Source organism: Oratosquilla oratoria, chromosome 16, assembly GCF_046742065.1.
Source record: "Oratosquilla oratoria isolate Oo_2021 chromosome 16, ASM4674206v1, whole genome shotgun sequence".
Classification (NCBI taxonomy): domain Eukaryota; kingdom Metazoa; phylum Arthropoda; class Malacostraca; order Stomatopoda; family Squillidae; genus Oratosquilla; species Oratosquilla oratoria.
This window is the reverse complement of record NC_134792.1, coordinates 64003919-64148097: the sequence shown is the minus strand read 5'-3', so window position 1 is coordinate 64148097 and position 144179 is coordinate 64003919. Positions and strand designations below refer to the sequence as shown.

The 144179-nt window shown below is 40.6% G+C and overlaps 5 protein-coding genes across 9 annotated transcripts; 3 read left to right on the top strand and 2 right to left on the bottom strand.

Moving 5' to 3' along the window:
- Window positions 1-24721: 24721 nt before the first annotated feature.
- Window positions 24722-29592, bottom strand: gdl (gonadal protein gdl). Its single transcript, XM_076200014.1, has 4 exons — window positions 29373-29592; window positions 28281-28441; window positions 27523-27707; window positions 24722-24988 (listed from the first exon to the last, which is right to left on the bottom strand). Exons 1-4 carry the CDS (start codon window positions 29462-29464, stop codon window positions 24851-24853), a joined length of 576 nt encoding a protein of 191 aa, XP_076056129.1. The 5' UTR covers window positions 29465-29592; the 3' UTR covers window positions 24722-24850.
- Window positions 29593-29676: 84 nt separating this feature from the next.
- On the top strand, window positions 29677-59088 carry smo (smoothened, frizzled class receptor). Of its 2 annotated transcripts, none has more exons than XM_076200013.1 (15): window positions 29677-31320; window positions 31443-31721; window positions 36267-36392; window positions 38471-38593; window positions 39187-39294; window positions 39411-39620; window positions 40438-40610; window positions 40926-41044; window positions 42908-43135; window positions 43320-43521; window positions 44061-44249; window positions 44394-44533; window positions 46257-46416; window positions 47499-47727; window positions 49843-59088. In XM_076200013.1, exons 1-15 carry the CDS (start codon window positions 31318-31320, stop codon window positions 50680-50682), a joined length of 3129 nt encoding a protein of 1042 aa, XP_076056128.1. In that variant the 5' UTR covers window positions 29677-31317; the 3' UTR covers window positions 50683-59088. The 2 variants fall into 2 exon arrangements, with proteins under 2 accessions (XP_076056128.1, XP_076056127.1); XM_076200012.1 differs by having other exon boundaries at window positions 36264-36392.
- A 7920-nt stretch (window positions 59089-67008) lies between these two features.
- LOC143034084 (uncharacterized) lies at window positions 67009-81258 on the top strand. The gene is made up of 5 exons (XM_076200008.1): window positions 67009-69804; window positions 72873-73017; window positions 76686-76935; window positions 79549-79663; window positions 80359-81258. The coding sequence occupies exons 1-5, from the start codon at window positions 69652-69654 to the stop codon at window positions 80713-80715; spliced, it is 1020 nt and encodes a 339-aa protein (XP_076056123.1). The 5' UTR covers window positions 67009-69651; the 3' UTR covers window positions 80716-81258.
- Window positions 81259-85565: 4307 nt separating this feature from the next.
- Tango9 (transport and golgi organization 9) lies at window positions 85566-135548 on the top strand. Of its 2 annotated transcripts, none has more exons than XM_076200006.1 (10): window positions 85566-85716; window positions 111877-111977; window positions 115331-115413; window positions 119161-119278; window positions 119751-119927; window positions 122567-122677; window positions 126288-126443; window positions 129122-129276; window positions 133611-133771; window positions 135082-135548. In XM_076200006.1, exons 1-10 carry the CDS (start codon window positions 85637-85639, stop codon window positions 135149-135151), a joined length of 1212 nt encoding a protein of 403 aa, XP_076056121.1. In that variant the 5' UTR covers window positions 85566-85636; the 3' UTR covers window positions 135152-135548. The 2 variants fall into 2 exon arrangements, with proteins under 2 accessions (XP_076056121.1, XP_076056122.1); XM_076200007.1 differs by lacking the exon at window positions 85566-85716 and adding an exon at window positions 93738-94199.
- LOC143034085 (uncharacterized) lies at window positions 88613-93845 on the bottom strand. 3 transcript variants are annotated; one of them, XM_076200011.1, is made up of 2 exons: window positions 93073-93266; window positions 88613-89895 (listed from the first exon to the last, which is right to left on the bottom strand). In XM_076200011.1, exon 2 carries the CDS (start codon window positions 89142-89144, stop codon window positions 88800-88802), a length of 345 nt encoding a protein of 114 aa, XP_076056126.1. In that variant the 5' UTR covers window positions 89145-89895; window positions 93073-93266; the 3' UTR covers window positions 88613-88799. The 3 variants fall into 3 exon arrangements, with proteins under 3 accessions (XP_076056126.1, XP_076056125.1, XP_076056124.1); XM_076200010.1 differs by lacking the exon at window positions 93073-93266 and adding an exon at window positions 93706-93845 and having other exon boundaries at window positions 88646-89895; XM_076200009.1 differs by having other exon boundaries at window positions 88646-89895; window positions 93073-93254.
- Window positions 135549-144179: the final 8631 nt, after the last annotated feature.

Sequence of the window (144179 nt, the reverse complement as noted above, 5' to 3'; positions counted from 1 at the left end):
TATATGATATTTCTTTTTACACTGTAACTGAAAGAATTAGCATGCTGTCAGTTCAGCTAATTATTACTTCATCCAGTTTATTTTTGCTTATAATTCTTAATTGTAATTACAGCCTAAACTGCAGATTGCATGACTTCTGATATTAATATTTTATACCATCAGTTATATTACATGGAAAGTTGATATTCGCAGTAAATTTGGTGGACTTGTTTCTGGGTATTCAAGATTAAGAATGACAAGTGGACCAAAATATTTAAGTGATTAAGAGTTATTCTTTGATATTTGTACCAGTTATGGAGTGCATCTGGAGGTTTGCAGATTTTTTCTGAACATGTATTCACCTAATTGTGGTATACAAAAAAGAAGTTATGCTTATGTGTTCCTGTCTCTTATGGCTATAGAATTTGTGTACTGTTTTGTACATTTGGTACTAATACAGAGTACTGTCCACCCTTTATTTCACAGATTATTTCACATTTTTCAAGAAAATATTATGTTTATATATTGTTCTTACACTGTTGTATTATGTACTATATAGCCATTGTGTGTATGCTTTGATAAAATATGGGGTTATTTGTTTATATACGAGTGAAATCCCAGCTTTGGCATTTTACAGACTGGTGTTTCCTCTATCTATGAAAGGGAGGATTGACAGTATGTAACTTTTCAAATTTGGTAGTTAGTGACGTGCTTCCTCTTTACTCTGTCTTTACATGTACATATATGTGCGAGTGTGTGTGTGTGTGTGGATGGGAAGTAACTCACTATTTATGCAAGAGTTATGTCCCCGGAGACCTCCCTTAAATGAAATTCATGTAAGTGGATCATAATTAATTACGGTAATCATTTGTTGCCTCAAGTTTCACTGAGTGGAAAACCCACAGCCACACATTGGCCAGTAGTGGTCCTCAAGCCTTTCCACAGATCATCTCAAGGTATGAAACTTTGAACTGTTGTCTGTATTGTATTAGTGTGGGACTATGTCTATGTCACCAGCAGAAAATTATAGGGGAGGAGAGCAGTTGCTGGTTGTCAGCTTTCCATGTCTGAATGAATGTTAGAAATCCAGTTGAGGTTGATGGAAAGAGATCTTAGGCTCAATCCAGAAACTGAATGTCTGCCCCTAAGGGCTCTACTTCCTGAAGGAGATAAGGGGGTTGAAAGGTTTTAAAAATGGACAACTTTGGTAATAAAGGGTTAGGTACTGAGACTCTGTGAAAGTCAGCCTATTTATGGGGTTCTGTAAAGTAGTACTTCATTATCAGGACATGTCAACAACACATTACATACATATACTAAGGGCTTTTTCCTCCTTACAAGGGAGATAGCCAAGTCAAATGGCATAATTCCACTCCCACCCATTTCATCCCCACACACTCCACTCCCATTCACCACCCCTCCTTCCCTCCCTCTTGGCTCCTCCTCTGGATGACAGGTCATCCCTGCTGTTTGCAAGCAATGTTGCAGGGGGGAGCAGTGAAACAGGTTGGGCGATTCACACATTTATTAGTCAGTGGGTAATGCGTACATGGGAGCACTAGATACGCACGGGAATACAGATGGGTATCGAGTAGTGTGGGGGCAGTGTCTTTTGCTACACAGGGCAAAGAGACATTGCCACGCCTAGTATATGTATGAAAAGGGCCTTGTCGGCCGTAACAAGGGGGTCCTTGTATGCGAAGTATCACTGCTGGTTGGGGCATGCTACAATACTATGGTACTCTGCTCTATCCTAGTACCCTATGCCAAAGCACTTACCACACCTCTCCCCCACCCCCCACCGCGCTCGCAGGACCATCGTGAGAGGTATGCCTATTTGCGAGCGGGGGAATCCGCGCACGAGGACCGCAGGTCCTCCACCGAGGGATGGGACGCGACGGGGGCGGCGTTTTTGGTGGCTGGTGGGCGCTTCCTTAGGGCGGCGGGGACGACGGTGCGCTGGCCGTACAGTACCAGTTTCCCGTCGGCGGAGAGGATGTCCCGGAGCTTCCAATACGGGGGGGGGACGGAGTTGGATAGGGCCAAGGGGTTGGACGGGAACCCGGAGGACACACAGGTAAGCAAGGGGCCGTAGACGGGGTTTATCTGTGCCGCGTCCCGGAGTCTTTAGAGTGTCCTGTCGGGCGTCGGCGGCGGGCGACGGGTCGTCCCCGCGAAGCCTCGGCAACGCTCCTGACATAAAGATGGGGATGAGCAGACGATGGTCCGTCATCAACGAGAAGTGGGGGAATCCAAACATATATGGTTTGCATTTGGATGCGGGCCAGGTGACAGCAAACATCTTCAGTGATAGTGGCATTTATCGGGTTTTGGCGTCCGTCAGAAACAGTGAGCCATACTGGACGAGATGTAAGTACCCCTGACCGTGGTCTTGGAGGAGAGGGCGTACCCGATGCTGTAGAGGCGCGACGCATCCTTTTGCAGTACCACTGGCAGGGCGGGATCGAAGGGCGCCAGCATGGGCGGCGACGACAGAACTCGCCTCACCGACAGGCGTGATGATATCTTGCTGCACCATTTTGTCAAGTTCTTTCTTCACTTGATCCTGAAGTGCGAACGGTATCGGCCTGGGTGTGTGAGCGGCGAGGGGCGTCGCGTTGGCCTCCAGGTGGATTCTCATGGGGTGACCCATCATCTTTCCTAAGGGGGCGGTGCGGGGGTCAACCTTGGAGACCAGCACGTCACTAAATTCCCGTAGGAAGTAGTTGCGAGCGGCGGCCGGTGAGCTGCCAATGGGTAGTGTTAGTTCGGCGCACCTATTCGCGTATGTCACTGCCAGGATAGGCTCCGGGAAGTCAGAAGGGACTATGGCCAAGCCGAAAGAGAGGAGGGGTATTTGAACCCCGTCGTGAACCCGTATGGCGGCGGTGCAGTCCCTGTCTCTAGCCGTCAAGGTAGCCCGGAAGCGTCCCATTGCTGGGGGGTGGGGGTATTATGAGAGAGATGTCGGTCACGTACGTCGGCGCCAAGAGCGGCGGCTGTAAGGTGGCTCTGGATATCTCCAACATGCCTAGGTACCGAGTGTAGGGCGGCAGGTACCAGCCTTGCAGGGGAAAGGTGCGGGGGAGGGGGGCCCCTGAGGCGGGGGTGCGTGCGCCTGGCGTGGAGCCCTTTGGCATGCCTACACGGCGCATGGATGCGGCTCCTCTTTGACAACCGAGATTGTCACCCTCAGTGCCTCGTATAAGCGGTAGTTGGTCACTATCTCTTGTAGTGACGTATTGCAGCGAGGGAGCTGAGGAGTTGTTGTTGTTGTCGTTCCCTAGACTGTCTGTCCGAGCAGTCCCGTCTCCCCAAGGAGTTCCTCGGCTGGGTGGCCGTGGCCTGTGTGGGTCAGCTGGGTTCCGTGCATGGGTTGCAGCCGCAGCGGTTAGTGCTCGATCGAGAGGCTCAGTATCCAGGGCAGTGGGATGAAAGGCTCCTAGTTCCGTCAGTACTTCGTTCACTTACGTGCCACAGATTCGCATATTGTCCCATGTTTCATTATTGCAAGTTGCAAGCAATTGCAGGCAATTGCAAGCAATCATACTCATTGTGCCATGTTTGCAAGCAATGTTGCAGGGAGGCAGCAGTGAAACAGGTTGGGTGATTCACGCGTTAATTAATCAGTGGGTTATGCGTACATGGGAGCGCTAGGTGCGCACGGTAAGACAGACGGGTATCGACTGGCGTGGGGGCAGTGTCCTTCGCTACACAGGGCGAAGAGACGTTGCCACGCCTAGTACACGTATGAAAAAGGGCCTTGTCGGCCGTAACAAGGGGGTACTTGTACAGGAAGCGTCACTGCTGGTTGGGGCATGCCACAATGCTATGGAACCCTATACTAAAGCACATACTACACCTGCATCTCACCCATTGCCCTGGATTAGAAGCAATGCAGCAAGACACAGCACATCCACAGCAAGGTTGCTTCATTTAATTGGCGATTCCCCCTCTCCATCCCCTCATGCAGAAAAAGAAGACAGGGAGAAATCCCTTCAGGCTGCACCAAAATATAATTCACACATAACCACTTCCTAACCCCCAATCCCCCACCCACTCCCTTCCATGCATCACAGCATCATAATACAACATTACATAAGATAAATTCTTATCACCACTGCTCCCTTTACTTTTATCACTGTCACTCATTATTGTTTTGATGTCCTTTTTATTGCTCTGTCTAGTTTTGACTAGGCCATCTCCTGCATTGCCTCCTATGATTTCTGTTTATCTAACTGTAATATATAGGAAAGGAGCTACACTTACAGGGTCCTGTCTCTTCTCCAACAATCATACCTAGTTTTCTTTAGCCTAAACTTTATAAACTTCTGAGCTATTCCAGGAACCTTTGCAGTTGCATTATCTCACTGGATAGTAGATGATGTATTTGCAAAGAGACAACTCCATCCTTTTTCTGGCAGTTTTGTCATTCTTATACCTGGATTTAAGCTCTGAACATGAATGACACTGACTGTTTATTGACAATGGGCTGGAATTGCCTTCCAATCAACTTTGCCCTCAAAGAATCAACTATTACATATCCTTCTTTCTCAAAAGGTGAATGATGCAATTTACTGGTATTCAGGGCCCTTGAGGAGAGGGCTTTTGGTTTTCCTTCTTGACTTAGTGTGGCCACAATTGTGGAGTTAGAGGCCTCAGTCTACATGACCAAGGTAGAAGGTGGATACCCTGTTTTGACACTAGTGGTTAGAATATTGATAAATTGCCCAAATGCACCCAGCAGGGGCTGGACAAGCAGGAAGCTTTGGGCACAGTTCAATTCTCTAATTTATTTGGAAAAAACAAAATACCCACTGGGCATAGTGGGCAAACATGCCCTGGAGTCTCTTTAAGGGTTTTGTATTAGTAAAAGTTGGTAGCTGTGCCAATGGTCTCAAAAACCCTGGATCTAATTTTATGGTCCCATGCTGAACCAGATAGTTCAGTAGCTTCAACAGAGTTAATGAATATACATGTTTGTCCTCATTAAGGGTGAACAGGGGCTTTGAGAAAGCCTCTCATACTTTCTTCAGATTGATTTCATATTCTTCATGGGTCCAACCACAGACCGTTATGTTGTTGATGTATGCAAAGATACCATTGAGCTTTTCATATCTCATAATACTGTTGATACTCTGGAAGCATGAGACTGTTTATAATCCCAAAAGGCACCCAACAGAACTGAAACAATTGATGGTCAGCTCGAGACAGTATATGGTCTGTCTTCTTTATTGATGGTTTTCTGGTGATAAGACTACAAAGGTCCAAAGTCCTGTGCACATGGTAATTTGCAATCTCTTTTACAATTTCTTTGATGTCTTAAAGAGGGTAGGTATCCAACTCCATGTATCTATTTGTTGCAGGATGATTAACAGCCATGTGCCTTTAATGGTTTTTATCAGATGTGACTAGAACTTAGGTTCTCCAAAGAAATTTACTGGATTGAGTGATCCTTTCCTTCAGTATTTCCTCAGTTAATTGTTGGCTTGAGTTTCACAAAATGGAAAAACTACAGCCCCACAGTGCCAGGCAATGGTCCTTGGAATCTCTCACAGATCTCTCTGGGAAGAAACTTTGGATGGTTGTAGGACTGTTTCTTTGTCACCAGATGAAAGTGATAGGGAAAATGGAGCAGTTGCTGATTGTCATCTCTCTGTTTGTGAAAAAGTGTAAGAAATAAAGATGAAGTTGATTAGTCTTAGGTGAGTAGTTACTGATTGTCAGCTCTCCAAGTGTGAAAAGGTGTAAGAAATACAGTTAAAGATGATAAATCTTGAGCCCAGTCCAGAGACTGCACCTTTTGATGGAGGTGAGGGAATTGATGGGTTTTGAAAATGGGGAGCTTTGCTGTTCATCTTACAGAACCAGAACCACCACATGCAGGTACCTGTCATTGGTCCCATACTTGCCAACATCAGTGCTGATGAAGCACTGTCCAGAGTTCAAATACTTGCTGGGTTTAGTAATGATTGATTTATAATCTTAAATAAAATGATCAAACAGCAGTAGTGGAGGAATGGTAGTAGCAGCAAGGCTGTCATTGGTCCCATATTTGCCAACTTCAGTGTTGATGAAGCACTGTCCAGAGCTCAAATACTTTCTGGGTTTAGTAATGATTGATTTACAATCTTAAATCAAATTATCAAACAGCAGTAGTGGAGGAATGGTAGCAGCAGCAAAGCTTTTCCTTCAGACATGTTTATGGTTATGAATATAGGTTCAGAAGTGTATGGCATAATATAACATCACAACTCAGGTCTTCGATCACTCGGATTTTGGTGCCCTTGTATGACTTAAAAGACAAGCTAACATCAGCATGAACAACACTCTTGGAGTTCCATGTGCCTATGAGTTTTTATTTTGAGTCCTTCAGCAATGACATTTACAATAGATTTTGGCAAACTTCCAGGTACAGCAACTAAAATTGCAGGTAGATTGGTGGTTGTTATTGAACTAGGCAGGCAGGCAAGTGGACTCCCCAGCCTTGGAGTACAGTAGTGCCCTTTTTTCATGCAAGGGTGGCATGTGGAGTCTTTTGCTGGTTTTGCAGTGCAAGGGTGCCACCAACCAAGTCTGCAGAAAGAGCATTTACCTTGCATGTTGCTAACTTAAGCAACAACCACTTGAAGTGGATCAATAGTAGGTGAAGACAACAACTTTGGTTCAGCTACAGCAGCACTAAAGGTGACCTAGATGAGAATAAAACATCATGCAGAATTCTGGCCCATTCATGTGCAGTCCTTAAGTCCAGTTTTTTATTTTCAAGTTAATACCAACAAAAGTGAGCAGAGGACAACTTGTTGATAGTTGCATCTTGTATTCACTCATCACACTGGTCATCAGCAGATACAGCTTGGAATCCAGTCTTTGGCTAAAATCTTCATTGCATGCATTTACCATTCTAGGTTTTCATTTGGAGCCTGACATTGAGTAGGCAGAACATGTCTAGCATACATTCCATTCTTTAGTTGTATGTAGATTCTAACAGCAGAATGGCTTTGTCATGGGTGTTAGATTGAGCAGTGTGTTCATATACACAGGGAATTACATAGTTGATAAAGAGGTTGAGTTTGTTCACAGTTCTACATTGAGCAACTGGGATGGCTGACAGGAAGTTAACCACTTCAGTATGGTGATGCCTATATAGGCATCATGAGGCACAAGTGAGTACACTAGGATGCCAGCGTCAGTGTCTTGATTATATATTTTTTTTTTGTAGTTTTATGTGAGTTAACCCTGGATTCTGGGAACTGGTTTGATCATGTTTTCTGTGTTTATCATTACTCAGAGTAAAAGAGAATGAGTAATACGGCAGTGACTTTATATCTTATAAAGCGAGTAGTGTGATAAAGCATACATATGGCAGCCAGTGCTGCACACGAGAACTTGACTCATACTGAAGTGGTTAATGAAGGTTCTGAGCCTGTGTAACAGTGTTTTGTGGCTCCTGAGTCACTAGGCTAATTGGCATTAAAGTGGTCTGGTTTGAGTAGCTTATCAATGTATATTGTGCATGAAAATGTTGAATGAATTGTCATGAAACTTATATAGCCAGGCTGATGAGACTAAACTCAGATTTTATTCAACATTTTCTCATACGGATGCAGTACATATTACACAATGTGCAAACGAAACATCACTACTGTTACAAACATTCACAACATGTTCTAACACCAAAATTAATGTTACAATATTCACCATTAACACCACACTGTATATCAGACATGGGACTCCCCCACAAATACATTGGTTGCTTGACAGGCCAGAACTCATTCCTCAGGCCTTAAATTTAAGGCAGTTAGTGTGCTCTGAACATCTGCATCAAGAACATTTCTTTGGCAAGTAATAGTTGAGTGCTCACACACACTATAACATTGCCATTATTGCCTTAGTATTAATTTACTGTTGTTACCATAGTACCAATGATTTGTTGTTTAATTCTACTTTGATAGTGTTTTCAGCTGATTCCAGTTCATCTTCAGAATTATAATAATAATTCTAATGATTGTTGCCGTGAGTTTCAATGAGTGGCTGACAATAGTCCTCAGGCTTTCCCATGGATCTCAGAGAAGAAACATCAGACTGGTGTCTGTGTTGTATTGGTGTGGGACCACTTCATGTCACTGGCAGAAAGTAGTAGGAAGAGGTTAGCATTCACTGGTTGTCAGCTCTCCAGGTGTGAAAAGATGTAGGAAATACAGAAGTTGATAGAGATCTTGGGTGCAGCCCAGAGACGAAGTGTCAGCCCCGTAGGAGTGCACCTCCTGATGGGGATGAAGGGTTTGATAGGTTTTTAGAGTGGTTGGCTCCACTGTATATCTTGCAGGACCACTACAAGCAGGTGCCCATCATTGGTCTCTCGTCATAAGAAAGGTAATACGTTAAGAACCTTCGAACTTGTTTATAATATAAAAATAATTCAAAGTTAGAGCTTTTATTGACAATGTTGAATAATTATTACACTTTACATTTTATATGAATCATAATATATGAAATATATAATATATATATAATTACATAATACATGAATTATAGTAGAAATATTTATTTGAAAATATGTTTAATGATTTATGTAGTATTTTCTTGGCAAGAATGTATTTGAAATTTCTATTGTGTTTATGTCCCTCCATTATATGTATGTTAGTGTAATTTATGCATGAAAGTCATGTAAATGACAACAGCACAAATGCAGTGGTAGCTAATCAGTGTAAACTGGTAAAAGACACAAGTTTAATAATATATTTTGTCACTGTACAGCAAGTTTTATTCCAACCTTTTCATAAATGATCTATACTAGAAAGAGGCAATGCTTACATAGTTTAAACCACCTGCCTAAGAAAGAAATGGTCACATGCTGGTAATGTACAGCACAATGTGAAATTTTCATAAGTGAACCTACTTGAGATTATATTTGCAAGTGGGTTGGATTTTGGTTTGTGCATGCAGGTGTTCTGCTGAAGTGGTTTTGGTGCACCCTGCTATTACTTTTCATTTTTTTTTTTTAATAATTTGTATTATTATTATTTTATTATTATTATTTTATTATTATTATTGCTGGGAACCATGCTGTAGAAACACAGCTGAAGGTAATTCTCAAGAATTTAGTCACAGAATCAAGCCGCCCTTGATGCACCGAGGGTACTGAACATCGCATCCTACACTATCCACAGACAATACAGTACATGTATTTCTTCCTTGAATGACATATGGGCCCACCCAGTGGCCATTATCAGTTACGTGGGAGATGTGGGTCTCCTGCAAGAAAGACCTGGACCAATTAATTGATCGAATGATTACCTTCTTGCAGCCCATACACATCTCTGAGGGTGAGTTTAAGCCCTTCTACAAGCCCTGTGATGATTTCCATGGAGAAGCAATCCAAGAAGAGGTGATGAATGGCTTCCCACACTGTGGGCAGAACAAAGGCAAGGACACTGGAATATTGTGGGAGCCAGCCTACTGGGGAGTCGGCTGGAACCCAATATGTTTAGGTTAAGGACCTGGTCCAGAATTTCGTTTCCAGTCTGTTGCCCCTGTATGCAACCACATGTGGTGCATGCCCAGGTCACCTGCCACTATGCAGTTTGCCAAGCCACTGAATGGTTGGAGCTTAGATCCTGGAGTATTGATGCAATGGGTCGTGTAACGCGGGAGGGAGGGGGGATACAGGGAGAAGGAAAGAGAGTTAGTGAGTTGTCCTTTATTTGGATGGGTCCGAACTGGTTTTAAATGCAGACCAAAGCCGTATGTATATATATATATATATATATATATATATATATATATATATATATATATATATATATATATATATATATATATACCGCGTACTCAAGCTCCCGTGGCGCTTAATTATCCATAATTGCACTGGATTAGGTTAGCCTTGGGTCATACAGAGAAGGCAGGTGTGCGCGTCAGATCGCGGCCACGTGGTCAATGATATGCGCGCCGCGCGGTACCTACGATACTCTCTCCTCAAAGATGCCTTGATTTCAGAGATCGACCCGCACGTGAAAATTGGATGGGTGGAGTGTCGCTGGCGTCGAGGTAGGCCGGTATCAGGCGGTCGATGGAGATCCATTTTGGCTTGCCGATAATATTGAGACGGAAAGTCTTGTCCTTCTGTTGGAGAACAAGGTGGGGGCCAGTCTAGGGTCGCGTGAGCTGTGGCGTGTGCGCGTCGGTCCTGGGGATGACCTGCGTCTAGGTGTGGAGGTCTTTTAGGAAATCTTCCTTGACTTCCCGGTGATGTGTCGGCACGTATAGGGCGAATTTACCTATGGTTGCTGCAGGCTCTTAGGAGACTCCTGTGGAGAGAAGAATTCTGCACAACGAGGGACTGTCCGAGGACCATCTCTGCTTGAGACACGTTGAGGTCATCCTAAATGGCTGTCCGGAGGCCAAGAAATATCTTTGGTAGTTGGGGCAGCCCGAAGTCGTTGATGTAACATGTCATAAGAGATGCCTTGAATTAAAGGTGGGTGCTGTAGTTGAGCTCGGCCTTAGAGAGTTCCATGCTGAAGAAACCGGGGGCGGGGGTTGTAGATATGCCATGGACGAGTTGTTCAAGCACAACCTCCATGGCGACATTGCTACATTGCTGGCGTCCGTTGACAGTTGTAGCTGGGCACCTGGTACGGGGAAGGAGAGGGTGGTGACACGGTCGAGGGCCTTTTTGACGTTGACGAAGGCAGCTTGCATGACGAAGTTCCACTGGAGGTCCTACGGTCTTCCGTGAAGAATATTATAGATTGGGTGCAACGTCTGAGCGATGTTAAGCCGTGTCCAGATGATCGGGCAGCGCGGTTGGTGGGCAAATTGCGCCGGCCCTGCCTGTGAATGTTGTCCACACGACCGAGTTGATGAATAGCTGGTCGTGCCCGACGATGTCAATAGCGTGTGGAGTGCGGCACGACAAGCATGGCGCCTAGCATTGTCAAGAAGAAGATATTGTACACCATGATAATTACTTTGTGTCTAAAGACAAAGAAACATGGGATGTGGCAGGGAAGCCTGCTATGTGTTCATGATGCTAACTTGCGTCCGGCAGGGTCGAAGCTCCAGCTACTGGACACCGCTTTAGTGATTTCCCTCGGCGAGCACTCGGGCAATTCGACCGTTTGCCCGTGAAATGTGCCCGTTAATGGGCATGCCCGCCGATCAGGCCCGCTCGTCTGAACAGGCCTTTAAGTGGTAGAAGTTGACCATCCCGATAAATTCCTGCAAAGCTTTGATGATAGTGATTCTGGGAAACTTGTCGACTTCGACGCCTTTATCCTGAAGGGAACGAACGCCGTCAGGAGAGATTAGGTGTCCAAGAAATGGGACAGACTTTTTCCCCCAAAGCTGCATTTGTCGAACCGGATGACAAAACCGTTGTCCCGAACAAGGTAAAATGAATACTATAAGGTACGTTGAGCACCCCCCCCCCCCTCCGCGCACCTCCACCGTGACATCATAGGAAATGCAGAGGTGGAGAGAGTGAGAGGTGAAAGAAAATGTAAACTTTAAAGAAAACCATCTGTATGCATGGTAAAGTTTAAAATTACACTATGATGTTCACATAATACTGAAATTACTCAGTATCACTTTCTTATCCTCAAATCATCAGTATCTGGGATATGACCGCCAAAAAAGTTATAAAAATGTTTTCCATGCTTTCACATTAGGTGGATTATATTAATATGATGATTTATTAGATGGGATGACATGTCAATTTATATGTTGATCAGGTAGATGAGGAAGATATTATACTGTTGATAGACACCAACTAGCTGAATATAAACCCAGTAGTAATGACACATAAAAGCATCATATGGTTTTTATTATATTACATTTTGGATTTGCGAGGGTTTCTATATCTCAAGCGTGGATTTTATATGTAGACCTTTATCTCCACCAAGCTCAGTTATGTTTTAACCGGATTCTTTAGTCTATTTATTTGCAATTGAATGAAAATTTCAGGAAATATTGCTAATAAATAGTTACTATCAAAATGACGGCTGCACACACGTCCAGATGACCGAGTATTGTGCGTGCCACATAATTCAATCCATTTATTTCTAAGTTCTTTTTTGGGTAGTGAAAAGAAATGTATATTTTATCACCTTTCAGTCTAACGGCATTGCACTTCTGCACTATACAAACTGTTGGCATTTTTATATGTTATTTGTCTGCCTTAGCTCTACTCCTTTAATCAGAAGATGGAGCTTCGCTCCACACACTGATGTGTGAGTGACTGACAGCTCTCGACCCGCGGAACCCTGGTCTCGATATTTCCGTTGACGTCATCTACCTGCGCAGTGGAGAGGTTTTCTGGCTCTCCCTCACCCCTCCCCCACCCCGCTAACTTACCTTGTAGTATTCGTTTTACCTTGGTCCCGAAGACGCTGGATGATGACCCGCAGGTGTTGGAGATGCTGGTCAGGCGACTCGGAGAACACAAGGATGTCGTCAACATAGCAGACGCAGAAGTCGAGATCGCCGAAGATGTCTTTAATTATGCGCTGGATGGTCGCACCAGTTTCGTAAACCAAAATAGAAGTAAGGTGTACGTTCCGAAGGGTGGTGGTGATGGCGTTCTTCAGGATGTCGCCTGTATGTATTAGAACCTGGTAGTAGCCTTTCAGGTCTAGTGTCGAAAAGATCTTGGCGTCGTTGAAGTATATGGTGACGTCGGCGATGTTAGGAAGTGGGTGGTGGTCAAGTTCTGTCATCATATTTAGCCGCCGGTTGTCCCCACAGGGGCGTCAGGAATCGTTGTTTTTCTTGACGAGGTGGAGAGAGGAGGAACCTTTTGGCAAACACCTAACTTCTCCATCTACTGGAATTTTTTCTTGGCGGCGGTGAGTTTCTCGGGCGGTAGGCGATGGTATTTGGCAAGTATCGGGGCCCCAGACGTCTTCATGTAGTGGTAAACGCCATGTTTAGCTGGTGTCTGTGGCGTCTGCCTCAGCCCAGGTCTGAAGACGTCGGGGAATTGAGTGAGCAGGTGGGCGTAGGGCTGTCTAGCGTCGATGACGGCGACCGTGGTTGGTTGTGGTGCGGTTTGCAGTGGCGTTGAATCGGGTGTTATTGCGCATACCAGGCGGTTGTTAGTGACGTCGACCAGTAACTTGTAATGAGCGAGAAATTCAGCACCCACCAAGGAGGGGCGTCCTGACGTCTGCCAATATGAGACTCTAGGAGTAGTGGCGACTAACGTAGGTGAGATGCAGGCGTTTCCACCCGTATGTGGCGATGATGGTGCCGTTGGCGGCGTCGAGCCTCACGCCGACGTCCTTGGACACCCGGCGTTCTGCTGCGTACCCAGAAAATATGAACATACAAGCATCGTCGTCAACAAGGACACGACGTTTGAAGGACTTGTCGTTGATGTAGAGGCCCGTCGCACCTGTAGAGACCACCGTGATGGACGCTGGTCCTTATATATATATAATTTTCCAGGTACATCTTGGTTGACATTTCCTGGCCAAGCCACCGTATTTCGTGTGGTATTAGCACAGGTTGTGTGGAGAGGCGGTGGTCTGGCGTCATCCTTGTTGGCGCCTGTTAGCTGGAACTGCTGTTGCAGTGGTGATCTTGTCCTTGTATACGACATTGTCAGCGGCGCAGACGTTCTGGCTCCTTACTGCGGCGGCGGGGGCGTCATCGAGGTGATCCGCCTTCTGTGAAACCTCGTCGATGCCCATGTCTTCGGCGTTGCCAAGAACGGACCAGACGGGCGCTGGGAGGTGCAGGAGCACATCTGACGGAGCATGTCAATGCTCCTCCTGGTTCCGTTGGGTGTAGGTGGGAGGTGGGCGATGAACAGCATCTCGAAGTATGGTGTTCTTAATTTAATGTACCCTAGTGGCTCTTGGGAGAGTAGGAGGATTATTACGGCCCTGGAGGCCGCTGAGGTCGTGAATTTCTGAACAAAGTATTGCTTCAGGGCGTCATACTAGATGATGCCGTCGTGTTGATCGAGCCATTGAGAGATAAGCGGGAACACGTTCTCGGGGGTTGCCTCGAGAATGCAGTCTGCCTTCGATTAGGGAGCGCAGATTCTCCGAAGGTGGTAATGGATCTCCGCCTAGCAAAACTTTGGGGGAGCGTCGAGCGTGTAGAAGGGCGGCAGCTTCAGTGAGACGGCGTAGACGGAGTTGGTTGTGGGCGGCGTGGCGTTGGGGATAGCAGCGTTAGAGGGGTCCATTGTCGCTCCGCGAGGTCACCAAAGTAGCGCGGGGGTTAAGGAGAGAAGGAAAGGGTTAGTGAGTTGAATTTTATTTGGATGGGTTCGAACTGGTTTTAAATGCGGCCCGAAGCCATACAATACACACACACACACACACACACACACACACACACACACACACACACACACACACACACACACATATATATATAGATATATATATATATATATATATATATGGTGGAAACGTAGAAAACACCAGACTCAGGAGTAGGAGTGTACAAGCACATGGAATTGCATCAGCACGAGTTCGACTGGCAGGGCGCTAAGGTTCTGTACAGTGACAAAAAGAAAGGAAGCAGATTGTTCTTAGAAGCGTGGGCCACCAACGAAGACAGCATCTGAATCTGAATCTGAATCTCTAGGAAAGACCACCTCGCTTGCGCGGGATCGGTTTTTGTGGGAGGGGAAGAGTGTCTGTAGGAAAATGAAAAGATAGTTGCGTATAAAAGAGGGCTATTGCCACCGGGCGAATTGCGAGCGATTAGGGGTTTATTGGTGGTCGTGGCTCGGGAGAAATAGACCGGGAGATTGGAGGGCAGCGCTGACGCCGGGGTTAGGATTAGGATCACCAACGAAAGTTTAGAAAATGGTAGGAGGCGTAGTAGTAGAGAAAGGTGGAAAAACGGAAAAATCTTTAGTGGGAGGTAAACTGAAATGAGAAGATGTAGTAGAAGAGAAAGTTAGAAAGGAAGCGAATTTTAGTCGAAGAAAAAGTAAGTGTAGATGTTTGTGCGTGTGTTGTGGCACTGTTCGTGAGAGGTGTATGTGTGTATCTTACGGGAAGTGAGTAGAGTTCACTTCCCGCGTGTAGAGGGCGGTCCTGATAAGCCATAGATGGGGCGAGCGTTGCCTGTTTTTCCCCAGGTTGGGTTTGAAGTCCTGTAGAGCTGATCCAGTGGCGGTGCGAGGGGGGGGGGGGGCAGACGGGCGGTGTAAACCCGCCTGCCGACGTCAACGAAGAGATCGGTCCGTAACCAGACCGGCAGCGGCAAAGGAGATAACTCCTCGCCACCACCGCTGGCGAGCGCGTTCCTGATGAGCCACAGGTGGGGCGAGCGTTGCCTGTTTTTCCCCAGGTTGGGTTTGGGTTCCAGAAGAGTTGATTCAGTGGCGGTGCGAGGGAGGGGCAGACGGGCGGGTGTTGTATGGTCTCTTTCCTTCCAATCACAACTCTGAAAACAGAGAATTACGCGATTGGGAATTGTGTGTAAATGTCAGAAGTGTAAACTCGCTCACCAGCGTCAGCGAAGAGGCCAGCGTTAGGTTGCGGGCCGGTTGGACAGAGAGGTGTCCCAAGTCTCTCCGTCGACCAGCCTGCGATCAGATTGAGCGTTCTGAGTGAGACGGTTTGGGCCTCTGCTTTGCAGCGAGAAAGTGTGCGTGTGCCTCTTTTCTTCCAAGCACTACTCTGAAAACAGAGATTTACGTGACTTAGGAAATGTGTGTATTTGTCTTGGTGTAAACCCGCCTGCCGACGTCAACGTAGAGGTCTGCCATGCCAGACCGGCAGCAGCAAGGAGATATATCTCCTAGCCACCATCGGCCGGCGAAGATTCCTTGGAGTTTGTTGAGAGAGCTGGTTTGAAGAGACGTCCGACCTCTACGAGCATTAACAGGTCCATTACACTCAACTCTATATACGCAGGAGCAAGAAGCATGTTGACAGGTGTCACTTCTCTCCCTCCCCCTCCCCCTCCTCCCCCCCTGTCCCTCCGCCACCACACACTCTCGCTTGACCCAGGTCACAGCGCCTACCTTCTCCCCCTCCACCACCACACACTCTCGCTTGACCCAGGTCATAGCGCCTGCCTTCTCTTCCCCCCTCCCCTATGACAGGTTACCGCGTCCCCCCGGCGGGCGCAGCTACTAGTATATTAAGACCATGTGATTTCTGTATCCCATTGCATCCCCTGAGGACAAGTCCCGGACAGGACTCGAAACGTTGGGAATGAAATACCTACTTCTGAGTCTGATGTTTTCTACGTTTCCACCATTATGGTTTCCGGACTCCAGCTTTTTTCGTACACACACACACACACACACATATATATATATATATATATATGTGTGTGTGTGTGTGTGTGTGTGTGTGTGTGTGCGTGTGTGTGTGTGTGTGCGTGTGTGTGTGTATTTACCTAGTTGTACCTAGTTGTATTTTACGGGAAGGGGAGCTATGCTCGTGGGATCCCGTCTTCATATCTCATTTTATCTAAACTATTTTTAAATTCATGTATTGTTTTTGCACACACCACTTTCTCATCTAACTTGTTCCAAATGTCTATTACTCTGTGAGGAAAGCTGTTCTTTTTCAAATCTCTTCTATAGCTGTCTTTTTTTATTTTCTTTCCGTGTCCTCTTGTATTTCTGTCATCCCATTTTATCAGATTCTCTCTATCAGTAATTTCCATGCCTTTCATGATTCTGTAAATAGCTATCAAATCTCCTCTCTCTCTTCTTTGCTCTAGTGTCTGTAGTTCAAGTTTTGCTAGTCTCTCTTCATATGATAGTTTTGAGAGTGTTGGTGCCAATTTTGTAATTGCTCTTTGTATTCTTTCAAGTTTTTTTATACATTTTTTTGTACTTGGTGACCATATCGTTGCTGCATATTCCAATCTTGGTCTTATCAGGGTGATTAGGATTTTCTTCACCATTTCTTCATCCAGGTATGTAAATGCAACTTTGATTGTTCTTATTAAATTATAAGTTTCTCCAAAAATCTTATATGTTTCTCAGGTGACATATTATTCATAACAATGACTCCCAGGTCCTTCTCATTTTCTACTTTTTTTATTCCTTCTTCTCCCAAATTATATGATCCTGTTATTCTGTTTTTGCTTTTTCCAAATTCCATTATACTACACTTTTTTGTATTGAACTCCATCTCCCACTTCCTACTCCATTCCTGTACTTTATATAGATCTCTCTGTAGTGATTCACAATCTTCTTCTGTTTTCACTCTTTTCAGTAGTTTTGCATCATCTGCAAAGAAGCTCATATAGCTTTCAATTCCTTCATCCATATCATTAATATATATAGCAAACATTATTGGGGCCAGTACTGTTCCCTGCGGAACACCGCTTATTACTTTATCCCATTTTGAGTGTTGGTCTCTTATCACTACTCTCATTATTCTTTCTTGCAAAAAGTCTTCCATCCAATTTAGCAGTTTGCCCTGTATTCCTCCTTCAGTTTCTAATTTCTTAAGCAACTTCTTATGTGGTACTTTGTCAAAAGCTTTCTTTAGGTCTAGAAATGCACAGTCCGCCCATCCATCTCTTTCTTGTATTATATCTATTAGCCTTGAATAAAAACATATTAAATTGGTGACGCATGATCGTCCTTGTCTGAATCCAGATTGCCTTGGATTTAACACTTTGTTTTTTTCTAAATATTTTACCCATCTACTTTTGATAATTCTTTCACAAATTTTTGCTATTGTACTTGTTAGAGAGACTGGTCTATAGTTGGTAGGTTCTTCTTTATTTCCTCCTTTATATATAGGTACTATATTTGCTTTTTTTCCAATCTTCTGGAAATTTTCCTTCTTTCAAGGAACTGTTTAGTATGCTATGTATTTTGTCTGCCAGTTCATTCCTGCATTCTTTCAGAATCCAGTTTGCTATTTCATCTGGTCCATGCGATTTTCTGATATCAAGATTACTCAAGTGTGTCAATATTTCATTCTTTGTTACTTCTATTTCTTCCATAGGGGGGACTTTCTCTTTCCATTCGATCTCTTCAGGTTGTATGTTCTCCCTTGTAAACACTGATTTAAAATGTTTGTTCATAATTTCCGCCATTTCCATTTCCTCAGTGTATTCAACTCCCCCTTGTCTTAATTTCTCCAAGTCTTGTTTGTTTTTCAGTTTATTGTTTACAAATCTGTAGAATAGTTTTGGTTGATCTTTACACTTTTCTATGACATCTTTTTCATATTTTCTCTTTTCCTCTCTGCATGCTTGTACATATTCATTTCTATAACCGGTATATATTTTCCATTTTTCAGGTCTGTCTTTTTTCCATCTGGTCCAAGCTTTGTCTCTTTTGTCTTTTAACTCCCTACAACTTTTGTTGTACCAGCATTTTACATATTCTTTTTCTTGTTTTTGTCTTGGGACATACTTTTCCACTCTTTTTTTGTAATTTTTTTTCAAAATATTCCATTTCTCTTCCACTGTTGTTTCTTCTTTGTATATTTCTTCCCATTTTTCTTGTTGAAAGAATTCTCTTATTTTATCAAAGTTTGTTTTTTCATACATCATACTTCCTTTTCTATATTGTTAATTTCTTTTCATATATTTTTCTTCATTAAGTTCCAGTTCAATCAATATGTGGTCACTTTTACTTATTGGTGTTTTATATTCAATCTTGTCCACTATTCTAGGTTCAGATGTAATTATTAAGTCTAGTCTCGATGGTTCTTCTTCATTTCTATACCTAGTGTTCTCCTGTATCCATTGTGTCATTGTATGGTCAGTAATCATCTCAAGTAGAGCGTTTCCCCATGAGCCGTCTCCACCCTTTACTGTCATTTCTTCCCAGCAGATTTCTTTGCAATTAGAGTCGCCCATCATAACTATTCTTCCTCCATTATTTTATTTAATGTTATCTTTGTGTCCTCTAACATACTTTTATGTTCACTCTACTCCCATGAGGCTGCTTTCGGTTTGTGTCCCCCCCCCCACACCCTCTTTAAATCCCTGGAAAATATTCTCATCACTTTCTACTGTATTGCTCTTATCTATACTTCTAATCTTTACATTTTTATTAGACATTTCGTCGTCGCTCAGCTGGTCGGGGGGCCGTTTTTTGGTGTTTACATTTCGTTTGTCTGCCTGGGCCAAGTCTTCTCCTTCCTCATTTCCTTCCATTTCCCTCAGCAATCCCTCCCCTTCTCTTCTTTCCCTACTTTCCCACTACCCCACGAGCAATTTCCCCCCTACCCTGTAAATACAATAGGCACTTCCTTTGCTTTGGGATCCACGAAACTTCACTTTTCTTCAGAACGTTCTCCAAGCCGTCCGTTCGTTGAAGTGTGTGTGTGTGTGTGTGTGTGTGTATGTATGTACAACACTGAATGGATACCAGTGATTAGAGATACATTTTAACAACCACAATGCACTTTAATTCTAAGCCATCAACATCGGGAGACCCAATGGGGCCACATGCAGAAATTGAAATGCGGTACTGCCGAGGACTCGAACTCAGCGATCACATGACAAGTGCCGCAGTAACTAACCAACTACGCTATCATCCACAGCAAGGCCGCTTCATTAAATCGGCGACCCCCCTCTCTGTCCCCCCATGCAAAAAAGGAGAAGACGGGGAGAAATCCCTTCGGGCTGCGTCAAATTTTTCTCACACATACTACCTCACCCCCATCCCCCTACCCATTCCACCTCATGCATCACATCATCCATATACAACCATTCTCCATTCACCCCTGTCTTCTGTCCTCTCCCGTCCTTCCTCAACAGACATTCCCCTCTTCCCCAAAGCCCCCTTCACCCCATCCATCCACCTCATCCTAGGACGTCCCTTCATGTTCACTCCCCCCACATCTGCCTTCCATACCTCTTTTACTAGTCTTTCTTCACTCATTCTTTCCATGTGTCCAAACCATCCTAATACTCTTTCATCAGCCCTATCTCCCAACCCCCTTTCCCATATATATATATATGTTATATATATATATATATATATATATATATATATATATATATATATATATATATATATATATATATATTGGTGAAGCGTGGCAGGAGATTCTCTCTGAGGCATATTCTGTTAAAAACGACAGCAAAAGAATTATTGATTAGTTTTTTCCGTGAGCTCTCAAGCTTGCGAAAAGTAGATTTTTGGTAGGGGGAAAGGGAGTAAATCAGATTTCCAAAATTCATAGGAAACACAAAAGTTATAATATACACAAAAGTATAGTACACAATAAACACAATACAAGAAATTAATACAAGAAATACAGCAAAAAACAAAATACAAGCACAACAAAATAGTTATCAAGACGTTTCGCAGATCTTTCTGCATCCTCAGTTGAAGTGAAAAGAAAGGGAAAGGGAGCATATTTTAAATGAAATGGGAAGCACGGGGAGAAGTCACCGTGTTGCAACTGGGGGAAGTCACACGCAGGACCACAAACACTGGGAGAGATCACAAGTTGGCGGAAATGGTACTCGGGGAGGTCACTCCCGGGTTTGGCGCCAATCTGCTTCTCAGTCTTTGGGAACGACGTATGGTAGGAAGTTCTTCCCTTTCGCGGGGAATGGGGAGCCTCTGGGAAGGAGAGCCCGATGTCTTGGGATTGTCCATCTGGCTCCTCCGAACAGGTTTCATGCTAGGGAGGAGGGCGAAATCATTTACCTGCCTATTAATGGCAGGTTGCAGCTCCTTTATCCATATGGCTTCCAAGATAGCCAAGCGCTGAGGGTCCTCTTCTTTTGCCACAACTTCGGTGTTTTTTACCATAGTCTCCCTATCGAGGTGGCGTCGATGCTGGGTCCAGTGGTGTATACACGACTGACAATGCAAAATTTGGCAAAAACAGTTGTTTGTCTTCATCTCATTGCGTCGTCTGCTGTTCGAAACAACCCGCCCGTGCGCTTCGGGAACGTTCGGGGAATTCCGCGTTCGTGACGTCACAGTTGCCAAACAATATTGTTATTCTGAGAGTGCATTGTATCGCCTTTACATTGTCAGTCGTGTGTCGTATTTTAAATGAATAATCTCGATCTTGCAGGAAGAAATGGCCACAAGGCAATTCATATCATTTATTTTTCCCCCCATGCTTGGAATTTTAGAGAGACTGACAAATGATTCTTACTCATGCATTGGTTCTTCATCACCTATGGGCCCATGCTTCTGCAGAAATTCCCAGAAACTTGTTTCCAGCACATGCTCATTTAAGCAATTTACTTGAAATCCTTCATGGTCTATAATGCAGTTACCCTTTTCATCTAATTTCTCTGCGACCTGCTGCATCTCATTGCAACAAACACTTTCTTTCGCTGTTTGCATGGGTAGGCAGTGTCCGCATGTACACCTGGAAATAAAAAAGTTAATTTATCTACAAATGAAATAAAAGGTTGAGCTGGACTTGGAAGGACCTCGGTGCAGAGGCTGGCCCCAGGCTTATGTCCTCAATCTTCTGAAATTAAAAGTTTGGAAAAAAGAGCAAAAATTTATTGGTAGGCTTATACCATCATGTAGGCCTAGACTACAATCGAAATAGGGGCCTAAATCGTCTACTTAAAAACAAAGGACCCCATCCCATGCTTGCAATGATAGCCTAAATAAGGAACAATGCACTGAATTTCTTACCAGTTGGTATTCCCAATCCTATGAGACTGGTCAGATCTTTTGCGTTTGCGTCTAGGAGGGGTGGTAGGCCCATCTTGATTCTCGGCACCGTCTAAATCAACGTCGCCGTCGAATTCCGTCTCCTCCCCCGTGGTCTCGGGTTCTGAATCTGACAAATCGCTTTCCCCTTCTTCTTCGCTATTTTGTTCACCACTTTCTTCATCTTCACTTGCACTGTATTCCGACAAAGAAACGGGCTGTCCTATTATCGGTTCGAACTGGTAAGGCTTTACAATGCGATGTTCGGCGATATCAAACTCCTCTTCCTCTTCTTCTTCCACCATACATACTATCCTTCCGAATTGGAATGCACAATGAGCCATTTTTGCGAACAAATTTGGATTAAAAACGAACATGAAGATGAATAACTCGATTGGAATGACTGAGCTGAAGTACAGCGTGTGTCTCTTTGTCCGATTGTTTGGCAACTGTGACGTCACCGCCGGTTCATCTAGCGGCGATTACTGGTACTAATTACAAATCGACTAGAACATCTCGACTTCGGAAAAGTGGTATGTGAGGCGAAATTAAAAGTGAATTTTCTGAATAAATTCTTCTGTAACAGGTAAAAACTTTATTTGTATGCTTTTAAAAAGTACTTTTTCGAGCAATACGATGATTTTTAGCGAATGGTATATCTGTTGATATCTGACCTTTAAGTAACTTCTTATGTGGTACTTTGTCAAAAGCTTTTTTTAGGTCTAGAAATGCACAATCAGCCCATCCATCTCTTTCTTGTATTATATCTATTAGCCTTGAATAGAAACATATTAGATTGGTGATGCATGATCGTCCTTGTCTGAATCCAAACTGCCTTGGATTTAGTACGTTGTTTTTTCTAAGTACTTTACCCATCTACTTTTGATAATTCTTTCACAGATTTTTTGCTATTGTACTTGTTAGAGAGACTGGTCTATAGTTAGTAGGGTCTTCTTTATTTCCTCCTTTGTATATAGGTACTATATTTGCTCTTTTCCAATCTTTAGGAACTTTTCCTTCTTTCAAGGAACTGTTTATTATGCTTTGTATTTTGTCTGCCAGTTCATTCCTGCATTCTTTCAAAATCCAGTTTGGTATTTCATCTGGTCCATGCAATTTTCTGACATCAAGATTACTCAAGTGTTTCATTATTTCATTCTTTGTTACTTCTATTTCTTTCATAGGGGGTGTGTGTCAGATCGTGCCCACGTGGTCAATACAATGCGAGCCCAGCTAACCGCATGGTACTTACAGTGGTATGCAGATGCATGTTGCTTTTTTCATACATAGTAAGCCACCACTACCCAGAACTTCTGAGAATTTATTTAAAAAATCAGAAAAATTGCTTAAAATCCTAATTTCCACTGTCATCTTCGAAGTGGTCACCTCGGGCTTCTATACAATTCCAGTGATTTCCCCATTATTGGAAGCACTGCTGGAAATATGCTGGCTATAGTGTATTCACAATTAGCTGCAATTCCACTTGGACCTCTTTAGTGGTGCTAAAATGCCACATTTCAACTGGACTTTCATTTTAGGGAAGAGGTAGAAATTGCAGTGAGATGTGCACAGGTGTACTGTCATGGTGAAGCAACCAGTCTCATTTCTTCCACATCTCAGGCCAAGGCCATCTGCACCTAACATTTTCCCTCAGTTTTCTCAAAATGTTCCCCACAACACTCTGACCATGTTGAGCAAGTTCCCTATGTCTCCATATATGTTAAAAAAAAAAATCGCTATTGATATGATGTCGCAAACTTGGCACATTTTTTTTTGGGGGGGGGGGCATAGAGAGAATGGAGTCTTCCACTGTGAAGATTGTTGCTTTATTTCAGGGTCATAACCACCCATGACTATGTACAGGAATTTTGGGTCAACCAGAACTGTTGCTTGCAACTCAGTGCACACCTCATCCCAATGATTTCATTGATTGGCATTCAAAAGAATTTACAAAGAAGAACATGTTATTATGAAAACAAAACAAAAAACTGACAAAAATGTGCACTCACAAAGATGATGCTTGGCAGACTGGCAGCCAAAATACACACCTAATATCTAGCAGCAGCAGTTCATACTGCTACTGGTTTGGGCAAAATGACAAAATTCTTGGAAAGTTTGGATAATGGTAGTATATGAGTAATTACCCAGCTTCCCTTGTTTTGGAAAAAAAGTATACCCTTGTGTTCCAGCGTTACAGGTCCACCACTTTGCCATGCCCCATCCTTCCCAACTGCACCTCATTTTGTGACTTCATGCAGCATGGTCTACAGCATTAACTTAGCCTCCTATAAAGGAGCAATGTGCACAGTATATCTGTGCAAGAACTGCCCCAGCATTGTACTTGTTCATGACTTTATCTATGCTCACTTGCAACATGTTCAGGGATGGTTTGTTTTGTGTTGGTGTGCTTGTGGGTGCGGATCTTGGTGTGTATGTTTGAGTGTAGGTCCAGTTTCCTGTGTTCTGACTGGTGCTAACAAGCATGACACATATCAGATGGATCTAGGATGCACAAGAGTAGCACCAGATTGCTATTTTTATAGCTGTTGTCATTCCCTAGACTGTCTGGCTGAGCAGTTTTGTCTCCCTGAGGAACACCATAGTGGTGTGTTTGTTTATGGTTTAGTGATCATATAATTGAGTGCCTACATTGAAAAACAAGTGAGTGGTATCATTTCAAAAAGGATCATATAAATGAAATATCCGATATCAAACCCTCGAATAGTGAGGGAAACCTGTATTTGGGTATTGTTTTGATGTTTTTTAGTGTGTGTGGGTGTTCTGCTATGTAGTATAATGGGTGTGCTGTGTTTGTGGAGGCTGCGGCAAATGTTTGTGTGCCTCTCAAGTCAAAGTGATCCTTGACTTTGAGGACTCTTGTTTCATAGTGTACATGGTCTGTAGGTGTTGTATTTGTGCAGCCTGTAATTGTCTTTAGGGCTTTGTTTTGTATGGTCTGAAGGATGAGTGAATTTTGGGGCTGTTCTGAAACCCCCTCAGGGTTGTACCTCCGGGTGAAGGTGTGGGTTGGTGAATTGTGACTGTGTAAGTGATGAAGATATTGTTCCATCCTCTTGTCAGAGTGGTGCCTGTGGGCAGGTGCAGCTCTATAATACCCTGATAATAACAAGGATGTATGATAAACACTTTAAACACAGTAAATATTTAATAACATGTCATACATCTCGTACAAAATAAATAAAAATTACTAGCAAAATATATTACATTTGAATCCTTAAATAATCCAGAATGGTGCTTTCAGTTAAAACACCAACATCAAGGTGGTACTTTGAAACCTCCTAGCTTAACAATGAATCCTAAAATGTACATTTGAATCTTAATTTCAACACGATTGCTTGTCACTTTAAATCCTGGAACTCCCACTTGTTCCAAAGTTGACTGCTGTTCCTTAACCTGTAATGATATTGTAAATGTTAATGGTTAACAGAAAGAAACTAATCATAATCTACAAACAGTTCTTCAGAACCACATTCAACTACACAGCATAGTTTCAACAATCAAGAAAACACATACCCAACAAACTATACAGAACAATGAGAATAATAACAGAACTCCATCAAAACCAAAACAAATACATCTGCACACACAAACCAAGATTCTCCCCACAGAACATCAGATGAAAATGATAAGTACATAGTTCTATACAAGAACTCTTAATCCTATCCAATGACCATTGCTCCTTTCCTGTATACTACAATTAGGTACACACACACTCTCACAGAAAAGATCTCTTGATTCAGGATAGGAAGGATCTAAGAGGTAATGAGAACAAATTAAGAAAGACTGCATGTATAAAAGATGTGAAAAGATACATTTTCATTGTAGATGCATAAGACAGGGGTGAATGGAGAATGGTTGTATATGGATGATGTGGTGATGCATGAGGTGGAATGGGCAGGGGGATGGGGGGTGAGGTAGTATGTGTGAGCAAAATTTTGACGCAGCCCGAAGGGGTTTCTCCCTGTCTTCTTTTATGCATGGGGGGATGGAGAGGGGGGTCGCTATTTAATGAAGCGGCCTTGCTGTGGATGTGCTGTGTCTTGCAACACTGCTTCTGACCCAGGGCAGTGGACAAGGTGTAGGGATGACCCGTCATCCGGGAGGTGCTAAGATAAGAGGGAGGGTGGAGGGGTGTGGAGTGTATTCAGGGATGGAATGGGTGGGAATGATTTTATGCCTTTTCCTTTTTGGCTACCTCCCTTGTAAGTGGGAAAAAGCCTTGGTATATGTATGTATGTATGTAGATGCATAAGTATTTGGAACAGCTTAGGTGGTATAGCCAAACTAGATCATTACATGAATTTAAATCTAGATATACATACATACATATACCAAATTTTTCCCCCTTATAAGGGAGGTAGCCAAAAAACAAAGGCATAAAATCCACTCCCACCCATTCCATCCCCAACATACTCCACTCCCATCCACCCCATTCCCTCTATCTTATCTTGGCACCTCCTGGATGATGGGTCATCGCTGCATCTCACCCACTGCCCTGGGTCAGAAGCAGTGTCGCAAGACAGCACATTCACAGCAAGGCCGCTTCATTAAATCAGTGACCCACCCTCTCCATCCCCTCATGCAGAAAAGGAGATTGGGAGAAATCCCTTCGGGCTGCATCAATTTATTTCTCATACATACTCCCCTCCCCTCCCCCTCATGCATCACAGTATCATCCATATACAACCATTCTCCACTAACCCCTATCTTCTGTCCTCTCCTGTCCTTCCTCAACAGACATTCTCCTCTTTCCCAATGCCCCTTTTACCCCATCCATCCATCTCATCCTAGGTTGACCCCTCATGTTCACTCCTTCCACCTCTTCCTTCCACACCTCTTTTACTAGTCTTTCTTCACTCATTCTTTCCATGTGTCCGAACCATATCAATACTCTTTCATCCACCCTATCTCCCAACTCCCTTTCCACCCCTGTTCTCCTCCTCACCTCCTCATTTCTCACTCTATCCAGCCTATTAACCCCTATCATACTTCTCAGGTACCTCATCTCAAACACATTCAAACTCCTCCTCTCTTATGTTCCATGTTTCTGCCCCATACAGTGCTGTCAGCACAATCACTCCTTCATACAATCTCCTCTTAGCATCCATTCCCAAATGTTTATTTCTCATTACACTTTTTAATCCCCCAAGGCATTTACTCGCTTCTCTCAAATTAATTATATAAACCAAGTTGGAACTGCACATGAACTTGAGGCTAGGTATGATAAATTAGAGTGTAAATGGGACCCAATGAATGTTGCTCCTTTCCTGTATGTACAACAATAAGGTAGACACACAGTATGATTACAGTATTTGGTGAATACAATTAAGTAAATAAACACAAATGTACATCACTTTAATTATTACAGTATTCGGGTTGCTAAAGGGAATGGATTACACTGACAGAAAAGATCTCTTGATATGAGGGCTTTAAGAGGTTATGAGAACAAATTAAGGAAGACTACATTTCTAAAGGATGATAAGAAATACAGTTTTCCATATAGATGCATAAATATTTGGAATAGCTGGAAAAATACATGAACTCAAATCTGAATATAGATCAAGGATATAGATTAAGTTGGAACTGTACAGGAACTTAAGGCTACTAATGATAAATTGGAAAATAGGAGACATGACCCAATGAGTATTGCTCCTATCCTATATACTAGTTAGGTAAATACACATATGAAGATATGATATTGAGGAAGACAAGAGGGTGATATAATACAGGGAACAATAGAAAAAACTAAAAGTAGCCTATATTCATGTGGATGGTTTACTAATGGTCAGGTCAGAAATGATGACTTGATGATAAATAAGCCTGATAACTTGTGTTTAGTGGAAGCTAAGCTCTTATAAAAAAAATGAAACAGTCCACCAAAACATTAAAAATTAAGTGTTGGATACAGGAGACCTCCAAATGAATACCTTTTGATCAAGGATATGTAGGATTCTAGCATCACATTTTGCCAGCTGCTGTTGCTGCTCAGTGTCCATTTGCTTTAACTGCTCCTCATGTTGATGTGGTAGACGAACTGCTACATGGGTCTTTCCTTGTCTTGCTGCTGCAGACACATCTTCTTTTTGTGTCTTTAGAATTTTCTCTTTATCAACTATTGGAATACAAGTAGCAAATTTTATTTCTCTATATATAAATAATTTTCTGTAAGCACACAGTTATGATAACTAGACATGGCATAACAATATATATATATATGCATACTGCTGCAAACAAAACTGAATTCAGTTTGGATGACAAGAGGAGGAAAAGTAACTATTACAATATGTTAAAGAACTTACATGAAGCCTACTAGAAAGGACTAACAGTGGTATTCCTAAAAAAGAAAAAAAATCTTTCCTTATATAAATCCTTGGAAGGGAAAGATTTATATAAGGAAAGTATTTTTTAAGAATACCACTAAGAATCTTACAGTGGTATTCTTAACAAAAATCTTTCCTTATATAAATCTTTCCCTTCCAAAGATTTATATAAGATTTATATAAGGCAAGAATTTTTCTTAATTATACCACCATAAGGACTTCCAGAAGGACAGATGTCAAACAATCTGTTGCCCCAATTCTCTTTTATGGAGCATCAAAATATCCTTATCTTAGTTCCATTCACAATGAACAATCATCTTTCGGTCAATATATGGGAAACATTTGAATCCTTAGTGGGAATATACCTTTTTGTTTGTTAACAAGTTGAGATCGTTGCTGATGCAAATGCTTTTCTGTCATATGCTGAAGTTCAGCCAGTTCCCGAACAATCTCAAAGACAGTTTGATCCAGCAGGACATGGGCTAAAGATGACAACAAATCATATGGAAGACGTTGCTGATATTTCCTGCAAGGACAAAAATATTTCAGCATAATTTGATCTCACCTGTGTATCTTAGAGGGCTGGGATAAATGTGCTTAACACTGCTATCTTTGCTTCATTATATATATATATTTTGAGTGTTTCTGTCCTCTTATAATTTTATTCTAATTTATACTATATTTACTAGAAGCAAATATATCAAATGATGATGTTTCAAATGTAATGATCAAGATACCATCATATAAATGTTCCATAAAGAAGGAAAATAAATACATACATACATATACCAAGGCTTTCCCCCTTACAAGGGAGGTAGCCAAAAAGGGAAAGGCATAAAATATTTTCCACCCATTCCATCCCTGAATACACTCCACACCCCTCCACCCTCCCTCTTATCTGAGCACCTCCTAGATGACGGGTCATCCCTGCACCTTGTCCACTGCCCTGGGTCAGAAGCAGTGTCGTATGACAGAAAAATCCATTTATGTTAAATCCAGTATGAAGGAATATTAGAAGAAAAAAAAGACTGTAGTGACATGATAGTGGTGATTGAAATATTCAGATCAATCAATGAAGTGGATGAAATTGAGAGATATTCTGGGTGTGCATATTGAATATTCTTGGTGATAATGCACAACCCAACACCACTATCCTAACACAAGTTCTACTCATAGTGAAAAATAATTCCCTCACCCTCTCACATACCTCTCCACCTCTCAAATGCCTTCCTATCAACTTTGTCAGTTTCCAAAACCCATAGGCCATAATTTTAAAAAATAATTTCCTTTAGCTCAAAAATTTTCAATGCCAGCATTGCTTAGTGCAAGATCCTATAAATACCAAAGTAGGACTTATCAAGTTGATCAATTAAATCTGGGTTTGTTGTCACACTGTCACAATCAATTATCTTGCAATCCCAATTGACCTTATCACTTCTGCACACTTAGTGACTTACGGTGGAATTTCCCTTGCCATTTTCTGCAACTTCTCCAGCATAACATAGAGTCTTTCCTGTGTATTTGAGGACTGGTTAGCAAAGGATGCCATATTCTTATAAAAAAAATACCCTACTAAATATTGTTAGGGGCTAGCCCCGAGATCCCCTGCCTCTCTGGATAACCAAGGTAACAACTTCAGTTTGTTTACATCCATCAGTTGCCGAATGTAACACGCAAAAGAAAATGAGTAAGATAGGGGTGACCTTAACAAAGTCAAATGACTAACGCCCTCGGTTGATCATGTAATGAATTGTTCGCACTCAGGGGCGTCCACAATAAAATTGATTTTTAATCGAAATAGTAAGTGACAACAGGTAAAGCTTCAAACACATCCTGGTTTTCTAAGGGGGGGAGGGGTCAACTGCTCTCCTAAACCCCACTCCATGTACGCACTGTTAGATTTCAATAAAATGAAGAGGGCATCACGAGAAAAGAAAGATGATAACAATTCACGTTTCTTATAAATCACTAATCTGCAGTAGTGTGATTTTTATTTTACTTGGATGAAAAGCAACACAACCACAACATCTATTCATTTAACTCTGAAGATAATCAGAAACCGCAAATACAAATATAGAGATGTGGCGAATCAGCCGTTGTTATTGTAGTTGTTGGTGGTCTTCTTCGCCTTCTTTATTTTTTTTTAATTCTTTTTCTTCGCCTTCTTTTTCATTTTTTTTTCTTCCTTTTCCTTTTGTTCCCCTCCTCCTCTCAGATTCTGCTCTATGCATAGAGTCGGTCAGACGAACAAGGCGTAAACCAGTTGAGTAGGCATGTGCCCACATTTCTGAGAGAATCAAGCGTGTTCAGAATTTACAGAACAAACATCCATATCCATGCGTACAATCTTCCGCCACACACCTGATGGCCGACCGACCCGGGGCTATTTCGTGCCATTCGGACGGAGGCAGCGCGATATTCAAAGTTCAAGACGGTCAAAATATCTCCTGAAGCGTTGAGTCACTAACGACTCAGTAATACCGAGTAATGAGACGTCCCGTTTTCTGTGGAACTTGAGGCCCGTTTTCTCGAGTATTGCCTTTCAAGAAATGTGGATGATGCGGGTAGCAGTTCCTCTCGAGGCTAGGATTTTCACGATGAAAAATCTCCTCGCTCCCATGTCTTATTGTCCAATTTTTTCTCGGAGTAATGTTGAGCTCAACTGTCACATTGTGCAGAGAAAGGTTTGAAGGATTTGTGTCTTGTGCGAGCCTTTTATGGTTGTCGTGGGACTTTTAAAGTCTCAACACCTGTCACTGCGTCGCCTTTGTTTAGGGAGGCCCAAGCGTCGCCTCTGGGAGTAGAAGGAGGGGGAGGAGGAGGAAGAGGAGAAGGGACAGGAGGTAACCACAGGAGGGTGAAATGACGCTCGCCAAAACGAACCTTTGGCTGGTGGCAGCAGCAGCCTTTAACCCTTAGTCCGAACGTGCTCATCTCAGTGGGTGCAATAAACTTTCTCTCATAGATTATTAAAAGTCTGTTATTATTACCTTGCTTTGCCATTTAAGAAATATAATTTATGGGAAAATAACCTAATGGTATAACCGATATATTCTGAAATGGCAAGAGAAACATATGATAGATGAACAGAAACTACACTAATGAATTCGAACACAAAACAAAGACTGTGTGTGGTCCACTTTTCAGTTAAATCAGACGTTGAGACATAAACAAAATTAAGAGAGGTATATAGGAAAATGGATGTTTTCTTGTGTATACCATTGATATCCAACTACACATTGATGCTAGGAATGTAGCGAAATGTAGTGTTTTACTCTATGTCTACGAAAAGTTAATATTTGTCATAAGAGTGGTTGTCTTCTTTGGTGGTCCTCGCTCGTTCATCAGAAGTCATGAAGCGGAAATAGCCTTTTGAGTTTGGTGGATGGCAGAACACTTAGTATGGTAAGACTCGTGCATTTATGTATCTGTTTGTGCTCCAATGTATAATATGCAGAACTCGTGTCTGAAGTATAGAGAGGGAACTGTATGTCGATAATGAACCAACATTTTCATTTTCATTCTAGGTAGTGATGGTGGTCTTCCAGACCTCTGTGTGGATGATCATTATAAATTACGTGTCAAAAGTAGAGTGCCAAGTGATTCAAGATGGATCAATTGATTCACCCTTGCAGCCAACAGGAGGCCAGAATCAGTCAGCTCACAATGATTTTACAGACATGTCCATTTTTGGAAAGAACTTCAAGGTGGATGCTGGTGAAGCATTGCATAGTGTTAAGCCACCTGATCACATCACTCTTGCTCCAAACAGTCAATATTCATCAGTTTTGAATAACTTGCACAGGGTGAGTATTTGGTACAGCATGGGAAGTTACAGGTGTGTTATAGTTGATTTTCCAATACCACACGGCCCGACTTCACAGGGAGCTGCATCAAGCTCTATCACTGATCAGCTTCAATACCTGAAGTGCGAGCAGAGGTGTGGAAACAGTGGGTCCCCAGACTGGCTGTGGTGAGGTCACTTAAAACTGTGATAAGACAAATAAGATTCTAATACTGAAGAACCTTATTGGTTTTATACCATGTTAGTTTTTCATATTGCTTGTAATATATATATATATATATATTTATATCCAATATAGTCTCCAATGTTGAATACTGCTCCTTGTATTTACCTGAAATTAAATTTGTATATGCAGATATATTAACTTTGATAAAATTAAAAATATATAGATTATTCTGAGCTCGTGTGTAGGTGCATTGGTTTTTAGGGTAGAGCCAAAAATTGACAATGATCATACTTTAACAACCTAAATTGGATCTGATTTGAAAATTAAAGATATTATTTTGAATTTAGTAGGAGAAATTTCAAAAGTTAGATGAGAAGAAAAATACAGGACTAAAAATGATGGTGGGTTGTGTAGTGAATGAATGTGCACATAATTCAAACTAAGATTGGCAAGTTTAGGGAAATCCCTATCCAAAGGGGGACAAACATTTAACTTATAAGTCATTAGTGTCAATGAGAAAGTATTGGATAGATGTGAATGAAGTTATTAGGATGCTAGGGACAAAAAGTAGGGAGGTGCTAAGAGTGAACTCTTTAAATGAAAAGGAAAAGGAGGAGTACAAGAAGAAGCTGAAGGAGGAGTGGGAGGGAGTGAAGGATAGAGTAGAGCTAGGTGTGGAGGAGGAATGGGGATGGTTCAAGGAGGGAGTCACAAAGTGTGCAAAGATGGTGTGTGGAACAAGAAGGACAGGAGGAAATAGAAGGAAGGGTAGTGAATGATGGGATGAGGAAACAAAGAAGGTTGTAGAAAAGAAGAAGCGAACTTTCACAGATTGGTTACAAAATAGGACGAGGGAGTCATATGAGAGGTACAAAGAAAAGAAAAGAGAAGTAAAGCAAAAGGCAAAGAGGAGAGCAGATGTGAAATGGGATAAGAGTATGACAAAATTTTGAAAGTAATAAAAAGATGTTTTGGAAAGAAATTAAAAGAGGAAGAGGAGGCGAATCAAGTAGAGAAGAAAAGGTAAAAGGTGCAGATGGAGAGATGATAATGGAAGAGAAGGCAGTAAGGGGAAGATGGGCAGAATATTTTAGGGAGTTGCTAAATGTGAAGGAGGATAGGGAGGGAAAGATAGTTGCAGTGGGAAATGCTAAGAAAATGAGAGTGATGAGTGAGGAAAATGGAGGAGAAATAAGGAAGGATGAAGTGAAGGCAGTTGTTAAGATGATGAAAGCAGGTAAGACACCTGGTCTGGATAGATGCCATGCAGAATGTCTAAAAAAAAAGGAGGTACAGTGATGGTGGACTGGCTGGTGAGGTTATTTAATGTTTGCTGGAGAGAGGGTAGAGTGCCAGAGGACTGGAGGAGTGCCTGTATAGTTCCACTTTACAAGGGAAAAGGGGGCTAGTGTGAATGTAGTAGTTTCAGAGGGATTAGCTTGTTAAGTGTAGTTGGGAAGGCTTATGGGAGGATCTTGATTGAGAGGATTAGGAGAGGAACAGAGGGAGTAATTGGTGAGGAACAGTGTGGATTTAGGACGGGTAGAGGTTGTGTAGATCAGATCTTTGTGGTAAGACAGATATGTGAGAAAGCTATAGGAAAGGGGAAGGATGTTTTTTGGGCTTTTATGGATCTGAAAAAGGCTTATGATAGGGTAGACAGAAAGGCACTGTGGGAGGTTATGCAGATATATGGGATAGGAGGAAAGCTTCTAGGAGCTGTCAAGAGTTTGTATGAGAGTAGTAGAGCTTGTGTCAGGATTAGAAATGAAGAGAGTGAGTGGTTCGAGGTAAAGGTGGAACTTCGTCAAGGATACGTTATGTCGCCCTGGCTGTTCAACTTATACATGGATGGGGTAGTGCAAGAGGTAAATGCAAGGGTAGTGGGTCAGGGATTGGAGATGGTTAAAGAAAATGGAGAAAAGTGGGAGGTGAGCCAGCTGTTGTTTGCTGACGACACTGTGCTTGTGGCAGGATCGGAGGAGGGACTGAGGAAGTTGGTGACAGAGTTTGGGAGAGTATGTGATAGAAGAAAGCTAAAGATAAATGTGGGTAAAAGTAAGGTGATGAGATGTACAAGGGGTGAAAGTGGCAGTAGACTGGAAGTGAGCATTAAGGGAGAGCGACTGGAGGAAGTGGATAGTTTTAGATACTTGGGTGCAAATGTGGCAGGAAAAGGTGGAGTGACGGTGGAGGTAGAATGTAGATTGAGAGAAGTGAGTAAATGCCTTGGTGGATTAAAGAGTGTAATGAGGAATAGACATTTGGGAATGGATGCTAAGAGGAGACTGTATGAAGGAGTGATTGTGCCAACAGCACTGTATGAGGCAGAAACATGGAACATAAGAGAGGAAGAGAGAAGGAGTTTGAATGTGTTTGAGATGAGGTGTCTGAGAAGTATGATAGGGGTTACTAGGCTAGATAGAGTGAGAAATGAGGAGGTGAGGAGGAGAACAGGGGTGGAAAGGGAGCTGGGAGATAGGATTGATGAAAGAGTATTAGGATGGTTTGGACACATGGAAAGAATGAGTGAAGAAAGACTAGTAAAAGAAGTATGGAAGGCAGATGTGGAGGGAGTGAAGATGAGGGGACGTCCTAGGATGAGGTGGATGGATGGGGTGAAGGGGGCTTTGGGGAAGAGGGGAATGTCTGTTGAGGAAGGACGGGAGAGGACAGAAGACAGAGGTGAATGGAGAATGGTTGTATATGGATGATGTTGTGATGCATGAGGTGGAATGGGCAGGGGGATGGGGGGTGAGGTAGTATGTATGAGCAAAATTTGATGCAGCCCGAAGGGATTTCTCCCTGTCTTCTCCTTTTATGCATGGGGGGACAGAGAGGGGGGGTCGCCGATTTAATGAAGCGGCCTTGCTGTGGATGTGCTGTGTCTTGAGACACTGCTTCTGACCCAGGGCAGTGGACAAGGTGCAGGGATGACCCGTCATCCAAGAGGTGCTAAGATAAGAGGGAGGGTGGAGGGGTGTGGAGTGTATTCAGGGATGGAATGGGTGGGAATGATTTTATGCCTTTCCCTTTTTGGCTACCTCCCTTGTAAGGGGAAAAGGCCTTGGTATATGTATGTATTTAGTTTGATTTTGAACTTGCGGAGCTTCTCTGATGGTCATTGGCATCTTACATACTATAAAGGAAAGGATCAATGTGCAGTATCTTTGCATTTCAGTTAAAGTATTGACAAAATACTATATAGATTACTAATATAAAGACTAGACTAGTTGATAGAGCCAAGGGAAAGATGTCAGATTGAGTGTTCCCAGATGGAAGTGATGAGAACTGTGTTGACCTATTTAGGAGTAGTCTTATGTATGTTATGTAGTGATTATAAAATTGTATTCAAGTCAGGCAAATCCCCTCAAAACTCCATCTATATACCAAGGGCTTTTTCCCTCTTACCAGGGAGGTAGCCAAAGTCAAAAGGCATATATCCACTAACACCCATTTCATCCCCACCCATTCCATTCCCATCCATCACTTTCAAAACTTAATTGAATAAAATGCATCTTGGTTGATCTATGAACTGGATCATGATATTCAATCTTGATATTGGTAAACAAATTATTCAACTTATAAATGAGTAAAAAAATGTGGAAAGCAGAGATGAATGGAGAGGACTTGAGGGGAAGACAGAATGGGATGAATGGATTGTGTGAAGGGGCCATTAGATAAAAGGGGAATGTTTGGTGAGCAGGGAAGGGAGAGAGCAGGATATAGATGTGGGGAGCTTTGGGCATTGGGCCTTGCTGTGGAGGTGCTGTGTCTTGCTGCATTGCCTCTGACCTAGGCAATAAAGGTGGATGGGTGAGGGAGGGTGCATAAGCCTGGCTGGCTACCTCCCTTGTTAAGGGGAAGAAGCCCTTTTATTAGGGTACTCGTACCAATGGAGACGCATTTGACACAAAAAACTTCTATCTGCCGATGGTGAATAGATAGGAGCATAATTATAGGCTCAAAAAATCACTTAACTATCCCCTCATAATGTGACATAGTCTTACCTTCCTAATCCAAATAGGTACATGACTGCAGGAGATGAAAAGATTCTTTCATAAACAGTACTTTTTTTAATTTCATTTCCTGTAGTCACATACCTATTTGGATTAGGAAGGTAAGACTATGTCACATTGTGAGGGGATAGTTAAGTGATTTTTTGAACCCATAATTATGCTCCTATCTATTCACCATCGGCAGATAGAAGTTTTTTTTGTGTCCAATGCGTCTGCATAGGGCAAGTGCGTCTTCATTGGTACGCGTACCTTACAGGCATACTGGATAAAACTTGAAATACCTGTATTGTAACTTGTACAAAGTTTACCAAGTTGTTAGAAATAAAAGAAGTTTTAATAATTGGCTTTTCTTTACTAGCAGGTCAGTGCTTGTCATCAATCAGCTGAATGTGTTCCACTGGAGGAGCAAACATGTCTAGGAGTGAAACTTCCTTATACTCACACATCTTTGGTGTTAACAGGTTTTAAAAGCCAAGCAAAAGCAAGGGTAAGTTGTTTTTCCATTTATCAGTTTGTGTGTGCATGCATGTACATGTATGTGCTTTCACTTGATGTATGTATAGTATATATATGTACACGCATACATATACCAGTGGCTTTATCCCCCTTACAAGGGAGGTAGCCAAAGTTAAAAGCATAAATCTGCTCCCACCCATTTCATCCCCACATACTTCACTCCTATTCACCACCCCTCCCTCTGTCTTTTCTTGGCTATATATATATATATATATATATATATATATTTTGCTGGTAACCACTAAGGAAATCGGAAGAAAACAGTATATCCCAAGCGCTTTCGTGTAATTCACATCTTCGTATTCGTGTAATTCACATCTTCGTATTCCCCTGAAGATGTGAATTACACGAAAGCGCTTGGGATATACTGTTTTCTTCCGATTTCCTTAGTGGTTACCAGCAAAATTTGTGGATCACGTGTTGTTAATAGTGATCTTTCTGCATATATATATATATATATATATATATATATATATATGTATATATATATATATATATATATATATATATATATACACACACACACATACATACATATTCATATATATATGTGTGTGTGTGTGTGTGTCTGGAGGTGAGGTGGTAAATGAAATGGAAGGCTAGAGTATGGAGTTTTATACAGTACCAGACATTTTGACCTCTTGGACTTTCTTCAGCAGACAGAAAAAGAGGTCAAAATTTCTTGTACTGATTTAAACTCCATACTTAGCCTTAACATTTTATTTGCCACCACACCTCCATATGTTGTCAATCTTTACATACACACATATGTACATATATATATATAAAATATACAGGAAGGGAGCTCTGCTCGTGGTGACCAATCATTGTATCTTTCGGCATTAAGTTTTTTTCTTAAAATCTTGAATAGTGTTTGCACACACTGTTTCTTTGTCTTATTTGTTCCAGGTATGTGTCACACTGTGTGGGAAGCTCTTTTTTTTTTTTTTTTTTTTTTTTTTTTTTTTTCTCCTCCAGATCTCTTCTGTAATTATCTTTTTTGAGTTTCTTTTCGTGTCCTCTTGTTTTTCCATTGTCCCATTTCAATAAATCATTCTTATCTAAGATTGCCATTCCTTTCATAATTCTATAGATAGTAGGTCTCCTCTTTCCCTTCTTTGTTCCAGAGTTGGTAATACTAATTTGGACAATCTTTGTTCATATGTCATTTTGGAAAGAGCTGGTGCCAGTTTTGTTGTTGCTCTTTGTATTCTTTCTAATTTTTTTATATTATTTTTAGTGCTGGGTGTCCATAGTGTTGATGCGTACTTGAGTTTTGGTCTTATTACATACATACATATACCAAAGGCTTTTTCCCCCATCCAAATAGACAAATGCCATTTTTATTGACCTCAATAAATTGTAGGTTTCTCCGACTATTTTATTAATATGTTTGTTCGCTGTCATATCTTTGCTGATCATCACTCCAAGGTCTTTTTCCAAGTTTACCTTTTTGACCTCTTCTTCACCAATTTTATAATCTCTTGATATTCTGTTCTTACTTTTTCCAAATTCCATTATACTACATTTCTTGATATTGAATTTCACTTCCCACTTTTGAGTCCATTTCCAGATCTTGTCCAAGTCTTGTTGTAATGAGTTGCAATCCTCCTCTGTTTTTACTTTCTTTAGTATTTTTGCGTCGTCTGCAAAGAAATTCATATAACACTACTCCTTCATCCATGTCATTTATGTATATGGCAATCATGATCAGGACCAGTACTGATCCCTGCATGACACCATTTATCATTTCTTCCCAATTTGAGAATTTATCTCTAATTACTACTCTCATTTTCCTCCCAGTCAGGAAGTCTTTCATCCATTTTAATAATTTTCCTCTGATGCCACCCAGACTCTATTTTCCTTATTAGTTTCTTGTGTGGTACCTTATCAAATGCCTTTTGTAGGTCCAGAAAGGCACCGTCTGCCCAAACATCTCTCTTGTATTATATCTATTAATCTCGAGTGCATATAATTCTTATCCTGAATTCATGATTGATTTTATTGTGTTATTCTTTTATAATATGCTAAGCTAATATCTAATTACAGGAACAGTTGGAAGTATGGAAGGCACTACAGAATATCCCAAGGTGTTGGGCAGTAGTTCAGCCCTTTCTATGTTCAGTTCTCTTTCCTCCCTGCCACAATTCTTCTGTTGAGCTCCCGTCACAGGTGAGGAGAAACATAATTCATACTATGGGAAAAATGTGTATGTGTGTGATTCACCATGGTCTTGGATCACATGTTTGGACTCATGATTGACAGCTATTTCCCTCCCAGAAGAGAGCTCAGAGCTCTATGCTCATGGTGACCCATCTTAGTATCTTGTAACATCTAGTTCTTAAATTCATGTATGGTGTTTGTGTGTGTGTGAGTGAATACAAACATGGAACATATCTCCCCACACACACACACTCACACTCTAATTCAGCTGTCTGAGTTTGAATCACTGGCCAGGGCTGAAGAGCATCACAATGTTGCAAGCTGGCACTCCAGTGTTGGTGGGCAAGGACTTGTATGTTTGTATAAGGTGACAGCATTACTCATAGGTAAGGCCATATATAAATTCTGAGCTCTCATCTGGGAGGATAATAGCTGTCAGTCAGAGGTCTAACACATTATCCAAGGAGGTAAGATAAAAGGGACGACAAATGGGTGTTGGATGGGGATGGGTGAAAGGTGGGTTAGCTGACCATTCCCCTTATAAAGGGAAAGAGGGCCTTTTAGTATATGAATACAGTATGTATCTTGTTTAATTGAAACAGGAGATGTGCAACATTACCAGAGTTCCTTGTCGACTTGTGGAGCTTGAAAGAAAATGGCCTGACTTCCTTCAGTGCAAACAAATCTATCAACCAACCTATTTATGTAGGGTAAGTTCTATTGTCTTTACTGGCTCTTGTGATTTTCTGATGTGTGTGTTATTATGTCATAATTGCCATTGTTTTGAAGATGTCCTTTTTATGTAATATATTGAATCAACTTTCAGAACAGTGTGAGAGAACTCAAATTCAACACATCTGGAAGATGTGCAGCTCCCTTGGTAGAAACAGAAGAGGAAGATTCATGGTATGAAGGTGTGAAAGGATGTGGTATTCAGTGTAGCAATCCAATGTTTACAGAAGAGGAACATCAAGATCTGCGTAGATACATTGGAATAGTTGGAGGCATCAGCTTGGCATTTGTAGCTCTCACTGTGGTATGTTTGGTATTGATTTGATATTGATGTTTTCACAGGTAGACTACCTGCTCTTCTTCAGGGATAGCAAATGCTAATTGTTCACCTAGTTTCTTATTCTGCTTGGGTTGATTAGGTTTATTTACCTAAATAAGGATGTTTTTGTGTGATATGGTTTGATCATTCAAATATTTTCAGCAATTATTGTACTTCAATAAGTTCTGTGATGATTGCATTTAAGGTGTTTCACCCATGTTGGTCACTGCCATTTGCATTCTCTTGAGCTTGCTAATATCCTTGTGTGGGGACCATGCTATTGCTGAATATTCCAATCTAGGTTGGAATAGACTTTTTCTTTCTTTCTTTCTTTCTTTTCTTTTTTTATCATTTCTTCTGCCATATAGTTGGAAACTAATTTTATGTTCTTCAGTAATCTATTTGTCTCTCCCACAATCTTGCTGATATGTTTGTCTGGTGACAGGTTATTCTTTTTCATCACTCCAAAAAAAATGTTCTCCTCAATTTGCCTTTGTAATTGCTTCACTTTTTGTTGAAGAATTCAATGATGGTTGTGTTGCGTTATTTCCAGTTGTACTTCAGACATATATACTGCCTAGATCTTTTTGAAGTATTTACCTAGTTGTATTTTACGGGATGAGAGCTATGCTCGTAGTGACCTGTTTTCTTATCTCTCCACATCCAGATTATTCTTAAAATCATGTATAGTGTATTTGTGTGTGTGCATGTATATATATTTCATGAGAACTTGGAGTTATGATTATAATGGATATGTATAACATTACATAACATTTAATATCATATGATTTCTCTTTTTCAGATAACCTACCTCATTGACTGGAAGTCAGCTAGTAAATATCCAGCACTTATCATATTTTATATCAATGGTTGTTTGCTGGTTGCTTCAATTGGCTTTATGGTACAGTTCCAAGCAGGGGCAAGAGAGGACATTACATGCCGCAAAGATGGAACTCTTCGGCAGGCAGAGCCAAGGTATGTCTTGATGCATGGCAGACATGACTTCTTAAACAGGTGTTACAGTATTGAAGTAATTTTCAAATAAGGATGAATAAGGAGTGGCATATCAGGGGAATCACTGAGCATGTTGAAGGCCATTGTAATACAAGGAATGTCAGGCCCAGTAAGTCAACAACTGATCAGATCCTAGCACTAGTGGAGTTGCAATGTGAGTTTCAACAGGGCATTTGACTCATTGCATTGTGTGGTGCTCTGGGATCTTCCTTTGATGAAATGGTAATAACAGATTCAATTTATATTGACAAAAACTTAAGTTCATTTTCTTTACAGTTCTGGTGAGAATTTGTCATGTGTTGCAGTGTTCATTTGCATCTATTACTTCATGATTGCATGTGGCATGTGGGTTATTGTCCTCACCTACTGTTGGCATACCAGCTTCAAATCCTTAGGTAAGTGGAATGGTGCACTAAGAAGTAATTCTACATTTCCATTGTTGATAATGTACTTCATTGCACACATACACACACACATGTGCACATATGGACATGTGAAGATGTAACTAAGATTAGAATACAAAAGGCAGCAACCAAATTGGTCCCTTGCCTAGCAGATAAACCATATGACGAAAGACTAAAGACAGTGGATCTGCCAGATTTGAAAGATCAAAGCAAAGAGAAAGAAGTGATATCATTACAGTACACCTTGGTCTCTTATTCCAACACTCATGAACTGCCACTTGTGCAGACATTTAGTTCCAGGACATAAACCCACTTTGGGAATTAGTGGTGTTTTGTCCTGGGTCCAAACAGCTGCACAAGTGGCAGTTGATGAGTGTTGGATTAAGAGATGTAGGTGTATTTAGGTCACTAATGGGGATAGATTACATTGATAGAAGAGATCTCTTGATTAAGGAGAGGAAGGCTTGAGGCCATAAGAACAAATTATGGAAGACTACTTGTCTAAAGGATGTGAAGAAATATAGTTTTCTATATAGATACATAAATACTTGAAATAGCTTAGGTGATATAGCCTAAGATGGAACAATACATGAAATCAAATCTATCTATATTCCAAGGGCGGCTTCTCCTGTATAAGGGAGGTACCAAAGATATAGACTAAGTTCAAACTGTACATGAATTTGAGACTAGGTATGATAAATTGGAGAGTAGAGGAGGAGACCCAACAAGCATTACTTCTTTCCAGTACATTACAATTAGGTAAACACACACATACACACAGCTCAGGCCATAGCTCTTTCCGAACTAACGTATGAGCAAAGACTGTCCAAATTAGAACTACCAACTTTGGAACAGAGAAGAGAAAGGTGACCTGCTGACTATCTACAGAAGAATGAAAGGAATGGAAGTTTTAGATAGGGATGACTTGTTAATATGGGACAACGGTAAAACGAGAGGACATGAAAAGAAACTAAAAAAAGATAGTTATAGAAGAAATTTAAAAAGGAACAGCTTCCCACACAGAGTGGTAGATAGATGGAATAAATTAGACAATGAAACAGTGTGTGCAAACACTATACAAGATTTTAAGAAAAAAATTGATGCTGAGAGATAGAAAGACAGGTCACCACGAGCATAGCTCCCTTCCTGTATAATACAACTAGGTAAATATATGAGCTCTGGGTTCTTATTTGGGAGAGTAATAGTTGTTGATAATAAGTCCAACACATGACCTAAGACCATGGTGAATTACACACAGACATTCATCTTTCATTTCACTTCCTCCTGAAACATCTTATTCTTTTCAAAACTATCTGTCAAATTCCTACACTACATCTGCTCTCCTTTTATCCTGCCTCATCTTAAAATTTGCTTCTCCTCTCCTCTTTTTGTATCTCTCATATATTTCTCTAGTTCTACTTTGCAACCAATCTTCATAAACTTGTTTTTTCTTTCACCATTGTTTGTACCTCTTTATTCCACCATTCACTTGCCACCTATCCTGTTCTCTTCCATCCAACTTATCCTTCATATCATCTTTGCACTCCTTATCATTTCCTCTTCTGTTTCTCATTTATCCTTCATTACTTCCCATATTTCTATTGGCTTCTCCTGGTATTCTTTCTTTTTCCTTTTAATTTAATTTATTTTATGCATTTATAAGTCCTCTGTAATGGTCACCATCCTAACCTCCTGATAGGGGGGAGTTTGTGATGTTAAATAAGATTATTTGTGCATTATCTTAATATTTCCGACTCCTCATCTTCATTTAGTATAACTAAAATTTGTATTACAAAGCTTACTTTCAAAAATAATATATTTGTTCCTGTTTAAAGCCATACTTATGTTTTGCAGCTGCAGGAGAGAGTCATGAAGAGCTTGAAAGGCGAGCTGCATATTTCCATTTGATTGCATGGTCACTACCCTTGGTCTTGACCATCACCTTGATGGCTTTGGCGGAAGTGCGGGCAGATTCCATGGCTGGCATTTGCTTTCTTTCAACAGGAGTGCATATCAGAGTTGGATTTCTCATTGTGCCAGTGGTTCTCATTATTTGCACATCAGGCTACTTCTTAATTCAAAGTAATCTTTTGCAGTATTTGAGATGTCATGTAGTTTTACTTGATTCTTTTTCAAGATTTGTACACTAATGATGGCATACTTTTCTAATGTTACTATGTTCATTCTTAGTGAGGCAAGTATTCTACGTTGAAATATTTGTTTATTTGTGTAAAAACAGAATTAGAAAATAAGTTTTGTATTTTAGGCCTAATCACTTTGGTGAAGTTCAAGATGGAATGCTCAAATATCATAGGAGAGAAGGCCAATAGCAAGATTGTTGAAACTATAGTGAGAATGGGCATTTTTACCATAGCACTTGTTACTTTTACGGCTGTCACTGTATACTGCCACATTTACAACTACAACAATCAACATCACTGGGATGCAGCTCTGAGATCATATATTATGTAAGTTCATGTATATATTTCTGATTTCTCACTGTTCTCATAATCTTTGCATCATCTGCAAACATGATAGTATAGCTTGTACCTACTACTGTGTCATTTAGAGAGATAAAGAACATGTTAGCTGCTAGTACCCACCCATGGTGGAACTCCATTAGTTACTCTCCCCCATACTGACATCATATCCTATACTGCCAAGCTCCTTGTACTTGTCTTTGAGGATGTATTGTGGAGGACTGAGAATCTATTCTAGATGTTTGAGTAAAATACTGATATGCTTGTTTTTATGTTGCATTCAGTATTCTGTGTATGCATAATAGGGCAGGAGGGTTCAATAACAGTCTCAGAAAGTGATGAAGTACAGTCTTCACATGGTTTAAATAGAAAGGGCTGAAAGTGACATGTGATGATAATGAAAGGGGTGACTAGACAATTTGTTTCTTGGGTATTGGCTGGTTGGAAGGGGGAAATTGGAATTAGATAACATAGCTAATTCATTTGTAGGTGTATATGTATGTATGTATCTATCATGTCATTTACAGGTGTGTATCCAATATCACTGTTCATGATGGACGGGCTGGTGATGGAAGGACAAGCTGTAGTCTGAGTACTAGGCCCAGCCTCAACCTTTACAAACTACATTTTTTAGCCTTCTTTGGTGTTGGCATCATAATGTCATCATGGTGCTGGACACCAAATTCCGTGGATGCCTGGAAAAGGTTTATTAGGAGGTAAATAGATGCTGACATGCCTTTTAGTGTGAAATACAAAATGATCTAAGAATAATTCCAAAGCATTAATTAAGTAGATGCTTCATTCAATTGTAATAGAGGAATAATATGAAGAGATTTTATTTATTTTATCATATCTGACAGAGTGGCTGGAATTTCAAGTGATGAACCTGTCCGTTTGGCCAAACATAGGGTTATTGCACATGCTTATGCCAAGCGCAATGATCTAAACACTGTTGGACGGCTGTCCATAAGCCTTCACTCATTGCATGATGACCCACTGGGTAAGAAACTCAAAATCTTTATCAGAAGACACTACAGCCTCTAGACTACTATAGATTATTGAAAGACAAGTGGTTGATGACTTTTTGCCATATTGCTGAAGGAAGTAAGATTTAAAAGAAGACAAGAAGTCCCTTTGGGATGTGTCAGTTTATCATATATTCATAACCATTCTCCACACACTTAATCCTTGTCCTCTCCCTTTCCTGCTCAACATTCTCCATTTACTAAAGAGCAATGCTCATTGGGTCCCATCTCCTACTCTTTCTCGAAGCTCGCCAGCCGAGCAGGTTAGGGCATTATAACTTGTGGTGAACGTTGAGGGGATGGCAGTTTGAACCCTGCCACCTGCAAAATTGAACTAAGGGTATGGTTTGTTAAATTCCATGTTACAAAATTCTCTGTAAGGGGCACTGTCCTAGTCTCCTGATAGGGGGGATTTTCTTGTGTTAAACCACATCATCATCATCATCACCACCACCACCACCACTAAAGACCCATTAACCCCTCCACCCATCTCATTCTCAGTCTTTCACTCACGTTCACATGTACCCTCCACACTCTTTTTACTAGTCTTTCTTCACTTGTTCTTTCCATAAGCCCAAACCATCCCAATATTCTTTGATTAACCCTTCCTGCCAGCTCTTCTTCCACACCTGCTCTCTTCCACACCTCCTCATTCCTTACTATCCATTCTTATAAATACCACCATATTTCTCAAACACTTCATCTCAAATATTTTTAAATTTTCCTCTTTCTGCCCAGTACTGTGCCATTTAGTGTTGTCTTTGTGTCTATCCTTGATACTTATTTCTTATTCCCCCAAGACATTTACTTGCTTCCATCACTGTACAGTTTACCTCAACCCATACACTTCCATTCCCTGCTACACATTTGCCCCTGAATACTTAAAACTGTCTGTTTCCTCCAGCTCTCTTTAAGACTTACCTCCAACTTATTACCACCCACACCCTTTGTGCATCTCTTCACCTTACTTTCACATACATTTACTTCCTATTTTCTCCCCACATGCACCCTCCCAAATTCTGTCACTAACTGCCTTATAACCTCCTTTGATCCAGCCACAAGTGCATTGCTATCTATAAACAACAACTGGCTCACCTTTCACTTCCCTCCACTCTCAGTTCCCATTCCCCTGCCTAACACCCTCACATTTACCTCCTGTACAGTACCACCCCATCCATGGACATGTTGAATAACCATGGTGATATTACACAATCCTGGTGCAATTTTGCCATTACCTCAAACCCCACACTTTCACTATTTCCAACCCAAACACAAGCACTACTACTCACATAAGAGCTATTGACTGCCCTTGATAGCTTTTCCCTTGTCCCATACATCTGCAACACCTCAAACCATACCTTCCTGTCAACCATCTCTAGATCCACAAAAAAAAAAAATACCTATTGTCCAAAACTTGTACAGTATATCTGCTAAAAATTTAATCTATACATCCTCTACCTTTCCTAAAACCACACACTCTTCTTCAATTACTCCCTTTGTTTCCCTCCTAATCCTCTTAATTAACACCCTCCATATGTATTTCCAACTATACTTAACATATTGATCCCTCTAAAGATACTAGTCATATTTGATCCCTTTCCCTTTGTAAAGTAGAACTATACAAGCACTCCCCCTGTCCTTCAGCACATTCCCCTTGCAGTGTAAATTTTCAATATTAACTATTAACTTCATCCTCAGGATTAAATTTTGACATGAACAGTGGGACATCAGGTGATTTATCATCAGCATGGGCAGCTGCAATTCCACACTTAATGACTCGAAGAGGAGCACTTGTTGGATCAGCTGCCTTGGGCTTACGGAGAAATTCAGTCGACTCTGACTATAGCATTAGTAGGAGGTGAGACATTTACTTTGTCAAGCACTAAAATTCTTTGTTGTGCATGCATAAATTTTGTGAAAAGTTTTTTGATAACTAGAACTTATCAGTATTTCCTTTTGGATTGCAAACTAGTAGTTTGAGGGCTTGTTTGCATGCTATCTTAACCCCTTCCATACGGTGCCGCACACGTAGGCGTCATGGACTTAGATCTCGGTGGCAGCAACCAATGCCAGCCGTACGACGTGTCGTAATAATACTCGCATCATAAAATATAGTCACCGCTTATATCGATCGTTCTCTCTTCACCCGTGAATTTTGATAACCATAGAAAATGCGATTACAAAAGAATTAGAAAGAATGTCATTATGGAGGGGCGACTACAATAAATATAATCAAGACGCCGATATGGCAGCCTCGCGAATACACTCGCTCCCCATGACGCCTACGTGTGCGGCCCCATATGGAAGGGGTTAAGAGTAATTCTGGAGTGGGTTTCAGGGTTCTTGTATAAAATTGTGTGCCAGTTATTTTCATGTGTTGTTTTATGAGGGAGGATTTTTGTTTCTGAGTGTAGATGATGTGTTGTCACGTTGCAGGGCTTCTGACCCAGGTAGTAGGCAAGGGACAGGGATGACTTTTCACCCACAAGGAACTAAGATTAAAGGGAAATGGGTGACAGGCGGGATTAGGATGAGTTGGGGGTAGGTGCATGTCTTGACTGGCTACCTCCTTTATAAAGTGGAAGAGGCCTATTGGTATATAGATAGAGTGTAGATGCTCCACAAGGGATCAGTGATGGTTACTTGTTTGTGGTGGTCCTGAAAGACTGACAGCAGACCTGCCCATTTTCAAAACCTATGGACCCCCTCACTTTTGTCAAGAGTTGCATCCTTATGGAGCTGACACTTGGTCTTCGATTGGGCTCAAGGTCTCACTCTGTCAATTTCAACTGTATTTCTTGCACTTTTTCACATGTAGAGCTGACAACCAGTTACTGCTTCCCTCCTTCTGGTGGGTAGATGACATCCGACTGTCATTGCTTGGGTGTGTAATTGGTGTTACAGGTAAAATAAAAAGTGAATGTTTCATAAATATTTCAGGTTTTCTTTTGAGTCGGGCTGCAATCGAGGAGGTTCCAGAAGACATTCCTTGGACTCACAAATGTCATTCCATCTATCTGATGCTGAAAGATTAGCAGCTTTGCAAACAGCAGCACGGTTTGGAAGACGCAAGAGAAGGGATTGGTTTAGTATGAAAAGAGCAAGGAGAATCACCCCATATGACAGAAGAGGTTCAAATACATCTGATGACAGTAACATGGGTTCCATGGTAGGTATATATAAATTCTGCTAGTATTAATCATTATGTCCTTAGTACATACATATACCAAAGGCTTTTTCCCCCTTGCAAGGGAGGTAGCCAAAAAACAAAGACATAAAATCCACTTCCACCCAATTCATCCCCACGTACTAAACTCCCATTCACCCACTCCCTCACTCTTATCTTGGCTCCTCCTGGATGAGGGGTCATCCCTGCATCTCGCCCACTGCCCTGGGTCAGAAGTACTTAGTACTATTTGGAATAGTACTTAGTACAATGTCCTTAGTGATATGGTTGAACGTCACAAACTCCCCCTATCGGAAGGCTAGGACAGTGCCCCTCACAGAGGGCTTTGTAGCATGGAATTTAATTAACCATGCCCTTGGTTCAACTTTGCTGATGGCAGGATTCGAACCACCATCCCCTCGACCTTCGCCGCAAGTAACAGAAAGGAAAAACCAAAACAAAGATGGATAAAATGAGGAATTGGAGGTGAGACAGAACTGAAGTGGAAAGAGACCTAGCTGACAGTTGATCAAAGAATGCAGTGTTGGTTTGGGGATATGGAAAGAATGGGTGAGGAAAAATGACCAAATAAAGGGTGGAAAGCATAAGTGGATGGAGATGTGGGGGGAAAACCAAGAAGGCAGATGGAACCCAGAGGAATATCAGTTGAGCAAGGATGAGAGGACAAAGGATAGATGTAGCTAGAGAGTGGTTTTGATTGAACTAATGTGCTCAAAAGGAATTTCTTTTTTGCTTTGTATATTTCCTAAGTAAATAAAGTTAGGGATCATTGTGTAATGAAGCAGCGAGAGTAAACCAGTTCCTGCTTTTATGTCATGATCCATTGCCTCTGACCCAAGCAGTGTGATAGGGGACAGCAGTAATGTGCACAGACATTGAAAGGGGTAGGTGCTTTGGGCAGGAAATTGGGCACTTCACTCTTTTGTATTATTCGTATTTGGCAACTATCCAGTAGGGTCCAACACCATTTTCCACATTATAATTTCTGAATGGTAAGAAAATGGAAAAAGTCTGTGAGAAATCATTTTTCATTCATTTTTATATATTTTTGTGAAGGGCACTTTTGGGGCACAGGGCAAAGGGGCAGGTACTCGGGCACCCCCAACAACCCCCCTCTGCACGGGCCTGGGGGACAGAGATACTGGGACAACCCTTCATCTATGAGGAGGGACAACAAATGGATTTTTGGATGGGTGTATGCTTTGATTCAACCACCTCTTATGTATGGGGAGAAAAAGTTTATAGTTGTATGCCAAGTGTTTACTTGGGTAAGACTGAGATTAGGGTGGATAGATGGAATGAAGAAGGCCTAGGGTGCAAGGGAGAGTGATTGTGAATGGATGAGAAATTGATGCTGCCTGAAGGGACTTCTTGACTGCTCTGTAATTTCTCAAGTGGAAGGGGTGGTAGGGTCACCATGTATAAAGTGGTGGGGGTAAACCAGCTTTGGCTGTTAGGGCCTGCTGCAGAGGGACTGGATCTTGCTGCATTGTGTTGAGGACAGGGATGACCCTTCATCCACATGGAACTAAGATAAGTCAATCAATCCATTGCCCCTGGTCTTTTGCAGAAGACCTGCAGCCAAATGGGACATCAAATAGTGTGAGAATCAACACTGTGTGAGATCGAAACCTTGATTGGTACGACGTTTCGCTTGTTACAGCTTTTTCAAGTACAGACATATGGCAAACACTCTGAGTACATATAGGTTTTCTGATGGGTGTGGGATGGTTGAAGGATGGGTACCTTGACTCAGCCCCAAGAGAAAAAGGACTGTTGATATATATATGTTTGTATGTATTTCCCTAGTTGCACATATGTATGTTTGCATGTATTAATCAGATTATAAAGTAGGAATGAGAGGCTGTTCTGGTTAGTATTACAAAATAATTAAATAAAAGGACATTAAAGGGGGGAAAATTATTGATAATTGTCGCCATGAGTATCACAGACTAGAAATATCTATTAATATATCTTCATACAGTGCAGTGGTATTCTGATTGCAGTGCAGAGATATTCTTATTATTTTGTATGTTGAATTTCACCCCAAATATTAATTGCCAGTTTCCTCAACAAATATTCAAAATCTCTTTTCAGATTCTACCAGCCATCACAGTAAATAACCAAGATACTCTCTTTACAAACATGATGAAACGACTAAATCTCAGCTCAGATGAACCAACACGCTCAGAAAGGGCAGGTCCAGCTGGTCCACCTTCGAAGAACTCAAACTTGAATGTTACTCTCCCAGGTCAAAATATGGAATCAGAAGATGAAGCAGGTGTTGGTAATGGAGGTTATATTGAAGAGGATTCCATTGCTCACACAGTTTTGAACAATGTATTAAAGAGCACAGACCTAAAGCGGCAAGATGGGACTTATGTCAGGTCTGGCAGAGCTCAGGAAGATGGTTTAGCATTAGCCCTTTCTAAATCAGGTATTACAAGAAGAAATTTAGCTTGTGCTGAAGTAGCTACCCAAACTAAGATGGTGAGTGTTGGCATTCAAACATACTTGGAACCTATTTTTCCCAGGAATGTTGAAACAGTTGAGAAGTCTGTGCAAGTTTCATCACCACAACTTAGAAGAGCAAGTCACAGGTTCACTCAGTCCCCAGCTAGTAGTAAAAATAGCCTATTTAACACTAATAGGTCTGTAAATAATAGGATGGAAGAAACTAGTTTTGTAACAAAACTAAATACCAAACACAGTCCATCTGATTTAAGAATGTCTCAAAATAATTCACTTAAAGCTTTCAAAAAGAATCGTACTGTTATTGAGAAAACAAATGATAATAATCAGAGTTTAAATAAGACAAATCACTCAAGCAGAGGCAGTATGAAGGATGGCCAAACCCACACTGGACATACCAGAAGTGTTGGTGATGTTATTACCGTACTTGACATGGATGAAGGAAGTGGTTATGAATCATTTTGATACTTTTCATCCATCAGTCTGTTCACCCTTTTCTCTTTTACAAGAGATCCACAGCCCTTATGGGTACATGTTCATCCCATAAATCACTCAGTGAAGATTTTCTTTCTTTTCTGTATTTCTTCCTTTTTTTCTTTCTTTCATATTAGTAGTGTAATACAAAATGTACAAAACAGAAGGTAAGGAATGTGATATCTGTTGAAATACTCAGTTTTTAGTAAAGAATGATATTCATGAATGAAATACCATGAAATTAACCAATGTATTTGTACTCTACCTCTTCCATAAACATAATAGTCTTTGTTTACTTTACACTTCAAGCATTTTAATTCCACAGCCTCACAGTGGCTGGCATTAGCTCTTGGACCCTCCCAAGGGAAGAAACATTAGACTGTTGTTTGTGTTGTATTACTGTGGAACTGTTGCTGTGTCACCAGTTGCAAGTGGAAGAAGGAGAGTATTTGAAAGTTCTCAGCTCTCCATATCTAGAAATGTGGAGGAAGTACAGTTGAAGTTGACAGATAGATTTTGGGCCAGCATCGGCATCTTAATTATATATATTATTTTGCATGTACATGAGTTACCCCTGGATTCTGTGAACTGGTTTGATCACATTTTCTGTGTTTATTATTACTCGGAGTAAAAGAGAATGAGTAATACAGCAGTGACTTTATGTTTTATAATGCAAGTAGTGTGATGAATCATACATTTGGCAGCTGATACTGCACCCGAGAATTTGAGTCGTATTGAAGTGGTTAACACCCTCACCTCCTGAAGGGCTGGAACACAGTCTCTGGACAGAGCCCAAGATATTTTTCAATTTCAAATGTATTTCCTCCACTTTTTCTTATAGGGAGAGCTAGCAAGTGACTGCTTCCCTCAGACTACTATAAAACTGCTGTCATAGAAATGGCCTTACCCTAATTCAATACAGACAAGTCAATCTGTTTTCCTAGAGAGATCTGTGGGATGGCCCAAGGACTGTTACTTGCTGATGTGGAGCTGTGATTCAACAGTCTGTGAAACTGAAGGCAACATTAAATATTATTACAGTATGCATTTGGACAATTGGTTACCTCCCTTGTAAGGGGGAAAAAGCCTTTGGTATATGTATGTATGTATTTGGACAAAAAGAACATCTGTACATAACCACCCAGTAAAGATTGAATGTGTTCATAATGAATATCAGCCACCCCACCATGATCACCATACTTGAATGTACCATTCTTGTGTGAAATGCAACTGGTTGGTAGACTGCACCCAAAACCAGTGCAGCTGTTGCATGGACTCATAGGACATTAGTGTAGCGCTTTCATATTCCAAAAGTATACAATAGTTTAACTCTTTCCTCCATTTCCTCTGATCCCTTCAGGATTAGGGCACTTTGAAGTGCAGCCATACTTAAGCAGAAGGCTTCATTTTCTCACCCTTCATATGTCTTCTCTTTGCATTAATCTAATTATTTATTTCTCATGACACTTTTCACTTCCTTAAGACATTTACTTGCTTCCTTTATCACATAATACACCTCTGTCTTCACACCTCCATTCCCTGCTGCATATGACCCAAAATACTAAACCTAAGCACTTACTACTGCCTCACAACCTTTGAATTTAATTCCAATCTGCTGCCATCCTTGCCTCTTGTACATATGAGCTGAGAATATATATATAGCCCAAGCTGGAACCTTACATGAACTCAAGGTGAGGAAAGATTGCTTCTTTACATTTTCAATTATTTCTTTGTAATGATATGGTTTAATGTCATAAACTCACCCTATTGGGAGGACTTTGTAGCATGTAATTTAATGAACCCCTCCTTTGGTTCAACTCTGCCAGTGGCAGGGTTTGAATTGCTGACTCCTTGTAGCCAAAATGTGTGAAAAAATTGTTAAAGACAGAGGGACAAAGTATTTAGAAAAAGAAAACCCCTTGTGGAAAACTAATTCAGTTTTAGAAAAAGAAAATCATGTATTTAGCTAATTGTAGTTACCCAACTGAAGTACACATGTAGTATTTGTGTTTGAAATTTGTTGAGTTTGTATTCGTGAGTAATAAGTGTAGTGCAGGAGAGGAATAGGTGAGTGGACTCTGTTTACTTGGATTTATGATAAAGCATTTGATAAGGTACCTCACAAAAAAAAAATTGTTGTCATTCCCTTGATTGTCTGGCTGAGCAGTCCAATCTCTCTGAGGAATGCTACAGCTGGATGAGATTTTCCCACAAATCTTTTATAGAGTGTATATTGTGTTGTTGGTATGAACAAGGGAATTTATGAAGTAAAACCAAATCAGGTTAGGTGCAAGTACTTATGTTTACCAGATACCTCAAATTTGCATGTAAGACCCAGAATACATTTCCTGTTTTTTAATGCTATCAAATAGAGTATGATCTTTTCCTGATTTCTCTCTCTCTCTCTCCTTACAGCAGCAGTTGCTGTAGCTCTAAACATAGCACAAGCCTATCTATCTATGAAGGACTTATTTCCCCCATATAAAGGAGGTAGCCACCTGAGGCATGCACCCACCCCCACCTATTCCACTCCCTTCCATCATCCATTTGTTTCCCTCTCCTCTTGGAGGTCTGGAGCTGGCAAGGAGACTGAGATAGCAATCAATCTGGTGCCCCAGATGTCTCTTGGAAGAAACACACAGATCCCAGGTAACTGGCAGCAGCCATTGTGTGGGCTCATACATCACTCAGGGAAGAAATATTGTATTGTTGGCCAGGGAATGTTAGTGTGAGGCAGCATAGACTGAGTTGAGTTGCTAAATGTCTTCTTTGTGGTGGTTGCATGTAGGGCAATTTGATTCTGTGGCAAGGCCTATTATGTTTGTACTGTCTCAGAACTGAAGGGTGTCCTGAATACAAGCATACTATATGATATACCTAGATGTAAGACAGAACAGATCCACAGCAAGGCCACTTCACTTAGTAGACAAGCCCCCCCCCCCCTCTGTCCCATCATGCAGAAAAAGAGATGTGGAGAAATCCCTTCAGGCCATGTCAAAATATCATTCACACATAACCACTCTCTATCCCCCATCCCCTGCCCCTCCCTTGTATCTCAAGATCATCTATATACAGCCACTCCCCAATTAACCCTTTCTCATGCCTTCTCCCTTCCTTGCTTAACAGACATTCCCCTCTTGCTCAACATCCCTTTCACTCAATCCATCTATCTTATTATTGGTTGTCCCCACAAGTTCACTCCATCCACTTCTACCTTCTGCACCTCTTTTACTAATCTTTCTTCTCTCATTCCATGTGCCCAGACTGTTCCATTATTCTTTCATCCACCCTATCTGCCATTGCCTTTTCCACCCCCACTCTCCTTACCTCCATGTTTCTCATTCTATCCAGCTTGTAACCCATACCATACTTCTAAGACATTTCATCTCAAACATTTAAAATTTTCTTTGCCTCTCTTAAATTCCAGGTCTCTGCCCCATATAGTGCTGTCAGCACAATCACCCCTTCATATGATCTCTATATCCATTCCCAGGAGCCTATTTCTCATGACACTTTTTAATACCCCAAAGCATTTACTTGCTTTTCTCAATCTACAATTTACCTCCACCTTGACTCCTCCCTTTCCTGCCATATGTGACCCCAAATACCTAAAGATATCCACTTCCTCCAACCTTTCTTCTTTGATACTTCCAACTCTTTGACATCCTCTCCCCTTGCACACCTCATCACCTTACTTTTATCCACATTTACCTTCAACTTTCTCCTATTGTATACCTTCCCAAACTCCATCCCTAACTCCCTTAATCCCCCTCTGACCTTGCCACAAGTGCAGTGTCATTATCAAACAACAACTGACTCACCTTCCACTTTTTTCCATTACCCTCACATTTGCCTCCCACACCACCCCCATCCATGTACACATTGAACAGCTATGGCAACATGACACATCCCTGTTGCAGTTCCACCTTTATCTCAAACCACTCCATTTCCAATTCACATACAGCCTCTACTACTCTCATAAAAACTTTTGATTGCCCTGAACAGCTTCCCCCATTCCCATATATCCGAACATAAGAATAAAGGAGACTGCAAGAGACCATAAGGCCTACACTAGGCAGCTCCATATCCATCACCACCTGTCATCCCCATCCATAAAGTTGTCTAATCATTTTTTTAAAACAACTGATAGTTTCAGCGCTTACTACATGGTTACTAAGTTTATTCCATTCATCGACCACCCTATTAGTAAACCAAAGCTTGCCTATTTCCTTCTTAAATCTAAATTTGTCCAGTTTATACCCATTACTGCGAGTCCTGCCCTGTTGTTTTATTATGATGACCTTGTTTGCATCACCCATGTTATAGCCTTTGATCCACTTGAACACTTCTATTAGATCACCCCGCACTCTGCGTCTTTCCAGAGAGTGTAAGTTTAGGTGCCTAAGCCTCTCTTCGTAAGGCAAATTTCCGAGTCCATGTATCATTTTGGTCATTCTTCTCTGTACTGATTCTAGTGAATTTATGCAAAACCTCCCACAGTGCCTTCCAGTTTACCCTGTCATAATCCTTTTTTCCAAATCCATAAAGACTTAAAAAAAAATTCCTTATTTTTTGCTGAAGCTGTCTCATATCTGCCTTACCACAAAAATCTGATCCACACAACCCCCACCTTCCCTAAACCCACACTTCCTCACCACTCCCTCTTCCTCTCCTAATCCTCTCAATTAAAACACTCTCATAAGCCTTCCCAACTATACTCAACAAACTGATCCCTCTGAAACTACTGCACTCACATTTGTCCCCTTTTCCCATGTAAAGCACTCTACCTTCCCTTAAGTACACATTATACAACCGCACTAGCCAGTCCACAATTACAGTAGATCCCTTCTTCAGACACTAGCAATTAAATGTTGTAAATTACAGACACAGATATAATTTTAACTCCTATTTTACCAGTAAATGATAAAAATACATGTATTTACAGCAGGTGTGTTGTACATGTGTCTAGCAATGGGTATGTCATCCTTGTACACTTAAGCAGTGGATCTACTCAGCAACATGATTTCCTCTGTCCCTCCTGTACTAAAGAAAGCATAACAAAAGTTTAAATTACCTTAGTTTGAATACACAAGGAAGTGTTGATATATGATTTTGTAGTGCTGAGGATGGGAGAGGTGAGGGAGTAAGTCACGTTGTTAGACGGGATCACTGCACGTGTGTACCACAAAGATAATGCATCTATCACTAAGTACATGTTCAGCTGTGTATTGTTATTTATATTAGAGAGAGGCTAGTGGTCAACTGACAGAGTACATTTGTTTCAGCATCCAGTGCCATTATTTTGTTTATAAATTCATATAGTTTTATTTATTATTTTTATATATTTTTCATGTTCATATTGTACAAAGTCAATTACCATAAGAAAATCTGGTGAGGGCAATATATGAACACTGTTCTTTTTACAGATTTTGATAGTCAGTTCATTATAATAACATTGTAATTCTCACAAATAGAGTAGAATTTCAGTTCTTATTACAGTATAGACTCACTTTTTTCTACAGTCTGATGGTGCTAAGGGCCTGTGGTTTGCTATTTTTTCTAGAATAGGCCTGCCAAAATTGGGGTTCATTTTATATGATTACGCACTCATATGCCCAAAAATACATTATGTATCCTGTATGCCTGGAATGGAAATTGAATTTCAGTGCCAGAAAAGGCAAAGTATTGGAAATGGGTACTATTTCAGAAAGATCATCATTCAGTTATTCATTGGGAAGTGAGTCAATTACAATGGCAAAAGAGGAGAAAGATCTAAGCATGTTGTGAGTAACTAGTACAGATGTCATGAATTAGGGAATACAGGGTTTATTATGAAACTAATGAATCACACAATTTGAGTTGTGTGGAACTTGTGAATTCATTGTATATTAGATATATGTATATCTGCATATTAATCAATTAAGCAGCCATCTTGAATCCACTGCTGATCAAAGGCCTCTCTCATACCATTCCATGACTTGCACAATTATGCCAGCTTCTGCCACTCCACTCAAGCAAACTTGTCTCTCTCATCCCTCTACCTTTTGTCAGGGCTTTTTAAACATTTCCCATCTATTGGCATCAACTCAATAACACATTTGCTCCATCAATCTCTCATGCTAACTTGCCTGTCCAATTCCACTTTCTCTTTTTTACTGCTGCCTCCACAATATCTTTTGCTCCAGTCTGCTCTCTCACCCAAGTTGCTCTTTTCCTGTCTTTCAACATTATTCCCACCACTGATCTCACTATTCTCCTCTGTGCACTCCTTAGCTTTGTTTCCATTGCCTTCATCAGTTTCTTAGTCTCGCATCCATAGATTATTGCTGGCATTGTACATTGATTGTAAACTTGTGTTTCAAACATAGAGGTAGGATGAGATGGATGATCTTATTCTTACCAAACATTTTCCAACCAAGTGTAATGCACCTTTGCACCTTTTTATTTCATTATCAAGGTCTTTCGTCACTTTTATCATCTAGCCTGAATAATTATACTCTTCAAGATATTCAAGACACCATTGATTTTAATCTTTCTACTTTGAAATTTCATGTTGAACACTACTTTGGTTTTATTCTCATTCATCTTTAAACCTACTTTAAGACTATCTTTGTTCAGATTGCTCAGCATATCCTGCAAGTCTTCTGCTCTATCTGAAACAAGAATATCATCTGCAAATCTTAGGGGATTAAAATATTCACCATTAATTTTCAAACCTTTCTCTTCCCAACTTACCTTTTGAAAATTTCTTCCAGGCAAACTGTAAATAGTTTTGGTGTCTGCATATACAGTCTTCAAATTCAGATTTCATCCTATAACTTCATCAGGGATAGATAACTCAACAAATGATTCATTTTAACTGTTTTTTGTAATACACATATATTCTAAGAATACAGTATTTTTCATTGCATTTAGGGGTGTATAAGTTTAATGATTGCATGATTGTTGTAGTAAAGTAGTCTTCTCCACATGCAAAACTGCAGGGTAGGAAGCTCTGCTTTCCCTCCTATATCTACAGTTGGTTCACTCATCATCAGGGAGGAGTGAACAACGAAGAGGGGGATGAAGGGAGTATGGACATCATAGGCTAGGGATGAATACCAGTAGTCCTAGTTCCTCTCTTTCTTCAGGTTAAGCATATGGTTGAGCCTAATGGGACCAAGCTGAATAAAGGAAAAGGATGGGGGAGGGGAATTGCAAACATTGGTAAGGGAGACTATTGCAATGGAGGAAAATCTAACTTAATGAAAATGGGGAGAAAGGAACATAGTCATGACTACATATATCTGTGGGCTTCCTGCATCTTCTTTGTTGAAGTGGGAACCAGTTAATGTGGATGTACTTTAGCATGGGTTAAAGAATTGAAATGGAATTGTAATTGCATATGATCCTGAGCTGTATCTACTCATTAGTTTGATGTTTCAAATATCAATTTGAATCTTGTATAAAGATAATTTATATACTAAGATATTCTTTTTTAATTGGGTTTGTAGCTGTTTTACATGTGTGATTCCAGTTGATTTTTTATTAACCTAACACCTAAAGTAACCTCAAAACAAATACACATAGCACACTGGTAAAACATGTAAATCTGGTGGAGCTGAATCAGACACTGTCTCATTGTTTCAAAGCCACATGGATACATAACCTTGCCAAAACATGTTCAACGTTCCAGCAGTGTTGTGATATATGTTGTGTTGTGAATAGGTTCCAGGGTATGGAAAAGTTACTATATATGAGTCAAGTACTGTATTTGGAAAAATCTGATCCAAAAATGGTTACCATAGTTTATATTAAACTTCATAGTAGCTCCTACTCTTCCAAAAGAAATATATATATTTTGTGTATACATTAACTTTGCTTTGACACTTCCAGCTTTTGAGCAGCTGTAGCTACTATTACCATAAGTCCAGCTGATGCCTTTTCCTGTCATGCTATGTAAATAAATATTCATTATCATAAGAACATGAAAGGTGAATAATAAAGCATCATAATTTTCAACTTAGCCTAAATACTAAATATGAATTATGAGATGCCCACATAATATGAAATATGCATTTTGTTAATGAATGATGACATGATAATTATTTTTAGGGACAGCTTTATGCTGTATCTGGATTGTATGCAATAAAGAACTACCACAAAATGTTTCAGTAGTAATCTTAATTGTTGCCATAATTCTTGATCAAATAATCCATTTTGAAGTGCCAATGCGTATGTAATTGGAATATTTAGAAAAAAAATACATGTATGAGCACATTTTTATTTTCACATAGGAATTTATGTATTTCTGTAGATATGAAAATAAATTTAAGTTATGCTACATGTGCCTCAAGCAAATGTACATTTGAAACCAAAATATGCTGTGAAAGTAATAGAATAATGAAAAATAATCCTGGTATTTTTTCACCTCAGGATGAAAATTGTCATGATTGTACTGTAATTAACTTACTGCTTCAAAGTCGCCATGATATTCTGAATAAAATAGCCTGGTGGGAGCAATAATGATGATAACTGTTGCTTCTATTTCCATTGACCACAATTATGCAACCCCACAGCTGGCAATGGTCCTCAAGCCCTCCCATAGCTCTCTCTAGGAAGATACTTTGGGTTGTTGTTTGTGTTGTACTACAGTAGTGTGGGACTCTCTACATCATCAACTTATAGTAGTTCAAGGAGAGCAACCACCAGTTGTCAGCTTGCCTTATGTGAAAAGAAATCAAAATTGATGCAGAGAGATATGGTCAGGTCTGGAGATTAGTGTTGATCCTTTAGGGCTGCACTTTCAGATGGAGGTAAGGTTATTAATGGGTTCTGAAGATGTGCAGCTGAAAATTTATCTGATGCCCATCTTGCGGGATCACCAATTGTAGGGGTCCCTGACAGACAGAATAAAAGGGTAAGTGTTAATAAGTATGGAAAAGGTTAACTGAGATAGATTTAAACTTAAGAGGCATGTGATTTTACTTGATTCAGTCAGTCAGTTGTTCCCTTGAGTTTTAATGACTGGAATCCTACAGACCCACAGTAGTTGACTATCATCCTTGCACCTTCTCATAGATCTCTCTGGGAAGAAACCTAGTACTGATGTCTGTATTGTGTTAGTGTGGGAATTATTACCACCAACTAAAAGTAGTAGAAGGGAGAGAGCAGTCATTGATTGTCAGTACTTGTGTTTGAAGGTGGAAGGAATATGAAGTTGATAAAAAGTTATCTTCGGTCCAGTCTGAAGCTCCTTTGGGTCTGCACCTCCAAGTGGAGGTGAGGAAGTTGATTGGGTTCAAAGATGTTCACCATGATTCAGGAATGTTTTTCTCATGTATAAACTGGGTATATAATTTAGCTAATCTACAATGAACTTCTTTCCCTACATATTTCAGAAAGTCTATTAATATGCCATGTTCAGGTGTTTATCCTCATTCTATACTTTTTAAAGCCAGTGTTACCTCTTCATTTGTAACTACCCAGTGCAATATTAACACGTACATGTGAAATTACTTAAGCAACTATAGTATTTGATGAGTCTCTTGGCAAAATTTTTCCAGCCTGTCTCTACATTTGATAATTTCTCTGTTTCTATATTCCAAAGATATCTGCAGTCTCCCTAATGCTAGTTTCTGCTCGGCATGGTTAATACTTTTACCTTTCCAAATAGTTTCCTCTATGTGGTCCATGATTCCCTTTCTTTTTTCTGATCTGTATTTTATATATATATATATATAAGCTTATTAAGTTCAGCTCTATTTTATCCACCCTGGTTTTAATCTGCAGTCTTCTTTTTTATTAGGTCATTTATAACTTTGGAGTATTTGCTTTATCCAATTTTTGCAATCCCCAATTTTTCTGTTGATTCTTTAATAATATTTCCTAAATCAAAATTCATACCCTCTAAGGCAAAGATACCTAAAATTATTCAATTCTGATACTCCAATTCAACCTGATGCCCTCTCTCCAATATCAGCCTGTTGCTCTCAACTTTTAGCTATTAATTTTCAGTACAAAAGAGCAAGCAGGATGGCTATAAACAGACAGCTAGATTGTATGGACTCCTTTTATTTTATATTGAGTAAATAAATGAATGAAATGCAACTTTTAATACACCAAAAAAAAAAAAAAATCAGGATGCCTTTTTCGATACCCCCGGGAACTGGTTTTGATACCCCATGGGGTATTGAGGCACTACTTTAGGAACATCTGCTCTAAGGTGTCCACATTATTTCTTGATGTTTCAGATTTATTTATATCTGTATACCATGGGCCCCCTTATAAGGGAGGTTGCCAAGTCAAAAGACACATACTCACTCCCACCCATTTTACTCCCATCAACCATCCTTTCCTCCTTCTCATCTTAGCTTCTTGTGGATGAAGGGCCATCCCTGCATCCTGCCCACTGCCCAGGGTCAGACACAATGCAGCAAGACACAGCACACCCACAGCAAGGCCACTTCACTTAATCAGTGACCCCCCCTTCTCCAGCCCCTCATGTGGAAAATAGAGAAGGGAGGGAGAAATCCCTTCAGGCTGCATCAAAATATCATTCACACACAACCACTCACCACTCCCCCTCTATCCCCTACCGTCTCCCTTCCTTGCATCACAGTATCATCTATATACAGCCATTCTCCACTTACCCCTATCTCCTGCCTTCTCACTTCCTTGCTCAACAGACATTTCCCTCTTGCACAGAGCTCCCTTTACCCCATCCATTCATCTCATCCTTGGTCAACGCTTAAGTTCACTCCATCCACCTCTGCCTTCCACACCTCTTTTACTAATCATTCTTCACTCATTTTTTCCGTATGTTCAAACCACCCCAATATTCTTTCATCAACCCTATCTGCCATCTCCTTTTCCATCCCGAATCCCTATTCAACCTTGTAACCACTACCATACTTCTCAGGCATTTCATCTTAAACACATTTAAACTTTTCCTCTCTACCTCTCATAAATTCCAAGTCTCTGCCCCATACAGTGGCATCAGCACAATTACTCATTCATATAATCTTCTCTTTGCATTCATTTCCAAATGCCTATTTCTCATTACACTTTTTAATCACCGAAGCCATTTATTTGCTTCTCTCAGTCTACAATTTACCTCTATCCACTTCTTTTACTGCCACATGCGACACCAAATACATAAAACTATCCCCTTTCATCCTCTCTCCTTTAATTACTTTGGTATGATGGCGGCTACGTAGGCGTCATTAGGCGCGATTGTGTACACGAGGATGCCGGCATCGGCGTCTTGATCATACATATATATATATACAAGCCTGGGGCTTGGCTGCGCAAACAGCGGCCTACGGCCGCAGCTTTCTGCGCTCTAATCCCTCGTTTTCCCCTTCGGCCTCGGGGCGGAACCCCAACACGGGATCCCCAGCACGAAGAAGAATACCACCTGACCCCGACTTACCCAAGCGCTTTTTCAAGAATATTTTTAGGACAAAGTGTCACCGTAATACCACCTGTCCCCGACTTCCACAGCATTTTTTAGAAGAATATTTTTATTTAGACATATATATATATATATATATATATATATTGTAGTTGTGCATGAGTTACCCCCGGATTCTGTGAACTGGTGTGATCACGAGTAATACAGCAGTGACATATTTTATAATGCTAGTAGTGTGATGCATCGTACATATGGCACCCGATGCTGCGCGCGAGAATTTGACTCGTACTGAAGTGGTTAAGACTTCCTTCAAAATCTGCCATTCTTTCCCCATGTATATCTCATTACCTTACTTTTACCCATATTTACCTTCAACTTTCTCCTGTTACATACTTCCCAAAATCAATCACTAATTCCCTTAAGCACCCCTCTGACTCTGCCACAAGCACAGTGTTGTCAGCAAACAGCAACTGGCTCACTTCACACTTATCTCCATTTTTTAACCATCTCCAGTCTCCTGCCAATTACTCTCACATTTACCTCATGCACCATCCCATCCATATACACATTGAACATCTATACATGACACATCCCTGTTCCAGCCCCACCTTTACCTCAAACTACTTGCTCTCTCCATTTCCAATTCTCACGAGGCTCTACTACTCTCAAAAACTTGACTGCCTTTAACTGTTTTCCCTCAATCCCATATATCTGCAAAATTTCCCACAGTACTTTCCTGTCTACCCTGTCATAAGCCTTTTTTTCAAATCCATAAAGGCCAAAAAACATCCTCACCTTTTACTAAAACTTTCTCACATATCTGTCTTACTACAAAAATCTGATCCACGTAACCCCTATACTTCGTAAACACACTGCTCCTCACCAGCTCCCTCTGTTCCTCTTCTAATTCTCATAATTAAAACCCTACCATATACCTTCCCAACTACACTCAACAAGCTGTAATCAGAAGTACATTTGTCCCATTTCCCCTTGTAGGGTGGAACTGTACATGTACTCTTCCATTCCTCAGGCACTCTACCATCCCTTAACCCTTAACAGGTAAAGTGGGGTCAGACAGACCCCATACTTTTTTGTTTTTTAATTTTAATATACTAATATATTACATACAGATATGTACTCCCATATACCTTCTTGATCAGTGGAGTAGCTTAATGGGGTGATAGGGTCATTCCTGAATCTTGCTCTATATAAGCTTTATAGAGCTTTTGAGTCCGTCTGACCCCACTTTACCTGAGGTGTGAGTACCGTGGGGTCAGTCAGACCCCACTTTACCTGAGGTGTGAGTAGCGTGGGGTTTGTCAGACCCCACTTTACCTGAGGTTTGTTCATGTCATATAAATGTTTTATCATTTATACTTATGGGTAAATAATAATTTCTTCTTTTTTATCAACAGAAAAACATACATCCGAGTTTAATTTTATTTATTTATTTAATTTATTTATTTTATCTATTTTATTTATTTATTTAATTTATTCCATTTTCCCTCTTTTGATCACATTAATTTTTATCACAATGTTTAATTTCTGTTCTGGTAATGCGAATTTCTTTTCATATCATGGTCACACTATACTCATATTATCATAAAGCATGACATTCCGCCACATTTTATTTGATTGATTTATCCTTCCCTCTTTTGTTCAAATTTAATTTGTATCACATATTTTGTATCACATATGAATGCTTAATATTTTCTGTTCTGTTAATATGTTTCTTCTCACAACAAGATCACACTATTCTCATATCATCATAAAATGTGACATCTCGCCACATTTTAGGGCACCTCAGTCACTCTATTCCCACACATACAGCTGTAATTTATTTCATCCTTCCCCTCTTTTAGTTCAAATTTAATTTGTATCACATATTTTGTATCACATATAAATGTTTGATATTTTCTGTTCTGTTGATAATATGTTTCTTCTCACACTATTCTCATATCATCATAAGATGTGACATCTCGCCACATTTTAGGACACCTCAGCCACTCTATTCCCACACATGCATCTGGTTCTCATCTATCCCCCTTGTACAAGATCTTTTGAAAAATTGTGGGCTCACATATGTAGGCACACTGAGGGACAAGAAGCCACAAGTACCAGCTCTGATGACAGACAAGACGGTTATCAGAAAAGGGTGCACGGCTTTCCTCTTTGACACAACCATGGCACTTGTGTCACATTTACCTGACAAGAAGAAGAAAAAATTTGTGCAGTTGATCTCCTCAATGCACCAACAACCTGTTATGGATGACTGTGGGAAGCCAGAAATCATCTTGTATTATAACAACACAAAAGGAGGGGTTGACGCGTTTGATCAAATGTGTGCCCGATATACGTGCAGCCGAAAAACCAAACGGTCGCCTTTGTGCATAATGTACGGACTGGTCAACGCCGCCGGTGTCAACTCCTATATAACCTGCAATGAAATGAGGAAACGTGATGGACAGGCGGAACTTTCATCACGCTGGAAGTATCTGATTGAGCTGGCAGAAGAGATGATACGGCCATGGGCAGAGGAGAGGATGAACTTCAAGGGGATGCACAAAAGTACTTTGATGACCATCAGAACGGTCTTTGGCTTGAACATGTCCCATCAGCAAGCGGATACCTCTTCTATGAGAAAGCGATGTGCCTTGTGTGACCGGAAGTCTGACAGGAAGACCAAGAACTACTGCCTACACTGCAAAAGACCAGTGTGTCAGGACCATTCAACCCCTATCTGCGATGACTGCAATTAGATTCTTCAGTATCACAAATTCCACTTTCAGTATATCCAATAAAATATGTTCTTCATTATCACTAGCATTATGTATGAATTGCTCGACTCATGTCCTCTCAAGAAAACTCAAAACCCTCTGAGACCACAAACTTCCGTCAACGAAGGATGGGGTTTTGCTGAGTCAGGGTAGGAGTGCTTAGAGCCATAAAAACTTATAAATAATAAACTTAGATACCATTAAAAACTTATAGATTGTTTGCTGGACCTTGTATCAACCTTCCCTGAAAATTTCATTAAAACCAGTCCATAATTTTTGCGTAAAATTGGTCAGTCAAAATAATCACCTCGTTTTTTTTCTTCAGATTTCATGGTTTATGAAACACATTTATTATTCATTTGTTGTAGCTCTGCTTTTCCCTAAAGATATTTGGGACATTTGTCTCTAAAAAATGATGACCAACCGCTTCATATTTCATGCTTTCAGTCAAGCACCCTCTGAAGTCAACAATATCTTATTTTTCATAATTTTTTTTGTAATTTTCATTAAAATATGTCTAACAATTATAGTAACTTTTAAGAATGTAAATGGAAGAATATAATTTGAAGTACATATGTTTTGATTTCTATGTAAATAAATTGAGTATAAGTATTTTATTTTTATTTTTTGTGTTTGGGGTCCGTCAGACCCCGCTTTACCTGAATCGTTTGTCAAAAAGACCTTTACCTGTTAAGGGTAACACAGAATATACAACCACACTATAGCCAGTCCACTATTACTGTAGCTCCCTTCTTCAAACAATCCGCATGATACCCATCAAACCCAGGTGCCTTACCTGCTCTCATCATCTTCAAAACTACTTGTACCTCATCTTTTCTTATTTCTCCTCCATTTTCCTCTCACATCACCGTCATTTTCTTTGCACCTACTGCTACCATCAATCCCTCCCTATCCTCCTCCACATTCAATAACTCTAAAATACTGTTCATTTTTCCCTGACGGCCTCCCCTTCTATTGACGTCCATATGCGCCTTTTACCTTTTCTTCTCTGCTTAACTGACCTCCCCTTCCTCTCTTAACTTCCATCCAAAAAATATTTTTATTACTTAAAAAATGTCATACTCCTTTCCATTTTATGTACTCTCCTTAATGCCTCCTTTTTTTTTCTTTTGTACCTCATATGTTTCTCTCGCCCTACTTTGCAAATTATCCTTTTTATCATCTTTTACCTTCGCAAACCTTGTTTTTCTTATCTTATCTTTTTTCTTAAAGACTAGTTTATTTCTCTCAGCTCTGATATTAAATCTAGCTGTGCGATCTACCATTAGGTCACTAGGTCTGCCTATATGTACTCAATAGATAAATGTAATACTACCAATACTGTTGTTCTTATCTCTGAATGTGATTTCTTTAAATGACCTACACACTTTCGGAAGAAAGCGATTAATACTCACATGTAGTTGTCCGCAAAACATCTAGCATCTCGCCTGTCATTTCTCTCATCTACTCCTAATTTCCTAATGACAATTCACCTAGATAGAACCGCTGGTAAACTGCAGCCCATAACAACAACAACAATAACAACGCTGTTATAATTGTGCGTTTGTTCGTTGGTTGGTTTTCATGTAGGTGAAGACAGATGGTGTGCGGTGGCGGAGTCGTTTGACGATTGGGTCAGGGCCGAACTGTCGACTGCCACTAGGCTAATTGTTTCCTCTTCAACACAGTTTAGTCTTAGACGCTGGCAGTGTTAGTTGTGACCATCTTCGCCAGTTATACTGTGCATACACCAAGACGTGTTCAGTTATTCACCAAGCTTCGACTCGAATTAAAATGACTTAGTCATTATTGACTCTAGTTCATTCGTTCCACACTGTTAATGAACATTTAACATGAAGTTTAAAACAAAATTAGAATAGTGACTAGTGAGGAGGAACTAAGATGAGAGGGAGGAAGGGGTGGTGGAGGGGAGTTGAATGGGTGGGAGTGACTTTGCTACCTCCCTTGTAAAGGAAAAAAACTCGTGGTATATAGATAGATAAAAGAGTGGAATATAATAAACGGAAAGAAACTTGTGTATTAAAGTGAAACAATGTTTTATGATTGATAACATATTATTTTCGTAATTAAATCCATTTGACTTTCCATGCCATCTCTACAATTACAATTTAATTATACGGTGTTGAGTACCATGCAGAACCGCCCAAAACAACATGAAAAAACATCTGACGGCTAAAGAACGACGTAACAAAGATGATGCAGTTAACAGTGACAGCAGCTGCAGTTCAGGTGCAGGAAAACCATTTAAGTGACCGACATGTAAAACGCATAGGCCCGCGCGCACACACACACACGTACGCACACACAAACACACACACGGCGGTCCTGGTTCGAATCCCGCCCAGGGCTTAAATAATTTCAGTATCGCTGCGCTGCGAGTCGTTACTCCAACTTTCTTGGGCGGGGAGTTGGGTGTGTGTGCGTGTAAGGTCACAGCATTACCCATAGATCGGTCATATATGAGCTCTGGGCTCTCTTCCGAGAGAGAAATAGCTGTCGATCACGAATCCAACACGTGATCCAAGACCATGGTGAATCACTCACACACACACTAGTATCACTTGTATCCACACAGAGCGAAGGATAGAAACAAGATCGAGAGAATACAACCAAACTGGTTTGAAACCTGGCAGGTAAACTATATGAGAAGAGACTAAAAGCACTGGGTCTAACAACGTTGAAAGGTCGAAGAGAATGAGGTGATATGGTAACACTACATTGACAGAAAAGAGCTCTTGATTAAGAATAGGATGTATTTAAGAAGTCGTGAGGACAAATTGAGAAAGAACAAATCTTTAAAGGATGTGAAGAAATACAATTTTCCATACAGATACATAAATACCCGGAATAGCTTAGGTGACAGACCAAGCTTGAACAATACACGAATTCAGATATATAATAATTGGAAAATAAGGATACAGCCCAAGTTAAAAACATGCATGAATTTGAAGCGAGGTATGATCAATTGGAGAGTAAGAGACGCTTCCACGAGCGTTAAAAAACGATATTGCCTAAAAGACACGGAAGTGCAACTTTTATAGACGCGTAGATTTGTTGAATAAGTCGTATCGAGATATAATCTAGTCCCACAACATAAATGAATGAAAGGCAAAGTTTGGTGAGTGGAAACACATATGCAGATCCCCATGAGCACAGCTCTAATTCAGTACATTACAACTAGGTAAATACAAGGTCTTTCAGGTGACCCCCATCAAACAGTAGGAAGCAGTCCAGGGGAGGCAGGTGTGGAGACGGGAGGGGACGGGGGGCGGTGGAGTTGGCGACGAGAGGCCAGGGAACCGAGGGCAGTACCGTGAGCTCAAAAATAATAATAAGAAGCGTTGTGTTAGTCGGCCTGCAACCGACCACAGAGAGTGTCGTCAACCGCGTTACCTTCTTCAACTGTCTGCAAAGGAAACGGCTGCTCAACCTGAAAGCCTCCATGGCGCTCATCAGGACCACAGTGCTGTTCTATTCGAGCCGGTGGCGTTCTACACTTGCTCAGTCACTGACGCATCATAATTCGGTTCCTGTTCGTGTTATGACAGTGTATAGTGCCATTTACGTGGTCAAATGGTTTGACAAACCTAATTTGTCAAGAAGTTTGAAGAGGTGTCAGACGGTCAAATCAAACGATCCAACCTCAGTGTGACTCGTGCAGTTGTCAAGCAAAGATGCCTCTCGACTAAGATATAATTGCTATTGGTGTACCGGTGGCGTTAAGGAAAAAGGAAAGTTCAAAGTGGACAAAGAATAGGATGTTGAAAAGAGACCAAAATTCACATATCAACTTGTTTGTCGATTGAAAGTTAGTGCCAGATGACTGGCGTAATGAGACTGAACGAGACAGCATATTTATAATCTGTTGCGGTGTGTCTCTCCGTTCATTAAGTATGGTTGTGCCTAACTATTCTATTAGCATATTCCTTCCATTTCATCTTCCATAAAGCTGGATGTTCTCCACATTTGTGGATAAATTCCAGTGATACATCACTCTCCTGCCTCTTTCCATTATATTCTTCCATATCCATACTTCAACGGGAGAATTAATTATTATGTCCACTTCGAGGTGTGAATAGTTACTGAGGTTTGATGTTAAACCGTCGTTCTCGCTATCAAAATGCTTGTCGATGACGTCATGTCGCTTGCAGGCCGCCCACAAAACTCTGGGTCAGATAGACTTATTTCGAACCGTTTGAAAACCAAATACCCCATTCACATGATCAAACATCACTTCAAACACGTAGTTAACAAACCGTTTGACCGTGTAAAGGGCCCTTAAGGAGTCTGTTGTTGCTGGCATTTTGTTTCTTCGGTGACACTTAATATTAAGTAACCTATATATTCATGGCATAGAATGAGCACCACCTGTCCCAAATATATTTCACACATACACGTGCGCACGTAAGAACGCACGCGCGCACACACACGCATATACACTGACCCTGTTTGGGACCCACTCCAGTTTTGCGAAAACTGTGACCTACGATACCCATACAAAATCTGTGTGCAATTACCAGCATTTTATTCTAAACGTCTTCTTCCAGAAACAAATCTCCGTGAGATCAGAACACTCATTTTTAATCAATAAACAAAAGAAATAAGAGACTTGGAAATGAAGCTGTGGCGATGTGAAATGCCAATTTCTCAAACAGAAAACCAGTCCCTGAAATGAATGTGCTTTATTGTTAGATTCGCCAACAACAAACCATAAACCATTTCTTCGAGATAATTTCTGAACGAACTTGAAGCCCGAGTCGTCAGACAATGACTCGAAGACAGACAGAAGACATGTTGGTGAGGCTTGAGAGTTTCATTCGAATTTGCTGCGACATCAACGGATTCCGACGCGGGCAAGCGTCGTCTGAGCCAATCCTCCACAGGGACGTCGACGAGGAGTTAATCAACAATCACAGAACGGTAATTACCACTTCTGAGAAGTAGGAGTGACTTGAATCTTAAAGAAAAGGCTTAGTCTAAGAATCATTACAACGATCAGTGTAATGGGATATAGGGCCTATGTATAATCCTACATTGGCAATAAATTACAAAAGTAACAGTAATGATGTTATCAGCACTAAGATTACTATTACTAATTATAAAAGCAATTATAGTTATAATGACAATTACTATTGAATACATGATTACTATTATTAATTATAATAGAATTATAATCATAATAATTATAATGGAAACAATAATAATGTGAGCAAGAATATAATAATGGCAGCTCTACTACTATAAAACTGCCACTGTTGTTACTACTAATAATAATGTTATCATTTTTACTACTAAGACCCTGCCCCACTTACAAGGGAGATGGTTGAGTCGAAGCATCTTATACAACCTTCACCCATCCCGCATTCATTTGTTGTCCCTTCTTTAATAATAGCAATTATAATAATAACAACAACAGTAGTAATGATAATAATAAAGCTAATGATGATAGATATATTAATAACTATAATAGTAATAGTGATAATAATATAACAATGATAATAACAATAGTAATGATGATGATTATCTATATATCGAGAGCTTTTTCCCCCTACCATCTCAGCTCCTCATGGATGACGGGTCATCCCTGCATCCGCCAACTGCCCAGGGTCAAACGCAATGCAGTACGATAATAACAATTATGATAATACAAACATACATAACATACAAAACATGCATGAAGCAAGAGGTCATTTCCCCTTATAAGGGGGGATGTCCGAGTCAAAGTACATACCCACCCTTCACTCATCCCACATCCACCCAACAGCTATTTATTGTCCCTTTTATTTAGCTCCTTGTAGATGAAAAGTCAAGAGGCAATGCAACAAAACATCTGAAACTGGTTTATACCCCCACTTCGATAAATAACGACCCTCCCTTCATCCTATCGGGAATTTCCAGAGCAGACAAGAGGAAAATCCCTTTGGCCAACATTATTTCCTCGTCCATTCAGTCACGGCTCACGCCTATCGCTTGCCCTCTCCTTTCCCTGCTTGACAGACATTCCTCTTGTACCCGAGGTCGCTTTCACCCCGTCTATCCCCTTCATTATCGGTCCTCCTTTCAAGTTCACTCCATCCACCTCTGCCTTCCACACACTTTCTGCTGGTCTTTCTTCACTCATTCTTTTCATATGCCCAAACCTTCAACTGTATTCTTTGGTGAACCTTATCTGAGAGTTCCTTCCACTCTTGCTCTCTACCTCACCTCATTTCTCGTTATAATCATCCTTGCAACCCCCACGATACTTCTTAAACATTTTATTTCAAACATGTTTAGACTTTTTTCTTTGTGCATCCTTTAAGTCCCAAGCCTCCGCCCTATATAGTGTCCCGGGCACAATCACACCTTGCATATTCTTACACACACACACACACACACACACACACACACACACACACACACACACACACACACACACACACACACACACACACACACACACACACTTCTCTTCCTGGAGGGAGATAGCTGTCAATCACAAGTCCAACACGTGATCCAACACACACACACACACACACACACACACACAAACACACACACACACACACACACACACACACACTATATATATATATATATATATATATATATATATACATATATATGTGTGTGTGCGTATATATATATATATATATATATATATATATATACATATATATATATATATATATATATATACACATTTACACTGAATGGTTCCCAGTGATCAATTATCTTTTTTTTAACCACAAATCACTTTTAATTCCATGCCATCGCAGTCGAGACTGAAGAATCGCTCGATGGAGGCATTCGTTGGAAATTGAAACGTGGACGAGCCGAGAATTCGAACACAGCTAACCCGTAACAAAGTTACAGTGACTTAAACCAATGCGCTATCAAGAAAGATAGCGCATTGGTTTAAGTCACTGTAACTTTGTTACGGGTTAGCTGTGTTCGAATCCTCGGCTCGCCCACGTTTCAATTTCCAACGAATGCCTCCATCGAGCGATTCTTCAGTCTCGACTGCGATGGCATGGAATTAAAAGTGATTTGTGGTTGGAAAAAAAATATATATATATATATATATATATAAAATATGCGTGTGTGTGTGTGTGTGTGTGTGTGTGTGTGTGTGTGTGTGTGTGTGTGTGTGTGTGTGTATGTGAATATTCAAAAGTGTTTGAGATGATATGTCTGAGAAGTATGGTAAGGGTTACTAGGTTGAATAGAGTGAGAAACGAGGAGGTGAGGAGGACAGTGGTAGTGGAAAAGGAGATTGCGAATGGGTTGATGAAAGATTGATTATTGAGATGGTTTGGACACAGAAAGAATGAGTGATGAAAGATTATTAAAAGAGGTGTGGGAGGCAGAGGTGGATGGAGTGAATCTGAGGGGACGACCGAGGATGAGATGGATGGATGGGGTGAAGGGGGTGTTGAGCAAGAGGGAGAAGACAGGAATGAGTGGAAGTGTGTATAGATGATACTGTTATGCAAGGAAGGGACGTGCGGGTAAAGTGTGATTATGTGTAAATTATATTTTGACACAGCCCGAAGGGAGTTCTCCCCGTCTTCTCTTTTTCTACCTTAGGTGACGGAGAGGGGTGGACGCGGATTAAGTGAAGTTGCCTTACTGTGGATATGCTGTGTCATGTTGCATTGTTTCTGACTCATGGCAGTGGGCGGGATACAGTGATGATCCGTCGTCCATGAGGAGCTAAGATGAGAGGAGGGGGGGGGGAGAAGGGTGGTGGGTGGGAGTGGGTACGTGCCTCTAACTTGGCTACCTCCCTTATAAGGGGAAAAATCTTTGTATAATATATATATATATATATATATATATATATATATATACATATATATATGTGTGTGTGTATGTATGACGATAGAGGGAAATGATCATTATATACACATATATATGTAAGCAAAGATAGATATAAGGCTGTGAGCGGGGGTAGGGACATGACACAAAGAATGCTCTTGTTGTCTACTTGCTTTCCTTTTCTTTAGGTGGAGTATTCCCGATTTACCATCCTGCCGACCATCTCTGTGGTGCCCGCCTGGGAAGGAAAGGAAGAACACAGTCGATTCAACCTCAGAAAACATGTCAGCGACGGTTTAACAACGCATGTCTGGCCCTACCAGTTCGCTGATGGTAGGTCACATTCGTTTTGAATTGCCGTGTTACTTAAACCAGGAAGGATGTGCGCCTACCAGCAGTGGACTCGCAACTGCGAAGGAGGGTGTGTTGGGGTGGGGGGGGGCGATCCCAGAAAGTTCTCTCCAGCGTCGAAGGGAGGTCCATCACCTGCTCGTTATACAAACGCTTGACAATATCCTCTCCTTTGCCCAGAGGCCGGTACCTAGTCTCTGGAACAGGCCCAAGATCACTCACGCTTTCACTTTCTGCAATTATTTATTTATTTTTTTATACAAGAAAAGCAGTCATACTGCCTGGTGCTATCCCACGTGAGAAATTACTAAATTCGTTTTGAATGAAACAAGGGAGAACCTGCTAACTTGGATCAATATTTGGTTGAACAACTGTAAACAGCGAGCTTGTGTTTATGACAAAAGTTTCAGTTGAAGAGATGCTACGAGTGGATTTTGTAGGGTATTATTAGTTCCACTTTTGGTCATAGCATACATCAGTTACATAGATTAGGAACTTAAATCTACTGTGTCCAAGTTTGTTGCACAGGAAAGGAACCATTAAGGTTGCGGCTGTGAAGGGGGACTGTTAGGGGTGTATGGAGAAGTGGGAAGTAGCCTAGGCACAATAATGTGGGACTGGTAATACCATTCATAGTATATAAGATCTGGTACACATAGTGGTCAGCGGATGTGATCATTGTTTGAGAGTGTAAAAATGTAGGCTGGTCTGTGTTACAGAGTAGTAGGTATAAAGTTGTTAATAAGGATGATATTAGTTAGCCTCGTGGAGTTGTGGTGGTGTCCACCCAAAGGGAGTCGTCTATTGAAGTCTTCTCGTAGAAAAATGGGGTGAGTAGTTGGACAAGGAAGTCTAACAGCGTTTCTGATGTTATGTATTTTGATGAGGGAGCCTACAGAGAACAAATAGCTATTGGGTGATGTAGAAATTTGACTGCAGTGACTTGAGCGGGTGTGTGCAATGTACGTGGAAGGCAGACGAGGATTGTTGTACCTCCTCGTTTGGGAGATGCGTGGATGGGGTGTGTGCGTTTGTCTAATTGTGTTTCTTGTAAAAAGATGCAGTCAAATTTTCATTGTTAGAGAAGGATACACACACACACACACACACACACACACACACACACCCACTACGGAGGTCCACACGAGTCCAACACGTGATCCAAAGACCAAGTGAATACACATCTTTACATGTGCACACCTCGTGGCACTGTGGTTAGAGTTCTCGCCTGCTACTTCGGTGATCCGAGTTCGACTCCCCCCCCAGGACTGACATAATTTCAGTATCGCTGTGCTGTGGGGTATCTCTGCCTCTCGTGGGCGAGTTGGGTGAGTGTGTGCGTGTAAGGTTACAGTGTTACCCATAGATCGGTCATACGAGCCCTGAGCTCTCATCCGGGAGGTTAATAACTGTCGATCACGAGTTCAACACGTGATCCAGACAATGGCGAGTCACACACACACACACACACACACATATATATATATATATATATATATATATATATATATAATATATATATATATGTGTGTGTGTGTGTGTGTGTGTGTGTGTGTGTGTGTGTGTATTCCAATTTGGGATGAATCCTCAGGAATTCCATTGTATGATGAAAGTGCATTGTAAATGTACAAGTGGAAGCTGATGTAGGTCTTGTTGGTTGCTGCAGTCGGGAGTTCTTTCGTGTAGAGTTATGATCAGGGTTGTCTCGACTTCCACAGACCAACTGACGTCACATTTCCATAGTCGTTGTAACTCATGTGAAACGAGAAAGCTCGGTGTATGCGTGGAGTTAGCGCGCAGACAAACCCGCAATTAATCTTCTGTTTTACAGATGTCGCTAGCAGGAGGAAAGCGCCCTACTATATAGACTTGTGTTAACCGCACACGTAAATAAAGGCGCGCGCCAGAGGAGGCCACGACAGTGTTGCCACTGTGATCGATGCCAGTTCCCATAAATGAGTGAGATTTTCACCAAAATTCCCATAAGGAAATCTGGATTTCCACATTTCCCCCACAAAAAAGAAGGCATTATTGTATACACAAATAAGTTCATTGCAAGATATAATTTACTCCCAAATTATCCCATGTAAGCAATTTTCTCCCACAAATTTGTGGAAAATTCCCACTAAATGGCATCGGTGACCACGATTGCATTAATTGTATGTCCGTGATCAACATTCTACCTATCCTTCGCTCCTGCCCTCATTTTCACATTCTTCCTCTCGCTTTCATATGATGGTTCAAGTCATAACTGTAATAGTTATAAATAAATGCACACTTTTCGTATATGGTGTGATTTGTACTGGCTGTTTTTGTTTCCAATACCTCGGGCTCGATGACGCAGTGGTACCACGCTCGACCACTAATTCAGCGCGGGCGCGCGCGCGTGTGTGTGTGTGTGCGTTTGTGTTTGAGGCCAGAACATTACCCACAGATCAGGTTATATGCAATATCTTAGCTCTCATTGGGAGGATAATAGCTGTCGGTCACGAGGCCAACACGTGATCCATGACTACAGTGAATCAGTTTCTCATCAAATCATCCATCCAATCCAATCCATCCATCCAATCATCCATCTCATCCACTCTTCATTCACATCTATCTCTTGCTCACTCCCTTCCCTGCTCGACAGACATTACCTTTACACCCAAAGCCGACTTCACCCCATCTATCCATCCCATTTTCAGTCCCCTTCAAGTTCACTCCATCCACCCCTGCCTTCCACACTATTTTAGCTAATTATTATCCACTCATTCTTTCCACATCTCCAAACCATCCCAATATTCTTTAATTAACCCTATCTGCCAGCACTCTATCAAAACCCGCTCTCTGACTCACTTCCTCAATTCTCTGTCCATCCTCGTAATCCGAATTATACTTTTTAAACACTTCATCTCGAAGACATTTAGGCTCAAGACGAGGAAGGGAGTAATCTAGGCCACGGAGTACGTCCATCAGGTGTTGTTTTCATTCCGTAGTCCTGGTAGAGAAGACAATGGGCTTCCAGTCTTCACCAGTGCCGACCGTTGAGATTTCGTTTGAGTAAAAACGACTTCAGTTACAATACCTTGGTTTTCAAATCTCCCAACATCAAATTAACTTTCCGTCATATAGAATAAAGCTGAATAATGAACTAAGATAATGTAAACATATACGAATGTTAGACATATTGTTGAAATGTTTTTAAAGAAGTCTAGATTTCTGTAAGCGAAGGCATGTTCTAATTATTCAAATGGAGGTTGGAGGTAGGATGTGGAAGGTGATAAAGCATGAAAGGTGAAACGTTTGGGAATAATAAAAAATCCAACTGTTTTCTGTGCTTACTTCACCACCCTCCCACCCGTCTTTCTCCCATACCAGATTGTGTTCAGTAATAATATCTCACAAGTATTACAGCAAAGATAAGCAAGTATATATTCAACACACGTAGCAGAATTTAAATGCATGATAAGGTATAACAACAGGAAAATTGATTTAAAATGTGAAAGTCCTAGCAATGTTGACTTGATAATTTTCTCGTTCTTTTAATCTTTATTCTGTTTCCAACAGTGTTTAGCATGTGTCTACTATTTGTAAGTTATCTGCTGCGCATTTAAAATTTCTCTAGTTTCACTTAAATACTCGCTAGCTTTATGCACACGCATGTCTAGATTTCAGGTATTCTTATGATGAAACGACTGCAGAAGTTCCGCGTCTGCGTGACGTCATCGTCCCGACTTCTCCGACGCGTCTGCCGCCCCCGACCATATCGTGGCAGCAACAGCAGAGAGGGGAGTCAGAATTGGAAGGTGGGGTGGCGCACGCTGTGGACGATGTCTCGAAAGGTTTCCTGGACGCTTTTTCCTCCCTGATGAAGGCAAGGAAAGTTGGGGAGAACTCTGAAAATATCCCGTCCTTAAGGTGAATATTAACATGTTAATCACAAATTTTAAAGAAGTTTTGTAGAATCACATTGTAGCTTCCCTGGGAGTGACCAATATTTGTCTTGAAAAATCCCTCATTGTCTGCCTACCAGCCACCATCATCAGTCATAGTTCAGAGTAACGTTAGCGAAACATGGTGTTTCTTACTGCACAAAGCATTTCATATGACCTATAGTAATAATACCTCACTTTTATTTTGTGCTTACGCTCGTGTCGTGGTGTATGCGGGTTATGTTGTAGGGTCTCGATCAAGTGGCAGTACACCTTTCTGCTTAATGACAATGATAATGATATTCTTGGAGTACTCCTCTCTCTAATACAATTTTTGTTTAATTGGATAGCCGCCGACGTTCTGTGTAGCTGATCGTTCAAAATTGTGACTTTTTTTCCTCGTTGTTCAATATGGAACAAGTTCCAATATTCATCTGAATATCGGTATCTGCGGATTTCGAGGTATCTTACCTCCTCTTCAGCTGGGTTGGAATAATAAATATTCAAATAAACTGAGTTTATATATTCATAAATTGTATGACCTCACCTAGTGTGGCTTGTGGTCGTTTTTTGTTTTGTTTTTGTTTTTAGGGAAGTAGTAATTGATTCAGCTGTGTATTTAAAGGTGATCTGAATTTTTCTATGAAAACAAAGCATCTTATGTTATTTGTAGTCTGTGGTAATCATTTGTTCGGTAAATGATGGAAGTATTGTTTCTCAAATCTGCTGCTCATGTTACGCTGTGTAGTGAGCACACTCGGTGAGGTCACTCAACTTATGAACATATCAACTCAAATTATTAGGATATTTACTATTCACACCCCATATTTATATATAATATCCTGTTGAATGTACACCCGCACAGAGGCGACAAACCTCCCTGCGTAGCATACACACACAAGCATACCGCAAGCAAAAATACGACTACACGCGCAAACATCTACTGAAATTAATTTAATTTATAACTTTCTCACCTACTGCATCTTCTCATTTCAGGTTATCTACCACTTAAAGTCTCTCCGTTTTTCTGTCTATCCCTACGACTTAGCCTTCGACTCCCTTTCTAACTTTGTTGGTGTCTTATTATATCCCTAGAAAGCTCTTTCACAAATATCGACGTCAGCCTCCAACTCAAAGTCTCCTGAGCCACGACACCACGTAATAAATACCCCTAAAAGGCGCCCGGTGGCAATAGCAGTCTTTCATAAACAACTATCTTTTCATTTTCATGCAAATGTCTCTTTCCCTCCCACAAATATCGATCCCGCTCGAGTGGGTGGTCTTTCCTGGGAAGTCCATAGTCCATAGTCCAATCCCACCCAGCTGAAGAAGAGATAAGAGACTTCGAAGTCTGCAGATAACCCAGGTGTATATTGGATACTTCTGTTCCACACTGAACAATGAGGAAAAAGTTGTCCACAATTTTGAGTGATCAACTACACAGATCATCAGAACGTCAGCAGCTATTAAATTTAACAATAATGATAATAACGATAATTATAATAATATTAATAATAATAATAATAATAATTAATAATAATATTAATTATGATAATAGTAGTAGTAGTTGTAGTAGTAGTAGTAGTAGTAGTACTCTCACCACAACTCTGCCTTTACAGCTTATGTCCCAGCTGATGTAGGTTGTCGATTTTATTCAGCTTAAGCAGGACGTCGTGCTGAAGCCCTAGTTCATGTGATACTCAACTTCTTTGCTGTGGTGATGGTGACACCTTAAGGGGTTATCACACTGGGCTATTTTTCCTCCAACCTCCGATTAATCGGTGGTACCGCCTACCTCCAGAATCTTTTCCGCCGTAAAATCTCTATGGCAAACTTTTGTTTTCTCAATAAAAATATATAGAATCGTTTGATATGCTGGAGGAAAAATATTTTCCTCCGGCATATCAGATTCCTTCCTGAAAGCTGCGAGCTGCAAGTCTATTCCAACAGTCGGAGGAAAACTAGCCCTGTGTGTTAATGTCTTTAAACATAGTTCTCACTAACACTGGACGATCCGATTCGACGGAATCTCGTGGACTCGGGACCAAAAATGGGCCTCAGTCGATCTACCGTTCCCCTTTGGCAGAACTTCTCCTCTCAGCTAAAATAAAACAGCCTTTAGTAGGAAGACTGACCTAATCGGAGGGAAGATTAATTCTTCCAGTGCATGATTTTTTCTTTCTCGCGTGGTGAGAGAGTTTTGTTAAGCTTTGGAAAGCACCTCCTAGGAGGAGTGAAGGAGAGAACTCCCTCGCTCCTGAAGGGAGAGGGGCACCACAATGTCGAGTGTCTGCGGCAACGGCCCGGCAGTCCGACACAAAGTGTCCCCCTGTGCAAGAGATGTCTGGGAATCCAGCCACCTGAGGCTCCAACGTCCCGACCGGCGTTGAAATCCCTGAGATTGCCACGCGGGGGACGAATGGTTTTCATCGCGAAAGCGTCTTCAGATACTCTGAGTCCCCCCCGTCTCCCACACTCCTGAATAGAATTCTTCCCGCGGCAGCATAGGTAAAGAGAAAGAAGAGAAGCATTTCAGAAATGCAACAACACGAGCACATGTGTTATCTAAATCTCAGCGTTGTTCCCATTTTCTCTTCAGGCAGGAAGAAGTGAGAGGAGGAGAGGCGGTAGTGGGCGGAGCACCTCCCCATGTGCAGGAAGGAGGAGCTCTGGTTACCTTGCAGCAGTCAGAGGGTCTGTCTCCCGTTCTTCAGGTGAGTGAGTCATGACTTCATCTTCCTGCAGGGACGCGCTCTCCGCTGACCAGCATCGTCCGGCGTCAGAACAAACTCACTTTAACCGCTCGTCACTGGGAGCTTTGGTTCAAATCGCTGGATTTTATTCTTCAGAATGATAAGGGGGAGAATGCGCGATGAAAATTGAATTATGGTTAAAGGTGTACATCGTGTACTTACAAGATCACTTCAGACCAGGTCACACTGATCATCAAAAGACTGCACGGTCTCCTTCACACTGGTCTATTTTTCCTCTGTTGAAGCAGATTTGCAGCTTTCAGGAAAGAATATGATGTGCTGGAGGAAGATAGATTTCCTCCAGCATATCAAATGTCATTCTATGTATATTGTTTGAGAAAACAAAATAGTTTGTCATAGTGATTTTAAGGGAGAAAAAGTTCTGGATGTTGGCGGTACCGCCGATGAATCGGAGGTTGAAGGAAAAATAGCCCAGTGTGATAACGCCATTAGTCTCGAAGTCGCCGTGAATTATTGCGTCATGCGTTCTTCAGTTCCTACATCTATCTATCGCAGGTGACCTTGACTTTGTTCCGGTACTGCTGTGTAGGTCCTTTAGTCTGTAGAGAAAGGTACGTCTATACTGATTCACATCGTCGCTAAATTTCGATATCAATCGAGTTTACAACTTTAAATTTATTTTCATTATGTTACAGGCTTGTATTGGTCTTGGCGTGTTAGTCGTCGTCATGGTAATCCTGTTCCATCTCCACCATTTCCGGCGAGACTGCATGGTGGAACGTCGGGTTCTCGGTCGCCGATCTCGATTGCGTCGCTGCGATCGCAGAACCCACCACCCAAGCGGTGGCAGCGGTCGCGGGGCAGCAGCAGCAGCAGCAACGAAAAAGGAAAACGAAGACGTCGAAAGCAAAGTGTCGGAAGAGGAGATCGTCGAGGAGAGCGATAGTTCCGCTGATAACAGTGTGAGGCAGGAAGGGGCAAAGCCCAAGAGAGAGAGAAGCACAGTCGACCGGATATATGTGGAGGCTGTGGTTGACGACGTGACGCTTTGAGGCCCCACGAACTGAAGGCGGCTGCGTGCGTGGCCTAAACACTGCTGAAACCCTCAAATGAATCCTCTCACTTGGCAGAAGCAGATGCAACAGCAGTGAAATATACAAGAACATTTGTGTAGTGCTGGCTTTTTCAGGGTGTTGGACCTGTCAGTGAATTAGGTGTTGTACTGCTAGACCAGTGCAAACCTTGTTTAGCTCTTATATGTTAAAAAAAGAATTAAGAAGCTCGAATCTTCAGATACATTGTTGCCGTATTCATACATACATATACTAAGGGTTTTCCCCTTACAAGGGAGGTAGCCAAAGTCAAAGGCATACAACCACTCCCACCCATTTCATCCCCACATACTCCACTCTCATTCCCCACCCCTCCTTCCCACCTCTAATAAACATTTCACATTCTTGGAAGTGGCAAATGTTACTTCCAAAATGTAATATCTCTTCGGTGTAGCGAGGTCCTCTGCGTGTTTCATTTCTGGTCAAGTTCCATGCAAACAAGTCAACCAGACCAAGGGCAGCTGTCAGTTCATTTTTTTTTTTTTTTTTTTTTTTTTTTGAAAGAAGACTAACGGTATGAGGTCGCGAGGAGGCGTGCAACATGCAGAATAAACACTCATTATTGTTTGCTGACTGCCTCAACACTTCATGAAGCAAGACTGACGGCTCAGCCACGTCTGTCACCTGGGCCTCCTCCTCCTCCTACTCGTGCTGTTCCGTGCTACTTTAAGCAATGCTTTCAACAACCAACGCACCATCTCAACGCGACCCTGCCATAACCCTCTCCTTTGAACGGGCTTACCATGTACTGTGACCCTGATTGAACGGGGTATTTTTTATAACAAACTCCTCCTTACTCCTTTCCTCCCCCTCTTACAAACGGGGTCACTACAGGATCACAACTGTGAAGATCCTCATGACCTGACCTGACCTGGCGGAGCGATGCGATGATACAAAGTGGTCTTTGAGTGGGACCCTAAATGAATGCATGGAAAATGGATGGATGGGTGGATATATACATATATGTATGTACGTACGTATGTATGTATGTGTGTATACATATATGTACATGAATCGTGATCCCTTTGCGGATCCTTCCTTTCCCTCCAACTGCTTGGCATGCACGGGTCGGTGACGTCGTCCCTGACCGTCATTAGAAGGAAGGAAGGAGAGAGGGGGAAGGAAGGAGGGAAGGGGAAGGAAAGAAGGTGGGAGGGAGAAGGAAGGAAGGGAAGTTCGCAAGTGGCTGGAAATGTCGTTTCTCGTGGCTGTGACTTTGGTCTTTTTGCCTGCCTCTGCGGGTCTTGATTCTGGATGCTACTAAACGATTATATTTAGATGGGGAGAAACAGACTAACGACAAAACGGAGGTTTCAATAGATCGATATATCATTCTGAAAAAACCATACCGTGTGAACGCGTCTAGCAGCAGTCGGAATAATGAAATAGATAAGAAAAGGGGTGTGTCTTAGTACTCAGAGGATGATGACGATATGGTTGGCAATAAACAAACTCGTGATTGCTTACAACAGTTCAATTCAGTACAGTTCAGATGGTGGTCGGAAAGGCAAGACCTTTTCATTGGCGCTTTCCAAGAATATGTTTTTTTTCTTACTTCAGTGTGGTGCTCAAATTTGATCAAATGGCACTCGCTGGACTTCTTTGTGTCTTTTTCTCGCTTGCTCCAAAAACTTGTGTATCAGATTTGCGCCGCCTTCTCTTCAGCTTTTCCTCTGTCGACAACTATATCTCTCACTAGTTGATCTTGGTCGTCTGGGTACGGTTGTTGTTGTAGTGAAACTTCGTTCTCTTTTTGGCATGCCTGGCATCAGAGTAGGAAAGGATTTAGGTCCTTCCTTTATCGCTGCCCCGAATATCTCCTCCCTGTGTACCTGTATCTGTCATTTATGTACTCTATACTGCTGTTTTGTTCGGCAGCAGTCGGAGAAAGTCGCGCTGGGGCTTCTCGGTTGTCGTACAAATCTTCTTCGCTTTTTTCCTTTTCCATTCCCACGGGATTTTCAGACACCTTGTCCAAGCTCCTTCTTCCACTCTCGATTGACCCAAATTTTTACTTTCTTTCTTATTTTTTTTTTCCTGATTGGCACGTATTCCTCCGCTATAGTCTGGTTGTTATCACGTTTTTTTTATCCTAATAATCTCCTTAAATTCTTTCGCTCTTACAGCACTCCTCTCAGTAGCTTACAACCTTCTTCTGTCTCCTTTATATGTATTGCAGGAAGTGTATTTGCCCATCTGTAGTTCGTTAGAATTTCTGCTTCTCATTTTTCGTGTATCCCAGGGCGCTTGATCCACACAGGACTGCTGGCAGAACTATACTCCTTCATGAGGTTTCCTCAATTCATTTTTTTTTTTCCAACTTTGGGATATCGCCAGATGAGTCAAGGCCATATTCTTTGGTTTCGCTACTGACATATTTCTCTAATCTGAATCAGTTTCGTTTGTCGGTTACTACGACCCCTAAGCATTTAAAATATGTGACACTAATTTCTTTTAAATACGCCCGCTTTCCCTTCCTAATAAAGATAAATATATTTTTTTCTTTCTTTATACCTAATTCGTGCGCTTGTTCCATCTTGGGACAATGAAGTCTTCTGTTTGTTTAATTAAGGAATTAGATGAACAACGGTCTGTCGACGTCAGAGTACATACATACATATACCGAGGCTTTTTCCCCCTTACAAGGGGGGTAGCCAAAAAGAAAAAGGCATAAAATCATTCCCACCCATTCCATCCCTAAATACACTCCACACCCCTCCACCCTCCCTCTTATCTTAGCACCTCCTGAATGACGGGTCATCCCTGCACCTTGTCCACTGCCCTGGGTCAGAAGCAGTGTCGCAAGACACAGCACATCCACAGCAAGGCCGCTTCATTAAATCGGCGACCCTCCCTCTCCGTCCCCCCATTGCATAAAATGAGAGGATGGGGAGAAATCCCTTCGGGCTGCGTCAAATTTTGCTCACACATACTACCTCACCCCCCATCCACCCGCCCATTCCACCTCATGCTATCCCAACATCGTCCATATACAACAATTCTCCAACATCCCTGTCTTCTGTCCTCTCCCGTCCTTCCTCAACAGACATTCCCCTCTTCCCCAAAGCCCCCTTCACCCCATCCATCCATCTCATCCTAGGACGTCAGAGTACAAGACAATAACGGTAAACAGTCTTGGAAACCAATATGCCTTCTAGTTTTATTATTGTTTGTAGCGTGACATTTCCTATTATTTCCCTCAATGTCACACGATGACTATGTTTTTCTGGTTTACATTCACTAATCGTCATAAGATATACCGGTAACCACCAAACAAAAAGAAACGCACCAATAAAATATGAATCTGAGAAGTTCAAATTGCTTGCCGCTTACCAAATATCACCCGAGAAGAGTTTCACAATAATTTCCACAGAATCAGGAGTTTTCGAGTGTCTGAAGCAACTTCATGTGGCTTCTGGCTCAGGATTCCGCTGCAATAGAAGCTCATGTAGTTTAACAAATATAAACCCTAATACTTGATCTATGACAATTCTTCAGTTTTTATTATCAAATTCATGTGACTGAGTCCCCGTTAACGCTCATGAGTACTAGGAAGAATATCTTGTAGGAATAACATATATCATAATGAGAACTAGGTTTTTATAACAAGTTAGCCTAGTTATCACACACTATTTTCAGAGTCGCCTCCGAAGCGAAAGGATCGTGCAGATCGATATATATATATATATATATATATATATATATTTATATACACATAAATATATATATATATATTTATATATATATATATATATATATATATATATATATAGATATATATATATATATATATATATATATATATATATAGAGAGAGAGAGAGAGAGAGAGAGAGAGAGAGAGAATGATAAAAAAAAATATGTATATAGAACTTCGTGAACTTCATGGCCGCGTGGGGCCTCGATCTCTTTTGTCGAGTCCGACATCCCTTTGACATGGTCCAATGCCTTGGATGACCTAAAGGATTTCCTTAGCAACAAACAGTGGTTCTATCTTTGGTGACGGTATCACGCTGAAAACGGAATCATGGAGAGGCAAAGGAAAGGTGTAAGGAAAGCAGCAGAATGAAAGAACATTGTATAAGACAAACTGAGACCAAGAGTCTCTGAATAGAATAGACCAACGTGTCCCAAACTATATATATATATATATATATATATATATATATATATATATATATATATATATATATATATATATATATATATATATATATATATATATATAAATAGCCTACATACACACACAAAGTTAGCACGGAGTTATGCCAGGTGCATGTGCTAGGAGGAACTTGTGAACAGCACACTAATGGATGTAATCCTTGGGGGAAATGTAGCGTCCATGATCTTCCATATAATTTTCACAGGTAATTGAGGTGCCGGAGCGGTGATCCGTTCGAGTTCCGGCAGCATTGCAACTCTCATGCATGACCAACTTGAATAATCGTACGTCCATAGCCTTAGGCTTCACTTGCAACTTCAATCTCAAGTTTTATGTTGTCATTATGCATTATTTCTGTCGTACCTGCTTTGTAGATCGCCATTGTTTCATTTAACCAAAGACAACCGTAATGCATATCAAAGGAAATATTTTTTACTCAATAATCGTTTCTTTAATAATGTTGGTTTACAAAATCAATCTAACTGTACCAACTCATTAACTTAAACAAAGCATAGATTAAATCAAAACGGAATTGGAAAGTAAACAAATATAATAATTCATATTTCAACAAATGAATGCTGTATAAATATCGTACACATCAGTGTTCGTCAAATCCTACGACATCATGAAGGCCAACTTTTAGTTCTATTTCGACAGTCGCAGGAAAACAATACAAGGGGGTGTGAGAGATAACTGAAACATGGCACGATGGTCGACAAAACAATCCCTTTTGGCCCTTCTCATGGTGGTTACGGGGTCTATGAACACCTTAAGTACAAAGTAAGTAAATCTGAACTTATAAATAAGTGAGTTATAGGTTGTTTCATAAAGAAATAGAAGTGACACATGACCAGGGTGTACAGGGTCATGGGGTAATGAGTCATGTTTTGTGTATGCAACAGGTGATTATGGTAGATTCAATTGTTGAAGGCTCCCATTTTTCATAGTAACAATTCCATGAACATTTTAGAATTATGGCTGGATGCACTTCATCGGCTTTAGCAGTAGATAGGGTTATCTTGAGCAGTATCTTATCGTAGGAATGCACCTAATCCTGTGTTTCCATTTCACTGTGGGTATTACTATTAGTGGAGATCACATGCCAAATTTAAACATCTCAGGCTGGTACAATAAGCCAGTGTATTGGATTATTTGTGTATATGTATTTACCACCTCACTTTGAATGATATTATAATTCCAGTGTTGTGAAATTCTCATTTTGGCAGAGAAAATCATGATCAAGTAGATATACATGAATATAAACAATACATGAATTAAATCTAGTAGTATTCCAGTATCACATAAACACATTTTTCACTTCTTTTGTTTATGTATTTCAAAGATAATTTTTTTCCTATGAAATGGGTAGGTTTGGGTATATTATCATAAAATAATATACCCAAACCTACCCATTTTATAGGAATTTCATAATAATTATGTGAGGAGCTATTGAACATAATTTCATGTTAGATATATGGGTTTGAGGGATTCTGGAATTTTACCCAAGTCTAAACATAACAATTGGAATTCAAAGATTTTTATGTTTATATATATATATATATGCATTAAGAACACTATGAACGTGTGTTTTATAAACTGAAGATGTAATATATAAAAGCACTCTGCTCCGTTTGTTTATTTTCTTAAGTGGTTACCTTGCATATATATATATATATATATATATATATATATATATATATATGTATATATATATATATATATATATATATATGTAGGGATACCCATCATCCAGGAGGTGCCAAGATAAGAGGGAGGGTAGAGGGGAGTGGAGTATGTAGGGGATGGAATGGGTGGGAGTGGTTTCTATGCCTTTGTTTTTTGGCTACCTCCCTTGTAAGGGGGAAAAAGCCTTTGGTATATGTATGTATGTGTATATATATATATATATATATATATATATATATATATATATATATATATATATATATATATATATGGTCAATTTATATTTGCACCCAACCATAGAATTTGATATGTGGCCTATATGTGTGTGTGTGTATGATATATATATATATATATATATATATATATATATATATATATAAAAATATATATATATATATATATATATATATATATTAACCCCTTCAATACAAGTCAAATTCTTGAATACAGCATCAGATACCTAATGTAAAATGCATCACATTACTCATGTTGTAAAATATAAAGTCACTGCCATATTACTCATTCTCTTTCACTCTAAGTAATAATAAATACAGAAAATGTGATCAAACTAGATCACAAAATGAAGGGGTAACTCAGCTACAACTACAAAATAAATATAATCATAACGCTGATGCTGGCATCTTCGTATACCCACTCGTGTCTCATGACATCTATGTAGGCGTAATCATATCGAAGAGGTTAAGAGTATTGAATGTTTGAAGTATATATATATATATATGTATATATATATATATATATATATATATATATATATAGTTAGATTTTTTAATGAATTTAAGGCTAGGTATGATAAAATTGGAGATTAGGAGATGGGACACAAGGAGCATTTCTCCTTTCATGGATAGCTACTACAATAAGGTAAATGCAAATATTAGTTTTGATTAAAATTCCAGAAAAATACAAACACAGATATTTAACATGAAACTTATATTGTCCAATAGCTCCTAACCTAACCTAGACTAACTATTCTATTAAAAAATTGATCTTTCAAATGCAAAAAAAGAAAAGTGATAAATATGTTTGCCTCATTCTGAAATAAAACCTGAGTTTTTACTTACGGTAAGTTCATATGTAATAGTTGTATTCATGTATTCATATAGTAGATAATATTCTTTGAACGTTATATATATAAGATTTGTGAGTATACAAAGTTTTTTATGTGTACATTTTTAGTAGTTACTTCTCTTCTAAGGAAGGAGTAACTATAAAATATTAGTGGAAAAATATATATCTAATTAATACATTAGTGAAATTTTAGAATTTTTTTGTAACTACATTTTCTCAATACGAATTACAAGAACATTCAAAATATACATGGCAGCATTAGATTGTGAACTATGCAATGGTGGAGTGGCCCAATTTGAATTGTTGTTGATTTAGTGAGGTTGGTTAAGCAATTTGATTCAATAGCTGATTTTTCCATTAGTTTAAATATTGTAGAGGACAGAAGTAGGTCTGTAAAATGTCTCAAAATGAGGATTTTGTGTGTTTTTTCCAAGTTGTTGAGATGTTATTGTGCAACCAGGAGTGGTTGCAGATGTGTGTAAGGGTTTTTATATAGGACCCAAGTGCTTCATGTTGTAGTTTGATACCTTGTACGGCCCACTGTGTTTGAACTTTTCTGTTAGTTGATTCCGGTTTCTGTGTTTTTGCTGGAGAAAGGAGGAATAGCTTCTGTATCTGGCTTTATTGTATTTACCTAGTTGTATTTTACGGGAAGGGGAGCTATGCTATATATATAGCAAACATTATATATAATTATACATTTCTTCTTGTCTGCTAAATCCCTGTGTGTATGTATGTATATATATATATAATATATATATATATATACATATACATATATATATATATATATATATATATATATATATATATATATATATGCATGCACATACATGTATATTTGGGCCCAGGGTATAAAGCCCTCCCAATTCCCGAGGTGGGTTTATGTCCTGGGCCCAAATGTCTACACAAGTGGCTCTTACTCTTACCTGTTGGTGAGTGCTAGATTAAGAGACCTAGGTGTACAGGATGTTCAGGATAAATTTTACACTTTTTTGGAAAGGAAAGAAAATCGTCATATCTTGGCCAAGAATTGATGTATTCTCAAAATTCAATGTGCATCTCTTAGAGGATCTTTTGCCAAATACAGCTCACTCAAAGAAGCTGTCCTGAGCCTCCATCATGGCCTCCAGGTGGGACCTGAACCTGCAGCACATGGCCTTCACAGTGTCCTTCGAGAGATACCTGAACTCCAGTTTGATCTTGGTAATCAACTTGTCCTTGGTGTTGAAGGCGGTACAATTGGTGTCTTTTTCAACTGCACCCCACACATAAGAGTCCATAGGGTCGCATTCAGGCGAGTTGGGGGACCAGATGTTGGGACTGGTGAAGTTGTAGAAGTTCTCAGAAAGCCTCTTCTGGGTTTTCCCGGAGGTGTGACGTGGAGCTGAGTCCTGTTGCCATACATATGGTCTTCCCGCAGCCACCCTCTCCATCCAGCGCTTGACAACAGTGAACAGCAAAGATATGGGGCAACATGATGTGGCCTTCGCTGGAAACACACCCAAAGATCATCACAGTTTGAGGGAACTTGGTCCTCGTGAAACGTTGTACTTCATGTGGGCTGTAGGCTAGCCACCTGTTGTTCTGCGCATTGTGCAACTGGCCCTGGCAGAAGGTCTTCTCATTTGAGAAGAACCAGAGCATCCCTGCCTTGACTTGGTTTTTGACCTTGTTGAGGAGTTTCTTGGCTTTTGTAAGGTGGTTCTCTTGGGCCTTGGCGGTGAGTAGTTGGACCTTGTGCCTCTTGTATTAGGAGTAGCAAAGATCCTTGTTCAGTGCTTTTCTCATAATCACTACTCCAATGCCCATCTCTCTCACCAAGGTCTACATTGCCTTGCCTGGATCTTGCCGCACCTTTTTTTTTTTGCAGCTTCTCGACGAACTTCATTGCGTGGACAGAGTCAGAATGCTTGCTATGATTCTTCCTGCTAGCCACTTCTTTCACATCTCCATTGCAATTCTCCAGCTCACATCTCATGGCCTTCATGGTAGTAAAGGAGCACTGAGCTTCAGCTTAGATTTCCACATTTTTTAATCTGGCATGAATCATCATGATGCAGGTCACTCTCTTCCAATATTCCAGTGCTTTCCAGTCGTCTATTCTCTCTAGCTCTCACACCCACCAGTAGTACACAGAATCAGCAATCCTTTGTACTTTACCGCTATTAAATCCTTCAAATGGTTCTGAAATGACAGAAGATATAAAAATGATCAGATTTATCCTAAACATCCTGTATGTATATATATATTTTTTCTGTTTTATGGTTACAAAGATTACAAAGGATTACATAAATGAATACATAGGTATAGTTAAATGATAAACAAACAGGTAAATAAAAAAAAAATGATAAATTGAAAGATAACTAATAATAAATGAGAATCAAACAGACAAATGATAACAAAACAAAAACAAATAATATAAGATAAATGATAATCATTACAGCATCTTGCTTAGGTGTTTATCTAAATGATTCTTAAAGCTTTGAAGTGAACTACATTGCACTGCCTCTGCAGTAAGTTTATTCCATTCATTAACTACACGGTTGGCGAAGTTGTTTTTACCCACTTCCAAATTGAATCTATTTCCGGACAGTTTGAGACCATTGTTTCTTGTCTGATTCTCATTCAATGTGAAAATTTTGTCACTTTTGATGTTGTCAATTCCCTTTAGAATTTTAAAGACCTGTATCAAGTCACCTCTGAGTCTACTTTTTTTTAGGGAAAACAGATTCATATGTTTTAGTCAATTTTCGTATGATTCATTTTTGATATTTGGGTTTGAAGCTTGTTTTAGAGAAGTAATTGTTGATGATATTGCATTGTTGTTTTGGTGATAGTAGTTTCTATGTTGGTCCAGTTATTCTATATAAAATAGTCTCCTTTGTACCTTGATTGTTGTTATCTGGACTTCACCCACTATCTAGAGTGGCTTCTGATAAGAGTAAAATTTCCATACATACACTATAGGCATATACATGTGAACCTCAAATCTATGAATGTTCATGATTTTTCTCATGCAGTTACAGTGTAATGGACAAAGTGGTTGTAGTCTTCAAGTACACTTGTTGTGTATATAACATTTACTTGTAAGGTTTTTGACCAATTCTATGATAAAAGTCTGTTAGGATGGAATTTTCTGCACATGTATTGAACCGATTACTACACAGATATTCCCCATGACTGAATTAAATCCCCTGGCAGTGGCTAGGCGACATGAAAGTAAAAAGTATTTAAACCACATTATTACATTGATAGAGAGGAGTTACATGATCGATCATGCTCCCAGACAATCGAGCAATCTATTGCCCCAGGTTTCTCTTTTAAGAGACCCATGGGTAGCAAGCAACAGCCACTAGTTTGGCCCATAAGTTATTTAAGGAAGAAATATTATGTTGTTTGGGTATGGTAAGGCTGGGGCAGTGTAACATGAGGTGTTCTGTGTCATTTATGTGGTGGTTGCATATGGGGCAGTTGTTTTCTGTGACCAGGCCTATTCTGTATTGGTATTTAGTGCTGAATGGCAGGCACGGATACGGGGGGGCAGGCCCCTCCCCAACGCCCCGAGTATGGTACACTCATCTCGAGTTTGATTCTCCTTGGATAAACACTTTTTAGTGCGAATTTATGATTTGAATTATATTTATGAATTATATATGATTTTACATACAATTATGAGCAAAACAGAATTAGGCATCTGGACCAATCTCCAAGCCAACAGCATTATTCTTGGGGTTAAAATATTGGCGTGTTTCAAGTATCGGTTATCGCTTATTAGTTCGAGCCCCACCCCAAATAACATTCCTGGATCCATGCCTGCTGTATGGTGACCTGAATGCAACATGGTTCTTGTTTCTTTTGGGAGTGATTTTTCCTTCCAATGGAAGGATTTGTCCATTGTATTGCACTATTGGACCTTTCCATGATTCATGGTTACCTGAAATGTCTAGTGATATTTTCTGGGGGAGGTTTTCATTCTTTTATCAATAAGCCATAGATCTAGTTAAGAAAGGTTGGGTGTTTATAGGAGCTACTTTGTAGTTCATATGCTGGGTTATTATAATCAGGTCATCAGTGTAGGTTAGTGTTGGGAGATCGCTTATGAAGAGGTTGAATGACATGGATGAGAGTATTGGATCTTGTGGGATTGCATTGTACAGTCTTTTTGTCCCAGGAAGTTGGTTATTTTGGAATATTCTGCAGTGTTTGCTGGCTAAGAAGTTTGACAGCCATTTCACGTCATTGTTGTGTATGTCTGTTTCTATGTTCTTTTTTTTTATTACATGTGTCTGGGAACTTTATCAAATGCCTTGTGTTCTGGGAACTTTATCAAATGCCTTGTTTATGTCTGCTGCTGGGACCAGTGATGGGTATCTGTACAGTATATGGTGGTCTTACAGGATGATATAGAAGTTTTCCAGTTTCAAAACATGTCAAAGGATGACAAAGGTGGAGCATGCCAACAGGAGACCTTTTGGTCCATAACTAGGACAGATGCAAAAAAAGTATATAGTATAATAATGATAAATAAAAAATAGAATAACATAAATAATGAATAAAATAAATGCATAGATATAGTTAAATAATAAACAGGTAAATAGTAAATAATAATAAATTGACAAATGAATAATAATAAATGAAAAGCAAATAAACAAGCATTTCATCTTCATCAGGAGATGCAGCCCTGAGGGGCTGACACCTGGTCTCTGGATTGGGCCCAAGATATCTCTCTGTCAGTTTCAATTACGTTAAATGCCATATTTATATGTGGCCACCATTACTGTTCGGTCGGGTGGTGCACGTCAACACAAAGTGGAGAACCCGCAACTGTTTGCCTTTCTGCTACTTTCAGCTGCTGACATAGAAGCAGTTGCACACAGAAAATAGTCCAAAGTTTCTTTGCAGAGAGATCAGTGGAATCACTTTAGAACCGTTGCCAGCCACTATAGGGCAGCGGGTTATTACAAAGGCAGAACATGCTGACAGGAGACCTTTTGGTCCGTATCTAGGTCAGATGTGAAAAAATCATAATAATGATAAATAAATGAACAAATAAAAATTATAATAATGTAAATAATAAATAAAATACATAAATTCATAAGTAACTTGAGGCAACATATAATTAATGTTTAGTGACCACAACCATTATTTCTAGTGGTGTGTTCTTGATTCAGATCCTTGATGAGCAGATCTTTGATTTGCATATGAAATAGGGAGCTGAAATTAAGAGAATTGCATCAAGTAGTCAAGCACAAGATGGGGGGTAACCTTCACACTCAGGAAACATGGGCTGGAATTAGTTCTTTGGTACAGAATGTTGGTAAGCTGAAACCATTTGTTGCATAAAAGACTGGATTCACTCACCGCTATCGGTCTGTGTATGGTGAAAAGCTGAAATACTGCGAGGGAAGATAACTACTATGGTACAATTAAAGTCAGCAACACGAACGCGATCAGAAACTTGGAATACAAGGAACACTTTGCTGCTACTGTGAAAGAAGCCGCCAGCCCCCCTCTTTCGTCCAAATGTCCTTGGACTGACAAGGGAGTGGGCAGACGCCACCTACCCCACCGCGCGCGCACAGCGGCTGCGAATTTAGGCTGGTGTTTGCTCTGTCTCGAGGAACTCCCTGCGTCCCCAGTGGCACCGTGACCTCAGGTCATTCGCCTCCGCCTTCCTGGGGGTCTTCTTTGCCAAAAGGGGAACAAATGATGCCGAATGTGGCGGCAGGCCCCCGTGGTATCTTTACATTTTTTCTATTTTTCTCATTTTTACACGTGTAGCAACGGGCTTATCTTGATTCCTTTACAAGCAGTGACAACAACAACAACAACGCTAAGCAAATTTCGAGATGGGTAGTGGAGCAAAGTACTGCTGTCTGTCCAGGTGTTCCCCATATTTCGTAATCAACGACAGATAAGATTTATTTCTAATCGTTTGAGGTGAGGAGTTATCGGCGGAATTATCAAGATATCGTCCGCAAGAAGAGGCAGTACCTGGCGTTGGGAAGAGATTACTGGTGGTGGTGCTAATAAACGGTGGTGGCCGAATTTTTCTTCGAGCTGTTGAAACAGCAACACACTCCTCACATTCCCGAGGCCAGCGGTGCACGTACACGGTACCCAAGCAACACGTCGCTTCCATCATCGTCCCTCTGAGGTCCTGAAAAAAAAGGAAAATTTAAAAAGAGAAAAAAAGGACGGAAGAATTCTTGTCAAAAGTTTTTTTTTTCGTTTTGTGTCGTCATCGTCGTCGCACACCTTCCACGTCAGTTGGAGACCATCTCAGATCGACTGACGACTTCAGGTAGAAGAAGAAACAGCCCGTTTTCCTCGAAGTTGCTTTAGGCGAAGCAGTGACCACCACCACAAGAGACCCTGACCTGAGCTGACCTCACCGCCTGTCCTCCTATCATGGCTTGGACAAATAAGCAACTGCTCCTCTGCCTCCTGCTGGTTGTGACGGGGTCGATTAACACCATCTCGACCAAGTAAGTGGGACGTCAAATCTTGCGTAGGTTTGTGGCGAGTGCCTCCCCCCCCCCCACATGGTAGCCGGCGACAGAATGCCATTGGCCCTGGCTGTCCGAGCGCCTTAGGGCTGAGGTATGGAGGTTGCAGCACCTCCGCATCCCCTGGCCTAAGTCCCTCTGTTATTTTCCGTAACGCGCGCATTGCAAGGAAAGGTTTGTGTGGTCTCCTCTGTCTTCAAACGCAGGCGTCGTTGCTGGTTTGCTTCCGAGCAGTCGACAGGAGAAAAAATTATATATATATATATATATATATATATATATATATATATATATATATATATATATATATATATATGTATGTATGTATGTGTATATATATATGTATGTATGTATGTGTATATATATATGTATGTATGTATGTGTATATATATATGTATGTATGTGTATATATATGTATATGTATGTGTATATATATGTGTATATGTATATATATATATGTATATGTATGTGTGCATATGTATATGTATATGTATGTTTATATGTATATGTATATGTATGTATGTATATATATATGTATATGTATGTGTATATATATATATATATATATATATAAAATATGTATATATATGTATATGTATATATATATATATATATATATATATATATATATATATATATATATATATATATATATATATATATATATAAAACTTAAACCCACTCTCGGATAAAGATAAGCTGAGATACAGAGTAAAACCGTATATTTCGACCACTGACTGTGGTCCTCTTCAGCAGTTACAATTATAGGGTACATAGACAAGAGGTTATAAACAGAGGAGGAAGGGGCATTGGGGGACTCAGTAAGCCTCAGGTCACTTGCCCCAAGTGAGGTCGGACGTTACGTCCTGTAGAGATAAACTTGTCAACCGCCATACTAGTTATAGCATCAGGTGACCATTGACCTTTTGATGTATTATAATTAGGAAACTTTTTTATTAGTGAGGACTCAATAATTTTTTTCTTTTGAAACTACAATTTGAATTGTACACTGTAGCTGCATTCCTCCAATCTATTCTGAGATCTAAAAGGCTAGAATGGAGGAATACAGCTGAGAGTCAATGGTCACCTGATGCTATAACTAGTATGGCGGTTGACAAGTTCATCTCTACAGGACGTAACGTCCGACCTCACTCGGGGCAAGTGACCTGAGGCTTACTGAGTCCCCCAATGCCCCTTCCTCCTCTGTATATAACCTCTTGTCTATGTACCCTATAATTGTAACTGCTGAAGAGGACCACAGTCAGTGGTCGAAATATACGGTTTTACTCTGTATCTCAGCTTATCTTTCTCCGAGAGTGGGTTTAAGTTTTATTTTATTCGTGTGTTACGACACCTACGTTACTTGAATATATATATATATATATATATATATATATATATATATATATATATATATATATATATATATATATATATCGGCAATCAACGGAACATGATCACTTGTTAGGTTTCAACTGATTCCGGGTGTCATCTCAATCCGGTGGTGATGATCACACATATCAAGTGCTGATGACACATGGACATTCCCTTTTTTTTATTTTTTTTTTTATAGATAAGCTGACCTTGGTATGTTTATCTGCTGTTATTGAGAGTTTGTTTTTTATTTATTTATTTTTTCAACCCGGGGAGAACTCGTGCAGATAATGATGTTCAGAGCAGCTTCAGAATGTCCCCATTCAGTTTAGGGACAGACCCTGAATGGTGTCAGTCAAGTCAGGTCAAATACACTGTGAGCCAAAACACTATCTGCGTGTCAGTTAACGGAGGGAAACTTAACCCCACACACACACATATAAACACACACCACTCGTGGCGTAATGGTAGAATTCCCGGCTGCCACTACGGAGGTCCAGGTACGAATCCCGCCCAGGACTGAAATAATTTCACTACCGCTGCTCTGCGAGTCGTTACTCCAACTCTCGTGGGCGGGGAGTTGGGTGTGTGCGTGTAAGGTCACAGTATTACCCATAGATCGGTCATATATGAGCTCTGAGCTCTCCTCCGGGAGGGAAATAGCTGTCGATTACGAGTCCAACACGTGATCCAAGACCATGATTGAATCACACACACATGAGCTGGGCTCTCTTCCGAAAGGTTAGTAGCTGTCGATCACGAGTCCAACACGTAATCCAAGATCATGGTGAGTCACACACACACACACACACATATATGAGCTCTGAGCTCTCTTACGGGAGGGAAATAGCTGTCGATCATGATACCAACACGTGATCCAAGATCATGATGAATTGCCATGAATCACACACGCACAGGCACACACACGCACACAGACACACACGTGCTCATGCACATACAGTATATACCAACCTAGTTGGTGCAAGGTTGAATGTTTTCATGGCCACAGAAGATGAGGATGTCGGTACTGAAGCACTTGGTTTTCCGCCGTCCGCCGAGTTGTCCTTCTTGTAGGGGATGCACGCGTTGTCAAACACGACAGAAAGAATGTCGAGATCAAGGCGACGTCTGGCCCCGTTTTCTATATCTCTGCGAAGATAATACGCAACGCAGTATGTCGTTCTTATCTACAATATTTGTTGGAGGTCACATCAAAGAAAAAAATACTTCGTTTTAAGAGGAGGGAATTATGTAAGAGATATCAGCCCAGTATTCTTAGATTTATCGATAGTAAATAATATACAGTTGTGAAAAAAGGTGATTATTCTTGACATTGTTGAATTCAGGCTTAGATAACAAATTTGGTGTTATCTTGTGGAGCTTGTATGATTGTGTGTGTATTCTCGATGGCTTAATAGCTGCATAACACCAGTGTCTATATTTATGGCGCGTTTATCAGTTTATTGAGAGAGAGCTGAGGGGCCTTGAAACGTAACCGTCATCGAGTTGATTTGAGGCGACGGGAGGACAAACATCACTGGTCGTAGTAACATGTGTTTATGAAAGTAATAATACTATTAATAATGCATTAATGATTATGATAATAATAATATTAATAGTAATACTACTGTTACTAATGATAAATTAATGATGATAATTATAATAATAATAATACATTCCTTCTTGAATCCAAAGACCATTCCTCTTACAAATTAATGAAGATATACACTAACTGAAGTAGTAGTAGTAGCATGAACAGCAACTCTGTCATAGCGCATAGTCATACTCGCTTGCGGTTTTTTTTTTTTTTTTTTTTTTTTTTTTTTTTTTTTTTTTTAATAGGTTTGCGAGGCTGTCATCCACCCGGGCCTCACCCTTGGGCCACTTCAGCCTCGTGGGGGATCATTCCTGATAAGCTTTTTGAGTGGTATCTAATCCATCGGCCTCACCGCCCTCAAACAATATTTGGGTTTGAAACAACGTGGGATCTAGATAGCTTGTTGGGGGTATCCCCCCTCCCCCCCCTCTCTCTCTCTGTCTCTGTCTCTGTCTCTCTCTCACCCTCCCCCATCCACTCTCTTCCATTTCTCTCTCCCTCCCTCCCTCCCTCCCCCATCCTCTCTCTCTCTCTCTCTCTCTCTCTCCCCCTCCCTCCCTCACCCCATCCACTCTCTTCCATTTCTCTCTCCCTCCCTCCCCCATCCACTCTCCCATTCTCTCTCCCTCCGTCCCTCCCCCATCCTCTCTCTCTCTCTCTCTCTCTCTCTCTCTCTCTCTCTCTCTCTCTCTCTCTCTCTCTCTCCCTCTCCCATCCTCTCTCCCGTGCGCGCACACGATTCATCCCAATGGACCTCAGCTGGAGGAGGTTGAGAGAGCCCTTCGGTGATATACACTAACTCCCCCTTCCCCCACTCCCCACCGCTCCTCATGGTAACATTGAGATGCGCCTTCAGGATAACTCCTAGTGAGAGTCCAGGCCATCACACTCTAGGACTCTGCCCGCCACTCCCCTTCCGAGGCAATCCCCTCAGTTTCTTGGGAGTACACACTTCCCCCTCGGCGCCGCTTGCGGTTGAGGGTAACCTTCCCCTGAGGTGCCCCCGCTAATAACAGCGGCATCGTGTGAACAGTTGGCCCGGATCACCTGCAAAGTTGAGGTCCGAGCGGGTACTATTTAAAAAAAAAAAAAAAAAAAAAAAAAAAAAAAGTTGTAGTCTCCCCCCCCCCAAAAAAAAGGAAAGAGTTCCATACGGTATGGATGGCGAGGCCATGCACGTAGCCAGTCGCGGTAAATTAATTCTATTAAAAAAGATTCTAAGTATTGGAAATGGGTAAAAACTAATGAAAAAGACAAACGAACTACTCTTACTCAGTGGTACAAATAAATTACATAACCAAAAGAAGAGAAAGTTCTGGGAGTGTTGGCCACAGATAGCTTATCACTTGACAAGCATATCAGCAAAATAGTGATGGACGAAACATAGACTACTAACGAATATAGAAGTGGCTTTCCAGTACATAGACGAGGAGACAACGAAAAGAAAATCATAAAATGTCTGATCCACCCTAAAATGGAGCTATGTTGTTGTCTCCACATATGGGGAAAGACATAAACAAGTTTGAAAAAAAAGAACAACAACAACCAAAGTGAGTCTATGAGCAAACAGAGGTACAGGCGACACAGCGCAGTGCAAAGGCAGACGCAGCACAGAGTAAAGGCGACGCAGCACAGAGCAAAGGTGACGCAGCACAGAGCAAAGGCAGGCGCAGCACAGATCAAAGGCGACGCAGCACAGATCAAAGGCGACGCAGCACAGATCAAAGGCAGACGCAGCACAGAGCAAAGGCAGACGCAGCACAGAGCAAAGGCGACGCAGCACAAAGCAAAGGCAGACGCAGCACAGAGCAAAGGCAGACGCAGCACAGAGCAAAGGCAGACGCAGCACAGAGCAAAGGCAGACGCAGCACAGAGCAAAGGCGACGCAGCACAGAGGAAAGGCGACGCAGCACGGGACAAAGACAGACGCAGCACAGATCAAAGGCGACGCAGCACAGAGCAAAAGCAGACGCAGCACAGAGGAAAGGCGACGCAGCACGAGGCAAAGGCAGACGCAGCACAGATCATAGGCGACGCAGCACAAAGCAAAGGCAGACGCAGCACAGAGCAAAGACTGATGCACCACAGAGCAAAGGCAGACGCAGCACGGGGCAAAGGCAGACGCAACAGAGTAAAGGCAGACATCTAGTTGCTTAATTGAAGTAGAACTTGAACTTCTCTCTTACTTGAAATGCTTCGAGTTGTACTTCCTCAGCATTTCGAGTGAGAGAGAAGTTCAAACTGTACTTCACGTCAGCAACAGGAAGCAGATAAAGCTTCTGGCCACAAAGGAGAGAAGAGAATCGTGAAGCCATGCCTTGGAACAAATTCGAAAAAGAATCTAAAGCAAGTAAAAAAAATACAACATTCCATAGTGATGCATTAATTCATAGGATAGCTTATCCCAAGCTTAATTCATAAGCTATTTCAAAGCTAGGCATGGTAAATGGGAAAAAAAGAGACGGTGCCCTACGATCATAACTCCTTTCCTGTATATTACAATTGGGTACACACACACACACACACACACACACACATTACCCATAGATCGGTCATATATAAGCTATGAGCTCTCATCCGGAAGAGAAATAGCTGTCGATCACGAGTCCAACACATGATCCAGGACAATGGTGAATCACACATACACTAGTGGTCAGCAACCTGCGGCTCTTTAGGACACTTGTATGGCCCCATAAGCTTCTTACAAAAGAATCATTCCAACAAAAACGAGAGAAAATCAACACAAGTGGGGATACACCAATAGCCCCCAATGTCCCTGTGGCGAAGTACAGACGATGGTCCACGTCCTCCGGGAATGTCCATTGAGTCCCCATTGCTCCGACCAAGACCTTAGGGAAGCAAATGAAACTGCCCTTATATGGACACGGTTCTGGTGCGACAAGATATGATGATGATGATTCCAACAAAACAAAAGACGTCATATTCTGTAAAACAGTCCAGGCAAAAAAAAAAAAAAAAATATATATATATATATATATATATATATATATATATATATATATATATATATATGTGTGTGTGTGTGTGTGTTTCTATTCAACTTCGTCTTGGAAGTATAAGTAAATTGAACACTATAATTAGAATTGCTTTAAAGTAGGGTATAATCTCTTTGGTATATTATTGAAGTTCAGTAGTTTTTTATTGCAGTTCCGACAGTACAACATTTTCATTAAACTTTAAAAAATTGCTCTTCTAGATGTAAGGGTTGCCTACCACTCTAGTTCCCAACGTGGGACGCGCCTTATAGAGAGGACAATTTTAATTTATTTGTGGGCAATTTGAGAATTGAGTTAATAGTGATTTTTTTTCCTAGGTAGTTTGTATGAGTATGAATGTGTGTGTGTGCGAGTTATCACGTACAGTGCATATACATTATGTGTACGTAAAAATATTTGTGTGTATTTACCTAGTTGTATTTTACGGGAAGGGGAGCTATGCTCGTGGTGTCCCGTCTTTATATATCATTTTATCCAAACTATTTTTAAATTCATGTATTGTTTTTTGTGTTTTTGCACACTACTTTCTCATCTAACTTGTTCCAAATGTCTATTACTCTGTGAGGAAAGCTATTCTTTTTCAGATCTCTTCTATAGCTGTCTTTCTTGATTTTCTTTCCGTGTCCTCTATGTGTGTGTACATGTGCAATAACATATATATGTGTTTTTATAATAATTATATGTGTGCGTACATGTGCAATATATGTGTGTACATGTGAAATATATGTGTGTGTACATGTGCAATAACATATATGTGTGTTTTTATAATAAGAATTATATGTTACCGGGGGTCATCTAGATTTTAGAGGTGCTTAGATCGGGCATGTCCCAAGAAAAGGTTGGGGAATTTCTATAGACTAAACCAATGGTTCCTAAAATTTCTTCAGTCATTTCCCCCCTACAACCAGTTTAACCATCCAGATTTCCTCCTTCATGGCAAGACAGACTGTGACTATTTACTCATTTATTTTAAAAATGTACAGATAAAGTTTTAAACAGTTACATAATAAACTACACCGCCTATCTACAACAGCCATACTCTCTCTCGGGCATGAGAAAGTCCATTATATATATATATATATATATATATATATATATATATATATATACATATATATATATATATATATATATATTTTTTTTTTTTTTTTTTTTATCCCCCCCTGGTAACTTCAAATTTCCCTCCCCCAAGGGGAAATTTCCCCCAGTTTGGGAAATCCTGGACAAAATGCTGCACTGGGAAGCCCGCATGAGGGACGGTGTTGTTGTTGTTGTTGTCGTTCCCTAGACTGTCTGTCCGAGCAGTCCCGTCTCCCCAAGGAAGGCCACAGCCGAAACTGGGTTTTCCCACAAATCCTTTATAGAGTGTATGTTGTGTTGTTTGCGTGCGTGATTGTGTATAATGCAGTCTTCCATTATGTGTTGTATGGTATGGGGTGAAGTGTTACATCCTGGGCAGCTGTTCACAACACGGTCGTCCAGCCTCTTCTGGTAGCTTAGAAGTGCTGGGTGGTGACCGCATCGCAGTCTGGCCAAGTGGACTCTGTCCTTTCGTGGGAGAGAGGATTCAGAAGGGTGGATATCAGGGGGTCTGGCATGCAGCAGTGTGTTGTCTTTCAGTGTGTTAATGGAGCGGTGAGTGATATGATTATGAATATGTTTCCGGAGGCTGGTATTTGGTGGTTGAGGAGGAAGAGAAGAGAGTATCTGTGCGTAATAAAGGTCTTTGGGTGTAGTTTTAATGTTTCTTGGTGTGTGTGGGTGTTCTGCTATGTAGTGTAGCGGGTGTGATGTGTTTGTGGTGGCTGCAGCAAGTGTTTGTGTGCCTCTCATGTCGATGTGGTCCTTGACTTTGAGGACTTTTGTTTCATGGTGTAAATGGTCTGTAGGTGTTGTATTTGTGCAGCCTGTAATTGTTTTTAGGGCTTTGTTTTGTATGATTTGTATGATTTGAGGGACGGTGTTGTCGTCGATGCCTGGCCGAATAGTTCCAATAGTCTGACTAGTTGGTTTTCGTTTGCGAATGTAGGTGTACTTAGTGATTAGTGTTGGTGAGGGTGGGGGAGCGCTTAGGTGAAACTATATTTAGGATCCTAGATTATAATGGTAATGATAATGAGTATATTAATAATTCAGAAACATGTGGGGAACCCCCGTCAGTACTTTTTTTTTTTTTATTATTATTATTATTATTATTTTTTTTCTGACCCGAGTAAAGCAAACTAGCGGAAACATGAATGATTGTTCAAATTGAAAAGGTGCAGCGGAAGGGCCAATCAACAGGTGTCTGGTGAATGGTCATTTAGTCCTTCCGGTGCATTGGCAGCAGCAACAATAACCAGAAAAAAATGTAGAAACCAAAAATCCGTAAAGTTATATCCATGCTGAGGTTCACTTACTAGGAGAGAGAGAGAGAGAGAGTGTGTGTGTGTGTGTGTGTGTGTGACCACAGAGCTATAGCATATGTACAAGTTCTTCGTGTGTGTTTAGGCATCTGTTCTTCGGGACATTTATTGTTAAGTTCCCTTTCCGCCTTGACGGAAACTTAACGGATTTGGAAGTCTTTGCACGTAAACGGAGTTGTGCTGTGGAGTTTCTGGAAGTCGTCGTCAGGGTTGGTACACCAACAGTTAAAAAAAATAATCCAACTTGAAACCTCGTGGCCGGCGCGTGTCTACCGGTATCGTTGTTGAATAACATAACGGTGCTTTGTTGTTGCGCGGTCGTCATGTTAACCTAAGCGCCAACCGAGACGCAGGTGACACAGGAGACGCAGCACAGAGCAGAGCCAAACTTCCTGTTGCTGAACTGAACTACAGTTTGAACTTCTCCGTCACTTGAAATGCTTCTAGGTATGCTACCTCATCATTTCAATCGAGAGAGAAGTTCAAAATGTACTTCAATTCAGCGACAGGAAGTCTGCCTTTGCTCTGTGCTGTGTCACCTGTGTCTTCTGCGTCTCCTGTGTCACCTGCGTCTCCTGTGTCACCTGCGTCTCCTGTGTCACCTGCGTCTCCTGTGTCACCTGCATCTCCTGTGTCACCTGCGTCTCCTGTGTCACCTGCGTCTCCTGTGTCACCTGCGTCTCCTGTGTCACTTGCGTCTCCTGTGTCACCTGCGTCTCCTGTGTCACTGCGTCTCAGTTTGCGTTTAGGCTTACAGGTTGCCTGAGATATTTTGCCTTCACAATATTGTGTTTTGTTATGCTAGGTCTGATTCCTCGACCATGCGGTACAGTTGTTGTCTCCGTCCTGTTGAATGGATATTAATTCACAAGAATCAGTACAGAGGAGAATTATCATACCATACAATATCAGGCTTAGACACCTTAACTTACACTCTCTAGGGCAGTGGTTCTTAACCTGTGGGGAATTCCCCACTGGTGGGGAATGGCGGAGTTGCCAAGTGGGGAATGTGATAACTGTTTGTAAAAAATCTAATATATGCGAACAAAAATTAAGGGCCGTAAAATGGCACAAAAAAGCAAAGCGTATATTTACGTACTAAACACTGCATGGGTTAAAATCAAATTTGTCAAAGACCGATGCTGTGGTGGGAAATGGAGAGTTGGCTCACTAAAAAGTGGGGAATTGGGGAAAAAAGGTTAAGAACACCTGCCCTAGAAAGACGAAAATGCGGGGTGATCTAATAAAGGTATTCAAATGGGTCAAGGGCTTTAACAAGGGTGCTGCAGGCAAGGTCATCATATTAAGACAACAGGGCAGAACTCGTAGTATGGATTTCAGATGGACAAATTTAGGTTTAAGAAAGAAGTAAGCAAGAACTGGTTTACCAACAGTGGTTGACGGATGGAACAGACTTAGTAACAATGTAGTGAGCTCTGAAACAATTGGCTATTTTAAGATAAGATTAGATAACTTTATGGATGGGGATGGCAGGTGGTAAGCGACATGGAACTGCCTAGTATAGACCTTATGGTCTCTTCTAGTCTCCTCCATTCTTGTGTTTTTATTCCATACCATGCCACCCCCGTCTTTTGTGTTCAAACAAATGAGCTCGCAATTATGGCCAAAGAATTACAAAGGCGGAGCATGCCGACAGGAGACCTTTTGGTCCATGACTAGGTCGGATGCGAAAAATATAATAATGATAAATAAATGAAAAAAAGAATAAAAATTATAACATAACTAATAATAAATCAAAAGAAATCTTTCTTGCGTTTGCTGTTATCCTTGCTGATATAGATTCAGGAGAGGTGTCTGGGAGGTCATTAGACCATAGATGCGCGCGCAAGGACTCTGGGTGCCCCACAGCACATCTGGGCCAAGGTATATTATATGGACCTTGATCCGGGCTTCGGTGCCCAACGTGTCCTAGATGATGATGACTATCTACAGGATGGCCTAAACCTCAGTTTTATGTTTGATAACTACCTTATTGTTACAAACACATGTATGGAATTTAAATACAGTATAGAGATATTGCCTCAGCAACTGTATTGTCTCTCTTGCACAGTACCCATCTTGTTGGAGACACATATTGGGGCTATGGTCAGTTTATGAAGAAATGATCACAAATGGTTACCCCTCAGTGACTTTTGGGCCGCTCTGTAAAACACATAGGATCACAACGTTGTTCTTGTCTTCCTGAAGAGCTTTGTCAACAAGATCGCCAGAGTAGTTGCAACGGTGTTCAAACTTGTCTCATTTCTTTTCATCTGTATTATCGTGTACGGATACACACACACGCACATGTACACACACACGGATAAGTTTTATCTCCTGGTATCTGTGCTGACTTTCCAACTTGTTCTTCAACGGGCTTCAGCCTGTATGACTAAGCGTTTAGAAATGTTATTATATGTATATATATATATATATATATATATATATATATATATATATATATATATGTGTGTGTGTGTGTGTGTGTGTGTATTTACCTAGTTGTGAGTGGCAGGGTGGTGAGATAAACACCGAGAATCTTTGAAGTAACTGACGTTTCGCTCATAACAGAGTTCAACGATTCTCGGTGTTTATCTCACCACCCTGCCACTCATTTTGTCGTCCATTCCTCAACTTACCTAGTTGTATCTTACGGGAAGGGGAGCTACGCTCGTGGTGTCCCGTCTTTGTATCTCACAGTATCTAGTTTGCTCTTAAGCTCGTGTGTGTGTGTGTGCGTGTGCGTGCGTGCACAGTACGGAAGAAAAATACTCCCAAAATGATGACGGATAAACTGAAAAGTGAGATCGGAATGAAAAGAGGGCTTTACGCCAGAATAGAAAATGTGAAAACACATCTTACATCCAAACATAACGATATGACTAGACTGATTAAAAGAAAAACCCACACATCGAAACGTAACTACCAAACTAAGGTTACCACACCAGCGAGATCCAACACAAAGGATTTCTTTCATCTTTACGGAACAGAAAATAAGGAAAGGATAGACCCAATTAAAAACGACGATGTCATGATAGATTCCGAGGGGGAAAAACGAGCGAGGCGTTTAACAAATATTTTCTCACGGTGTTTACAAAAGAGAGGTTAGCTATAGTTTCTAACTGCGACCCGATTTGCATACAGTAGACGAAGGAAATAGACTATCTAACATCAGTATTAGTAAGGTAGAAGTAGTCAAACAGATTGATAAACTTAAAGGGGATTTTTGAGCTTTAAGCTAAAGCTACAAAATCCCCGAGTCCAGTTAACAAAAATATTCAATAAGTCTGTTTTGTGCCTATTGCTTGGGGTCAGGGAAACGTTGTTCCTGTTTTCAAAAAAGGGAGAGAAATCGTCTATATGCAACTACAGGCCAATCAATTTGACATCGGTTATAAGTAAAAAGCTTGAATCAGTGATAGCTAATAGAATCTGAGATCACATCGAGAGAGAGTTTGATTCGTGACTCACAACATGGGTACTACAAGGGTAAGTCATGTGTAACCAATCTTCTATCTATTTACAATAATGTCTACAAGACGTCAGATAACAATGATAATTATGATGTTATTTACCTTGACTTTAGCAAAGCGCTCGATAATGTGCCCCACCAGAGACTACTAAATAAAGTCAAAGCCCATGGCATTGGAGGAAAAGTGAATGGATTAGAGCTTGGATCAGTGACAGAACAGCGGGTCACCATAAACGGTGTAAAATTCAAATGGGGGAATGTTTCTAGTGGAGTTCTCCAGGGCTCGGTTATAGGTCCCGTATTGCTCATTATGTATAAAACGACTTGGACAATGGAATTAATAGTGATCCTAGTAAGTTTGCGAACGACACTAAAATAGTACACCTAATTAGGTCAGGAGAAGACGCCGAGATTTTGCAGGGAATTTGAACAAATTGTTCACATGGTCGGTGAAATGGCAGGTTGACTTCAACATCTCAAAGTGCAGCGTGTTAAACGTAGGTTTACACAACCCAGAAAGCAGGTATAGCATAGTGAGCCCGAAACTTAAATCTAGAAAACAGTGCATTAACGCAAGGAATAGAGCTAACAGGGCATTAGTATTCATTGTTAGGACGGTTACGAATAAAAGTGGCGTTAGTTAGACTCATCCTTGACTATGCGGTACAGTTTTGGTCTCCGTCCCATAGAATGGTTATCAGTTCACTAGAATCAGTGCAGAGGAGAATGACCAAAATGATATATGGGCTCAGAAATTTACCTTACGAGGACAGGCTTAGGCACCTTAACTTACACTCTTTGGAAAGACGCAGAATGCGGGGTGATCTAATAGAGGTGTTCAAGTGGATCAAGGGCTTTAGCAAGGGTGACGCAAACAAGGTCATCAAAACAAGAGGGTAGGACTCGCAGTAATGGATTTAAATTGGACAAAATTAGATTTAAGAAGGAAATAGGCATGGACTGGTTTATCAATAGAGTGGCCAGTGAATGGAATAGACTTAGTAACCATGAAGTGAGTGCTGAAACTGTCGGTTGTTTAAAGAAGATTAGACAACTTTATGGATGTGGGTGATAGGTGGTAATGGACACGGAACTTCCTAGCGTAGGCCTTATGGTCTCATGCCCGGGGGGTGCTGCAGAAAGGATTAAAATCACTTGGCGACGTCGGGGCTAGGGGTCGCAGACCACCGCGAATGATTAAAAAAAAATGTCGATCTCCTTTATGAAAGACACCCCTGGGTTCCCTAATTACATATACTGGGTGGCTGAGCGGGTTAGAGCGTCGTTACTTGCGGCGAAGGTCGAGGGGATGGCGGTTCGAACCCTGCCACTGGCGAAGTTAAACCAAGGGCATAGTTCATTAAATTCCACGCCACAAATCCTCTGTGAGGGGCACCGTCCTAGCCTTCCGATAGGGTGGAGTTTGTGACGTTAAACCATAACAAAACAACAAACAGGGTGTCTGCCTAAAGGAAACACACCATGTGCATCCTTGAAATCACTTTATTCATGAAAATAGATAAATATTTAAAATATGCGGTGGTGGCAACAGGAGAGGAGCTTTATCTTGGATGGATGGATGGCGGGTGAGAACAGTCGACCCGTTGCCTCTCGTCCCCAGCTCCTCTCTGTAAGTGCAACGTGAATATATATATACAATGCACTTTAATTTTAAGCCATCAACATCGGACGAACCGTGGAGGCGCATGCAGAAGTTGAAACGTGGTACGCCCGAGGACTCGAACCTATGCGGCGAGAACCCATTCAGTGTTGTACATGTGTGTATATATATATATATATATATATATATATATATATATATATATATATATATATATATATATATATATATACACACACACACACGTGTGTGTTTGTGAATGCACAATGAAGTGACGCGGCCCTAAGGGATTTCTCCCAGTCTTCTCAATTTTCATATCAGGGGACGGGGGAGGGAGGGAAGGTCGCCGTGTAAAGGAAGCGGCCAACCCTGCTGTGTCATGCTGCATTGCTTTTGACCCAGGCAGTGGGTGGGGGATAAGGATGACCCTTCATTTTCGGGGAACTAAGATGGAATTAAGATGGCTGGCTACTTCCCTTATAGGTGGTAAAAGTCCATTGGTAGAATATATATATATATATATATGTGTGTGTGTGTGTATGTATGTATGTATGTATGTATGTATGTATAAATAGACCGCACAGTACTCTCATTCACGGGAAAAAAAGCGACCAACAGCAGCAAACTATAAGCTCTCCCTACAGATGTGCAACACCACTTTCGTCTTCTGCTGCTCCAGGAGGTGTCATGGCTACATTCTTGAGGGCCATCACGAAAGATGATGTGCGGGCACAAGCACGTAGCGATCCATGCATGAGATGCGCCGAATACTCCAGAACGCGAGTGTGGGAGGGTGGTCGTGGCGCGGAAACGCGCGGGGCCGGGTCAACCCGCGAATTACTAGATTCATCACTTGCTGATAATTTTATTCGCGGTATTACCTTTGAATAGTCGAATGCGCCAGTGTTGAACCCACGAATGACCTGAAAAAGAACAGCTTTCCTCACAGAGTGGTGGATGTATGGAACAAAGTAGACGAAACAATAGTGTGTGCAATAACCATACACGAGTTTAAGAACAATTTAGATACTACGAGATACAGAGACGGGACACCACGAGCGTAGCTCCCTTTCCCCGTAAGATACAACTACAAAGGATTGCAAAAGCGGAGCATGCCGACAGGAGACCTTTTGGTCCATAAGGTCTGATGCGAAAATATAATAATAATAATAAATGAATAAATTAAAACTATAGTAATGTAAATAACAAATGAAATGCATAGGTATAGTTAAATAAACAAACAGGTAAATAGTAAATAATGATAAGTTGACATATAACTAATAACAAATGAGAATCAGACAAATGATAACAAAACAAACACACACACACATACACACACATGCGCGCGCGCGACTCAGTGGCGCGGTTGGTAGAGTTCCCGGCTGCCACTACGGAATTCCGGGTTCAAATCCCGCCTAGGGTTGAAATAATTTCAGTATTGCTGCGCTGCAAGCCGTTACTCCAACTCTAGTGGGCGGGAAGTTGAGTGTGCGTGTAAGGTCACAGCATTACCCATAGATCGGTTATACAGCTATTACCCTCTCTTCCGGGAGGGTAATAGCTGTTGATCACGAGTCTAACACTTGATCCAAGACCATGATGAATCTCTCTCTCTCTCTCACACACACACACACACACACACACAACAGCAACAGCAACAAAATCTGTGAAACCTGGCCGATCTCGAGCATTGGGACCAACAACCCGTCTCGAGTTTACCAAAGTTGCCAACGCTGGTTCACGAGACTTCACAGCAAGGACCAAGTTTCCGCCCAGGGGATATGACGTCACAATCAGGTCAGGGTGTTGACCTCATGTCCCCGCCCCCCGACCCCCTGGTGTCCTTGGTTATTATGTAGCCAACTAGGCAGACGGGTATTGTTCGCCCCAATTGCGGTCGGGGCAGGTGGGAAGTCTTGCATTCCCTAATTATATCATTGTGTCACGATTGTCGCCCCAACTCTAATGATAGCAGCTCTCCATTGTCCCCTCCTCCAAGGAACTTAATCAGCCAGATGACAGTTCGACACCACCCACGAGTCATAACAATGAAAGATAATACGAAAATGCCCATACTGGGTTTCCACGGTGAAAAAAGTTACCTAAACTAGACGTTCATTGTTAGTTGATTGAATGAGTTATATAACAAAAATGAATCATCCCCTCCACCGTTAGTGGAAGTGGGACTCCAGCATGATTAATTGCTTTACACTGGGTGCCTTTGGTTCCATTCACACGTACCGACTTTTCGCCGTGCACCGTTCAGGACACAACGTCGTGCTTTCAAATAATCAAGGGTGTCTGTGAATGATTTCACATATGGTCGTGACGTTTGAAAACGTCCATAACCACCCATGTTAAATGAGAGCACGGCGTCGTGTCGTGGACGGCGCACGGCGAAAAGTAGATACGTGTGAAAGGAACCTTAGGTGGAACGCAACCAACGGCGCTAAATCAGTCGATTCATGCGTACTCTGGATTGCGGTGTACACAAACCCAGACAACCAGTTGACTGACCCAGAGGCTATTTATAATCCCTGGCTGAACATTAAAGGAGTTTAGGACAGACCTGCTTTTTTTAAACCCGAACTTTTGGAAGAGAAATTAAGATATGTATATATCAAATATTTCCCGACAGTCGCTCCGGGACTCGAACCGGGGTCTTGCTGTACGCTGGGCGGGTGTAGGACAGTTGCTCACCGGATAATTGCTCACCGGACAGTTGCTCACCGGAGAAGTGACAAATAGGACATTTGCTTACCAAAGGATTATTTTTTACTTTTCTTGAACTTAATAACAAACAATATACAGGATTTTTTTTGTTATATTGTATTATATATACAGCAATAATACAGAAACAATATCCAAACGTTTAGTTTTTAATTCATTATAAAATTCAATACCAATTTCTTCCATCAATATATAGTAATGACCTTTTACTGGTCCAGTCTAATGGTGTGGCCAACTGTTCGTATGTATCTCTGTCATTTAATAAGTCGAAAATTTTACTTTCATAGTCTGAATTGACTCCTACACACTTCTAGTTCATGAACTAGAAGTGTTAGGGTAAGTAGTCAGTGAAACCAACTAAAAACAATACATTAGATTATATTGTAGAGTTTAATAAGTTCTTGGCCTCTAACAATTATGATAAAGATTTACTTTATCTGTGCCGGGGGTATGATGCAGGAAGTCAGTGTCTTCCTGACTTTCTAAATGCAGTTAGCCACACCATTAGACTGGACTTGTAAACCACAAAGGACAATAAACCCACTTCAGTACTGCACCAGTTGTAAAACTGTAATCACTATATATTGATGGAAGAAATTGGTATTGAATTTTATAATTAAAAACTAAAATATGAAAGTTTGTATATTGTTTGTGTATTATTGCTGTAATAAATTTCAATATATCAAAAAATCCTGTATTATTGCTGTAATAAACTTCAATATAACTAAAAATCCTGTATATTAAGTTATTAAGTTTGTATATTGTTTGTATATTATTGCTGTAATAAACTTCAATATAACTGAAATAATCCTTTGGTGAGCAAATGTCCTATTTATCACTTGTTCGGTGAGCAATTGTCCGGTGACCAACTGTCCATACCCGACGCTGGGCCATAGCTCTACCAACTGAGCTGATGGAGCTTGAAGTTGATAAAATTAAGTTCCATCAGCTGTCGACTCTTGGAAATTACTTGTGATGACATACACGCTGTTGCTGGCGATTCTCTTCAGGTATTTACAATGATGGAAGCCCATCAATGATTTGTACCAGGTTCACCACTGGCTGTGTGTTGAGCTTGAGTCTCTGTGAAAATTAATTCTTCGGGATGGTGCTGAATATACTCGTATTACCATAGGAAATGGGTTTAGAATGACTTCCCTTTGGTGTGGTGATGTTACAGAAGTCAAATAAAATTATGGTATTTGCTAGGATTAAATGTACTTAGTATGTCATCATAACAGTGTGGTTAAATTGATAACCTCTATGTGCTGTATTAAAAATCGAGTGTACCTATTAGTGGTTAGAATATACTTTTGGAGGTGATTTTAGAGACTTTTACATACGTTATATATTCTTAGAAAAAATTATCAGGATGATGTGAGAAGTTTGGTAATTACTTTATATTGGAAAATCTTTTCTGATAGATATTTTTTTTTCCAGATGGGCAGACACAATGAAATCAGAAAACAGTGCAGGGGAAGTGACAGAATTCCAGCATCCTTTCTTCCAGGCAGAGGGAATGTTTATAGGTGAAATTACATGTAAGTAATATACATTCATTTCATAAATAGTTTATTATTATTATTATTTTTTTTTAGTAATCTCAACTCATTAGTGGATTAAAGGTGGTCTTAACCACCAGAGTGGTTTTATTACACTTAAGGACTTTATCAAGATAATTCCAGTTAACTTTATTCAACTGGATTGAATCTTGCATGATCATTTTTTTCATGGTTAATGCTTTCGTGGCGAATGTGAACAGAGTGGGTGGGGGGTTAAAATGAATGGGAAAGGAATTATGCATTTAGATTTTGGCTACCTCCTTTATAAGGAGGAAAAAGCCCTTGATACATGTATTTATGTATGATGTTTAAAGAGGTATGTATGTGTGTGTATATTATATATATATATACTGTATATATATATATATATATATATATTATATATACAGTATACTCTGTCTTGTAGGGCACCTTTTGTTCACTCTTTTTTATACTTTGTGTGTTTTCATAATTTCAAATATATTAGAGAGTTACTAAATGTGAAAGCACTAAGAAAATGATAGTGATGAATGAGGAATATAGAGGAGAAATAAGGAAAGATGAGGTGAAAGCAGTAATTGAAATCATGAGAGCAGGTAAGGCACCTGGGTTGGATGGGTGCCATGCAGAGTGTCTATAAAAGGGAGGTATAGTGATGGTAGACTGGCTAGTGAGGTTGTTTAATGTTGTCTAAAAGATGGTAGAGTGCCGGAAGACTGCCTGTAGTAGTTTCAGAGGGAGTTTGTTGGGTGTAGTTAGAAAGGCTTATGGGAGGGTTTTGATTCAGAGGATTAGGAGAGGAACAAAAAAAGTAATTGATGAGGAACAGTATGGGTTTAGGACAGGTAGGGGTTGCATGGTTCAGATTTTTATGATAAGGCAGATATATGAGAAATCTTTAGGAAAAGGTAAGGATGTTTTGGGGGCTTTTATGGCTTTGGAAATGGCTTATGACAAGGTAGACAGGAAGGCACTGTGGGAGGTATTGCAGATATATGGGAAAAGAGGAAAGCTGTTAAGAGCAGTCAATAGTTTTTATGAGAGTAGTATAGCCTCTGTTATAATTAGAAATGGAGAGAGTGAGTGGTTTGAGGTAAAGGTGGGATTTTGCCAGGGATGCGTTTATGCTGCCTTGGGTGTTCAATTTATACATGGATGGGATGGTGTGAGAGGTAAATGCAAGGGTGGGAATTGGGAATGGTTAAAGAAAATGGAGAAAAGTGGGAGATAAGCCAATTGTTGTTTGCTGATGACACTGCGCTTGTAGTAGGATCAGAGGAGGGATTAAGGAAGTTAGTGACAGTTTGGAAAGGTGTGCAAAAGTAGGAAGTTGGAGGTAAATGTGGGTAAGGTGATGAGATGTACAAGGGGAGAGGATGGCAGCATTAAGGGAGAGAGACTGGAGGAAATGGATAGTTTTAGATACTTGGATGTGAATGTGGTAGTAAAGGGAAGAGTGGAGGTGGAGGTAGAATGTAGATTGAAGGAAGCAAGTAAATGCCTTGGGGGATTAAAAAGTGTAATGAGAAATAGACATTTGGCAATGGATGCTAAGAGGAGATTGTATGAAGGGGTGATTGTGCCAACAGCACTGTATGGAGCAGAAACATGGAACATAAGAGGGGAAGAGTTTAAATGTGTTTGAGATGAAATGTCTGAGAAGTATGGTGGGGGTTACTAGGCTGGATAGAGTGAGAAATGAGAAGGTGAGTGAGGTGGAAAGGGAGTTAAGAGATAGGGTTGATGAAAGAATATTGGGATGGTTTGGACACATGAGAAAAATGAGTGAAGAAAGATTAGTAAAAGAAGTGTGGAAGGCAGAGGTGAAAGGAATGAACATGAGGGGGTGACCAAGGATGAGATGGATGGATGGGATGAAAAGGGCAATGGGCAAGAGGGAGAATGTCTGTTGAGGAAGGAAGGGAGAAGACAGAAGATAGGAGTGAACTGAAACTATTGGTTGTTTTAAGAGATTAGATAACTTTATGTATGGGGATGATAGGTGATAATGGACATAGAGATGCCTAGTTTAGGGATTTTGGTCTCTTGCAACCTCCTACATTCTTATGTTCTTATGGTGCCCTCCCATCCCAAAACAAAAGATTCTCTCTTTCAGTTTTGTCCACCCAGAAAATAGTAAAATGAAATAGATACAATCCTTACATGAAAAAAGTTAAGGAAATATAAGTGCTGGTAGAGACAGAGCTTTAGCTTGGTCAGAAAATTGAGTGCCAGATTCATGGGGTTGCACTTTCTGATGAAGGTGCAGATGTTGATAGGATTTGAAGATAAGCATTGGAGGGACAGTTCTCTTGACTTGAGAGAAGGATAAAAAATGAGGTGGATGGATGGGGTGAAGGGGTATTGGATGGAAGAGGAATGTTGAGCAAGGCTGTGTAAATTTGTGGAACAAATTATATACATATGCCAAAAGACACTTTTCCCCTTATTAAGTAGAACAGATTGGAAGAAATACTCCAGTCCAACATAAATATTGTTGTGGCAAAGTTTGATAAATGGGGATATAGATTGGACTCCATGAACATAGCTCAAAGTCCATATGCTACAATGACGTAAATAAAATTGAATAATAATGCAGACAGCAGCCTAATATTTCTTCCCAAAGAGATATATAGGTAGGTCCAAAGGACCATTGTCAGATGCTATTGAGCTTCAAGTTTTCATTTAGTGAAACTTCAAGCAACAATTTTATATACATATATATATAATTTTTTTTTTTTTTTTTTTTTTTTTTTTTTTTAAGCCATTACCTGCTCTGGAGGGGGGTTGGGTGAGGCATGAATGCCTGCTGTGTCAGACTTGGACCTTATTACTCCCATCACATTTATTCTGTTATGCAATGTTTCTCAATTTTTTCCCTGTTGTGGAACCATTGGAATAATGTTCATGTCTCAGTGAACACCTACATTTTCTTTTTATATCTTTATCTTTATTAATCTTCCATTTTTTGTAAGCTTTTAAGTTCTCAAGATAAATGTAATACTTGTGTTTTTGCATTATTATTGAAAAAAATTAAACTGAACGCAAAATTGAATGAAAAAACATTCTGTTGAGTAACATAATTACTACCATCCCTTGTGGAACCTGTAGCCCTCTCTCAAGGAACTGGTTCCAAATAAACTCAGTTATGAAATGCTGCTTGAGTAAGATTTGAACCATCGTCCATCAACTTTCTCATCTCCAGATACTACTGCTTCTGTTGCATGTTGCATCCACAATCCCCCCAAAAAGAATCATATATAATTGTTTTTATTTTTTCATCATTGATTTTATTATCATCTGTCAGTCATCATCATCATTTAGCTTTTTCATTGAATACTTTCTTTTTCCAGGCATTATAGCATTTTATGTGCTTAGAATTTTCACTAGAAGGCAGCAGGCTGCCCAAATAGAAATGGCTCCTCTCAGTGAAATGGTAAGTTGAACATCAGTTATGGTAGCTCTTAGAAGTAATTCAGCATTGTAGTTTATTTACTTTGAGATGAAGAAATCATACTTTATATATTATTTACACAGATGTGTTTACTACTGTGGCACATCCAGCTTTGATCTTGTGTTTAAGAGTTTTAATTTACTCTCCAGTAGCTAATGGTGAGTGACATAATTCTGGCTTTGAGCACAGATGCAAGGGATGATCTCTTCAGCCACAGGTGAAAACCTTTTGGCATAAGCTCTAACCTTGATGTGGTGTTTATTTTGATAGACTTGTCGGCAATTGCCACTTTCATACACATAGTGATTCTTTATGTCCATCCTGTGCTCCCTTAGTATCTTAAGTAATCCTGTGTAGCTCTTGTCATGATATGACTTAATCCAGCCATTACAGGGAAATTGTAAATAATGCTGAGGTCACTGTTGGTCTACATTGTCTCTGGTACCAGCTATTTAATCATCTTTCTCTGGTCCCTTACTATCACTAAGCCTAGTGGATGTAGTGCCTCACTTAACATGTTGGCAAAATCAGAACAGGAACCACCATGCACTTCATATCTGATCTCTCCTGTTTCTCTTGCACATCATATCAAACATAAGATGAAACTAAGTTCATATAATAAAAGGTATTATTGGTCGCCAATTTAATGAAGCAGCCTTGCTGTGGATGTGCTGTGTCTTGCGACACTGTCTCTGACTCAGGGCAGTGGATAAGATGCAGAGATGACCTGTCATCCAGGAGGTGCCAAGATAAGAGGGAGGGTAGAAGGTGGAGGGGAGTGGAGTGTATTAGGGATGGAATGGGTGGGAATGGTTTTTATGCCTTTTTCTTTTTGGCTACCTCCCTTGTAAGGAGGAAAAAGCCTTTGGTATATGTATGTATGTATTATTGGTGATCAGTCTATATCAATTTATGTATATACCAAGGGATTTTTCCCCCTTATTAGGGAGGTAGCCAAGTCAGAAGGCAAGTACCCACTCCCACTCATTTCACTCCCACCCATTCCACTCCCATGTACCCTTTCTTCCCTCTTATCTTAGCTCCTCATGGATGATGGGTCATCCCTGTATCTGATCCACTGCCCTAGGTCAGAAGCAATGAAACAAGACAAAACACATCCACAACAAGGCAGCTTCATTTAATTGGCAACCCCCCTCCCCATGTCCCCTCATGCAGAAAAAGAGAAGACAGGGAGAATTCCTTTCAGGCTGTGTCAAAATATCACTCGCCCATAACCACTCCCTAGTATCCCCCATCCTCCACCCACTCCCTTCCATGCATCACAGTATCATCCATACACAAACATTCTCCACTCACTCCAATCTGCTGTCTTATCCCTTCCTTCCTCAGTAGACATCCCCCTCTTTCTCTTTAACCTCATCCATCCAACTCATCCTTGGTCGTCCCCTCCGGTTTCCTACATCCACCTCTGCCTTCCACACTTCTTTTACTAATCTTCACTCATTCTTTCCATGTGTCCAAACCATCCCAATACTCTTTCATCAGCCTTATCTGTCATCTCCCTTTCCACCCCAAGTTTTCTCCTCGCCTCATTTCTCTCTCTATCCAATCTTGTAACCCCAACCATATTTCTCAGACATTTCATCTCAAACACAATAAAAAAAATTCTTCTCTTTCTCTCTTAAATTGCAGGTTGGTCTCTGCCCCATACAATACTGTTAGACAATTACCCCTTCGTATAGTGAGCTCTTTGTATCCATTCCCAAGTGCCTATTTCTCATGACACTTTTTATTCCCCCAAGGCATTTAATTGCTTCTCTCAGTCTACAATTTACTTTCACCACCATTTCTCCCTTTCTTGCCACATGCGATTGCAAATACCTAAATATATCCACTTCCTCTCTCCTTTAAGATTTACTTCCAACTCACTGCCATACTCTCCCCTTGTACTTCTTATCACTTTACTTTTACCCACATTTACCTTCAATTTGCTCCCGTTGGATACCCTCCCAATTCTTAATTCCTCCTCTTACCATACCAAAAGCTCAGTGTCATCAGTAAACAACAACTGGCTCACCTCCCATTTTTCTCCGTTCTCTCTAACATCTCTAGTCCCCTGCCCATTACCCTTGTCTTTACCTCCCGCACCACCCCATCCATGTGTACATTGAACAGCCATGGTGACAAGACACATCCTTGATGTAGTCCCACTTTTACCTCATACCACTCACTCTCTCTATTTCCAATTTTAACACTGGCTATACTACTCTCATAAAAACTCTCGACTGCTCTTAACAGCTTTCCCCCTATCCCATATATCTTCAAAACCTTCCACAATGTCTTTCTCTCTACCTTCAGTCTTCAGGCACTTTACCCTCCCACAGACACACATTAAACAACCTTACCAGTGAGTTCAGTATTACTGTACTTCCCTTCTTCAGACACACTACATGACACCCATCTAACTTAGGTGCCTTACTTGCTCTCATAATTTTCAAAATTACTTGAACCTCATCTTTTATTTGTCCTCCAATTTCTCCCATTACCATAATTTTCTTAGCACCTTCCAGTGCTACCACCAATCCCTCCCTATCTTCCACCACATTCAACAGCTCTCTAAAATACTTTGCCTATCTTCCCCTTACCATCTCCTCTTCTATTAACATCTGTCCACCTGTGCCTTTTACCTTTTCTTCTCTACTTGACTCACCTCCCTTTCCTCTCTTGAGTTCCTTCCAAAACATCTTGTTACTTTCAAAAAAGTTCTGTCATACTCCTCCCCCATTTTACATATCTCCTTTTTGTCTTCTTTATCTTCTGTTTTGCTTCTCTTCTTTTTTCTTTGTACCTCTCATATGATTTTTTCGTCATCATTCCACCACTCGCTGCCCTTCTATTCCCTCCCATCCTCCTTGTTCCACATACCATCTTTGCACACCTTGTCACTCCCTCCTTGAAACACCCCCATTCCTCCTCCACCTCCCACACTTCTTTAAGTGGGGCCTCCCTCCTGACCTCCGTAAGATGCTTGGTGCTACACCCATGATACAACCCCTTGTAGGATTTTTAAAAGACGTTAATTTATTCTATTATATTTAATCTTAACTGTGTCGTACCTATGTATTGGTAATCTTACTTCTATTGTAGTTCGCTACTTAATGTCTAGGCTTCGTATATATTTCGTAATTATTTTAATAATTAGTCAGACAATAACGTTGTAGTTGTTTTAATTTTTAGAATCTAATATTTTAACCTCGTTATCTATTTTATCCCATGGCACGAATGGTCTAACGACCCTGTGCCGGGCTTTTGCCCACTCTAATTAATCAATCAATCAATCCCACACTTCTTTCAGCTTATCCTCATACTCCCACTCTTCTTCATTCTCATTTAAATGGTTTACTCTAAGCACCTCTTTACCTTCTGCCCATTTCCTCTTTCTCCACCTCTCCTCCACTCTCAACTTAACTTCCACCAAAAATTTATCTGCTGTTCCCCCACTTTCCCCTAAGAACATGGATGTCCAGAACTCTTTACTCTTCTCCTGAATACCACTACATAGTTCATTAAATGCCTTATCACCACCCTCTCCCATGTGTACTTATGCTTGACTTTTTTTTTTTTTCTCCTTTTTATACAAAACTGTGTTAGCTATCATCAATTTTTTTTTTCTCTAAATACATCTATAAAGTATAATACTTTTAAAAATGTGTTATAAGTGAACGTGTATCACTCATCAGTTAATAATACTTTTTCTTTATTTTTCAGGAACTAAGATTTCCAAAAAGGATATTTTTAGTACCAGCATTATGTGATATGTTGGCCACGTCTACAATGTACCTGGGTCTCACTCTCACTTATGCCAGCTCATTCCAAATGTTAAGAGGTATGTTTGATTTTTCTTTGCATATATCTGAAAATCTACAATTAGAAAGCCTTAAGAATAATAACAGGTTGCATTAAGACAACTCTTATAAGTCGTTTACAGTTATTTGTAAAATGCCTCCCTAGAAAATAAGGTGGATGATGAATTGGTACAGCCCAAAGGGATTTTACTGGGTCTTATTTGATTACTTATAAGTAGATAAGAAGAGGGGGGGAGGGGTTGTCATATAATGAAGCGATGGGGGTAAATCAGCTTCAACTGTTGAGCCCTGCTGTGGAGGTACTGTATCTTACTGCATTGCTTCTGACCCAGGCAGTTATGGCTCTAAATAGAAGAAGCTAAAGATGAAAGGGAAAATAACTGGGTGTTGGATTGGCGAAGGGTGGGTCCATGTTTTGGCTGGCTGATTCCCGGTATGGCATAGGGAATTGTATGTTTTTTGCCTTAATTCTTTCTTTTTTCTCTCTTGCAGGAGCTGTTATTATTTTTACTGGTCTCCTTTCTGTTGCATTTCTTGGACGAAAATTGCGTTACTTTCAGTGGATGGGAATGTTCACTGTCATTGTTGGTTTGATTGTTGTTGGACTCTCAGACTTTTTAGGCACAGGAACTGATTCAGATGGAAAGGACTTAAATTCCATCATTACTGGTATGTAATTTACAAATTTTATTTATTGTTTTATAATAGTACTATCTGTATGTGGAGGGGTGTGGAGTGTATTCAGGGATGGAATGGGTGGGAATGATTTTATGCCTTTTTTTTTGGCTACCCCCTTTGTAAGGGGGAAAAAGCCTTGGTATATGTATGTATGTACTATCTGTATGTACATACCCATTTACTTTGGTCACATCTTTTATAGATTTTGTTCTGGTTAATGCTAAGTAAATTTATTGACTCAAGGGGCCAACCCAGGACTGAATGGGGGTTAGCCCCTTCCATACGGTGCCGCACACGTAGGCGTCATGGGGAGCGAGTGTATTCGCGAGGCTGCCATATCGGCGTCTTGATTATATTTATTGTAGTCGCCCCTCCATAATGACATTCTTTCTAATTCTTTTGTAATCGCATTTTCTATGGTTATCAAAATTCACGGGTGAAGAGAGAACGATCGATATAAGCGGTGACTATATTTTATGATGCGAGTATTATTACGACACGTCGTACGGCTGGCATTGGCTGCTGCCACCGAGATCTAAGTCCATGACGCCTACGTGTGCGGCACCGTATGGAAGGGGTTAAAATCAATTTAGAACCCCCTGTTGTTATGATTGTTGAATAGGGATTGCACACACACACACACACACACACACACACACACACACACACACACACGAGATCTGAAAAAGAATAGCTTCCCACACAGAGTGATAGATATCTGGAACAAATTGAATGAGGAAACAGTGAGTGCAAAAACTATATAAGAATTCAAGATCAAACTGGATGCTGAAAGATACAAAAACGGGTCACTACAAGCATAGCTCTCTTCCCATAAAATACAACTAGGTAAATATACACATACTTGAGCACAAATCACAGGCAGGAATGGATGGCTAGAAACAAGCTCTGATGTACAGCACTTTTTCAATAAATTCGAAGGAAACACCTAGCTTGTATATACATTCGGGAAAGAGAACTGTCTTTATCGGGTGACCAAAATGATAAAATAGAGTAAATTCAACAATATTGTTAAATACACGATGGAGAGTGATGAAGGAGATAGACAAAAAAATGAAACAACAAAGAGAAAATTGGATGTAAGTAGAGTAGAATCACCATTGGGGGTCATACCTAAGAAACTTGTATGATTGAAACCCTGATGTCTACTCAGGTTTGATAATAATGTATTTTCAGGGTTTACAAAAGAAAGTGGAATACTAGGTAGAGGTTTAGTATTGGAAAGAGAATCTAGGAATAAAAAAGTCCTAAGAAATTGAGAGATTGCAGAATTGATAGAGGAACTAATGGATCTGAAAGCTGAACATAGGGTAATGTACAAAGAGGTGAATCAACTAAAAAGAGCTAATGCCAAGACTAACAGCTAATACTCAAGACTAATAGATGTAATACAAGAGAGGGATGGATGGGCTGATTGTGCTTTCTTGGACTTACCCAAAGCCTATGACAAGGAACCACATAAGAAAATTATTTAAAACATTGGAAAACATAGGAGGGATACAAGGCAACTTACTAAACTGGATGGAGGACTCCCTAAATGGTAGAAAGATGAGAGTAGTACTCAGAGAAAAATATTCAGGTTGGGAGGTGATTAGTAGAGTTCCACAAGTATCTGTATTGACTCCAATGATATTTATTATTTATGTGAATGACATGGATGGAATGTTACATGAGCTTCTTTGTTGAGGAAAGTAAAAACCGAAACTGATTGCGAATCACTTCAGGGAGACCTGAACTGGAAATGGAGTCAGAAATAGGAAGTGGACTTAAACATTAAGAAGTGTAGCATAATGGAGTTTGGAAAAAAGTGAAAATAGAATATCAGGACAATATGAAATTGGAACGAAGGAGGTAAAGAAGGTGGGATCTGAAAAAGATCTAGGAGTGATTATCTCAACAATTTGTCCTCTGGTAAACAAATAAACAAAATTGTCAAAGAATCCTATAACATGCTAAGATCAATAAAAGTGGCATTTACCTATTTGGACAAAGAAATCATTAAAAAATTATTAGTCACACTAATAAGGGCTTCACTAGAATATGCAGTGACATTATGGTCACCCAGTACCAAAAAGAATATAAAGAAAATTGAAAGAATCCAGAGAGCAACCACAAAAATGGCTCCAGCAATTTCAAACTTGTCATATGAAGAGAGACTGGCTAAATTAGAGTTACCAACTGGAGCAAAGAAGAGAGAGGGGGCAACCTACTGATCATCTATAGAATCATGAAGGGCACAGAAATACTCGATAGAGAGGACTTGTTAAATTGGGACAAGAGAAACACAAGAGGACTTGGAAAGAAACTCAAAAAAGATAGTTATAGAAGAGATCTGAAAAAGAACAGTTTTGACACAGAGTGGTGGACTCTTGGAACAAACTGGATGAAACAATATTGTGTGCAAAAACCATACACGAATTTAAGAGCAAACTAGACACTGCAAGATACAAAGGCAGGACACCACAAGTGTAGCTCCCCTTCCTGTAATGTACAACTAGGTAAATACACACACACACACAATGTAATTATATTGTAGATAGTACGAGTGTATATTTCTTATTTTATTATTATTATTATTATTATTTATTTATTTATTTATTTTTTTTTTCCAGGTGATTTGTTGATTATAGCAGCCCAGGTGGTCACTGCAACACAAATGGTGGTAGAAGAAAAGTTCATCACAAAGTACAATGTCCCTCCATTGGTTGTTGTAGGCTGGGAGGGTATGTATGTATTGGTTGTTTGAAGCATTGATTATGAGCATAATGTAATACTGCATGATAGATTTTAAGTAAGGATTGTTCTGGACTTATGAAATTCACTATTTTTAGTGATATTTGTATAGACTGGTATTTTTCTTATGGAACCAATGATGATACATGTTTGTGGTGGTCTATCAAAAGTGGACTGCCGGAGAATTGTCTCTCTCTTTCCCAGTTGCAAAACCCATCAACCCTATCACTTCCATTTTGAAGTGCAGTCTCAAGAGGCTGACACTGACCCACTGGACCGGGCCCAAGATCTTTCTCTATCAGGTTCATTTGTATTTCTTCCATCTTTTGACCTATGGAGAAATAGTAACTGGGAAATCCTCCCCTCCTTCTATCATCAGGTGACACAGAAGCAGTCTCATGCTATTACACCATAGACAACAGTCCAATGTTTCTTTCCACATGGACCTAGGAAAGGGCAAGAGTACCATTCCCAGCCACTATTGGGCTCTGGGATTCCAGTCAGTGAAACTTGAGATAATAATTATTATAACTTGGGTATTGACTGCAGCTAATACTCTAGGGGCCATTTTAGGGTGCCCTTATGAACCAGAGCCACACATCATTCATATGTGTTAAGATTTAAAATCTATTTGTCTGCTTCTGACCCAGGGCAGTGGACAAGATACAGGGATGACCCGTCATCCAGGAGGTGCCAAGATAAGAAGGAGGGTAGAGGGTGGAGGAGAGTAGAGTGTATTAGGGATGGAATGGGTGGGAATGGTTTTTATGCCTTTGTTTTTTGGCTACCTCCCTTGTAAGGGGAAAAAAGCCTTTCATATATGTATATGTATGTATGTATGTATGTATTTGTCATGAGAAATAGGCACCAGGGAATGGATGCAAAGAGGAGATTGTATGAAGGGGTGATTGTACCAATGGCTTTGTATGGGACAGAGACTTGGAATTTAAGAGAGGCAGAAAGTAAAAATTTAAATGTATTTGAGATGAAATGTCTGAGAAGTGTGGTAGAGGTTACTAGGTTGGATAGAGTGAGAAATGAGGAGGAGAGCAGGATTGGAAAAGGAGATGACAGATAGGCTGATGAAAGTATTGGGATGGTTTGGACACATGGAAAGAATGAGTAAAGAAAGATAAGTAAAAGAGGTGTGGAAGGCAGAGGTAGAGGGAGTGAATTTGAGGGGATGACCAAGGAGGAGATGAATGCACTAGATGAAAGGGGCATTTAGTAAGAGGGGAATGTCTGTTGAGCAAGGAAGGGAGAGGCAAGAGATGGGGATGAGTGGAGAATGACTGTGTATAGATGATACTGTTATACAAGGAAGGGAGGGGTGGGGGATGGGAGGATAGGGGCAGCTTATGTGTGAATGATATTTTGATGCAGCCTAAAGGGATTTCTCCCAGTCTTCTCTTACTCTGCATGAGAGGATGGAGAGGAGGGGTTGCCAATTAAGAGAAAGGGCCTTCTTGTGGATGTACTGTGTCTTGCTTCGTTGCTTCTGACCCAGGGCAGTGGGCAGGATACAGGGATGACCCATCATCCATGAGGAGCTAAGATGAGAGGGAGGAAAGGATAGTGAATGGGAGTGAAATGGAAGGGAGTAGGTACATCCCTTTGACTTGGCTACCTCCCTTATATGGGGGGAAAGCTCTTGGTATAAAGATAGATACTTGTAGAGGAATGATGATACTTTGGTACTACTGATGTCCCACCTTTATGATATTCCTTTGAACCAGTCATTTACCAGGGACCAATGATTAGATGATTAATACCTGCATGTGATACATACATAAATACATATACCAAAGGCTTTTCCCCTTTACAAGAGAGGTAGCCAAAAAACAAAGGCATAAAACCACCTGCACTCATTCCATCCCCAACACACTCCATTCCCCTCCACCCTCTAAAATGGACAGCAAAATTATCCATTTTGAAAGCCTATGAACCCTCTTACCTCCATTAGAAGGTGCAGCCTTGAGGGGATAGTTCTTGGTCTTTAGATTGGGCTCAAGATCTCTCTCTGTCAACTTAAGCTGTGCTTCTTACACTTTTTCATACATGAAATCTTACAATTGATAACTGCTCTACTCTTCCTATAACTTTGACCAGGTAACATAGAAACAGTCCCACAGTGATACAACACAGATATCAGTTAAGAGTTTCTTCCTGGAGAGATCTGTGGGAGGTTCTAAGGACTGATGCCAGCCACTGTGGGTGTGCAGGTTTTCTAATTTGTGAAACTAAATGATCGATTGATTCCTTCACAACTTCTATAACTATACCTCTTCCTGATCCCCTTGTGGTGTGGGGAGAAAAGAATTCAGCCACCATGTTCACATGCATTTTATAAAAGGAGACTAAATTGGATGGAGTAAAGAGACTAGAGATCCTTATCTCTGTATTTTCCTTGTATGAAGAGTGAAAGCATAAGAAGTTCTGGGAGGAAGATTCTAACCAGAATAAAAAAGAAAAGAAAAAAAATCATCAGATGTGTGTGAATATGATACATATGAGAGTAAAAATGAAGAGATTGGAAGATAGATATATTAGCATTGAGTGAAACTAAATTGAAAGGATGGGGTGGGTTTAAGTCTGGGAGTGTGGTGGAGAGGTCAAGTGTAATGAGTGGATTAGGAAGGGAAGGAGTATCACTACTAGTAAGTGTTGAGATGGGAAAATGCATGATGAAGTAGAGGGAAGTGTCTTTGAGGATAGTGTGGGTGAAGGTGAGATTTGGATGGGAGATATGGTGTGGTCATATGGGCCTGATAGTGAGAAAAGGGGATTTTTTTTTGGGGGGGATGAGGGTTGGTTGGGAGGAATATAATTGTAATAGTGTCAGGACATCTCAGTGCTAGATTAGGAGATATGCTGTTATATGGAATAATAGAATAGTAGAAAAGTTTTGGGTATCAGCTAAGAATTGCAGGTATGATAGAGAGATTGTTAAAGATGTGTTTAGAAAGGAAATTCATGATAATCACAGTGAGAAGAAAGACATGCATAAATCCACATTGGAAATTATGGTTAAGAGGGCAGGGGGGGAAAGAGCTGGCAGATAAAGTTGATCAGAGAATACTAGGATGGTTTGGGCATGTGGAAAGAATGAGTAAAAAAAGTTTGGAAGGCTTAGGTGGATGGATTGAACTTAAAGGGAAGATGACACTGGGATAGATGGATGGATGGATGAGGTGAATGGGGCATTGGATGCAAAGGGAATATTTATTGAGCAGGGAATGGAGAGGATAAGAAATAGGTGTGAGTGGATGTGAATGGATGATAAGTTGATGTGATCTGAAGGGGAGTTCATTTTGTCTGTTCTAAAATTCATTGCAAGCATGGAATTTGAACAGCAGAAAGAAACTAACAACTAACTTCAAGCAGTTCATGAGAACCACTCTCAATCATGCACTGTTTGATGACAGACTCTGGGAATATGATTTTCATGAACACTTCTTGGATATATTGACATTCTTCATCTTCTGGGGATATCCAAATATGCAGTGTATATTATGATGGACATAGATGAATAAGTATTAAGAAGCATGTAAATATCTACAACGGTATTATGGGTGTTAATGGTGTATATTTTTATTTCAGGGATATTTGGCTTTTCAACCTTAGCTGTTCTCCTTGTTGCATTTAATTATATTCCTGCTGGAATGTTTAGTGGAAACCCAAGAGGTGTACTGGAAGATGTGGGTGATGCCTTCATTCAGCTGGGAAACAATCCATTGCTCATCGCAGCTATCATGGGTAAGTTATCAAATGCTCAAGCACTGTTTAGTCCAAAGTAATGCACTGTTGACTTTTATTCAAAATTCTAAATATTGAGTGTTGTCAAAGTAAGAACAGTGATAAGAATATATGACTGTGAAGGGTGGATGTGTGTTGTCAAAGTAAGAACAGTGATAAGAATATATGACTGTGAAGGATGATGTATGCTTTTACTTGTCCACCGCCCCCATATTAGGGGGAAAAGGCTTTTTGATGTGTGTGACAAATTTAATATTGCTATTTGTTCTATCAAGTCAAAAGCCTTCTTGTAATCTACAAACGCTAAACAAAGAGGTGTATTGTATTCTGTCATCCTAGTTGGTTCATCGCCTGCAAACGGTCTCGAGTTGAATATCCACTTTGAAAGCCTGCTTGTTCTTTTGGTTGGTTTCCATTTAAAACTTGACTTAGGTTATTTGTAAGGATCTTGGAGAATACGTTATATACATTTGATATCAAACTACTCAGTTAGTAGTTACTAAGGTCCCTCTTGTCTCCTTTTTTATGAAGCAAGATCTCTAGAGCGTTGCACCAGGATTCAGGAACACTTTCTTGACATAAGCACTGGTTATACAACTGAGGTAACTTAATATGAACTACTTTCCCTGCATCTTTCAAAAGATTTATCAGTATATATACATCTTCCCTAGGTAGCAGATTCTACTTCCTTTGTAATTTCTGGTACACTACTAATGTCTATAGATGAATTTACTGACTCAACTATGGTCTTTCACAAGTAATACTGTTGGTAAAAGTCTTCTACTTTGTTTACCATTCTGTCTGCATTTAATGATCTCTCCATTTCTATTTTTCAAACATATCATTTGCTGTCTTCCTACAGCATGTCTATGCTCGGTCCCTTTAATACTTTTATCTTTCCAAATAGTTTCCTCCATTTCATCCATATTTCTCTTTCTTTTCTCTGATCTCTGCTTTTTCTTCATAAGCTTGTTTAGTTCTACTCCATTTTGTCTCTTGCTTTTAATCTGCATAATCCTTCTTTTAATTAGATAATTTGTAATTTTGGAGTACAGTAGACCCTCGTTTTACGCGGGGGTTAGGGACCGGGAACCCCCGCGTAAAACGAAAATCCGCGTAAAATTCCGCCACTGAAGGAGATATACCAAAACAATCATTAGAACCCTAATAATTTTATTTCCACAATGAATTGCCATATTGAACAAAATAATACAATAGAAAAATAGGAAAACAATACAATACAAACAAAAGAACAAGAAAAAACAGTGCATGAAATGAATATATGTAGAAGGGGTAGTAGTCTAGGTAGCAGTCTAGTCGGACTCGGCATCAGAATTAGCTGGACCACCACGTTTCTGTAAAAACATGGTGATGGGCAATTGTACTCGGCGCTTTTTCATGTCCTGCAAAACGGCTTTGTAGGGCACCATAACACTGTCGATGCCATTCTGCACCGCAATTGCCCTCACCACTTGCTGACCAACTTGCTGACCAACTTGCTGACTCTTAGCCACAAAACTAATTGAGTCAGGTAACTCGATTGATTAACCAAATTAAAATGAAATCTATTTTATATTGTCACAATAATAAATTTAGAAAAAGAAACAATGATTAGCTGTCGCCTATATATATATATATATATATACAAAAACCCAAAAACCCAAAAATCCGCGTAAATTCAAAACCGCGCATAAAAAATCCGCGTAAAACGAGGGTCTACTGTATTTGTCTTCATAATACTTTTTGTACTTTATACTTTCTCTACTGATTCCTTAATGATACCTTCAGTGGTGTCCTTGTTAGTTCTTAGAGGTTTGAATAAATTTTTAATTTCTAACTGAAATTCCTTCTTGTTATCATTAACCTTCACAAGCCTTATTTTCTGTTTTAAAACTAGTTTATTTCTCTCAGCTATGCAACTTACCATTTTATGGTTACTACCTATGTTTATTTATGACTGTAATAATATGAAGTCTACTTCGTTCTTTGTTGTTCATTTGGACTTCTCCAGGTCCATTTATGATATTTTGGTGCAGCCCAGAGGGATTTTCTCTCCTCTCTTTTCTGTGTCAAGCAAGAAAGGCAGGAGGTGGGGGACGGGATGGAGTGGTTGTGTGTGAATGATATTTTGATGCAGCCTGAGAGGATTTCTCAGTCTTCCTTTGCTTTTGCTTGAAGGTATGGAGAGTGGAGAGGGTGGGGTTACCTATTAAGTGAAATGGCCTTAGGCTGGAGACAGGGATGACCCTTTATCCATGAGGAGCTAAGATGAGAGGGAAACAACAGGAATGTAATAGGTGGGAATGAGTGGATGTCTTTGACTTTGCTACTATAAGGGGGAAGAAGCCGTTAGTGTGGACAGGATGCAGGGATAACCCGTCATCCAGGAGGTGCAAAGATGAGAGGGAGGGAAGAGGGTGGAGGGGAGTGAAGTGTGATGGGGATGGAATGGGTGGGAGTGGTTTTTATGCCTTTGTATTTGTGGCTACCTCTCTTATAAGGGGGAAAAAGCCTTTGGTGTATGTATGTATGGATATTGAACTTTATTCTCGCCATGCACAATTGTCATGAAAAGGATCCGACTTACACTTATGTAATAATCTTCATTTATTTTATTTTATTTTTATAAATCTACAACTTGTATTACATGATATTAATGTCTTATTGGTATCCCACAGGAAATATCATAAGTATTGCATTCTTCAATTTTGCTGGTGTCAGTGTGACCAAAGAACTCTCAGCTACGACAAGAATGGTTCTCGACTCTGTTCGTACATTAGTAGTTTGGGCTTTCTCCCTTATTGTGAAATGGCAAGATTTCCAGTATCTCCAGGTAATTTTATATACTTGTATGTATATATATATATATATATATATATATATATATATATATATATATATATATATATATATATATACATATATATATTATTGTTTTAACAGTATTTTATAAAGTTGAACAGGTGCACATTTGCACAGTTTTGCATATTTGTTGTAGTTGCTCATTTAAGACTACAACTTGAGAAAAAAAAGGTGTGCAACCACAAAATTATTTGTGTCTTTGATGATAATGTGGACAAAGGTGAAATTAGATGGGAGATATGGATTTTTGTGGTGCACATGGTCTTGGTAATGAGGAAACTGAAGAGGTGAAGGCAAATATTTTATATGAATTTGAGTGAATATATAGAGAGTTTGTGGGAGGAATGTAAATATAATGGTGTTGGGGGGATCTCAGTGCTATATATATCAATATATATGTGTGTGTGTGTTTATATACCGGTATATACATACAGGTAGTTCGTAATCTGAATTAAATTGGGGGGGCAGAAGGGTACCAAGTTATCCAGCACATGATTTTTTTTCTCTAGTAGAAATATTATGTTAAATCAAGAAAAATCATCTTAATTCAAACAAAATATATAAAAATAAAAATATTATTTTATCATTCTCGTAATTCACATAATATAAACTTGCATGAATTAAGAACTGCCTGTACATTTTCTCCCTTATAAGAAAGGTAACCAGCCAAGGCATGCACCCATGCCCACTGTTTCCACTCCCGTTCCCATCCACCATTTATTGTTTACCTCTAATCTTAGCTCCTCATGGATGAAGGGTCATCCCTGTCTCCTGTCCACTGCTTGGGTCAGAAGTGGTGCAGCAAAATACAATAAATCCACAGGAGGGCTGCTTCGTATACATAGCAACCCTTCCTCCTCATCCCCTTGCATGGAAAATAGAGAAAACGAGGAGAAATTCTGTTGGGCTGCATCAAAAAATCATCCACATACAGCCATTCTCCACACCTATCCCCTTCCCTACTCAACAGACATTTGCCTCTTGCTCAAAGACCCTAACACCCTGTGTTCACTCCATCCACCTATGTTTTCCGCACTCTTTTTGATAATCTTTCTTCACTTATTCTTTCCATCTGTTAAACCGTCTCAATAATCTTTCAACATCCCTATCTGCCAGCATACTTTCCACCCCAGCTGTATCTGTATACACATATATATACCAAAAAGCTTCTTCCCCCTTATAAAGGGGGTAGACAGCCAAAGTATGCTCCCATCCCACACCCATCCATGGCCCATTTATTTCCCTTTCGTCTTAGCTCCTTGTGGAGGAAGGGCCATCCCTACACCAACCACTGCCCAGGTTAGAAGCAATGCAGCAAGACACAGTGCATCCATAGCAGGGCCTGGTCAGCTGAAACAGGTTTACCCCCACCATTTCACTTATGTGGCAGCCCACCTTCCTCATCTTTTCTCACCTTTCTTACCCTACGTGTGGTAGGAACAATCCTGTCAGCGGCAGCTCTTCACTAGACTTCTCTATGGGTCTCTGTCCTCGTAGGTCTCTCTCTCTTGCACTTCCGGTAAATTTGTGTCTCTTAAGCTAAAGCTTAAAGAAAGCTAAAGATAAATGTGGGTAAAAGTAAGGTGATGAGATGTACAAGGGGTGAAAGTGGCAGTAGACTGGAAGTGAGCATTAAGGGAGAGCGACTCGAGGAAGTGGATAGTTTTAGATACTTGGGTGCAAATGTGGCAGGAAAAGGTGGAGTGAAGGTGGAGGTAGAATGTAGATTGAGAGAAGCGAGTAAATGCCTTGGTGGATTAAAAAGTGTAATGAGGAATAGACATTTGGAAATGGATGCTAAGAGGAGACTGTATGAAGGAGCGATTGTGCCAACAGCGCTGTATGGGGCGGAAACATGGAACATAAGAGAAGAAGAGAGAAGGAGTTTGAATGTGTTTGAGATAAGGTGTCTGAGAAGTATGATGGGGGTTACTAGGCTAGATAGAGTGAGAAATGAGGAGGTGAGGAGGAGAACAGGGGTGGAAAGGGAGTTGTGAGATAGGGTTGATGAAAGAGTATTAGGATGGTTTGGACACATGGAAAGAATGAGTGAAGAAAGACTAGTAAAAGAGTTATGTAAGGCAGATGTGGAGGGAGTGAACATGAGGGGACGTCCTAGGATGAGGTGGATGGATGGGGTGAAGGGGGCTTTGGGGAAGAGGGGAATGTCTGTTGAGGAAGGACGGGAGAGGACAGAAGACAGGGGTGAATGGAGAATGGTTGTATATGGATGATGTTGTGATTGCATGAGGTGGAATGGGCAGGGGGATGGGGGGTGAGGTAGTATGTGTGAGCAAAATTTGATGCAGCCCGAAGGGATTTCTCCCTGTCTTCTCCTTTTATGCAATGGGGGGACGGAGAGGGGGGATCGCTGATTTAATGAAGCGGCCTTGCTGTGGATGTGCTGTGTCTTGCGACACTGCTTCTGACCCAGGGCAGTGGACAAGGTGCAGGGATGACCCGTCATCCAGGAGGTGCTAAGATGAGAGGGAGGGTGGAGGGGTGTGGAGTGTATTCAGGGATGGAATGGGTGGGAATGATTTTATGCCTTTTCCTTTTTGGCTACCTCCCTTGTAAGGGGGAAAAAACCTTGGTATATGTATGTATGTACGTCTTTCTAATGCCTCCTCAACACCTTTTATCCATCTGGTCCTGTCACACATAAATAGAGAAGACAAGGGAAAATCTCTTTAGGCCACATTATATTATCCATTCACAACCATTCTCCACACATACACCTATCTCCTATCTTCTCCCTTCCCTGGTTCAACAGACATTTCCCTTTTACCCAATGTCCACTTCACCCTATTGCCATAAGATATATGGATGCATATTTGTATATTAATGTATAATTTATGCAAATGTAGATAAGTATACAAATACCAATGCCTTTTTCCCCCTTACAAGGGAGGTAGCCAAAGTCAAAGGCATAAATCCACTCCCACCCATTTCATTCCTACATACTACACTCCCATTCACCTACTCTCCCTCCCTCTTTTCTTGGCTCCTCTTGGATGATGGGTCATCCCTGCACCTTGCCCACTGTCCTGGGTCAGAAGCAATGCAGCAAGATGTAGCATATCCATAGCAAGGCTGCTTCACTTAACCAGCGACCCCTCTCTCTGTCCCCTCGTACAGAAGAAGAGAAGACAGGGAGAAATCCATTTGGGTTGCATCAAAATTATGAAAATATAAAATTAAGAAAATGGGGGAAAATGGGAGGTGAGCCAGTCGTTGCTTGCTGATGACACTGCACTTGTGGCAGGGTCAGTGGGAGGATTATGAGAGTTAGTGATGGAAATTGGGAAGGTATGCGATAGGAGAAAGTTGAAGGTAAATGTGAGTAAAAGTAAGGTGATGAGATGTACAAGGAGAGGGGATGGCAGAGAGTTGGAAGTAAGTCTGAAAGAAGAGAGTCTGGAGGAAGTGGATAGCTTTAGGTATTTGGGGTTGCATGTGGCAGGAAAGGGAGGAGTGGAGGTAGAGGTTAAATTGATGACTGAGGGAAGCATTTAAATGCCTTGGGAGACAAAAAAGTAATGAGAAATAGGCTTTTAGGAATGGATGCTAAGAGGAGATTATATGAAGGGGGTGATTGTGCCTACAGCACTGTATAGGGCAGAAACTTTGAATTTGAGAGAGGCAGAGAGGAAAAGTTTGAATGTGTTTGATATGAAATATCTGAGAAGTATGGTAGGGGTTACAAGGTTGGATAGAGTGAGGAACGAGGAGGTGAGGAGGAGAGCTGGAGTGGAAAAGGAGATGGCAAATAGGGCTGATGAAAGATTATTGGGATGGTTTAGACACATGGAAAAAATTAGTAAAGAAATATTAGTAAAAGAGGTGTGGAAGGCAAGGGGGAATGAACTTGAGGGGATGACTGAGGATGAGATGGATGGATGGGGTGAAAGGGGTATTGAGAGAGTGGCATGTCTGTTGAGCAAGGAAGGTAAAAGGCAGGCAGGAGATAGTGAGTGGAGAATGGGTGTTTATAGATGATACCATGGTGCAAGGAAGGGAGTGTGTGGGGGATAGGGGGGGGTGTCAGTGAGTGGTTATGTGTGAATAATATTTTGATGCAGCTGTGTCCTGCTGCATTGCCTCTGACCCAGGGCAGTAGGTGGAATTAGGGATGACCCATCATCCACAAGGAGCTAAAATGAGAGGGAAGGAAAGGTGGTGGAGTGGGTGGGAGTGAGTAAAACCTTTTGACTTTGCTACCTCCCTGGTAATGGGGGAAAAACCCTTGTTATATATTAATAGAAAGATGATTATATTTGTTGACATAATTTTATTTATTTACAGCCGATTGGCTTCGTAGTTCTGGTGTTGGGAATGTGTTTCTACAATGACATAATATTCCTGCCATACATGAGAAGACTAGGTTGGGTAAATGATGAAGTTGAGCCTACACCAAGCATAGACACTGCACCTAGTACTTCAGCATCTGTAAATGAGAGCTCTAGGTAAGTGCACAAGTACTCTGTGCAGCACTGTTTTCTCTCAATTGAAGAAAATCTTTAGCATTATCCATAACATAGTACTGTATGTAGAAATACTCATTTTATTCAAATAGTAAAGGGTTTTGGAAGTATTTTGTGTTAAGTAAAACAAATTAATTCTTTTTACTGCTGCAGTCTGTGGTTTGACTCTAAAGTGAATGAAATCATCTTATTAAATGTAAACATAATGAAAAAAAGTATGCCTTCAAAGAGAATCAAGTTGTTTGTTAGCCAGAGTGTACCTGTTAATTATCACTGGGTGGAGAAGAAAGTTGTTTCATATTTGGGGACAAGAAACTGGAAGCTATTGGAAGTACTTATGCATATTGTGACTTTAGATGTATTGGATTCGTAGCTTGAATTGCAAATTATTTAAGATAGTTAAGCTTGCTTGTGTGTATATACGACAATAGTATTGCCCCACACAGGTAAGCTCAATGTTTGTGTCTAGGGGAAAGGGAGGATCAGTTTCCTTATTGTATTAATAGTCTTTGGCAGGAACCATGGTTAGTTTGGAGATAGTGATCACCCCACATGAAAGGCTCAGGTTCAAATCCCCAGGGTGGACATAAAAATGGGTGCTGATAGCTACTCTGTCTGTTCCCCTGGTATTCTCTGGTAGAAAAATATTGTGGCCTTCAGGAAACCAGTCATGGGGATTCAGCCAGTTCCTGTTATCAGACTCAAACACAGACAGCACTCAACATTTTTTTCCCTGATGGATAAATGGGAATGTCCAAGGATTGTTGCTACTCTGAGTCTGTGGGTTTCCTGTCGTATGAAATTCTAGGCAACAATTATTATTAGCACCACTCAATGTTATTTTCCTGTTTTCATTTATTTTTCTCTGGCTTTCAAGTGTTTTATCAAATTATAGGATTGCCCTCTGCTCTCTGTTGTCAGACGCAATATAATAATTTGTTAATTGGGTACTTTATGGACTTTCTTAGATTACATCTAGACTACCAGTTTATTATTTTATTCAGCTGGCCAGGTGCTGTCTGCATGGAGTTTTCTTGTTGTTGATTTATTAAAGATGTAACTCAGAATATTTGGTATTGAGTGATAAGGAATTACATACTACTCCATATTGGCTAATTTGCAGTTGAGAAGAATTATAAATGAGGAGCCAAGGTAAGAGGGAGGGAGGGGTGGTGGATGGGAGTGGAATGATGCCCTTTGACTGTGGCTACCTCCCTTGTAAGGGGGAAAGAGCCCTTGGTATATGAATGTATGTACTGTTTATTCATTTGTGTTTTTCTTTTACTCTCCAGGTCTTCAACAGTTTCATCCTTGGCCAAGCCAACCCCAGAAGAAAAGAGTGTTACAGTAGAACCACTCTGAAGAGCACTAGTTTATTAATCATGTTTGTTGTGGATTGTGATTAGTAGGTGTATAGTGAGGATCCTACTCAAATCAAAATTTAAGAAAAAATATCCAGTTCACGAATTTCCTGTATTTTTTTGGTGAAGATTTATCATTGGATAGCTCGGTGAATGGTTTTTCACAGTAGATGTCTAGTATGTTGTCTTGAAGTGTGTTTTGAGGTAACAAGTCACAAAGTTATGTGCAGCAAGTGCCATTTCAAAGATATAGTAGGGTTGTGTTGATTTTTCTGAAATTTGATTTTTTTAACTGCCATCTTATGCTTCCGGGTTTTATTGTCCAGTAAGCTACATTTTAGATTCCTTCCATTCATATAGACATCCAGTATTTCTTTCTGATTCATGTTTTATTTCTATATTTTTTTTCACCAATTCTCGTTCAATTTTTCTCCTTGATTATCCTGTTTCACTGTTTACATTTGCTCCCGTAGCATTTGCAATCAAAGTACCACAAGAGGACTGAAAAAAAAAAAAAAAAAAAAAAAAAAAAACGAAGGGAAGGGAACTTGTAACGAGAAGGGAAAGATTAGAAATATCAATAGAAAAGGAATGGGTATAGATGAATTACAAGAGAAAGAATGGGAAGGGGGGAATGGAGGATGGTTACAGAAAGGGAATTTCAGTAATGGGAGGAATGGGAAAGGAGAGGAGAAAGAGTGAATGGTTAACTCTTTACTTGTTCATACTTTTTTCAGATGCCTCACAATTCTTTCACTTCCAGCCATTCTATACTTCCTAACTGTTGTATCTTTGCATTCATTCTTCACTTTCATTTTATGTGGCGCCTCATCCATTCATATTTGAGCCATTCCTGTCCCTATCCTTCAGTACTCCTTCATTTTCCATATGCTGGTAGTTATGTTTTGTAACGACTTGTATTTTTTGCCAGTTAGTGACATTGCCTCTGCCTCAGGCTATTTATGATAAACGATGACTTGTGGTACAAAATTTTGCTAACTTTGTGTAGGGCTGAATACAAAAATCTACTTGTAGCGCTGGATCTCATTAAGGGATTGTTAAGCGAGATAACTTTCCAGTAATGCCATTCATATAACAATGGCAGTTGTCTGGATTAGAATTGAGATGTTGAGATCAGGCTGGGTGAGGGTTTCCCTTGGTAAAAACCTTCTGGTGTATCTATCAAAGAAAGATATGTATGGGTGACAGTTAATTGGAGAGGGCTACAAACTGAGGCAATGACTTGTTCCATAAGAGGGATGCTTAAGTGATCAGCTCATAAAACTGCTGGGGAAAGAAGTAAAAGACTAAAAGCGTGAGTGAGATGTGAATGAGAGAGGTAAAAGTGAAAAAATTTCTTTCCCATACTTAGTTACATTCCTAATCATTGGATGTAACATTGGGTACCTTTATGTGGTGGGGAGGACCAATGTCAGAGAGAAATATCCCAGCTGCTCTCCAAAACCTGCTAGCATCCACATTACCACTAGAGATCCAGCTGAAACTTAGTTTCTAGACTGCCTAAGATCTCTGTCAACTCCTAGCACTTCTGTAAGCCAGTGACATAGATACAACACATACAGCAGTCCAAGTGTTTCTTCTGATGATACAAAGGAGGTAACCAAAGTCAAAAGGCATAATTCTACTCTCACCCATTTCATCTCCACCCACTCCATTCACATTCACCACCCCTCTCACCCTCTTTGCTCCTCCTGGATGACTGGTCATCCCTGCATCTCACCCATTCCCCTGGGTCATAAGTAATGCAGCAAGACACAGCACATCCACAGCAAGGCTGCTTCATGTGATCAATGAGGTCCTCTCTCTGCCCCCTCATGCAGAAAAAGAGAAGAAAGGGAGAAATCCTTTTGGGCTCTGTCAAACTATTATTCACACACAACCACTCCCTAACCTCCCCCATCCCTCACCCACTTTCTTCCATGCATCACAGTATCATCCATACACAACCATTCTCCACTCACCCTTATCTTCTGTCCTTTCCCTTCCACAACAGACATTAAAGAATTATATTTATATCGAACACCTGTCCAACCTTACATGAACTTTCCTTTTGGATTCCCTCAGCTTGCATTTTGTTTCCAACCTCTTTTATTGTGTATCTATTGTATGCTTTTCCATATTTTCTCTACAAACAGTCTTCATATGCGTGTTTCTTTTCTGCCAACACTGCCCTCATCCCACTACTCACTGCATTCCCTGTTCCTCCCACCTTCACCTGATATTCTTTCTTTCCTCATTTGATATACTCACCTTCAACATCCCTCTACCCCTCTCACTTTTCTTTTTTCTCCACTTAACCCTCTGTTCCAGTTTCCGCTGTATCTGGTAATCTGACAATCCACTGTCCACAGTAATGATAACTATTGTCTTGAGTTTCACTGACTGGAAACCCACAGCCCTATAGTAGCTGAGAACATTCTTCAAGCACTTCCATAGATCACTGTGGAAAGAAGTACTGAGTTGTCAGCATTTTAGTGTGGAACTTTCTGTTTCTCTATATGAAAAAATGGAGAGAATATTGTTGATAGAGGTCTTGGGTCTGGTCTGGAGATGGAGTGTCAGCCTCCTGAAAGGGTACACCTCCAGATGGAAGTAAAAGGGTGCTAACAGACTTTGAAGATGAGTAGCAGGGAGATAATTCTGATTCCCTCATGACATGCATCTTGCAGGACTTCTGCGGTACCCATTGTTGGTTCCTGGGCAGTCATGAAGTCACCAAAAGTTATCCATGAATTTATGTACAATAGCACTTGTTGAACTGGGGAAATGTATTATTCTCATTCAAAAGAAATAGCAAGATAAGGATATACATGATAATAGAAACTGAAGTTATTCATTCATTCCATACAAAGATTTTATATTTACATTACATATGTCTTGTCATGTACATATCTGTGTATAATATGAATTGAATTCTATGTATTATGAATAAACATAAAGAATTTACACAATGGAATGAAAATATTTATTACAAAGTTTAAATTATTTTCTTTTAATGAGGTTAGTGTGAAAAATGACAATTTGTTTGTCAAGTGAATATTGACAATATCTAGTAAGTTACCTTTGTAGTCAGTAATACTTGTATATTAGATCCTTTGAAATTTATATTTGTTTTTCTATCTTTTTCTGTTTTTTGTCCAAGTTGTGCAGACTGTGCTGAGGATGAAATGATACAACTACAGTACCTGGACTATATTGTAAATATCTATATTTCTATCTGTATACCAAATGGGCTTCTTCCCCCATACAAGGGAGGTAGCCAGCCAAGGCATGCACCTACCCTCACCCATCCCACACTCATCCCACACCCATCCATCACCCATGGAAGTGGAATGGGTGGATTATATATTGTAAATACAAAAATTACAAGACCTACCTTAGTCCCCTCAGATTATTTTTTGTGGGGGACATCAGTGAAGGGTGGGGGACATCAGTGAAGGGTGGTGAGTGGGAGTGGAGTATATGGGGATGAAATGGATGGGAGTGGATTTATGTCTGACATTGGCTACCTCCCTTGTAAGCGGGAGAAAGCTCTTTGCATATGTATGTAGGTATCTATCCCTTATAAGGGAGGTAGCCAAATCAATGGCACGGACCCACTCCCACCCATTTCACTTCCATCCACTATCCTTGTTTCCCTCTCATCTTAGTTCCTCATGGATAAAGGGTCATATCTGTCTCCAACCTACTGCCTAGGTCAAAAGTAATGCAGCAAGACACAGTAAATCCACAGCAAGGCCACATTGTTTACATGACGACCCCCCTCCCAATTCATACATATATATGAAAGAGAAGTTGTGTTTTTTGGGTGACTGCTATGGTAAAATAAGTATCCAGTTTGATATAGTGTATTAATGCACAAAATGGAGGAAGGAAAAGAAGAAAAAAGGAAAAATTAACCAACAAGAGAGGATTGGACATGAGCAGAGTTGAGTCACCGCTGAGGGTGATACCGAAAAAAAACTTGTTTGAATGATACCCCAAAATCAACTCAAATTTGGGACAATGCTTTTCCAGGGTTTCCAAGAGAAAGAGGATTATTAGGTAAAGGTTTAGATGTAGATATAGAAACTAAGTATAACAATGTACTAAAAAATTGGGATATTAAAGATTTGATGGAGGAACTAATAGATTTGAAAATTTATTATAGAGCAATACACAGAGAGGTAAGCTATCTATGAAAAGCTAATGAAGAGATGAGTTTAATGATCTAAAGAGTAAATATGGTCAGAAGTGATAACAAAAGAATGAAAAATGAAGATAAAAACAAAAATTAAGCATTGAAAAAAAAGAGGTCAAAGAATAAATACAAGCAGTGACTGAAAAAGTTGGAGAATTGGTTAAGGAGACAGATCTAGAAATAAAAAATCAATGGAAACAAGGAAAAGAACTTAGAAAATAACATTTAAATAGTACTACAGGAAAATGCTAAAACCATAATTAAAAAAGAAAACTGGGTAAGAGGCACAGTGGATAAAAAAAGTGCGTTGTAGTTCATGGTATTAAAACAAAATATGTATACAAATACTAAAGAAAAAATGAAGAGAAAGAAATTGCAAAGGCAACTCTGAAAGAGGTTCAAGAGAAGAGACAGGAATTGGACAAAGATTGAAGAAATGCATAGGATGGGACAATACTCTAGAGAAAAACACTAAAAAATCAAACTAAAAAATCAAACTAAAAAAAATCAAACTAAAAAATCAAACTAAAAATCAAACTAAGGTCTCAAATGATAGGTGAAGAGGTACTATTAAAAGCAGCAAAGCTGGCAAATAGTGAAAATTACAAAAATGTATGGATAAAAAAGGAAATGAGCAATGAGGAAATAGAGAAGGAAAAGACACTTAGAAATGAAGCAAATGAAAAAAATGAGAGAAGAACGGAGACTGAAAAGAATGAGTTTGTTTTTGGAGAGTACTGAACCTGAGGCTGAGAAAATGGTACATCAAAAAAGGAAACATAGACTAAAAAAAAGAATAAAAGAATAAATTAAAAATAACATACACTTACATAGTATGATTTCAGGACTAAATGAATTAAATTACCATCTGTTAATAGAGAAACCAGACATAATGGAAATGTGGAGACAAAATCAAAAGGCCCATTACCATTACTGTGAGATAAGGTCTATACAACCATTGGGCAAAAAATAGAATGGAGAAACAGGGTAGCGGAGTCATGATTTTGACTAAGAAAGGTTTAAATGTGACAAAGATAACAGAAGGAAAAAATAATGTGGAATTGATTATGATTAAAGTTGAAAACAGAAACATGAAAAGTAGAAAATTTATAGTAATATATGTGCCCCCAAAAACACAGGCTTGGACAGATAGTGATCATTCCAAAATACTGGAAGACACAAAGAATGCATTAATTGAATTATTGAAAGGAGGAGGAAACATAGTAATTATGGGTGACTTTAACACAAAAGAAATATGTTGGAGGGAAATGACAACAAAAGGTGGAGAAGAACTTTGGGGAACAGCGCCGGCGCCCGCGAGGACGCCCCGTCGCCCGACGCCGACAGGGCACTCCAGGAACTCCGGGCCGCGGCATGGGGGTCCGCGCGCGAGGGGAGGGGCGCGGCGGTGGCGGAGGCGTCGGGGAGCGGTGCCACCGGACGGAGGTGGCGCCGATTGCGCCACCAGATTCGACCACTCGGTAAGCGAAATTCGTAGTCCCTGGACCTGCCACGGCCCATGATCACGCCGACCTTGTCCCACCGAAGGGACGTGCGGTCCTGAATCCGCACGTACTGGCCGACGACCAGGGCAGGGAGGGGCCGGGCGTGCTCGTCGTATCGCCGGGTCGTCTGGGCGGCCATTCGGGCGAGAAGGATTTCGGGTGGGCCGGGACGCATGTCCGGAGGGGGCGCCCGAAGAGGACCTGGGCAGGTGAGCGGCCGGCCAGAGACGGGGTGTTCCGTAGTTCGAGGAGACCGCGGTCGAACTCCTCGCAGTCGATGTTGCCGTTGGGCGCGGTCTTAAGGATGAGGTGCTTAGCTGCCTTGACTGCAGCTTCGGCGTGTCCATTAGACTGGGGGTAGTTCGGGGAGGTGACCGAATGGTGGATGCCCCAGCGTTCCGTGAAACGGTTGAATTCAGCGCTGGTAAATGGAGGGCCACCATCGGTCCGAAGGCGGAGGGGAACGCCAGCCTCCCGGAAGTAGCAGCAGAACTTCCGGATGACTCGGGTAGCCGTCGTGTCCTGACCGCAGGGCACGATGACTGGCCAACCCGAGAGTCTGTCCGCTATAACCAAGAACGACTTTCCTGCGACGTGAAAGGGCAGACGCTGGATCCCTGCCCACAGGTAAGATTTTGGTAGTAGGAGACAGTCAAGTGAGGTATTTAGACAGGGTTTTCTGCGACAAAGATAGGAAGCATAGGACGCAGGTGTGTTTCCCCGGCGCGGGCATAGGTGATGTTAGAGATAGGATTGAAGAGTGTCTAGTAGGGGAAGGTAAGGACCCAGTAGTTTGCTTAAGTGCCGGAGGAAATGATATAGGTAAGTTAGGGAGTGAGGAATTATTTGCGCGGTACCGAGATGCGCTAGACAAGATCAGAAATAGGGGAGGTGTTCCTGTAGTATGTGGAATCCTTCCGAGGCGTAGAGTTGGAGGCATGTGGCATTCCAGGGCTATTGCAATGAATTGCAGGCTGGCAAAACATTGTAAGGCTAATGGATGGGCATTTGTCGACAACTGGGACCGCTTTTATGGTAAGAATCACCTATACACAAGGGACGGAGTGCACTTGTCTCCCAAAGGATTTCGGCTCCTTGCTGAATCCCTTGAGCGAGAAGTAGGCAACCTACAGGGTTTTTTTGGGTAGATTATGTGGGAGTAGGGGGGGAAGTATCGGAATATAGTTTAGGCAATAGAAACAACTTAGAGGACTGTACAAAAAATCACCAAAGCAGGTGGAGGGAAGATAAACTTAAAGTTTACTATACAAATAGTAGGAGCATAATTAACAAAATTGATTTGCTGCGAGGTAAAGCATGCGTAGAAAATTTCGATATTATAGCCATTACTGAATCCTGGATCAACATGGCTGATAAACATTTCCTTCCGGAAATCGAAATAGAAGGATATAAGTTTTTTCATAAGGATAGGGTCAGCAGGAATGGGGGAGGTGTAGCACTTTTCGTTAAAAATACATTAAACTGTATTATCAACAATTCGATTAAGGAAGAGGACTGTACGGAATCTATTTGGGTAGAGATTATAGGCAAGAATAAGAAAGTTATTATTGGCGTCTTGTATAGACCTCCTAACCTTAGCATTGAGCAGACTGATTCCCTAATTCATGAAATTCACAGAGCGTCCCAGTACAAAAACGTTGTAATCATGGGAGATTTTAACTATAGAAACATTGACTGGGAAACTTTAATAGGAGATCATGAAGCGAAGAAATTCCTAGATGTGGTGCAGGATAATTTCCTAAAACAAATGATTACCGATCCTACGAGGGGACAAAATACCCTGGACTTAATTCTAACAAATAATGAGCACCAAATTAGCAGCGTAATAGTGGGCGATAGTCTAGGCTTTAGCGATCATCAAGAAATAAGATTTAATATTATTTGGGAAAAAATAAAAAGTACAAATAACGTTCAAGTACCAGACTTCAGGAAAGCAAACTTTGACAATATAAAAACCTATTTGAAATTGAATACGAAAAACAATCCGGACGTTTCAAACATTCTTGAAGGCAAGAACCCTGCATATAGCCTCCCGGATGGCAATCAGCTCAGCAAAGAAGATGGTGGTGGGGGGAAGCTTTACAGAGGAGGACTTTTATTTGTTTTCTAAGAAGATACTCACACCTGGGTGGTCATCTTTAAGCACCAAGCTATCCGTATAGACTAGGAAATTCCCTTATATCTGGTTGCAATCAGTTCATGCATATGTGCAGAGAGAACATGCGGGCTGTCTTGTCATTCTAACCCGGGGATTTCAGACACAACTACTAGTTGCTTGAATACCTAAAGGGGAAAGAGATCCACCTGACACTGGGTAATGAGCTGGTGAGCATCAGGTAAATTCTGGCTTTAAGGCAGAGATCCTCAATGGAGCTGGGCAAGCCTTGGATGGGCGTCTGAGTTCCTTGTCCACAGAACTTGGAACTCTAGCAGAGTTAAAGTGGTAATTATAGGTATCTTGCTTCAGATGATATCAGAGAGGAAGAACACCTACTTCGTTGTACACCTGTTTGTGTGGAACCGATGTTGGCAGATAGAGGCCAAGGTGAAGTGCTTGACACTCCATTCTGGCTAGCTTGTACACTTTCTCTGGAAGGAGATTATGAAGGGCAGGAGCACTGAACAGGAGCTGAGAGTGTACTAGGCTCTTGACCAGGGGTTACCAAGCTTTTTTCACAATTGGCCAGATAACTGAGGGTATATAATACAGTGAAAAAAAGGAAATATGTTTTTTTGAAAATATACAAAATATACAAAAATAAAGACAAACATGAAAAAATAAAGACATTTATGTACCAAAATGTTTTACAAAAATAAGAATTTTCACTTTTTTAATGTAGTGTGGTGGTGGGCAGTAGATTGGTGATCCCTGGTCTTGACAATGGGGACCAGTGTTTCTCTTGACCCCAGGACTTGTGGCAGATGACTTGGACAAGCTTGAGGGCCCATCTAACATTAATAGTGACCTGATTTATGTGACTGGATCACCTTCTGTCTCTGGAAGATGACCCCTAAATAGTGAACAGACTTTGCAGGTTCATGTGAGTACCACTGACTGTGATGAGGTTCCAATCCCATGAACTGGCATATACACTGTTTTGGCTCCAGATAGCATGAAATCCAGATCTGTTAGGTGGGTCACAACCAGGTCAACATGGCTCTGGAAGAGACAAGAGTTCTGGAGTTCCATCTTGTGATGGACAGAATCCCTCTTTGGCCGCTCATGCCTGGTTTTTCTCCACAAAGCTTTGTCATCAGCATACACCATGACAACTGTGTCCTTCCCCACTGCTTTCCCAACA

Bases quoted from the DNA above. Each gene is read 5' to 3' on its own strand.
- LOC143034085 (XM_076200010.1), bottom strand. From the start codon at position 89,698: ATGAAGGCCATGAGATGTGAGCTGGAGAATTGCAATGGAGATGTGAAA.
- gdl (XM_076200014.1), bottom strand. From the start codon at position 29,464: ATGGCATCCTTTGCTAACCAGTCCTCAAATACACAGGAAAGACTCTAT. The intron at 27,708-28,280 runs GTATATTCCCAC...GTATTCCAATAG, and splicing joins ACTTGTTAACAAACAAAAAG to TTGATAAAGAGAAAATTCTA. The intron at 24,989-27,522 runs GTATTCATTTGG...ATATCATTACAG, and splicing joins TACATATCCTTGATCAAAAG to GTTAAGGAACAGCAGTCAAC.
- Tango9 (XM_076200006.1), top strand. From the start codon at position 85,637: ATGGCACGATGGTCGACAAAACAATCCCTTTTGGCCCTTCTCATGGTG. The intron at 111,978-115,330 runs GTAAGTAATATA...TTCTTTTTCCAG, and splicing joins GTTTATAGGTGAAATTACAT to GCATTATAGCATTTTATGTG. The intron at 133,772-135,081 runs GTAAGTGCACAA...TTTACTCTCCAG, and splicing joins TCTGTAAATGAGAGCTCTAG to GTCTTCAACAGTTTCATCCT.
- LOC143034084 (XM_076200008.1), top strand. From the start codon at position 69,652: ATGACTCGAAGACAGACAGAAGACATGTTGGTGAGGCTTGAGAGTTTC. The intron at 73,018-76,685 runs GTAGGTCACATT...ACGCATGTCTAG, and splicing joins GCCCTACCAGTTCGCTGATG to ATTTCAGGTATTCTTATGAT. The intron at 79,664-80,358 runs GTGAGTGAGTCA...ATTATGTTACAG, and splicing joins GTCTGTCTCCCGTTCTTCAG to GCTTGTATTGGTCTTGGCGT.
- smo (XM_076200012.1), top strand. The intron at 39,295-39,410 runs GTAAGTTCTATT...ATCAACTTTCAG, and splicing joins AACCAACCTATTTATGTAGG to AACAGTGTGAGAGAACTCAA. The intron at 44,534-46,256 runs GTAAGAAACTCA...CTTCATCCTCAG, and splicing joins ATTGCATGATGACCCACTGG to GATTAAATTTTGACATGAAC.